Source organism: Triturus cristatus, chromosome 5_1 (assembly GCF_964204655.1).
Source record: "Triturus cristatus chromosome 5_1, aTriCri1.1, whole genome shotgun sequence".
Taxonomy (NCBI): domain Eukaryota; kingdom Metazoa; phylum Chordata; class Amphibia; order Caudata; family Salamandridae; genus Triturus; species Triturus cristatus.
The window spans coordinates 591,831,745-591,975,923 of NC_140587.1; positions in this window are offsets into that span (position 1 = coordinate 591,831,745).

Below are 144,179 nucleotides of genomic sequence, written 5' to 3' on the forward strand. Positions count from 1 at the left end.
GGCGGTTCCTCCTGCATGAAAATCCTGGCAGAGAGGAAACAAAATGGGCCCTACAGGGCCCCCTGTCCCTGCTGGGATCAGTCACTTATCACCTCAGCAGCAAAGGTAAATTTAATACATATGTAAGTCACTATACATAGTACCTCAAACTGTTTATAGACTACAATAAGAGCTCTTACTCTAGATAATATGGGAACTGGGGCACAGGGAGGTGAAATAACTTTCACAGGAACACACAACCAGGTGAAGAGAGGATGCATGACTTAAAATAAGCATCCTAAATGAGTAAACGTGTGTATGTTTGGAAGATGTAGTGTGAAAGTTGGTGCATCTCAATTGTTAAATATAATGTGGAGCATTACACCTGTGTTCATATTTTATGCTTCTTTCTTTTACTTTTTAGTGTTCCTCCAACTACTGTACAATGCCACTGTCTTTCAGTCATCAATAAAACAGATATACGTGTGTCATAATGTTTTTTCATGTATATGTCCGTAGAAGGTAGTAGTAGCACCAATACATGATGTGCTTGATCTAAAATCTTACCATGTTTCGGCTTTTTATACTCTATTACAATGTAGAACATGATCCCTGACACTCTTGTTGTAATTACTAGGGCCCAGCACTCCCAAAATATATAGAGCCTGATTCACAAAGTAGTGCAACTTCATTCAGACTTTTTAAATCTATTACCGACTGAAAATGTATTACTTTTTAGATGGAATCCGCATGGAAAGCTGCAGCTTGTCAGTGAACCCATGTAAATCATGGGATTTTCCAATTTGAGTCATACTATTACTGTAAGGAGTTCACAGTGGCGGCAAACTCTGCAAGGGATGATGCCATTCCCTGCAAAATGCACATTTATTATCCCAGAGAAGTTATTTTCCTCCTGGAGGAACCCTTTCCCTATAACCTCCGCCTTGTCTTAACCTCTTCAGCGCTGCGCGGATTCCTGCGCGGTGCTGAAAGTTCTGAGCGCGGGCGGGGCCATGACGGAACGGTTCCGTCATAAGCACAGCCCAACCGACGTGCATGACGGAACCGTTCCGTCATCGGCGTCGAAGAGGTTAAGTAAAAATACAATCCTTTCCAGGCTTGAAAAGAAAATGTGAGGATGTTGAGAACTCCCATAAACACACTTATTTATGGGTGTTCACAAACTTCCAATGCAAACCATATCTTGGAATGCCCAGTAATGCCCTAAATCCCCATCCCCTTGAGTGGGATTTTTACACTTGCAGAGATCTCGCACTCGTGACAGATTTCTGCAGCTGTAAAAAGGCTTATGCCTTCCAGGAATCCCTTTGTCAAATCCTGGTGTGTATATGTTTGGCTACTTTGGTTGTAAATGAACTTTTATAACAGTATTTACCTTTGTGAATAGGCCACTTACACTTGACTGCCAGCCTGATTCCACACACAGCTGAGAAAAGCACACTGATAACCATTCTATTGTCCCACAAATAGAAAGATAAATAAAGAGAATATTGACTACGATCCTGCTTCACTAGGCTTAATCTTGAAATGTGTGCTTATTATTTTCATGACTGTAGCACTTCACTGAGCGCTGCCCTGTGATGTCACATGCATGCCCGCTCACATGCACGAATGTGCACCTTGTCCTCGGGCAAGGTGATTCAATAAAGAGTTGCCTGCACAGTGCTCTGACACGTGCCAAGCATGTGTTTCACACAAAGTGTCTGGCCTTATTATTGCCTGCTTGGTGGGCACCTGACCTCCACTAGGTATACTCGCAATGATGGTGGTTAGCCCCACCTCGACCAACCTCAACATTTGTCCCTGCCTACAGGCATCCTGACTCTGAAACTGAGCAATGCAGATGTTGAGTGTAACTCACTGATACCAGGGAAGCACAAAGGGTGATGGCACAATCCAGCCGCCTGATGCACAACATAACATATGCCCTACTCACACATCTTAATTTGTGCCTGGGTGTTGCTATTTAGTTAGACTGTTTCGGTTAGTCGGGTCCTCTGGTCACGCCCGCCATGCTGCTGTTGCCAATCATTCTCTCCTGCTATAAGGGTACTCACTAGCAATGACAGCCAGCAAGCAGGTGCAAACGCTGCACCCATCCAGCAACCAGCTCCACCCCTGGCAGGCACTGCTGGCCTCCCACCACACCGGCTCATGCCAGCCCATGCAATTATTGGCACATCTAGACCACCGTTAGGTGATTCAGCAAAATCGACGCCTCATGGTGCATGTAGGTGGCTAGAATTAACAATTATTTTAAAGCCACTAAGGAGTTTGATGGTGAGAGGAAGTGTTCTTTTCTCATCCACTGCACAGGCAAGGAGATCTTCTAGCTATTCTGCAACCTCCAAAACACGGGAGGGGACGCAAACTACGACAGTGACACCACCACTCTAAACTTTTTTGTTTGATACTCAGATGAGCCCAGATTTCACCTGTACTGATGTTGATCTGCAGAAGGAAATACAGGCGTAGATCATCTAGGGCTACCAATCAACTGATCTTCGGTGCAATATCCTCTGCTGTGCAGGCATGCCCCCGGATGGGATCCTCGCGCTTGCCAGTTTCCTTGAGCTCCTAATGAAAGATCGGAATAAATGGAAATGGCCTTCAGCAAACTTTCTGTGAAGTTGGAAGACAGAGACCTGCCTCAACGCAATAACCAGAGACTTCTGCCACCTGACAATGCAGGCAAATAGACGTGAATTCTGTGGATTCTTGTCTCATGCCCTCCACAAGTGCCCAGCCAGGAGTAAGGTGTGCTCCACCTGCCTGCCAATGACCCATCCATTTGCCAAGGTCTGTCTGAGAGGTCACAGATGCCCACAGAATGAAGGCAAGGGAACTCTGAAGCTCAAAGGATTGCACACTATAATGCAAGAGGGTGTCCCTGACCTAGTTGGTGGGTCACCCCGTCCGAGAAGGCAGAGGCTATGCTTTTGATGATGACAACGACATTTTCCTTCTCTCCTGTGCCCTGGACACTAAAAACAGCACACAACGTGCCCAGACCACATGCAAAATCTACATCGGGAGCAGGCCTGTTATCTCCTCCATTGGCACAGGTGCATCTGTCAACTTGACTAGTTTGGCCCAGTTCCAAGAACTCGATCCACGCCCTGACAGCCTGCCCACAGAGACTCAAATCTTTGCCTACAGAGGCACCTTCCATCTCTCTCGAGGGTGTGTTCCACTGCTCTAGCACCCACGGAAAGTCAACCTGCACCACCAGCTTCTTTGTCGCATCAGAAGGCATAGAGACACTCAACTGAGAAACTGTGGAATGCCACTATAGGTGCTTGACCTTCGGATCTCATTGATGGCGACAGTATTGCACAATGCATTATGTTTAGTCCTCTCAGGACTGGTAGGGGGCATCAATTTTAGCTACAACATCTTCGTCCATGCCCCCACCATTGAATGTCACTGCAGCCGACTCCAAATGCCCTCAGCCAAATCAGCGAAGCAGGCCTCACTCTCAACCGACAGAAGTGTCAGTTCCTGCAACATGAGATGGAGTTCTTCAGTTACCTCTTCCCAAGCAGCAGTATCACATGGATTAAATTATTTCTATCTCATGTTTGATCTCTCTCACCATTTGTCATTACATTGATGAATGTATGTATACAATAAAGGAATGCTCAATCTTGTAATTAGCACAAATATCTACAAATGCTCATGCTAGTCAACATTCACTTATTACACAATTCTATGCAACAGTATCAACACATATTAATATAACCATGTATGGCATTCAAATACTTAATTCTGTATTTCCAACCATTAAAGTACATTGACAAATACAATATTCACACAATAAAAACATGTAAAACACAGAAAAGCTCTGCAAAGAGCTATGTTTAAAATAGCCACACCATTGGAAGATATCATAATCAATTTAAATACATGTTTATATAAATAAAACAGGCACTATTTCAGGAGTCCCAATAGAGGCTTGTCAGTTCACCCTTCATACTTAATTAACACGCTGCTCCTAATAGAGCAACTCCAATGAAGGTATTTGGACACTGCACAAATGATTGTTTATAAAGACTCTGTGTGAAGGAGTCATATGGAGGCCTGTAATTGTCGGATCCCAGCTGTTTACATAATGGAATAATCCACACTTTCCTGGTTCGGGTATTGGCAACGCATAAAAAGATAAGATGCACAAGTGATCCCTCTATTTGGCGGCAGACCGTACATGTAGTGCTTGTAACAGTTTGGGGATACCACTTACTTAAAAGAGGCTTTAGAGGTGAGGTGCCGTAGAGATATTTGAGGTAAAGCTGCTTTGCAACTGGTGGATTAATATAATCTAGGAAGGGCTCATATACAAAGACGGATTTGAAATCCAAAAAGAAGGAACTGAGCAACCCTGTGGGACCGTGTATGTTAGAAATATGTGCTGGGTGTATGTGTATCTGTGAATAGCATAATACATGGAAGTTGTAGTACTGTGCATGTATTTTATATACATGTGCTGGGTGTATGTGTGCCTGTGAATGGCACAATTCATGGAAGAATCTGGGTTGAAGAATGAATGAATGAAAAGAGTTTTTGTATAGCGCGATGTTCACTCCAAGGAGCGTCTTGGTGTTTAGCGGAAAAAATGGGACATCTGGCGATTTTCACAGAAGAGAGGGTGACTGAGAGAGAAACTTTAAATAAGAGAGAGCACTAGGTGGTCTGGGGTAGCAAAAAGACATGTTTTGAGGAGATTCCTAAAGGTGGGTTCCGTTTGTGTGCTCCTCAGCTGAGTGGGTAGGGCGTTCCAGGCTTTTGTCCCTAGTACTGCCATAGTCTTCCCGCCCCAGGTTTTTAATTTGAAATTGTGGACAGTTAGCAGGTTCTCTAATGTAGACCGCAGAGTACGTTTGGTGTTGTATGGCTTGATTTTGGATCTTAGATATTCTGGTCTAGTTTCTCTTATGGCTTTGTAAGTAATGGTCAAGATTTTAAAGAGAATCCTTTTGTGAACCGGTAGCCAGTGAAGTGCTTTGAGTGTAGCTGCTGAGGAAGAGTCCCTGGGGAGCTTGAGTACCAATCTCGCCGCAGAATTCTGGACCACCTGCAATCTTTTCACGACCGTCTTTTTAGTTCCTGCATAGAGACTGTTGCAGTAGTCCAAGCGAGATAGAATTAGGGCCACTGCAACTGTCTTCCTGGCAGGCAGCGGGAGTAGGTCAAAACGTTTTCGGAGGGTTTTTATGGTTTGGGAACACATTCCTGCGATGGCAAGTGCTTGCTTATGGAAGGATAATGTGGGGTCAAATTGTGTTCCTACATTTTTTACTGTATCAACTGTTGTGGGTGGGGCATCAGAGTCTGAGGGCCACCACTGGTTAGGTCTAAATACATTGGACTTTCCAAACAGCATAATTTCTGTTTTGGAGCTATTACATTTTAGATGATTTAGTTTAATCAAATTCATCACTGCAGTGAGACAGTGGTGGATCTTCTCTTCCACCGCTGTGGAGTTTTTGTCAAGAGTGAGGATCAGCTGGGTGTCATCAGCGTATGCAATTGATTCAACATTGAAAGTAGCTATCAGAGAAAGAAGTGGTGTCATGTAAAGATTAAATAGGGTTGGGCTCAGGGATGAGCCCTGGGGGACCCCCGATGACAACCACTTCTCTCCCGATTTGTAACTTCCCAATGTTACAATCTGATGTCTTTTATCTAGGAAAGATGTAATCCAGGCGGGAGCCTTGTTTTTTATGCGGCTGTTTTCCAATCTGTCTCTCAGGATGTCATGAGAGACAGTGTTGATCGGTGCTGATAGGTCCAACACAATCAGTACTGCCTCCTTGCCCTGATCCAAGGCAAACGTTAGGGTGTCAGTGGTGTGGAGCAGCACTGATTCAGTTGAGTGGCCTGGTCTAAAACCTGATTGCTTGGGATGCAGGGTGTTGGTTTCCTGGAGGAAGTCATTAAGTTGGGCATTGACTAGTTTTTCCGCAAATTTGCTAAGGCAAGGTAGTAGTGAGATAGGTCTGAGGTTGGAAAGAGTAGTGAGGTCTGGAAGTTTCTTTTTTTGGAGTGGCTTTACAGCCACAATTTTCCAGATATCAGGGATTTTTGCTATCCTAAAGGTGGCATTGATGAACTGATTGATGACGGGATTTACAGTGTCTACCAATGCATGTAGGATTTTTGGGGGGCATGGGTCGAAAGGTGAGCCTGACTTACAGGAGAGGATGGCCTGCCTGGACTGTTCTAGATTTATTTCCTTAAAACATGTGAGTTCCGTTTTTGTTCCTACCGCTTGGGCTTTGCTTGGCTTGGGTGGTATATTAGTAAAATCTTTCTTTAGGTCTTTGATTTTCTTGTCAAAGAACTCAGGAATGTCATCGCATAGGTCCTGTGAAGTAGGGATTTCTTGATCTAGGTTTGTGGGATTGGTGAAGGATTTCACTATATTAAAGATAGTTTTCTAATTGGCATCTGCCCTGTTTATTAGATTAGCATAGTGTTGCTTTTTTCCATTCTAATTTGTTGCTGGTATGCTCTGAGTGCTGATTTGAAAAGCTTCAGATCTTCATCCTCATAGTGTTTCCTCCATTGTTTTTCTGCTTGTTTGCAAAGTCCTTTTAAGGCTTTCAGATGAGGGGTAAACCAAGGGGCTGATTTTTTTGTTGATAGTGGTTTTCTTTAGTGGGGATAAAGTGTTGACCATTGACAACATCCATTCATTAAATAGGTTATTGTCAATCTCCGGATTTCCGGTGAGGATAGGTCTGGTGGTTTCTGCCATGCTCTGTAAATTGGGATTTGATAGTATGCTATTCCATTTCCGTGTGGGACCCGATTTGCTGGAATTTTTTTTCGTTTGGCCATTATCATAGAAGAATTTGAAGGGAATTAACTTATAGTCTGATCAAGTTATCGTGACTGGAGGGCCAACATTTAGATTGGCGGCATTAGTGCATATCCCGGCAAGGGTATGTCCTACCTGATGTTCCATAATGGGAGACTCAGGGCTAACTGGAGGAGCATGAAGAGGTACAAGAATCCCACAGATAGATTTGTGGATTGATGCATCCATATGAGCTGGGTGAGACACACTGGAGGAAGAGAGAGCCAGGTTCTTCATTATACTTCAAAGAGTGCACTTTGATTCAGACAGAGGTCACTGGGAAGGGGCCTGGGCACATTTCAGGAAAGAGATGGGGCTGATAAGAGAATCATAAAGAGTAGCACTAAGGCCCTGGGGTAGCCTTTTGAGGCATATATCACTGTGGCAGACATCCAGGTGTGAACCTCTAGTCACTTCCATGTTGTGTGGCTTTAGGATTTGAAGTTGATCCTGTTGCAACAGACTGCTTGCTGGAGGAAAGTCAGGACAGAGGAGAGGGCACTTCAAAAGGAAGCAGACCCCTAATATGAATTTCAAAGACTCAGACTCTAAATCACATTTGGAGTCTGGAAATGGACTATAAGAAGGGGAGCTTGATACCTCTAAAACAGTCAACTGCCAAGTAGCCAGTTGGGCTGTGCGAGGAGGGGAAGCTCCACACCATTTCTTATGGTGACCGGGGCTCCCAGCTCGGTGAGAGGACGTAACCCAGGGAATCTAAGAATCCAAGATCATCTGACCCTGGAGTCTGAAGCAGCAGTCTTGGCGAAGTCCCCACACTTGTTGCAGAATTTCCACATTGCAGTTTCTCATTGCAGAGATTCCACCATGAGTGCAGAGATCCCACTGCGACTGCTGAGACTTATTCATGGTCTACCATAACCAATGGCATTGTCCCGCTTGGCTGCTGCAGTCTCATGCAGGAGCTGAAGTCAAAGCGGTTTGAGCATTACAAGCAAGTGAATCTACCTAGAAAAAAGCAAACATTTATGGAACATGTCCTAAGGGAGTCATGCAATGCATTTCTGTTGCTCACTTTACCTGTAACAGACATCGTATGTAACAGGGGAGCAAGTGATGTGGCCCACATTAAGAATTATGTGCACAGCTGTGTCATGTCCTAAATCACCTTAGTAACCTGTTTCACTTGAAGATGTGGTGTGGCAAAGAGTAAGCATATGTCTCTCCAAGACTTGGGTTTGCTTCTAGGGCTGTCAAATCCTGCACCTGTACTTACACTCATAAGTACTTCAAGTGGCTATTATGGGATTTTGGGGGTCAAATGTTTACTCTGTTGATTGCCATTACTAACTGCTTATGTTTGGTTATGTTGAGGGACATGGGTGTTTTATCAACAATATGATTTTACAACTGCAGTTCTGCATGACCTCTTATTGCACAATAAGAGGTTTTCATGATCAGGGGTTGTTTGTGGTAGTTTTTCAAATTGCTTTTATTACTGTTGTCCTCCTGTGCATTCCTTAAAATCCGGTCTCACCTTCTCTCATGGTAAAGAGTGCATATTCTTGATGGTGTGGGGACATTGTTAGGAACATGATGTGGTCCTGTGAGGAGGAAATATTGTGAATGAGTGGCAGGCGTGCTACATGTTTGGACCATGAGCAGTTCTGCTACAGGATGTTCAGAATTTTTTTTTTGTTCTGCAGCAATCCCACTATTATGTGTCTGAGATTGGGCTTTGCTTCAGTTGCTGTTGTACTACTGTGCTTTAGAACACACTTTGTTCTTGTAGCAGGTGCAATACTGAAAGAGAATTTAAGCATGCTTTTCAGTAGCTGCACAGTTGTTGAGTGCCCAAGTTCACAAGTGTTCAGTAACATTAGCGCTATGTTTTTGGTGTTGGAGTACTATTGCTTCAGTAGCAGAAAAATTATGTGAATGATAGCATATTTGCTGAATATTTTTTTTGGTATTTTTTTTTATTAACTGTTCGATTAATTAAAATCATTACAGTAAAAGCAATCAACATATTACAGCTAAAACAATGATAAAACTTTGATTTGTAGTAGAAATTTAAAAGTTTTTGATAAAAGGATATGCCGCCCCTCCCCCGTTCCACCAAGGTCAGCCTTCCCCCAGGATTTGTAACTATCGTGGCGTGGCTTTAATAGCAGTCCAAAACCCCCCGATATTCTGTAAAGATGGCCAGCATTCGAAAGCTGTGACTCATTCCCCTTGACCTCTGGTGAGTTATCCTGTGCGGCACAATCGTAGAGGGGGTGCTGGAAGTGCAAAAAGGCGTTAGAGCACAATCGAGACCACCTCAACTGTCTTCCACTGGATTTATTATGCTCTTCTCCAGAGTATTATTTTGTTCATTTGCCGTTTTTAAGGCGGTGCTGATGTAGTGGATACATTTCCCCAGTCTTGCTAGGGTCGTCGTGCTGGAACTGGAAAAGCACATGGCTGACGCTTCGCTGCAAGATTTTATTCCATTGATGGTACAAATCGGGCACAGTAGTCGCCGACGTTCGTCGATGAATTTGGGGCAACAGCATAAGCGGTGCAGCCACGATTCCTTCTTGTAGGGGTAGAGTCTACAGTTTGTGGCATCCCCCCTTTGGGCCCATGCAGGGTTGAAGTACGCGATTCCTAAAGTGATTAATCTCATGGACAGAATTTTACTTCGGGTCAAAGAAGTGAGAGCATCACTTAGGTTAGCCTGGGCTTTGCCTGCCGTATAAGAGCTCTTCAGCGGGTCTAAGTGTGAACTTGAACGGAGAGATTTGCAGTCGAGGTCAAATGAGATTTCACACACTTGTTTGTTTATGGCTCTTTTCCAGGCGTTCATCGGAATTTCCGGCCTCGATAAGTTCTCTTTCACTATATTCAATGTTTTGATCGCTTTATCCAGGATGGTGTGCCAGGTCATGCATGGCTCTTCAAAAATAAATCTCAGTTGGTGTTTTAGTGTGTTAACTGGGGCCCTGAAAATCCTGAGATGGAGCTTTATAAAGTCCCCATGGCACATCAAGCCTGGCCTCGCCACGCCTAATTCCAGCCTTAGCCTTGCTTTCCTTGCTGACATAGGAATTTGAAGCACTGTTTTGTATGCTTTAGATTGTGCTGAATTTAGGCAGGCGTGCTGTAACCCGGGGAAGGACAGGTGGCCCTAGCTAATTGCTGGTAAAAGTTTTGCTTTTAAAACTTTCATTATTGGACCGGCAGTCGGACCAATCAGGGGGTGACTTAGTTGCTTAAATAGATGTATGACCTTATTAGCCTTGATGCTCTGGTGTTTCAAATGGGCGTTTACCTTAGCCCATTCCGTCAGCCAAACCCCTAGGTAATTATATGACTCCACCGTCTTGATTTGCAAGTTGGCCATTTGCCATTGTGCTTTCTTTTTCTGGTGGTCCCAAATTTGACGACCTTGGCCTTTCCTTGATTTACTGTCAAGTTATTGATGTTGTTGAAGCAATTTAGTGCAATTAGGGCTCTTTGTAGGCCCACCTTCGTGTGTTCCATTATGGCTGTGTCATCGGCGTATTGGAGCACCGGCAGCCTCATGTTTCCTAGTCTTGGTGCTACTAGGCAAGCTCCTTTTAGGGCATCTCCCAGATCCGCCGTGTATAGATTAAAAAGAATGGGAGCCAGCACATAGCCTTGCTTCAGCCCATTCTACGTGATTATTTTCGGGGTCTTTTTGCTGGCGCTGGTTTTAACCATTACCCAGGTGTCTTCATAAAGCGATCTTATTGCCTTCAGTAGGTTTGGTGGAATGCCCCGGTTTTCTAGCTTCCACCATAATCTTCTACGAACAACTTTATCGAAGGCTGTGCTATAATCCACAAAGCAGCAGAAAAGTGGAGGGTGGTTCTTCCGGGTTGCCTGGGCTGATAAGTATGCCAGTGCCAATAGTTGTCCATGGTCGATGCCTGTGACCTGAAGCCAGTCTGATAAAGAGGTATAATGCTATTCTCTTCCACCCACGTCTCCAAGTCTTTTAGTAGTAGGCGGGTGTAGGCCTTGGCTTCGAGGTCAAGGAGGGTGATAAAACTGTAATTTTATTGCTTTGAGCGGTCTCTTTTTTTGAAAATGGGGACCAAGATGAAGCCCCTCCAAGAGTCGGGGGTTATAGCTGTCTGGAAAGTGTGGTTGTATAAAGGAGTTAGCATTGCTGCCCAGAAATCGGGGGCCTTTTTGAAGACCGGTGCTGGAATCCCATTAGGCCCAGGGGCCCGTCGTTCTTCATGTTCTTGATGGTCTTAATAACCACTTGGGGATTTAACTGGGCTGGTGATGTACAGTATGTTTCCACCTGTGTTCTATTACCCACAGTCCAGTTCCTTTGGCTGGTGATTGTATCTCCTGCTTTGGTGTTTGATTGCCAGTCTCGGCCCACCCCTGCCGCTGGCCCCTTCTGAACTATCTTTATGTGAGGGAGCAATTGTGTAGAGCTGTTTAACATAAATCAGCCAGTCCTTTTCTGCTACTCCGTTCTCTCTTGAGATTCCTCTGCTGCTCAGCTGGTTTATATGTCTCCAAAGATGCGCTGGGTTCTTCTGATTCTTAAGGGAGAAGACTTTGAGCCATTCCCTTTCCATGGTGGCATTTTTATGTTTCATATTTTCTTCCTTAGTTCTGCCCTCAGTGAAGCAACCGATGGTTCCTCCGATGGACCACTCCCTCTTTTCTTTTTTGCGAGGGCCTTACGCAGGAGCCGTTTACAGTCTTGTATGTCTTTGTTTGGCCCTGTGCTGCCACCTCTTGGTTGTCCTTTGGGCCTGGGGGGTTGTGACTGGGAGTTCCCGAGCTTTGCGTGTAGGTCCTCCACGGTGTCTTCCCAGTCTTTTATGGGTGAGAGCGATGTAGACATTGCCTTCCTGTTTCTCTTCCAGCCATGTTTGCAGCGTGTTACCTATCTTGTCTGACCATTTGATCCTCCTCAAGACACTGTGTTTTTCATCCACTCTTGACACACCAATGGTTTGGTGGTAGAGAGCTGACGGGACTATCATCAGAAAGACCGCTCTCAATGGCCTATGATTGCTTTCTGTCCTATCTTCAACTTCAAAGTCATTCAATCTGGCCACCAGCGCTTCGCTTGCCATGATGTAATCAATTCTTGAGATGTCTCTGAAGGTGGGGAGAGGATCCTATGTGTTCGAGTGGGCTTTTTTCAGTGCGTGAGTTGAGATCAGCTTGTGGTTGTTGAGGAAGTTGGACAAGGGTGCTGCCCTGCCAGATCCCGGGAGGGGGGTTTGGTTGTATCCAAGTCCTTCAGGTTGAAATCCCCCGCTAGGATAACCTGGTAAGATTCATATTTGCACAAGAGGTCTCCTAGTTTCCTCAGCAATCCTTCCAGCTTCTCTTTCATGGTGAGCTGCACCAGATTAATGTAGCAGTTGATTATTAAAAGGGGCATTGGATGTGAACTAAGGTTCAGCCCTCTGATATGTAGAGCTTGCAATCCGGGTGAGTTTAAGTTGATAGCTGTAGCTTCGAGGGCACTTTCGTTCTTTATGAAGAATGATAGACCACCGGACGGTCGGCTAAATAGATTCTTTTTTGTAGCTGGAATAAAGTGTTCGTAGTACCCTGCCAGTAGAGTGCTGGACAAGGCCCAGGTCTCATGGAGGCAGAGTGCATCACCAGTTTCCAGAAACTGCTTCAGATTTTAATTTCTACTGATTTTACTAATCCCTGCTATATTCCAGGAGATTAAGGTTAATTGCTGTTTGTGGACTGCTCTTCGCCTGACCGCTCCTCTGGCTTGCTGGAATTCTCTGCAGTTAGGGATTCTGATGCCCCCCACTTGAGATTCTGGGTGGGTTTGGAGTAAAGGGGCCTGCACAAATGTCCCGATGGTTATTTTGGCATGAAATCCTGATGTCCGTTGGGACCCTGGGGGCTATCTGAGTTTTGCCCGGGGAGCCTGAACTGTTTGTCCCATGCAGGATCGACCAAGGGGCCTTTCACCTATTATCTGGTGCCAGGACATGAGGGTATTTTGGGTGCGGCACCATCTGGACGTTGATGCCGGGTGAATCCCCCTTCGTGCTCAGGAATTTCACCCACACTATGTCACCCGTTTGTATTTGTTCTAGGGTGGCCAGATGTTTGAAGAGGCGGAGTAAATTACTCCTGTTCAAGATGTCGTGCTGTCCCGTACTGTGATACCTTGGGGTGAGAATTACCTCTTGGACCATAATTAGTGAGCCCGGGGTTAGGGCCGCTTTGCCCCTGTGTGGGGAGGGCACTGCCGGCCTTGATCCTGAGCTTTTGCTTCCTTGTTTGGTCATTGAATGTCCTGCTTGGGGCCACTTTTTGTGGCCTTGAGTGCCCCCAGTGCCAGACTCTTGTCCAAGTTCTACTTCAAGTGGGTACAGATCCGGCGGTTGCAGCCCTATTATGGCCGTCGCTGTTTGGGGGCTTGCCTCACGTGATGCCAAGCTTAATCTGGCTGTTGAAACGTTGCCAATAGGCAGATCTGGCCTAGCTAGAGGTTTTTTGTCCATCACAGTTGGAGTGCTCAGTGAAATTGATAGTGTTTGCTCTTCTGCCGGAGGATGCACAGCTTGGGAGACCTTTTTGCCCCAGTTTTTGGCAATGAAAATTGGGTAGGGCTGAGGTGATTTAGTGGCCCCTTGCGTGGGTCGAGGGATGCTCTTCATCAGCTGCAGTTATCTCCCTCTTGTCTTTGTTTTTTTTTCATTGTTTTCTCAGCTTCTTTTTTGCTCGCCTTGATAAAGTGGAATCTTGTGCGTCCATTGTACTGAGGGTATGTTCCTGCGGGTCTAGTGCCGGGGCGTCGCTCCCCTCACTGTACCCCTGGATTGTGCTAGATGTCCCTTGGGCCCTTTTAGAGCTGCCCTGTTCGACTGGAGTCTTTGATTCCGAACCTGGTCGAAGTCCTGCTGGCTGTCTTGCCTCCTGGCGATTGCAGTTAGTCAACGCCCTGTCATCTGTAATGATTGTGCTTAATGCCTCCCTGGGTCCTTTGGCTATTTCTACTATGTCCGTTAGGATCTCGGGGAGGGAGGCCCATTTCTCCATGAGGGTTGAGCAGCAGCAGGAGCAGTCACCCGGGCTAGAGACCAAGTACTGGCAGAACCTGTTGTCAAATCTGTTCACCCTGGAGCTTATATTGACTAGACGGGCTGCAATGGCTTGTAGGAGGTCTATTTGGACGAATGCCACAGAAGAGCTTTGTTGGTGCTACAGTTTATCCCGGTCGGGGGAGATTTCTCCAAATCCGCATCTGTGCTTACGTTGCAGAGTTTATGGTCAGCTTTTGAATTAATACCCCATATGGGTGTTGATGACAGCAGCAGATTTGGGGTTAATTCTAAAGTTCTTTCGATCTTTTGACCCAGATTGTGGCGGAATGAAGCTGTTAGGTCCCCTCCCGCAGGGGAGTCTCATCCCTCGGTAACTGAGTAAGACCACTGGCTTATGCAATTTACTTGAAGCTTCGTGCTCTGGGTGTCTGAACCGTGGGTTTTAGTTTGATGAATTTGCACGTTCATCACTGTAGTTGGTGCGTCCTTGGTTAGAACTGTTTCGTGTGGCTTAGTGAGTGCGGCGTCACGCTCCATGTCTAAGGTTTGAAGAGGGTTTTGACATGTGACTGGACCACTGAGCTGCGTTGGGTCGGATTGTCCACAGGCTGCGCCCTCCTTTTCCTGCTGTTTCCTGGATTTCTCACTCGGGAGTAGACCCTCCCCGAATGTACGGGTGTACTCTGGGGGTGATCTGTCCAGCCCTTTAGGACTACTGTCTTGGGCCAGGCTCAAGCCGTGAGATAGAGCACCGAGGGTTGTCCCATGGTCATTGTTGGGGGTGGCCTTTTTTCTAAGGAAGTGTCTTATCGAGCCCTTTTGTGAGGCGTCTTGCAATGTTTTCTTTCAGTTATCAGTGAGTGATTTACTCCTTGTCATCCTTGTGATCCCTTTTTTAGGGGAATGACTTTTGAGAGTTTCCTCTGGGGTCGTGTGCGCTCACCCTGGTCTTTTGGGGCCCACTGCTGGGTGGAACACTGAGGGAGCTCCTCCTGCTGTTTGCTCCAAGTGGTTTGCTTGCGACTCTTACCGGACTTCGCACCTATGAATGCTGAAGGGGCAAGTGCTCCTTTCGTTGGTGCTAAAGAATTGCAAAAGTGCTGAGGGGAGAGGAGTCTTTAAAGTGTCTTGACGTGACCGTGGCTGTGCACAGAAGTTCCCCTGTAAAGCGTTGTCCTCTCTGATGCGGTATGTGGTGAGCAAAAAGGCAGGTCAGTGAGGCAGTGAGGCAAGGAGTCAGGAGCAAACGGATCAGTGGGGCAGTAGGGCAGTGGGGCAAAGAGGCTGATGGTGGGAGGCAGTGCTCGCAGGATGGTTCAAGGCTGCCCCTAACTCCGTGGACCCCTGGGATACCCCCTCATCGAAGGCTTGCAATGACATCGCTGGTTGATGGTCTCGCTCACCTGCTCCAAGTGCTCCCGCTGGTGAAGTTGAAATTCAGGGCAGCGCAATTCTCTGGGACTCTTTCGCACCTCAGCCGCACCTCAGCACTCTCGACTGCTCCGTCGGTCAGCCGGCACCGTGCAGGACCCCCTTAGCCTGGGGTTTGATGTTGGGCCCGGTCGGCCCGCTCCTCAATTTCACAGGGGCCTGTAGTCCCCTCGGCGACTCAGCAAGCCGGCAACACCCGGCCTTAGAAACTGGCAGGGGCCGTGGGAGTCCCGAAGAGATGCAGCAGGCTGGAAATCAGCGAGGCGGCAAGCTGTGCGGCGTCCTCCTCGGGCTGCAGAATTTTTGCAGGAACCACAGGTGCCTTGAATGCAGAAGCCAGCAGGCCACGAAAACTGCGTGACAGCGTGGCAGCAGGCAGCTATCCTCCTCGCGTCCTCCTCACTTCCTCCTCGCACTGGAACTGGTGTTTGGTGCTTGCGGTCAAGCGTGAAACCCGGACTGGACTCTCACGCACTCAATTCACGAGACAAACTGTAATAATCGTAATTCGTCAACTTTACAAATAGAAAGTTCCCTTCACTTTGTGGTACTGCCAACAATGTCTCTTGCTGAATATGTTTTGATTGAGAAGTAATTGTTTTCTTGTAATTTGTGTGAGGGCACGATTGCTTAGTACATTTTCGTCCAATGAAAATATGGTGATGTTGGACTATTAGCTGGTCAGCAATGTCTGGGTTTGATTTTGTGAATCCTGCACTGACTAGATACTGCATTATGAGTAGCCTAGTGAATTATTTTCGGTGTATGTATTTTGTCATTCCTGTATGTCAGGTATGAGTGGAAAGGTTTTGATATTCTTTGTGGTTGTTTCTTTGAAATATCCTGATGTCTACTTATGTTTGCCATTTCCAGATGATGACTAGTATACTATCCGTCATATCAACAACATTTTTCACCAGTGATGGGCACTTCCATGGATACTGCCAGGTAACTATTGACTGGGTGGAACGAGAGGGCTAGAGTTGAAGCACTGATGCTGTGGTTCTTACATCACTTGGTCACTAACTACTTGGGAGTGACTAACTGGGGGGATAAATCCCCTTGTATACAATTGCTGATGTAAATAAGACCCTTAAACTATAGGGTGAAATTCACAAAACTGTTAAATTATGTGTGTTTATGGTACTATTTCGGTTTGAGATTACACAAAACTATTGGATTTGTTTTAGTGATAAAGTTTGTCAATTTGTGTCCCATTTAAATGATTTGAAGTGAATAACTTTTTTGACAGTCACAAAAAGGAACATATAGAAAAGGTGATAACAGATTTTAGTCAATTATTTGTTAGTGATGCCAAAAGAATTCTGGAGCACTATATGGTGATTTCATTTGATGAACCATCTTTGAAATAAACATGCTCCTCATCCAAATATTGTTGGGTGTGTGTTAGACCTGGCATCCTAGTGGGTGGTCTTCCCCCACTTTTTTTGCCTGCTTGCCTCCTGTTTTACTGTATCTTTTTGTTGGCCTTAGGACTCAGAGTACTTTACCTCTGCTGACCAGTGCTAAATTGCATGTGTTTCTCCCATAAACATGGTGAATTTGGAGTATACACATACACAATTGACTTATTTAGTTTACCTTTAAGTCCCTTGTAAAGTGTTATACCATATACCCAGGCCCAGTACATTAAATGCTATTAGTAGGCCCGCAGCAATGATTGTGCTACCCACACAAGTAGCCTTTCAAACCTGTTTCAGACCTGCCATTGCAAGGCCTGTTTGTGCAGTTTTCTGCCACTGCGAATTGACATTTACAACTACTTACCAAGCCTTAAACTCCCCATTAATTTCACATGTCACCCCTAAGGTAGGCCCTAGGTAGCCCATAGGGTAGGGTGCTGTGTAAGTCAAACGTGGAGCATGTATTTTTAAATTTCTATGTCCTAGTAGTGGAAAACAGCTAAATTTGTTTTTCACTGCTGTGAGGACTACTCCTTTCATAGGCTAACTCTGGGAATTCCTTTTAAGCTGTAATTTATGATTGAAAAGGAGTGACTGCATAATGTTTCATATCTTTGGAATGGTAATGATGAATCCTCTTTACTGATAAATTTGGATTTAACATTATTGTTTCAGAAATGACGGCTTTAGAACGTAAACATTTCTCTGCTCTGTGTGCCTTGCAGCCTGTCTCCAATACATATCTGGGGTGAGTGACAGCTCTACGCTTTGTGCATTCCCTCTAGACATCCACAAACAGAGGATGGTTGGGTTTGACAGCAAACTCATCTGCATTCATCTGCATTCTGAAAGCTCTTCCTGGGCAGGAAGAGATGAGAGATCTGACACCCCCCGAATAGGTGGTGTCCTCTTTTCCACACACAGGGTTGATTACCCCTACTAATAACCTTGAGCAAGGGCTGAGAAGAAAGGGGTCCTGTGCACTTCAAGGGCATGCTTTGAAGTCACGCCCACTTCAAAGGCACAACTGGGTATAAGTACTGGGCCTCTGACCCTACCAAGACAGCACACTACTGGAGCTGTGAAGAACTCTCCCAGTGCTAAAGACAACTGCTGTGCTGCAAGGATTGCCACACTACTTGACAGCTGCTCCAGAAGAACTGCTTTTCTGCTTTGCTGTGCTTCCCTGCTGCCTGCTGATCTCTGCTCTGCTTAGGATAAGGACTGGACCCATCTCACTTGAATCCAGAGTGACTCTAAGGTCTTGCTGGCCTGCCCCCTGTTCTGTAGTCTGAGGTCTATCAAAGACTTCCTACAACTCTGCAACAGCTCCTGGACTCTGCATCAAAATGGATACAGTGATGACTTTGCACTGATCAGAACGGACCAATTGCCTTTGGAAGCAGGAGTCGATCAATGGCATCACTTTTAATGGACTGCGCGGCTTGACAATGGTGGCAGCACAGCTTGACAATGATGTAGCACCTGTGTCGTAAAGGAGTTTTTCGACAAAGCCCTCATCACCACGTGGATCGGAAACAACACACTGAGTCTTGGCCGTTGACGCTTGCTCCATCCAAGATACTTTTTCAGCAGAATCAGCATGAGTCCTGTAGACGGCGTATTTTCGTCATTTTGGTCTTGGTTTACTCGTAAATGTATTATCTATATTTTTCTAACCCTGTGTGGAGTATTTCTGTGGTGTATTCATTGTGTTACTCTGTGTGTTTGTGTGTGTGTGTGTTGCACAAATACTTCGAACATTGCCTTTTTAGATAAGCCTGATTCTCTGTACCAAGCTACTAGATGTGAGCACAGGTTATTTTAGTGTGTATCTATCTTACCCTAACTAGAGTGGTGGTTCCTGCTTGGACAGGGTTCATACCTCTACCAACCAGAAACCCCACTTCTAAGAGTGTGCCAGAAGCAAAAATGAAGGCACATTTTCTATGACACATTTTCTATAAATTCACAAATACCTTCTTCACCTATGTCAGAAAAACGTCTGGCATGCTAAGTTGAAGCACATCCACGTCCCAGCTTCTGCAACACCATCCCTGACCTCACTGCCCTGATCACCATTGGCTCCAAGCACTACATATTCCTAGGGGATCTTAACTTCCACCTCGACCCAGCAATAACAGCACTACTGACCTCCTGGAAATCATGAGCAAAATCAACCTCAAGCAACTTGTCACCAATCCTACCCACATCACAGGGCACAAGCTCTACCCCATTTTCACATCCAGCAACAAAGTCAAGTACAACATTGTCTCAAAGCTCACCTGGACCAACCACCACAGTGTCCATGTCGCCATCTCAGGACCTACCAACACTGGCATCATGCCCCCCCAGCTCCACATGCAGAAATTGGAAACCAATATCAGAAGGCTAGCGGAATAACGCTCTAAACTCCCACCTCCTAGACACAACATCCAACCCTCAAAAGGCTGTGAAGAACTTTTTCCAGTGGATCACAGAATGCAACAACACATTAAATCCCCGCCAAGCCAACCAATTCCAAATGACCTGCCAGAAGAGCCAACTGGTTCATCATGGAGCTGAAAACCACAATATGCAACTGCCGACAATTAGAAAGGAAGTGTACTCCAGCAAAGATGCAACAGACCATACCACCTTCAAAACAGCACTCAATCTGTAGCAGTGTCTCCTGAAAGAAACTAAGAAGAACGCTCTAGCAGACTGCATACAAGTCAGCACAAACAGCAGCAACAAGCTCTTCACCATCGTGAAGGAGGTCTCCAACCCCGCAGCCACTTAGAACAACATCATCCCCACCCACGGACTGTGTGACACCCTGACTTATTTCAAAACAAGATCTCAATCATCTGTAAAAGCTTCAAACCCCGCCACCGAAAGCATCAGCCTGCTCACACCATCTAACACAAACCCTGAACACTTGCTCATCCATTAAGACCCTCTCACAACCTAAGCCACAATCCCCATCTTGAACTCCATGCACTCAGGAGCTCCCCTGGATCTCTGTCCCCATCACATTTTCAACATCATGAGCAAGACGATTGTCGACGAGCTAAAGAAAGTCCTGAATGCCTCCATCACCACTGCCTCCTTTCCTGAGGACTGGAAACATGCTTAAGTGAGGCCCATCCTGAAGAAACCATCTGCTGACCCAGCAGAACCGAAGAACTAGCGGCCCATCTCCCTACTTCCCTTTTGAATGAAGGTTCTCGAGAAGGCAATCAACCAGCAACTCACTGAACTCCTGGAACACAACAACCTCCTGGACCACTATCAATCGAGATTGCAAGCAAACCACAGCACTGAGACTGCCCTGATCGCTGACACTGATGACATCATGACCTTCCTGCACCATGGCAAAATAACAGCCCTCATTCTCTTGGACCTGTCAACCACCTTCGACACAGTCTCCCATCACATCTTGATCAACAGACTCCACCACATGAGTATCCAGGGAGACGCCCTCAAATGGATCACCTCATTCTTCAACAGAAGAACACAGTAAGTCCGTCTCCCAGCATTCACCTCAGAACCCAAGAAAATCATCTGCATAGTCTCACAAGGATCATCCCTCAGCCCCACCTTCTTCAACATGTACATGACCCCCCTGGCTAACACCATTAGATCGCATGGATTCAACATCATCTCCTACACGGATGAACCCCAGCTCATCCTCTTGCTGTCAGAAGATCCCTCCACCACCAGAGCCAACTTCCACCGATGCATGATGAACGTCACCAACTGGATGTAGGACATCTGTCTCAAGCTTAGCTCAGACAAGACAGAAGTCCTAATCTTTGGGAACAATAACTCACCTCGGAAGGATGCATGGCGGCCTGCTGAGCTCATCCCTGTCACGTCAGACCATACCCACAGCCTCGGCATCATCTTAGACAGCAAGCTATCTATGAAGAAAAATATAAATGAAGTCTCATCAGCCTGCTTCTAAACTCTACACATGCTCTGCAAGATATTCAGTTGGCTCCCAGTCAACACCAGAAGGACTATCACACAGCCCCTTGTCACCAGCAGGCTGGAGTACGGAAGCATGCTCTAAGTAGGAATTACCACACACCTCCTGAAGAGACTACAGACAATACAAAAGTCAGTAGAAAGACTCATCCTTGACTTCCCCAGATGGACCCACTTTACACCGCACCTCAAGAAACTACACAGGCTACTTATCCTGAAGAGATGCCAGGTCAAGATTGTGACCCACACATATAAAGCCCTTTACAACGAATGACCTGCAGACATCAACAAATGCATGACCTTCCACCAACCAACCAGACACCTACGTTCTGCCTCCCTCTTCCTCATAGGCAACAGCAGAGGAGGTTCCTTCTCAGACCTGGCAGCCAAAGTTTGGAACCATCTTCCCCTACACCTCAGGGCTGCCTCATCACTCCAAGAATTCAGGTAAAGACTCAAGACCTGGCTGCTCAAATGAATAGATCACAACACAGAAATAAAGCCACTCCAGTGCCTCAAGACTCTCACAGGTGATTTGCAGTGCTTTATAAATGATTGATTGCTTGATTAAATATGTCCGTTCAACAGCAGCAGATGCCTGTCAGTGGATTTCACAGCCTTGGCAGCTTTACCACAGGGTTCCAATAAACAGCTGTAATGCTTACAGTCTACATTTGAACAACCCTGAAGTAATATTGAATGGCATGTTTTTGTAGCAGGAGTTGCTGAACTTAAAGTTTAATCTAAGGACCACCCTGAAGTGAATGAGCATTGAAGGTCGAGAGCAGATGCAAAACTAGCTGTTGAGAATGTTTGGTGGAAGTATACATTTTTAGTCATACATGTCAATATGCCATAATATAGTTTTGAAAGGTTAGAAATTGTTGATGAAGGAGTTCTCTACACATGTCCAACATCCTCTTTACACACACACACTTCCCCAGACTTTCCATCTATTCTCTCATGTAATATCTCCTTAATTTTAAAATAGTAACATTTTGTAGAAAGAGAAGTTTTTTATCTTCTTTTGGATTGCATAGAATTTGCTATCTCAGAGGTGCAAGAAGCAGATGGATCTCATATTTAAAATTAATAGATTTATATCCCTATTGATAGTGAGACCCTCTGAATGAGTTTTTGTTTGGACATTTAATTTTCTTTTTACTCACATCACTTCATTTTGTCCGTTATTGCATCTCGTTGCATGAATGTGCACTTGCTTCAAACACGTTTAAAAATACAAATTTATCGTCTATAAAATCTTTTGACTCAATAACTTATAAGCAACTGCTTTCTAAGATTATTAATTAAAACGTATTTAAAAATGTCAACTATTTTAAACAGCATAATAAGGCAAGGGCTTTAAAAACATGGAGAAAACTATCAAGAGCAACAGCATTTCATTTTCACAGACTATTAACACTTGAAATATACATTACAAAAACATGGAAAGGAAAGTTTACTGCCACAAATTCTTTCAGGAATTTACAACAACAGGATGAATATACAGTCTTCTGCACGGAAAAGGGAATGCTTCCAAAGGATTCTAGTTCTATTCTAGTTCTTTTTAAGAACTATGTGATCTCCACAGGCAGCTGTTAGGGGAAGAAAGCACAGTGATTTGTGGGTTGATACTTGAAATGAGGTTGGCCTCATGTACTAGCTATGTGTCTCCTTTGTAGATGTCGGTGCCGGGAAACCCTTTTTGGGTAGCTGTTGCGCCTTATAAATTCAATAATAATAATAATAATAGATATCAATTGCTCGGACCAAATCAAAATGTAGCATTTTGGTAGTATGCAGCTATCTGATTTCCAATATATACTAACCTATAATATATCTATACATCTGCATGTCTCAGGCATAAAAAGCAGTGATGTAGGAGTTTCGGTGTGGGTAGAATTCCAGAAGACTTCGAGGTTTGGCTGCTTCTGGGTCTTATATTAACTGTAACACGAGAGTGACTGGATTAGAAGCTAACATAAACTAGACTGTGCCCTGCCTATTCTGTTATGTGCACATGATGCATGTATAACTTGTAACTTAAGAGTAACTGGATTAAAGCAGCTGTGCCCTGGCTAGTTATGATTGCTTGTATCCAGATGCTACATCCTTACCTGTTAGGGCCTTCTTACAAGTTGCATTAAATGGGGTAACAACCATGCAAATGTACTGTTACTGTGCAGTATATCTGCACCAGTACCATGCAATTACGGGTAAAACCCCATAAAGTGAGGCATTACTGTGTGAGGCCGATTAGTATGGTTGTATGGTGAATATCCAATTCCATGGGGTTTTAACACAAACATTTTCCACCTGCTCTTGCAAGGTGGTAAATATATGCAGGGACCTGTGGATGGGGTGGTGGGTGAGGGAGGGGGAGTCTGAGGAATTTGGCGCAGGTATTTTCTGGTGGAGAGAGAATAATAGGATAAAAATATATATTTTATAATCAAGTGTTCTCACACTGTTCTGTGGGGTGTAGTGACATCAATCTCTTTGAAACGACAGTAATTCTTGCTTGAAATGGTTTGTGCTAAATTACCACTGATGTCTGCAATGGGGATGTCTTTGTCTACCTAACTTAAACTGCTGTGGCTACATATTTGTGAAAATAGGCAGAATGCATCTTTCAAAAAACTCTGCTTTACTCAGGTTGAAAACGTTGTCCAACATAGAATGACAGCAAATCTTCCTCCCATCTTGCACTTGAAGACAGAAGTCTGTCCTTTCTGTGTGTTACTGCTTTGCTCTTCAGCGTTCACGACTGGCACCACTCAGGGCAAGGAACGCAGAAAAGCAGCATCTAAGCAGATCTGTGAAAGCTCCTAAAGAAGGGACATCACTTAATAGCAGGTGATAAACTTTTGAAAGTCCATCTTGGGGGCATATTGTCAAGCACAGCGTTAAAATTATCGCCGCTTTAGCGGCAGAAAACTGCCGCTAAAGCGGCGATAATGGGCTTGATAATATGCCCGTGAGAATTCCAATAGAAGCCCATGGTGACATCAGAACATGGACTTCTATTGAAATTCTCAAGGGCATATTATCAAGCCCATTATCGCCGCTTTAGCGACAGTTTTCTGCCGCTAAAGCGGCGATAATTTTAACACCGTTTCTTGATAATATGACCCGAGGTTTTTAATCTCAGTCGCACTACAATTTCTGTATTGCTTTCGCATTTCAATTTCAATATTGCTGGTTAAAGTTGTTGGTCTAATCATTTGGTCCCATGGAAGTTCTGTGTATAAAGTGAACATCATAGGTAGGTGGGCTAAGAATTGAGCTACCTCTCAGCTATTTAAAATGGATTTGTAGTTTGTTGCTCTGGCGATATGAAATGGATTTGAACTAATATTCCTAATCTAAAAAGCCTAAACCTCATTTGTAAATATTTTTAACCCTTATAGGAATGTGATGAATCTCAGGGTATTCACTTTATTTTTGCATTTTGTGGGACAGAAGTTCCTGTCTTCCACTTAATGATCCACCTCACTCTTTCCTTTTCATCCTTATGTGCTATACTCCAGTGTCAAAATGTTCTGCTTGCATAGCAAATTTTCTGTTAAAGTCCATGTAAGGACCTCTTTCTGGTCTACAGAATATTCCCTGGGCAGATCTTACATTGTCACTTTTCTCTTTCTCTTTCTCTCTCTATCTCTAACTACCATTCCAGGGGTCAAATGAAGTCCTTTTGCAATCGGAAACCCTGTAATTTGCCAAATCAAAGTGTTTGCAACAGTAAAATGTAATTTTTTCCCTATTTACTAAACCAATTTTGTGAGGTAGAAATGTCTTTCCAACTCAAAAAATGTGTTTTGTGGTCCATTCCAAATCGCAATTTGGAGCAGATGTAGAATGGGTGTTCCCTACTAATTGTGAGTCTTGTTAGTATGTATCAGTGGTTTGCGGCCACTTATCAGCATCCTACACCTCAAAGGGGAGGGGTGTAGTTAATTTGAAATATGAAAGTACCACCTTTAGACACCTTCCCCTCTTTTAAATTTTATCCTATCTATCGACACCAGAAGGAGCAGGCAGCGTTTCAGGGAACTACTGCATGCTCAGTCAAATATGTCCTTTAACAGGATTTTTTTTTCAGCACCATTTAGTTTAAGTAACGTGGGCTGTTTAAAAAAAGTTTTCAGTTTGGGAACGCCACATTGCAAAATTAAAGAAAGTTTGAAAAATGTCAGTGCGCAAATTGTGACTAACTTTCGCGACCTGTTTCTTAACACCTTTAGCCTCATATGTCTGCACCATCCACACCTGTAAGAAATTAGAGAAATGACCACATATTTAGAAATCAACATATTTTAGCACATTAGAAATGCAATCGATACGTGTTATAAGGTTATAATAACAAGTGTTCCTAGCTAGTTAGATTTACACACACCTCTACTTTCCCTCTTACCCGTCCGGCTTTCTTGCTGCTGGATTTTCTCCTTGTGCCCGACACTCTTCTTCATGGAGAGTTGATTCCTTTAGCAGTAGCGACTGACAGGGAAGGGCGGTAGAGAGGCAGGGGTGGCAGGGGGAGAAAATAATGAAAATAAAAAAAAAACACTTACCTTTTCACCGGCCACCACCTCTTCTCTGTCTTGCTCTTCTTCCTTCTTTGTGAAGTCCCGGTGGCAAGAAGCACCCTGCCCCTCAGCTTCCCTGATTGGTCTGAGCGCTGTGGTTCAGTGCTCAGATGAGGGCAGGGAGGCTTTACATGTTCCTCACCAGTCTGTGTAATGCAGCCTGATAGGGAACATGCAAAGTGTGCATGACTGTTTGGTCGGCCGAAGAGGGACAGCCAAAGAGTCATGTGCACTTAGGGAGTGTGCAAACCACTCCTTCCCCTGTGCCATCAGCCCCGCCCTGCCCTAACCCAGCCCCGCAGCTACAAAAAATTAAATCATAATATTGACGTTATTATAATTTCATTTTTGCTGCTCTGCTCTGAGAGCAGTGGGGCAACGCTCCTCTGCCTTAGTGAAGAAGCTGCCCCTGTCCTTTAGATCTTTGAGATGAATTCTTTATTAATTTCGTGATCAATGCACAGATCATTGTTCTGAAGTTGCTACAGCAGCTTAAGGGAACTCGGTTGAGTTTCCAGAACCACTCTTCAAGAGGAGTTTATCTTTCTATTTTATCGTTCTTTTCCAGCAGAACTGTTTATGGGTTCCTATTTAAAATAGGTCCTTTAGTCATCTTATTGGGTTTCTTTATGGAGCACACAACTTGATTGCTAATTACGAACCTTTTATATTACTGTATTTTTCCAATTTGAATAAAGATACTTGAAATTCTCGCAAATCGATAAATAAAGCCTTTAAAACTAAACCCATCTCCTCATCAGTCACTCAACATAATCCTAAATGTTCACGATGTTTGATGACCTTACTTCGTAGGTGGCTCTAATTCTCTACAGGGTGGAAATAGTCCATTTGACCTGCACGGAGCCTGGCGGATTCTCCATTGTGTTAATTGTTAGTATGTGTATCTTAAGGTCTGAACCATCGATGAGGTGTCCCTTTGGGCTCCAGCACAAACCTCACCTCGGCTTAGTATAAAACCATAGGAAATGCTCTATTCTTTCTTTTCTCCTCGAATGTGTCTTTACTTCTACTCCCCTGTTCTGGGTATTAAAGGTAATGGTCTCATTATTTGGGAAAGACACAAGACAATTTGCCCCCTTGATTACGAAGGGCACCTATCTCCAAGTAGTGTTGTTGTGTTCAACCACAAAGAAAACATTTACTGAAAAGTGTTAGGTACACTTCTACTGCTTGTTGAAAAATCTAGATATTTTCGGAGTTTTATTTTAGCAATACAATTCTCACACTTCCCTCAGGCATCCTCTGTGCACCCTCTTACTCAGAGGGGCCTTCAAAAATGTTTTGGATGTGGAGAGCTGGCAAGGTGAGGAGTGTCCCTCCCCCTTGTATAATAATTTCTTAAAATATACTGGGACGTGAAAGTGGCTGAGGACACTCCAAGGGGCTGTGCATTTGTGTGTAAGGGTACCGGAGGGAGGTAGTCTTGTACCCCAGCGGTTGTCTTCTGGTCAGATCCACCCTGCAAGGGGTCTACGGGTTACTGAGCGAGACAGTCAGCATGTCCCTGGCCAAGTTTATCTTCACATTGCTAATACTTGAGCTGCCAAAAACAAAAGCAATACTTACAAGACCCTGGAATGCCTTCCTGGAGCAGAAAATGTGTAATCATGTTCCCTGTGCTTACTGGAGGAAATGAACTCCAGTGCACTCCTGGCAAACGTCTGGGAGAATACTAATGAGGCGCTAGAAGGATGCCGATTGTCTCTGTGATTCACTGTTCCTTCTCCTAAAGAGAAACTGTGTTGAAAGGGTCGCATTTTGCACTACAAACGCTTGTTTGTGAGGAAGAATTAATGAAAAGAATGCATTCAGTGCCAGCGTTTTTTTCCGCGTCTCTCGTTTCCAAGGGTCGTTGCTTCAACTTCCCAGAGCCAAGCTTCAAATGAGGCTTTCCTGTTTTTGTTTTTATGCCGTTCTCGTAATACGTCCTCATGCGCAAGGGTAAAGAGTGTTCATCTGTGTCCAAGCGGCGTGCTGAAGGGGGGATGAGCAGTGGGGCGCCCTGCCTGCGCCCCAGTCCTGTGCCTGTGTCTGATTTCAGAGCCCGAGGCGATGGTTTGGATTTTAGGACAACAGCCGGCTATCTGCGAGCAGGAAACCACTCGTCAGGCTTCATTACTGCACACAAAATGACACAAGCGGGCCTTTGGACACAACCGTGCTTATGGCGTGCTGAAAAGCCATTAAACCTCATTGCAAAAAGAAAAAAAAATACACACACATACTCGCATATCCTCTGTCCGTAGTCTTGCAGGTCAGCTTCTGTATTCAGTAAAATATATGTAATGTGCTTTATGAAAATGCAAACATTAAAACTGGCATGTCTTAGGAGCAGGGAGGTATTTAATGCTAACCTTTGAGGGCTCAGACAGCATATCATTTAACGCTGACCGTGTCAATAGGTACCCACAGAAGAAGGCGATGTTCAAGCTTTGAAGGGTGTTTTCCAGTGCCACTGGTATATTTTTTGGAGCCATAAGGAAGGCAATGCCCTTTCCAAAAGATGAGCATTTCAGATATGTCGTTATTTATTCATATGAATTTTAATTGTTTATTCAAGTAGTTGTATTTATTTCTGCACGTGTTTGTTTTATAATATAAATATGGTGGAGACAACACCTGGAGCCTGGTTAAATGTATTAATCAGTACCAAACACGTTCTGTCAAGTACAATTAGGGCATACATAGCACTAGGTAGTATCCGAATAGTGAATGACATAGATGGTAATGCGATGCTATATATTTAGAGTTTGGCAGGAACTGGAAATCTTCCAGTTTCTGGAAGAAACTTTAAATAATTTGTAAGAGAAACCTTAAATATGGAATAGAATCCAATGTCCTCCATACTATTAATTCAGGGTCCCATTCACAAAAATTATCTTTGAATTACGTAAAGTACTATGACCTTACATGCTCCAAAATGCAATTCACAAACCTCCGGCTGGAGATCTCCACCACAGTTTTTCCTGTCTCTTTGTATGAAGATCTCTTGCCCGGTGGCAGAGGTTTCCACTAATGTACCGTATACCTTTTAGTAGTAAACGCGGAAGCAATAAGAATGATTGTTGGGAAAATGGGGAATAATTACTCAAATATGGTGGGGAAAATGGAAAGATAATAAAAGATAATAAAAATAAAAAACCAACAAATGAGTAAGGTGATTCCCATTCACAAAATACACACCCACCTTTGCCTCTGTAATACTTCTGACAAAACAGACTTAAAGGCAATGTAGTCTAACCATGACGTAAGTCAAGCACCACACATGTCTAACTAGTAATGTTGTAACATACTCAAATATAAATCAATTAAAGCAAGGAAAAACACTAAAACACAGGGCAATATATAAAATAAATGACATAATATAACATTATAAACTATGTTTGTGTTGTTTTTAATTGGAATAATGTATCATTTGCGAATAAAAAGTACATGTTATTTTTAATATGAATAATATATTTTTTATTAAATATGTTAATTTAAGGAGACTGGGAGCAAAAATTTACATGCATTTGTATTCAATCAAATTATTTTAATAAAGATTACAAAATGTCATTCATTGTTACGTTTTAGTCCAAGTATGTAGTCCCATTTTACTGTGGTAATCTAGGTGAATAGGATATAGGAAAAATGTGTTTTCATATTAAAAAACAATAATATATGTTTTTAAATGTATAATATTTTCCTAAAATTCCTTTTATTACTTTCTGTAGGAAGATCTCTGCTTCTGTAGTATGGAGTTCAACAAACAGCTGTAAAGATACCAAAAGTAATTTTATGATTGTATATTTAGTCATATGATTTGCCACCTCCTCATTTTAGGTGGTGTAGATTTGATAGTCTAAATCTAGACCTCATCATGGAAATGGTGAATTCCTTCCATGAGGAGATCTACACCTAGGGATAGGAATAGATCTCCATTTGCGGAGATCTCTACACTGTACTCTACATTTTAGGTTTCCTCAAGAAATTGGAAGACTTTCAATACTTTCCTTGCTCTAAATAAGACTGCTACTGATTAATGCAGAGAAGGCATATGAAAGGCTTAGCAGGAAAGTTATGTCTTACAGAAATATGTGTGGCGAACACTGTTCACTTGGCACACTTTGCATGAATGAATACCACATGAACTCAAGAATTACCTTAGGTAGGGAATCTTGATGTATAATATAACTAATTTTTGCCCCACTGCTAGGAAGATGTGAAGAGCTGGAAATCATTTAAGCTGTCTGTTCGGGGCAAAACTATCTGAAGTGAAACATGTATAATGCCATGTATAAAGATACTGCTCACTGCTTTGTCAGTAAGGTAAGAAGACATGAATCATGTTGTAGAAAGATCAATAAGCTCTTTCTTGCTTTTAATTGGGGTAGTTGCAGGGCGGATTTCAGTGCTGATGGTTGCCGGTGCAACAATATTTGTTGGCATCCCCCCAATGACCTTTCTCTGTATGCATTCCTCACTACCATTCACTAATGATGCACCTTATCTTTTAATAGCCCCTCTCTCACATTTATTTAATGCCATTTATTGCTCTATTCATCCCAAAGTAGTGTGTCAGAGCACTTTACCTTACACCCTTGTTATACAGAGAAAATGAATTATACAAGTGCGTGAATTATTGTATAGGAAACGTTAAAAGACATTGAGGGTTACAAAGTGTAGAGTTCCATATCATTCATATTGGTAGGCATTTTATGCTAAGAGTGCTGAGACTGGAGATACAAAAAAATGGCTTTAAAATGTAACACAGTGGTTGGGGTTGCCTGTACTAATAAGAATAAGTATGTGTTACTACCCTAAGGAGCCATCTTAGCAACCTTAGAATAATGAGCGATTGAGAAAAATAAGAATAAGGCTTTAACCTAGACCTTGTAGTTTGCAGGTGGGTCTTTGATGCTGGTTTATAGTTCACAGTGCTGTATTGAAAGGTTTATAATTTTAGACCTGCAAGTCCAACCATCTTCTGCACTCCTCCCAATCAGGTTTTTGATCATGACACAGCACCAAAACAGCACTGCTGGAAGTTTCTGAGTCGCCAAAAAGTCCCTGGATCTCAGACACTATGCCGCACTTATCTGGATAGACCTGTCAGTCTGAATGAATCCTCACTTCTCCAAGGTCAAACCTTTAGAATGTGGTGTACCCCAGGGCTCCTCACTCAGCCCATTTCTAAATATTTACATGTCCCCACTGGCTACCCTGGTAGAGTCATTCGGCATCACAAACAATAGTTTCTTATGCCAGCAACACGTAGCTGGTCTTCTACTACAAAGGCAACTCAGACACCCACAAGGAATCCTTCCCAAAGTGATTGAGAGCAATGCTAGGTTGGCTCAAAGAAAGCCAACTACAATGCAACATGGATAAAACAGAAATCATATTGTTAGGGTCTAACCCTAATCTGGGTTGGGCCGTCCCAAGGTCAGACATGCACCCCTTCCATCTACTTTGGCAGCCAGGAACCTGGGAGTCACCTTTGACAATGACCTATCTTTCAAGCCAGATCCACTCAGTCGCCAGAAACTGTATATGGATACTCAAGGCTCTCAGGATATTCCTTTCCCTTTTTCCATGGGAGGGCCGCAAAATTAGTTTGAGCCACAATTCTCCCCAGGCTCGACTATGAGAATGCCTTGTACCTGGGTCTACCCACATACCTAATGTGGCGACTGCAAGTGGTCAAAAACGCAGCATTGAGCATTCTGTTCAATTTGTAAAAAGGCACCCCCACTTCACCCTTCCTCGTCAAACTACACTGGCTCACAGTCAGGAAAAGGATAAACTCTAAAACACTCACTCTAGAACACCAGGCCCTGCACAACGCCGAACCCAGCTAACTGAACAAAAGAATCTTCGAGTACCAGACCAGCAGAAATCTACGTTCCAGTAAGGCCCACCTCATACCAATCGCCTGCTTCAAAAAAACCTAGACGTGGTGGGACCTCCTTCCTAGTATGTAGTGCCATAATCTGGAACCACCTCCCACTTTAGTTCAGAAGCATGCAAACTGAATCTGCCTTCCCCAAATCCCTAAAAACCTATTTGTTCAGCCAATAATACCCTCTCTTATTTTCCCTCTTTTCTGTTACTTCTTGTGGCAGCACCAGGACACTCAGGTTGAGTAGCTGTTTGCGCTATACAAATACCGCCATTATTTAATTAATTAATTAATTAATTAATTCATTTATTCATTCATGTTACAAAATGATTACTGTGGCAAAAGCAGTAACCCACTGCACTATCTTCATAAACCACAAATCTGAGACCTGTATGTTACATTGTGCTTTGCTGGAGAAACATTAACCCTGAGTGCTTTTGTTAGAAATGGAATTCCAGGTTAGCTGAGGTATGCACCCAGGCCAGGCAGGAATCAGCACTCTAGTCAGGGTAAGCTAAGTACACACTGAAAGATAACCTGTGCTCACCCTCTGGTAGCTTGACACAGAGCAGTCAGGCTTATCTAAAGAGGCAATGTGTAAAGTATTTGTGCAACATGTACACAATAGAAAAAATAGATTATTATATTCTGAACAAAACAAGACCAAAAAGACAAAATTCCAAAGTAAAGAAGTTGAGATATTGAATTTCAAAAGAATATGTGAGAAAAACACTTACAAACAAATAGCGCTTTAGGAGTTACTTTAGGTCGTGCTGGACCGGGGCAAAGTGAAAGTTCAGGCCGACCACAATGGAGTGCCAGCCAGATACAGGACCCATGCCGGCCTGGTGAAAAAATACCTTTCCTGGTCGCAACAGCGATATGATTCATGAAATGTGTTGATGCGGGTCCCTCAAGTCAAGGATGTGTCGATTTTCTCCACGCTCTGATGGTGATATGTCAATTCGGTAGACGGGTGCTGGAGTCAAGAAGCATTGAGAGATGTACAGGGTTTCTCCACGCAGTCGAGGGGATGTGTTGATCTCTCCAAGCTGCAGCTGTGGCAAGACACTGTCCGATGTGTCGATCTCAGAAGGCAAAGTGCTGGTTCTGATGCGATGCACCTATTTTACTCCTTCAACCTGGTCGATGTGCTGGTTCTGCTACACGCAGACAGTAGATGTGTTGAAGTTTGTGTTGAAAGTATCTGGCCCACTTCCAGTGCGCCAGGCACAGGTGCAGGGGTAGGAACTATGATATACCTGTGTCTCAAACAACAGGATGCAAGCCAACAAGCCCTTGGAGCACACTTGGAGTGAAGGCAGAGTCCAGCTCTCTTTCAGCAAAGTCAGAGAGCAGCAGGCAGCAGGGCAACAAGCAGAAATGCAGGCCTACCAGATCAGCAGTCCAGCTGGGTCCTTTAAGCAGCACAGCAGTTCTTCTGGCAGAGCTTAAGTTACAAGGCCTGTATTGTCTGACTTTAGGGGGTCAGAGACCCAGTACTTATCCCCAAACGTGCCTTTGATGTGGGGGTGACTTCAAAGCAGCTCCTTGAATTACACAAGGCCTTCTTTCAATCAAGCCCACTGCCAAGCTATCTATAGTGGATACATCAGCCCTTTGTGTGGGGACAGGACACTACCTATTCAGTGAATTGTTAGCCCCTCCATTCCTTCCGTTCTGCCCAGACAAGTCCATCAGAAAGCAGATGTATATAGATGGGCACTCAGACACGCCTATCCTTCTTGTGTTTGTGGCCGTCTAGAGGGAATGCACAAAGTGTAGCTGTCTTCCACTTCAGACATTAATTGGAGACAGGCTGCAAGGCACACAGAAGGGAAAGTGCAGATAAATGTCACTTCCTAAAAGTGGCATTTCTAAAACAGTAATGCTAAATTCAACTTCACCAGTAAGGAGGATTTATAATTTCCATTCCAAAGATAAAATATGAAGTAGCTACTCCTTTCTGATCAGGAATTACCACTTGAAAGTGTATAAGGGAATTTCCAATTCAAACCTATGAGAGGAGTACACCTCACAGTAGTGAAAAACTAGTTTAGCTGTTTGTCACTGCCAGGGTATGTAAAACATAAAAACACATGTCCTACCTTTTACTTACATAGTGCCCTGCCCTTAGGACTACCTAGGGACTACCTTAGGGGTGACTTATGTCTTAAAAGAGATGTTTAAGGCTTGGTAAATAGTTTTAAATGGCAAGTCGAAGTGGCAGTAAACTGCACACACAGGCCCTGCAATGGCAGGCCTGAAATAGGATTGAAGGCTTACTTGGGTGGGAGGCACAATCAGAGCTGCAAGCCCACTAGTAGCATTTAATTTACAGGCCCTGAGTAGATGGTATACCACTTTACACGGGACCTACAGGTACAATAAATATGCCAATTAAATATGCAACAATTACACACATTTAGGGAAGAAGCACATGCACTTTATCACTGTGCAGCAGTGGTAAAGTGCTCAGAGTCCTAGGGCCAACAAAAAGATTCAGCAAAACGTGGATGTCAAAAGCAAAATGTTTGGGGGAAGACCACCCTAGGAATGGCAGGTCTAACAGTTACTTTATAGTGAGTCAAAACTGTTACTATCAAAAACTCAGATCTCTCCAGCAAAATATTTTAATCACAAACCTTGCCTTAACATTTTTATTAATGTCTGACAACAAATTCTGCAACAGGTGCCTTTAACTCTGTAAGGTATTTTTAAATGTAGCGCCCTCAAGCTTGGAGCCAGACTTAATAGCACTGGTTGAACCACCCTAAAGTCGGCAATGGGTAGTTATAAAAAAGACTTCTTTCTTTAAATAAGCAACACATTATTTTGCATTCTGTATACTTTTCGATTTACAAATTGTGTAGGCATATCACAAAATAAGCATTATTTGCCAGGCCACCAATTGGAACTACTGAACCACCATTATGTGATATACTCATTCTCTAACTTAGGAAATATTGTCATTGAAACTATTAATGCAAATAAAGAGCTAATTACAGGAACATGTAGATAAAATTAATGCAAACAACATATATGGACTGATACAAAACTTGACAGATTTTTCAATAACAGGTTAATTAGTCATACAAGCATGTTATGGGCTATAGAAATCTACATATCTTAATAACGGAAGCACAGTGAAATGTGGAATGGGGTCAAGAACTGCTAAATGTGTTTAGAAATGGATAGTGAGTCATTATTTGAACGAGGCATGTGCTAGATGTCGCTTCCAAATGCCAAATCAGTAGACTCAGTATCAATGTTTTACAGGAGTAATCCAGTTGCAAAACGTTGAAAAGTTACTGACACCCCAAAGGAGGTGGTAGCCTACTCAGAAAACTGAAGGGGGTCCCTTGTCCAGGAGAAGAAGCATAACATATCCCTGGGACTGTAGGAAACATCCAGCAGAAGCTGACTACCTAAGAATAGAGGGTCTCCCCTGTTTACCGAGCTTGGTTCCTGGTGGGAACTGCCTTAAGCAACTACATGTTTTGGTCCAGCTGGGGCTGCATCTACCATGTGTGCAATGTCGGCCTAACAGGGACTACATCTACCTTAGTGACTGACATTGTCCAGTCAATGCTCTACACCTGCTTCACAGTTGAAGGAGCTGCAGCAGCCCAGACTGCTATGTTCCACATGTCAGGGCTCCTGTACAATGGAGTTGGAGCAGGGCAGCTGCACGCACAGAGAAGAGGCCAACCCTGGCCTATACAGTGGCTCATTGGATAGAATATGATGTTGCTGGATATGCTCGGGGAGCACCAAGAACCATTGCTTTACGCCACTACATCATCAAGGGGAAGAGCATTGAAACATAGTGAAATTAGTGCACATTTGTTCTTGCAGGGGTTTTTCAAGACTACATCTGTGCCTTATTCTTGCTTTTATCGTAATGGTTTTGGGGGCAAGGGTACCCAGGGAGGGTTAAGCACGTGGGGGCTTAGTGGATGTAGCACCGCAAGTGAAACGTGGCACCAGGGGCACTGGCTTGTGTTCTAAGTTCAACTGTTTAGTATTTAGTATTGCTGTGTACTTTATTTTCCTAAATGACAAACACTAAGATGGGCATTGACGTTTTTGTGTCTCTTGGTTGATTGTTAAGTTCTGAGCTTGTGCAACCAAACACTACTTACTTGAGAAGTCCATGACTTCTCAGTCTCCCAGAAGTCAAGCATTGAAAGGGGTACTTTGCCTTGGTTGTAAGCCATAGTAGGATGGACCCCAGGTTGCCAGAGGAAAACAACCTAAACCTTCACAGCTGGGGCTCTGTAGCTTCTCTGCTCTGTGGATCACCGAACTGGGTCTGATATAGAGTTTTAAGCAAAAAGTGAATGTGCAACGTGTGACTGTAGGGAAGTCACTAGCACTGAGTCACTTGAGTTTTGGTCACAGATTCTCATTGTCCAGTAGTCAGGTGCAGTCCAAAAAGGGGTATTGGGAAAGAAGAAGAGAGAACATGGGTCTTATACACAGGAAAATAGTAAAAATCACAAGAAAAATATATTCGTAGACAGTTACGATGGAATTTTTAAAAGATCCTCTATTCTTTATTCTTTTAATCTCAACAGGGTAGCCAACACATTTCGTCCTTTTATACGACTTCTTCAGGGCACTCACTTCGGTGTTCAGAAAGGTTTGGCGCATCTTTATTTGAAGATGCAGTGGCCGACATTGGACAAAAAAACTTGATCAGGATAATATTCTACTTTTCAATAATTGTACCTATTGGAAATTTCCAGTTTTAATTCAGAAGAAGACTTCTTGCATTAAATAAAAACTCTGGAGCTTATACATCGGTGCATATGAAAGACACCTGTTTTACCCCTGAAGAAGTCCTATAAAAGGACAAAATGCGTTGGCTACCCTGTGGAGATTAAAAGAATAAAGAATAAAGGATCTTTTAAAAATTCCATCATAATTCTAATGAATATATTTTTCTTGTGATTTTGACTTCATGAGTTAGTGTGTGCTGATCAAATCTTGGCAAACTGTTCTGCAAACACCCTCTTTAGCACCTCCATTACATTTTGAAGGGTTTCCTTTTCTCTTCAGGAATAGTTTTTCTAGTGCTTTCTGGGTGGGAACCTTCATGGAATGCCTTGAATTAGGACCAATTGGGTGGTTGCATGAGGTTCAATTGCCTCCCTCCTCTATCAGTACTTTCCCTTTTCCCTCTCCCTCGCTCACAGTTCATTCTGGGGAAGTTTCCACCAGCAAACGTACTTTTCCACATGTGTAAGTGAAATTTCTCTTTGCTAAATTCAGTAAGTCCTGATTTTATAAATCAGGATTTGGAATTGATTAATTTACTTCCAGCTTTTTACACACACAGTAGACAATCAGATGTGCATAATGTTTTATGAAAAAGGCCTAACAGCGTAAAGCATGGATGCCATGGGAAATACATTGCTATACATATGTGCATTTCCATTCGCTCAACCAAATAATACAGGATGCACACCATAACAGACTACTCAAATGCTGAGAAATTAACAAAATACAGTCCCATCAGAAAAATAACAAAATCAAATATTGAGCCTCTGTGAAGAAATAAATAAAAAGAAATAAATAAATCCGTATTAGTAAAGCGCAAACTACTCACCATTACAGGTCTCAAGGCGCTGGGGGCCGTCGCGGAAATTAAGTGAGCTATTGCCCAGAGTCACATAGTGCTGATCTGATCAGCCGCCGGAGATCGAACCGTGAACCCTGTGCTCCGAAGTCAGCTGCCCTGGCCGCTGCACCACACCTCTCCACAAGAAGAATCAGACATTTGATTTTGCTGCAATTATTGTAGTTTAATAGCCCCCTTTCAAATCTCCATAGCTGTTTTGTCACGTTTGGCAAGTGTAACGTAAAGATCAGCTTCTGAGCTAGGAGCTGCTATTGATGGGGGCATGGGATTGTTACATCTGTACCAAGAGTTTACCAGTGAAGACACCAATTGAGTAGAAGACAGAGCAGGTGTCAAACTTTTAGGCAGCCTGTTACTGGATGCAGCACTAAGTGCTTGGTTAAGCATCCTCTCCAGCTGAACCACACTGGCCTATCAGCGCTCGCTGTCACCTGGAGGGGGGTGTTCCATGATTCACACTGAGTGCCAGGCATAAATTAGTGGCAGGGGGCTGCAGAAATCACTGTTGGGCAAAGAAAGTAAAACTTGGGCTTCTTCTTCGTGTGCTAAATAATACTGTGGTATCAGTTCCTGCTTGAAACACATTTTAATATTACTGGTTTGTTATTGGTTACTTTAAATTATTTTATTACATTAGAATGTATTTAGATGTATTTTACTAAAGAAATAAACTTTATTACATTTCCTCATACATTCTCATAAGGCGATCCCCACCCAGGTGGTGGAGAACTCCATGAATAGGCGAAAAGTTACTTCTAGTAAGTTTGCATTCACAAATTCTCTCACAAGAGACTCTCTGCCTCCTCGTTTGACCACGTAGAGACATGTAAGCCAAACAAACCTTTCGATGTATTGTATTATACTCAGTTTTCTTATGAAGTGTGGTTTTAATCAATTCAAACTTTTCTAAGATAAAACACTCACCACCTCTCAAGCAAAGTAGCAACAAAGACATTTTGCTTTGGTGGCCCAATGAATGAGTGAGTTGAAAAAGCTTCAAAACACTATGGGGCCAATTATGATGTTGGTCAGAAAGCCTCCAACCGCTGGTCGGAAGCATTCTGACTGTGGTCGGAGGCTTTCTGACCGACCAGGTCGGTTGCAGTCCGTCCGCCGAATTACTATGTCGGTGGTCAGGGAGAAAATCGGCCGGTCATTCTGACACGGTTTCGACAGGTTATCAGAGTCTTCTGGCCAGTCGGAACCGCACCGTAATCCCCTTTGGATGGCGTTTATGCCTTTCGAATTACAATGTCGATTTCCAACAGCCTTTCTGTGCCAGTTTCTCTGATATGGAAAGGCGTCGGAAAGTGACTTTGGGGGCCCCATTGCCTCTGCGGCCTATGGTTGGTGGCCGAGGGGTTACCCGGCATGCCCCCTGTAAATCCCTGCACTGTGTGCTTACCACAGGGTGCAGGGTTTTCAACACACCCCCATGTCTCAATGGGAGCCTGTGTTATGGCCTTTTTATGGCTAGAACATATGCGCCCATAGGGAAATGGGAGAATGCGACTGAACAGTGTTCGGATGTATCGTAATCATGTGGTCAGAACCGCTGACCAGAGGTCGGCCGATCCCAAGATCGAGACAGTCACGCCAAAGCAGTACAGAATGGGGAAAGATAACATTACCTCCAGTTTTTTACCCTGTTGCCGTGCTGGCACCGCATTGCAGGACGGAACTTGACAGCCGTCTGTAATTTCTTTTTTTATTCCTCAGTGCTCAAGACCAGGGCCAGACAAATACAGGGACAATGAATAATAGGTGTGTAAATCAGTGTATAGAAAATATGAAAAAGACAAAGGGAAATACAAGGCGTAGGATTCACATGTCATCCATACTGGTAGGCATTTAATAGAGTGCTTGTTGTGGAGCAGCACAAACCCATGATTCAGAACGTAACACAGTGGTTAGGGTTGAATTTACTAATTTATTTCTATCCGCACAACCTTTTTTTTTTAGCACCATTAGGGTAATGAAAGACTTGAAATATAACTTTCTTACTTGTACCATATAGTTTGCATGTAGTTCTTTGATGACACTTAATAGCTCACTGTGTTATATTATGATTATAGCTTATGAACTGCACAAGAACAAATGGGTCTCTGTGAAAAAAGCAGTAACCCACTATGCTATGCACATAAAATGCTGTTCTGTGATTTGCATAGTACATGCTCTGTGCAACAGTCATATTGACCCAAAGCGCTATTTTAGATGGGTCAAAATTGCCACTAGACAAAACTCGATCTCTCTCCAGCAGGTACATTAATCAACCTTGTTATTTTGACGCTTTTATTGTTGCCTGAAAAATATTGGATATACAAAGAACTTTGCAGTGGGTTCTATCAAAACTGCTGCACCACTACAAAAATGGCCACAGTAAAAAACACCCCCCACAGCCATCAAGCCTTGCAAGGAAAAGCCAGATGTCCAGTACAACCAGTCCAGCCTTGCTCAAGCCTCCTCCCTATTGTTTGTGATGTAAGCCAGAGGCTGGTACCCTGTACTCAGCTCAACCAGCTAAATTATTAATTATTTATTGAGAAACACCTGTTACCTAATATATTCTGCATACAGCAATGCAGGGACTACCTGGGAGCCAATTCTGGGGACATCTTTACTACATAAATTCAGGGCTGAATCCAAAGAGAGTAAATAAAAAAGGAAAAGGAAGGGAGCTAAAATGCAGCCTTGTCTGACCCTTCTTACGACCTTTATCTGGGCTGTGCAATCTCCAGTTTGTGTATATCGCCCTCTAGTTGTAGTATCACAATGTAAACGCTTGATAAGGTCAAGTAGGAGGGGATCATTTCCTGCCTCTTCCATCAAGTTCCACAGCAGAGCCCTATCTACAAGGTCAAAGGCACAGGAGAGGTCCATGAACGCCATATGCATGGTCCCCCTCCGAGCTTTGACGCATTTATTCACAATCAGAATTAAATTAAGAGTTTGTTCTGTAGTCCCAAGTCCTGGTTGAAAGCCAAATTGTACTGGGGAAAAAAAGGAATTTCACTCTGTCCAGGTTTCCAATTTCATTAAAATAACTCAGTCTAAGATTTTCGCAGTTCAATCTATTAATGAGATTGGCCGGTATCATTAGGGTAAATTCCTATTGCCCTTTTTGAAGATGGATACTAATATGCAGCCTGTCCAAGAGATATTTAGAATGCCCTTCACTGCCGACCTCAATACATTGGTAACCAGTGGGGTTCAATACTAGATTTCAACAAATCAATTGGTACCCTGTTGGGGCCTTCCCATTTGCGCAATCATGATAGCTTCTGTTACAGAGAATTAATAACTATAAGGTCTGCTATCAATGCATCATTTATGGTATAGAGGACAATGCTCTTGGCCTTAGTATCTTGTCTATCCAATTAGTTTGGGTTACAAACTAGGGAACTGATTTGCCCACTCTTCCTCAAGGATGGATTATCTTAGCAAAAGGGTTGATTGGCAACATCCCAAAACAGTCTGCAGTCTTTCAGCTGTGCAGCTCTACTCAGGTCTTCCGAGGGTTGCACCTTAATAGGTTTTTTCCTCTGCTGTAACACCTGTTTATACTTAAACCTGGCTTCTCTCATTTCCCGGACATTATGAGGAATGGCAATTGTGGCCTCCTCCAACCCCTTGAGTACAGCAGTAAACTCATGACTAAACAAGGAATTGCCACAGCGCTCTTTGGATAGAGTTTTTGAAGTGTGACCACTAGAGACTGCCCTGATAGTCCCCTGAAAACTGTCCAGGATTCTCCCAGGGTTATCCTCTGCAGAAAGGCAGCCAAGATCTCATCTGAATTTGTGATGATTAAATACTCAAGAAATGTTTTGGGTGCGAGAGAACCCCACCTTATGCGGACCCCTTAGTAGTTGGATAATTCACTTGAGGTACAATCTTGTTAGGTGGGGAACCCTGACAGGAGAGTTTAAAATGTAAACGGATAGGATTATGATCACTATAGGGTAATGATCGTACCTCATAACAATCAAGGTACAGCTCTACATCCCCAGACAACAGCACAAAATCTATCACACTACCCTTCCCCCTCTCTGAATGTGGGTGGGTTTATTTTCCCACCATCCTGAAAATTAGATGGGAAAGTTAGAATGTGATATAAAATTAACTGATTTAGGGACTTCCCATAGAGTGAGTGAACAAAATGACCTGTGTCTTTGCCTTGAGCATTAACAAATCCACAGATATGTTCCCCATCTAAATTGCATTTAGAAATATTGAAATCCCCCGCCCATATAATTTGAAATATGGAGCTGTCCTTTATCTACAAATTCCATAATTAATTCTGTCAATTCATCAATGAAACCTATGGGGAGAGGGGCTGAAAATAAATAAAAATTAAAATTAAAATAATATTATACTATTTTGGCGAATAAAGATGTAAAATTTGGAAACATGGTCTCGAAACTAAAACTTCTACTTTTAAGTTTCTAATGGTACATGCCCCAAAGGTAACAAAGCCCCTTTCCCTCTTCCGTCGACAGATGGAGATGCAGCTGTGAAATAAGATTTATACTCATTTATGACCACTGCGCCAAAGACCCTTGTCTCCGGGCAACAGATTAGGTCACATTTGTCAACAAAAGAAAACCAGTCTTCATTTTGTAGTTTTGAACTAATCTCTGCAACATTTCATGATAACAAAGATAGGCCTTGGACACCCACACTATTACTTGGCAAACTGGCCGATGTTCCAAGCCAGTGCAATACGTGTATTTCCAGCTCAGGGCTATTTGACCCGAAGAGTAGTACACCCATGTCCTGGACTTTTCCTCCTGTGAAGAGTCAATTATTTTCATCCATGCCAGACAGGGGCATAAACCTACTACTAAGTAGTAAGGCATAATTATGATGGGGTCTGTAATAGAGGTGATGAATGTCCATTGACTTATAATTCTTTAAGGTGCCTGTAAAAATAGCCTAGCGGCAGTAGCTTCATAGGAATAGGCTTCATCCTACCCTCTCCCACTTGGGCCAAGATGTCTCAAGCAACCCCTAGGTTATGCACATTTATAATGGCAGTATCTCCAGAATAGTTTCTTGGTAATGGTCCAATATCTCAAAGACTCCATACCAATGTGATTTCATTACTTAGATCCCACTTTGAGTTAGCATAACTTCTTAACCAAAACAAAACCTTACTTCTGAGAGAATCATTGTGATTTAACCATGTCTGCAGATAACTGAGGTACAAGTCAGGTTCATGACATATGGACAAGAAGCTGGAGGACGATTTATCACAGGTAGATATACATGAATTTGAGTACTATTCCCATACCCTCCTGCAGAATGTGGACCAAGGGTTGAGGGCTTGTCATTTTGGAGTGACTGATGTGTGGGGGCAGCTGTACTGTTCGACATAATACCGTGTTTCTGCCATAGTGTGACTTGTAGGATCATCATTGTTACACATACCCCTGATGATAGCAGATGGACGCATAGCTGGCTCAGATGACTCAGGAGATAGGATTACAGGAGTCTGTTGGGAAGGTACGTCATTACCGTTTTGCGTTTTGACCTGGCCAGAACTGTTAAAGCCCCCTTCTATGTTCTTGCTCTATGGCCTAAATTATTCTCAATAGAGGTAAGGTGGTCATGGATATGGGGCAATTTAGCCTCCAGGAGATCACTAATATAATTCTTTAAAGTGTCACAAAAATCCACAGTCAAAGGTGAAGGCAAGGCTCAGTTAAGGCTCCCCTATACACCCAAAGCCTGCTTAGTTTTATTTGTCCTCTGATTGGGTGTTTTTCCCTGCATTTAGTTAGGGGCCCTGAGTTTGCCAGACTTGGGTAGATACCTGAGTCCTGAATTACATTGGGAGTCTCCAGCGAATCCAAAACTGGCACACCCAAAGCCCCATTTGAGGCATTACTACTATTGATAGGAGCCACTGCTCTTTTGGGGGTTATTGATACATTCGCCACAGACAGAGTGACCAGAGGTAATTGCGACATGGAGAGATCTTCTGCAGTTAATGTAAGCCGCCACTCTGCTGGTTTTATTTCATTTGACACTAAGTCCACTGCCCTCACCAAAAAACTGTCAATGGTGGTTCGCGTGAGTAGGTATTGTGCATCAGGATTATCCGCAGGGTTGGCCTTCCTTTTTCCCATGATAGTTTAAGCTGTGATGTTCTTTAGATGTTAAGAGCAATATAAACAATTTTAGACTTACACGTGTTGCCAAATATCTCCTAAGGAACGTCTAGGCGTCAGTCAGGGGCAGATAGACTAGACCAAGAGAATGGGCCCGGCATGTCCTCCGCAGGCTATGATTGCTAAGACAGTCAGTACATCGCTTTAGAGCATGATGGCCGCCCTCTGGCCCGCCCAAATGCTCAGCTGACTGGGGGACGAAGTCCCATCCCAGTCTGGTGTAGGGAAAGTCATGGAGCAAAGTTCTACAGGCCGGCAAACCGCTTGAAATATCCTGCGCAGCGGGATCAGTTCAGCACTTTAGAGCACAATGTCTGCCCTCTGGCCCCACCCTGAATCTCAGCCGGCTGGGGGTTTGTCACAGGAAAAGTCCTGCAGCAAAGTTCTTCGGTGCTAGGTAACCACATTGTGTGAATCTCTTGAATTGCGTTTTTGTGCCCAATTCATTAAAAAAAAGCATTTTATATCTTACAGGGAGGAGCTAATTTATTTGCTGAATTTTTCTTCTGTTGAAATTTGTACTGTTGTTCTTAATTACATTATCACGGCAATTAAGGTAAGAAGAAAATATGCACTTTAGCCCTTGGTCAGCTAAAACCTATTCATTGAAGAATTATTGTTGTTAATCAATTTTACATGTTTTTAAAGATTTTATGTATTTTTAACTTGTTAGGGATGGTTTATGGTGATGCTGAAAGGATTTTAAGAATACTGACGTAATTTAATGATTTTGAATGTTCGCATTCATGTTGTAAAATGTTGAATGTTTTTTTGGGGGTTATTATGGTCATGACTATCATCCAAATAAATATTCATGACTTGCCCTAAGGTATTCACTTATTTTTAGTGCTACTTTTTAAGAGAAAAAGTTTAACATTTATTAAAGGGACAGGGAAAGCAAATGAAAATTCTAGGGTGTGGGGGAAGCAAAATGGGGGGGCGGGGAAGGATACAAGTCAATCAATCAGAACCTAATGATATCAAAATGCTTCTGAGCAGGAGAAACACAATAATACAGACGGAAACCATTGAAAAGGGAGAAGGGAATGAAGATAGACAATAAAGCCACCCAATCACTAGCTGATACAAAATCCATTCTCTATTGTATTGTAGACAATAGGTGCCAGATTGCAAAACATTTTTGAGTCCCACCCTTTCATGTACTTGAAGGTAAGTTAAGTCAATGCTTGCGCCAAACATTTTCTATAATCATATCATGAATACAGGATTCTGGAGGTACTAATGTATGACAAAAACATTTGTGCATATTTATTGAATGGTATTTTGTTTTGGTGATGATGTCTTCTGTTGTTTGTCTGTGCTGCTGTGCATTTGTGTTGCCTTATTGCATTGTAATTGTGTTGTATTGTACTGTGGTTGCTGTGTTCTCCTCTGTTTTGACTGTTTTGTTGTGATATGCCCTGTTATCTTTTAATTGCACTGTTCTGTTGTTTCCTATAGAAATGTAGACACATGGTGCTACAGTTCAGCCAAAAGAGGCATGCTCCATGACATTTCCTGTGAAAGACAACATTTATTACTGTCAAAAGTGGTAAAATAATACTGTTTCAGTTCTTCAACTATTTAAGATATCGGTCAGCACAAAACTGTGACAGAAATTGTCTTTCTTTATCGCTTCCAGTGCTCACTTTATGTGAAACAGCCCCTGGTATTTCAATAGCCACGGTCCCTAAGTTGAGGCCTAAAAATAGAGATGAGCAGATATATAGGCAGTTGTCTTACTCTGTTTAAAGTAGTAAAATTGAGTGAAAATTCTCCAGTGAAGAATGATGTTCGCTAATGCTGTGATATCACAACAGTGCTGAATAATTGTTCTCTGCTGCACCCTGTCGAAGTTCAGAATGCCACAATTTGGATACTGCAGATACTGCACTGAAGTAAACAGAGAACTTTCCATAACTTGTGTCAGCAATGAATATGTTTGCCTTTCAGGATTCAGAGTGAAACATTGACGAAGTTGAGGGCAGGAGATGGTTTCCTTTCTTTTAATCACTTTAGTGTGACTGTTTACAGTGATGTTGTTGGGAACCTGTCGATGGCCACATGTGAAAAGTAAATGCTTTTGGTGAAAACACTATAAATATTTTCTTTACAAAAATTAAAGTTAGAGTGTGATGGTGAAGCCTCCTTTATGTCCCAAGTTTGATTATTTATTTAGTTTTGCTATAACACCAGCGAGCACAGAGAGCTGGCATCACAGCAGAACAAAGTGAAAGTAGAACGTGCTAAAGCCGTAGTCTACTTTCTCTGTTGATCCATGCTGGAAGGCATAGCTTTTACCCCCAAACACCAATGTCTGAAGGAGAAACAGCATTGGAAAGGGTACAAAGCCCCTTTCCACTGTTGTCGCTCCATTGTAGATCTCTATTTGGTGATAGTTCTGAGATAGAACTCTCCCAGCAGGGATCAACCCCACTGAACACCAAGGTAGTAGTTCATTGTAGAGGAAGCAGTCTCTTGGGCAAGGATCAGTGCGCTCACTGACCAAAGGCCATAACAGTCATTCTGACCTCAAGAGGTAGAAATCCCACTAGACAACAGGATTGTGCATGGTGCATGGTGGAAAATAAAGAAGCTGGGCAGCTCACTCCAGTATCGGGCCAGAGCCACACATCAATGTGCATACTGTCTTTCTGCACCCTGGGGGTACATTGGGGATTTATTCTTTCTGAGGGTGCTGTCTCTTGGGCATGCTCCATTGACCCCTTCACCCCCACTAGGGGCAATACAGTCTTTCTCCCCACAGTGTTTAGTTTTCAGAAATGTCTGGGTCTGGAAGGTTTCCCTGGGTGGCGGCGCAGTGTGGGCCCAAATACCATAGCTACCTATGTTGCTTAAGTGAGATAATTTTGATGGAGACACATAAGTAGGGTACCATTTTTATTGAAAAATGTGCAGTAATTGTGGGTGGTAGCAATTAAGTGGTCTTCCCCAGCCTCCATAGGTTTCCTTCACAGAAATGTGGGAGAAATGTATGATTTTAGCCAAGGTTTTTATGTTTGCAGTGCATTGTGGGTAGGAAAACTTAATGAAATACATGCAAGTCAGACCATCCTGGAATCTCCTGGGTGTCTAGCTCTCCAAAGTGTCGGGGTTTGGCAGGTTTCCCTGGGAGGCAGCTGAGCCCAGGTCCAAATATCGCAGCCACCACTATTGCCAAAACAGGTATTTTCTTTTTCAGTAAATGTTAATATCTCCACATTGTGTTTAGGGAGCTTGTGTGCCAAGGTCAGTAGTCCCAGCCACACAAGTGGGGTACCATTTTTATCAGAAGAAATGCAGAAACTGTGTAACATTTGCTGTTATGAACTGAATTTTTATTGGCTTCCAATTGTAAGGCAGTGTGCAAGAAAGATCACATTTTGCAAATTACCCACTGAATCATATGCTGGAATGGGTAATGTTCCGAGCTGTACCAATAACCACTGTTCATACAATCAGTGTTCATACAATCAGTATCTAGAGTACATTTTAAAAATGTATAGGTTTCCCTCATACCCATTTATCAATCATTACATTTTACCTACAATGAAAATCATTATAAGCTGCATCTCAGTTTTTGGCTCATGGTATTGCATGTTTATGAGCAACCAACAAACACTATATATCCCTGCGACCAGAATGATCTGACATATGTAACAGTATATTGCTTTTGCAAATAGGTCATCGGGGCAAAACATTACAGATAAAATCGCTGTTCTGTTAGCTTTTCTATTTTTTCCTACTATTTCCATTTTTTTTTAAATTCAATACCTATTTTCTTTAGGGAAACCATGAGTCAGATAAAAAATCACCCAGAATTCAGAAGTGTATCTAGTTTTCAGAAATGTATTTCTTTTCTGGTTCACCCATGGCTCTACACCGGCTTCACCACAAACTGAATGTAGGTTGTAACCACAACAAGGGGGAAAATAGACTACCACTTAGAAAAATGCAAACACTGTGGTAAACATGTTTTTTACAGCCCTGCTAGTTCCTCAAAGTGGGACATTTGGGATCGCAACACTGCAAATCTTTCAATGATGACATTTCCAGAAAAAAACACTTGATTACACAACACTTTTTTCCCTTTAGATTAAAAACACTAAATAGCATATTTTGGCTATATTCTCTGTTCCCTGGTATCTTTTGAAACCCCAGGGTATGAGGTAGAAAAGGATGCAAATGTGGCTACCTTTTGTGTATTAATGCTATAAAGGCTTAAACATAAAGTACCCCAAACAACAAAAAAGGGCTTAGCAGTAGCAGAGGAAAAGTCTCAGCAACTAAGGGGTTAATCATCGTTGTTTACTTATTCAACATAAACAACAGATGTTTCATTGGATTAAAAATAGCTGTATTGAAATTGCGTATGCATTTGTCTCAACTCTACAGCTTAAATGCACAATTTCAGAAACAATAAAGGCTTTCAATATTTTAAAATGCGTTTACATATGTAAACTGTAAGTATGGTTCACAGCTTATACTTGACCATTAAACAGAACTGGAAGGCAAACATGAAATTTTTGCGGATATACTTCCGTCAGAACTCATGACTCCCAAGTGCTACCATTGCCGCAGCAAACACAATCAAATACATTCTGGCTTCTGCGTACATCTCTCTGGTCTCTGCTTGCCCTAACTCCTCGCCTGGCGCGCTTGCTGGCCTAAAGCATCTGTGACAAAGGTAGCCATGCTGATGTGCCCTGCTCTGGTTTTCACTGCCTCGGTCTGTCATATGCTTCCGACCCATTGATCACAAAATCTGAAGCAGCATGGCTAATGCAAAAAGAAGGATTTACAGGGAAGCCAGCAGAGGGTCTGCCAGAGGAGGGCTAATAAAAGGAAATAATGAGGTCTGAGCACAGCAACAGTCACACTTTTAGGGGGATAATGTTTAGTTGTTTTTAAAAGTTAACTTTGGGCGGCGATTAGACGGGTTTATTTTCAGGTATTATCTTTCAATTTGCGTCAATTTGTTTGTCAGTTATGAAATCCTCCTCTCAATCACTGGAACCATATTGATCTTTAATCTCTTTTATGTATGTTTATTTTACGTAATTGTAGAACTTTAGATTTGCAGCCATGTTGGCCTGTGAAGAAAGTACGTTGGCGATTTTGAGGCCTGGTGGGAGTAGTGATAAAGGCTTCTGCTCATGAATCCAGTAAGTTTTATTTTATAATACTTCAAAGACTGTATCACATAAGTCAGCACTGGAGGTGCTCATTTAAGACCAGTCTCTGCCACAGTTTGGCTGAGCTTCTTCAGTAGTATTTTGCCGCCTCAGATAGTGGTGAAGAGTTCTTTGTCACTGGAGCCTTAGAAGAATCTGCGCTTTCGGATCAACATGTCGTCGCATTTGACAATATCTTTGCAGAAATTAAAAAGCATTCCGAAAAGCAACATAATACTATAGCACACAGCAAAATAGTAATATAACAACAACATAACAGAGCAGGGCAACTCAAAGACAACCCAATAAATCACCACCACAACAAATATGCACAAATGTTTTCTAACTGGGTACTACCCCGGCACTCTATCGTTAAGGTGACAATGTCAGTCAAATTTATTCAAGGTATAGGACATATAAACGTAACTATACAGATGGTCCTTACTGTCCCCTGAAACTACCAGTCATTACAGAGCTAATGCGCTTTTATAATTCATAAGAAAAAGCAATAATGTCCCAACGTGTTTTTCTCATTAATATTCATGAAATTTAATGTATCACTTTTTTGTACAATTCAAAAGACCAATCAGATTCTTTGTACAATTCAAAAGACCATTCTACTTATTTCATTTTTACATTAGAACAGTGTGGTGAACACATTAATCACCCAATATACACCTTTTAGGCACCTATCATAGCACCCAGTTAGAAAACGTTTTGTCTAACAAGTGTCGCCTTGAGGGCCTTATTCTCTGTCACATCCATGGTAGTGGGATGTTTTTCTACCTCGATGGGCACCGTAAATTGATCAGATAATTGGGAATTTGATGTGCGACTGGTTTATCCATCACTACCAACGTAATATTAAATATGCACAAATATACTTGGCATACATTACCACCTCTGCAAATCTGATTTCACAATACAGTGGTGAAAAGTGTTTACCAAATGCTTTCTTATTTACCACCCAGGTCATGTAACAGTCCCAGTCAAAAATGTTTTCTGATCTAACTGTGTTAGACCTGATATTCTTAGGGGGTCTTTCCCCAACGTTTTCCCTGCATCTTTCACTTTTCTGACCTCGGTTTTGCTGGTATGAGCACTTTACCACTCCTAACCAGTGCTAAAGTGCTTTTACTCTCTCCCCTTAACATGGTAACATTGGTTTATCCCCAAATGGCATGCTTAATGTACTTATAAGTTCCTATTAAAGTGGTACCCCCTGTATCCAGGGTCTGTAAATTAAATGCAACTAGTGTGCCTGCAGCACTGATTGTGCCACCTGCTCAAGCTGCCCTTTAACTATGTCTCAGGCCTGCCACTGCAGAGCCTGTCTGTGCAGTTTTCCACTGCCATTCTGAACAGGCAAAATAAACGTTTTGCCAGGCAAAATCCTTCCCTTTCTATACATATAAGTCACCCCTAAGATAGGTCCTGAAAAACCTAGAGAACAGGGTGCCATTTATTTAAAAGGGCAGGACATTTACTTTTAATTCTTTACATGTCTTGGTAGTGGAAAACTCCCAAAGTCGTTTTACACTACTGTAAGGCCTGTCTCTCCCATAGGAGAACATTGGAACTACCTTATTACATTTTATAAGTGTAATTTCCAATTGAGAAGAGCTGTGACCCCAAAGTCTGGTATCTCTGGAATCCTAATTTAAGACCCTAACCTATGGCGAAGTCAGATTTTAAATTACAATTCTGAAACTGACACTTTTAGAAACTTGATAATTTCTGATTGTAGACATTGGTGCCTGCTGCCTTTCTCTGATCACATCTGGGGTAGGTGACAGGTGGGCTTTGTGTATTCCCCCAAAAGTCTTAGGTGTGACTTGATGGGCCATATTCACAGGGTTGGAGGTAGGAGCTGGACCCAGGATCACCTACGCCTGAACAGGCTGTGTCCTGTCCCCACACAAATGGCTGCATACCCCCCTGCAGTTAGTCTGGAGCCAGGGCAGGGATAAAGGACCTCTGTGCACCTCAAAGGTATGTCTTTAAAGTCTCCCCCACTTCAAAGGCACAGCTCGTTAAAAGCACTGGACCTATGACACCACCACGTTAGTACACTTCTGGACCTGTGAAGACTCTGCCGGAAAGGACAGCGGTGCTGCTGAAAACACTGCCTCTCTGCTGAACTGCTGTTTTGCCATTCTCCTGCCTTGCTCTGCTGACCCGCTGCCCTCTCGCCTGGGTGAGGGGACTGGACCTGCATCACTTGAATCCAGAGTGACTCCAAGGGCTAGCTGGCCGGCCTCCTGATCTGAAGTCTCAATGACATAAAAAAACTTCCAACCAACTTGCTTCTGCACCGAAAACTCTGCCATCTTGTTATATTTAGGGCTCCCGGTTTTATGGTATTTACTTTTTTTGCCATTTCTGTCTGTATTTATCCATATTTATTTTTTGGGCTTTTTTTCTGTATTTATCCATATTTATTTTTGCCACAAGCAAAAGGAGACGCTACAGCTAGTATTTTTCCACATTTATTTACACCATACTGCCCCACTGAGAGAAACTCGCACTGCCTTCAGTACAACTCAATTGTGCTGCGACTAAATTCAAATTATGCACTAGACAACAGTAAAATGCTGTCTGAATAAAAATGAATAACACCCTGGAAAAAGCAAACACTCATAGGGAATGCAAGAATAAGCAAAGCATGTGAACTGTAATCAGAAAAAAACATGGTTACCTTAACGGTTTTAAACTCATTATTCAGAAATCAGTAAGTGATTTTGCCTGAAAAGTTCAAGACATGGCTACAGGATCAGGAAGGGACCCCTTTCAATGTCCAGTGCTTATATCCTTTCAAAATGTATGCAGTTTGGTTTAAAAAAGACCACATCCCCAAACACAGAGCCGCATTTTATAAGCTAAAATAATTAAAAGTTGAAAACGATCATATTAAACGTTTCCACTCTACCCATCAACCAGGTATTGCAGTCCCTTTAGGAATGGCGCACTTACCCACCCTGGGAAAACATTGTTGTTCAAAGAAAGAAGATAAAAAGAAAGTAGCGCTTTCACTGGCAAACTCTGTAAAGTGGCGCTAATGTGTGTGGGTGTAAATAACAGTCTGACCTGTCTGCTGTCCACTCTGTATTGCTTTATTTAGGTATTTAACTATTTTTTCTCTCCATTCCGAGGTTTTTCTTTTCAATAGAAAACGGTCAGAAAATGAGGACATTTACAGCCAAAGTGTTCAGCCTTTTTTGGATCAATTTCACAGGGGAACAAATAAAGAAAAGGAGAGGCAAGAGAGAGTACCTTAAGAGCTGCCTCTTGAAATCAGCACGTAAGCAGGAGCGAGACAGAGACAGAAAGAGATGGAGGAATAAAGAGAGGAGGGCAGCCGCCAGAGGCAGATCAGGAGTAGTGGACACGGTCCTTGCCATGAAGGAAAAGAGACAGCGTTTATTTTTTCTCCGTTCTCTGCCCTTCCCAGAACGGCTGAGCCTTCCTGCAGCATAACAAAAGGCAGAGGGCGGGTGGCCTCTGACTCCAGGCAGGTCAAGTGCAGGGCCATTAGGTAGCGCTTTCGCGTGCTAATGGCCCTGCGATAACAGAAGGGAGAGGGGAAATTCCTTTGTCCCCTCGTCCCCCCACCCTTGTCCCCCGTGTACCCCCACTCCAAAATCTGGGGGAGATATATCCCCCGCGTCCCCCACACTTCCTACGCCCATGCCCAGAAGGAAAGGAGAAGAGCCTATGCAAAGGGGGCGGGAGGGGCAGGACTGGACATTTGAAACGCAAATGCACTTTGTTTTCGTACCTTTCAGAAGCATGGCGCGCAATGGCAGAGAGAGGGTGATGCAAGAGTTGTGCACTGGCCTGGCAGGTTGCTGGCAGTGCGTACCTCCCCCCCCCCCCCCACGTTTGTGGCAGCCCGGGCTGAAACAGCTTACACACAGCCGCCCCGAGCACTTCACAGGTCTTTAAAAGACCATTCGCTTGTTAATGAGGCTTTGTTGGTTTTTCACCCCTTCTAGAGCCCCTGCATCGCCACTCCGACTATTGCTGGAAGAATTATCACGTTACACAATACTGCCCTGTCAGCTGAAACCCAGAGGCATCGGGTTTTTGCTTGCAGGAATCAGGAGGCGGGAGACTAGCGCTGCAACATTTACTCGTATTTTACCGTTTATAAATATAAATACAGACAAAGGAAATATCGATTTCCGTCTGTATTTATATGTATAAATCCGTAAATACGGAAAACCGGGAGCCCTAGTTATATTCCAGAGTTAGGCCCATGTAGCGAAGCATCTTATTTCTTACATTGTCCTATTTTTCAGCAGTAACCTTTTGCACATATTTGCGTGAGCAACAATTTTGTATTAATTTCCCTGAAACTAAACTTGTTTACACATCTAACTTTGCACAACATTATCACAATGCCCTGAACATCATGTACAAGGTCTCTTTTTGCACTATGTACAAATGTCATCTCTATCTTCATTCACGGGGCGACAGGCCTATCTACACATCCATAACATCTCCAATCTATATGCAACATGCAAGGCTGCTTTCTATTATAAAAGATGATCATCCCAATAGATTAGCAGAGGAGGCTCTCCAGCTGACAAACAGAGGCCCTTGCATGCTGAGAATTCACCACGCAGCAGTCTGACACCTTGGCAGGGGTGTCCAGTTCATGACCAAAACGGGTCCTTCATTCTCTTCCACCAGGCAATGGGGTTGGATCATCTGTAGGAGGGAGTCTTGGCTCTACACCCACACATACTCTAGGTACACTTAGAGTAGGGTTCGCATAGTATGAGTTCTTTCAATTACTGCCTTGTTTTATATTACTGCATATATACATTGTTTTAGCACCATGGTAGAACTATATCTACCATTCATGCTTTTTGTTCTTTGTAATCACTATTATCTGCTTCTGTGTATAAATCATACACTCAACACTAGGCCTGGGCTAAAATTCCATTCCGCTCGCGAAAAATTGCGATAATTTGACATTTTCGCGTGCCGCGGAGAGCGCGAAAATGTCAAAATTTCCTCAATCCGCATCTTACCGGAATTGTTTTTCTTGCTCGCGCTGTAAAAAAATGCATTCTCACGTGCGCGTGATTGCCTTACCTGAATCCCCGCATTCGCCAACAAGTTTTCCCGATCCGGTCGCGTTCTCCACGAGATGTTGGATTGTTGGTAGCCATTTGCGCTGTCTCGCGACAGTTCGCGCCCGCATTAACGTCGTTTGTCACGCGATCACGTCATTCGTCGTGCGATCACGTCTTTCTTCTCGCGATCATGCACCGCGAGAGTATGGGATGATTGAGATCTCGCGCCCGTGAGCAACCGCATGGGTAAGTTGGCGAGCCGCAATCATGCAGAAAATACTGCAAACGGGCGGGAAAAAAACGGCCGCGTCTTCACGATATTTCCGCGTGTTTGCGGAGATTTTTAACATTTTCGCGATAGTTTGCGAAAGTGAATTTCACAAATTCCGCCCACCCCTACTCAACACCACACTACAAAAAACCCAAACATGGCTGGCCAAAAACCACTTGAAACTAAACTCCCTCAAAACGGAATTCCTCTTAATCGCTCCCCCTAACAAAACTCCCACTATCCTTGTTTTGCTGACAACTCGATCGTCAACTCAGCGAAATTGCTAGGGGTAATGCTTGACAGTAACCTTAAGATGCAGAAACATCTCAGGGCCTCCACAAAAGGAGTTAACTTCCACCTGAAGACCTTGCGAAAACTGAAACCCTTTCTGCCTGCCTACGAATTCAAACAAGCAGTTCAAGCCCTAGTAATCCCTCGTGTGGAATATGGGGCGGTAACCTTATGCGGCCTCCCAAGGTCATCGACAGCCCCGCTAAGAGCCACTATCAACTCAGCTGCGAGACTCATCACGGGTTCAAAGAGAAACTCTCACATTTCCCCAGACCTGAGAGCCCTCAACTGGCTTCCGTTTGAAGCCAGAATTCATCTGAAAATCGCTTTTATGACGCACAAGGCCCTCCACCACAACACCCTGCACTACCTAGCTCAGAAACTGGTGCTGTCTGCGGGCATCAGAGCCTCCAGGAGTGCCAAGACTCTTCTTCTAAAACCACAATGATTTGCTAAGAAAAAAACCTATAACCGATCCTTCTCTGGTATGGCTCCTAGGATCTGGAACGCTTTGCCCAGTGAAACAAGAATGAACCCGTCCACTGCCTCCTTCAAAAAAGAAGTGAAAGCGATCCTCATGGCTAAATTCACGTGAACTCTATGACTGTTTACTGTATTTTATTACTTGTTCTGATTTTGCGCTCCATAGTCGTCCTTTTGTTTTGCGCTAGTTTAGTTTTACGATTATGAGCTTTGTATTCCTCTTTCCCCTAGATCTTCGTATGCTATATCTTGCTTTCTACTTATGACGTGTAAAGCGCTCTGATACTCGCAAGGGTCTTGTTCACGCTATATAAAACCCTCAAATAAATAATAATAATAATAAATAATAATAATCATTGCAGCACATATATTCCATACAAGAATAACGTTAGTTTAATAAATATATTGAAAACATCCCACTGTGTATTCTCTGTATACTTCTCTGAGAATAAGTGAGCACGAGTGACTGAATGAAAGGTTCTGTACTGCTTCCACAATCCCTGAGGGATCAGAGTTATCATGTTGATTGCCAGAAACCTTTCACTCCCTGGTAGGTTAGAGGGACTTACAGTGGCACTATGAACTAGCTGGTCTATAGGCCAACATATCCTGCGAGGGTGTCCGGAATAAGTCTTGGCACATAGCCCCTAGTTTATGTTGTCCAAACAATGCGCAGATCCTCTGGATTAGTAGGAACTACACGACAATCTGTGTGTCTACCCTGCCAAGTGGTGCCACCCCAGTCCTGGACCCTTGGAAGTGGGCCTAAGGTACTTCTCCAGAGGAACTGAGGCATCCTCTGCTGAGCGACGCATTTCTCAGCCTTACCGATGCATCTCCATGGCTCAGTGGTGCATCTTCTAGTAGAACCGATGCATCGCAGTTGCATGGATTAAAACCATTGCAAAAGACTCACATAGCCGCTGCATTCTGTATCTGGAACCGACGCATCACCTTTGGAACCAACACTGCACAATGCTTTTCCTGGTGCAATCTCCTCGAATCTCTTGTCGACGGCAGCCTCAATGATGATGCTGAACCTCTGCATCGAAGCTTCACCGTTCATCGGAACCGACGCATTGTCTCCACTGCGCTTCACATCCTTGACACTGACCTTTGTATTACAAGACCTGTTGACAGGATTCTCGACACCAACGTATCAGGACATCACGCTGCAGCATTTCGGTACTGAAGCATTGCCTCTGATGCGCAGGGCATCTTCGAAGCGGATCCAACACGCGCTCCACAACCAGAATTAAGGTACTTTGCTTCAGCAGGCCTAACTGGCAGTGCCTAATTTGAGTTAGTGGTTTCCAGTCCTAGGTGCCAACACCAGCACATAGTGGCGCTGCTCGTGTAATTTAGATATGGGCAGCACAGCACAACAGTTGTCTAATAATTACAAATAACTAATTCATGTTGCCCACGCCATTCTTATAGCTTTTTGGTCTCAAACAGTCTGAATAGTCACACTTGTAGCAGTGTGATTGTTGGTAGTTGTGTAGATACCGTCATTGGCAGCACTGGCAGTGACAATGGGTGGTGCAAGCTGCAGTGGCCTCCTGACTAGAGCCCAGGCACTTATTTTTTTTACAAATTAAGTACTGCTAACTGGGTCCCTGTAGTAGCTGGCCTGTGCTCTATCATGGTCGACCTGGACTTGTGACTTAGTCCCGGTCGGGTGGGACCAGATATCCAAAATAATGCTTTTTGAGTCCAAGCACTAAATGTCACTATCAATCAATCAATCAATCATAGCATTTGTAAAGCGCACTACATACCCGTGAGGGTCTCAAGGCGCTAGGGGGGGGAATGCTGCTACTGTTCAAAGAGTCAGGTCTTGAGGAGTCTCCTGAAGGTTAGAAGGTCTTTGGTCTGCCGTAGGCGGATGGGGAGGGAGAATGATCTTCTGCCAGCTGTCACTCTTCGGATGCGGGGGACAGTGGCGAGGGCGTGGTCTGTGGAGTGGAGCTGGCGGGTGGGGGTGTAGAGGCCGAGTCGTCTGTTGAGGTACGCTGGTCCGGTGTCGTGGAGTGCCTTGTGTGCGTGGGTGAGGAGCTTGAAGGTTATCCTCTTGTTGATGGGGAGCCAGTGCAGGTCTTTCAGATGGGGTGTGATGTGGCTGCGGCAGGGGATGTCGAAGATCAGGCGTGCGGAGGCTTTCTGGATGCATTGGAGTTGTTTCAGGAGTTTGGCCGGGGCTCCTGCGTAGAGAGCATTGCCGTAGTCCAGTCTACTGCTGACGAGGGACTGGGTGACCGTCGTTCTAGTTTCAGTGGGGATCCACTTGAAGATCCTGCAAAGCATGCGGAGGGTGTTGAAGCAGGAAGAGGAGACGGCGTTGACCTGCTTTGTCATGGAGAGTGTGGAGTCGAGGATGATCCCTAGGTTTCGTGCGTGGTTGGTGGGTGTAGGGGGTGCTCCTAGTGCCATCGGCCACCAGGAATCATCCCAGGCCAAGGGGGTGGGGCCGAGGATGAGGACCTCCGTCTGGTCCGAGTTCAGCTTCAGTCGGCTGTTCCTCATCCAGTCGGTGACGGCATTCATTCCTTGGTGGAGGTTGGTTTTGGCAGTGTGGGGGAGCGAGAGGATCAGCTGGGTGTCGTCAGCATAGGAGATGATGTTTAGGTCGTGCTGTTGGGCGACGTGGGCAAGTGGTGCCATGTAGAGGTTGAACAACGTTGGCTGAGAGATGAGCCTTGGGGTATGCCGCAGATGATCTCGTGGCTTCGGAGCGGAAGGGGGGAAGCGGACGCTCTGGGTTCTCCCGGGGAGGAAGGAGGTGATCCAGTCCAGGGCCTTCTCTTGGATTCCAGCATTGTGGAGGCGTGCTCTTAGTGTGCGGTGGCAGACTGTTTCAAAAGCTGCTGACAGGTCCAGGAGGATGAGGGCCGCGGTTTCTCCGTTGTCGAGCATGATCCTGATGTCGTCGGTGGCGGCGATGAGGGCAGTTTCGGTGCTTTGGTTGCTGTGGAACCCGGACTGGGATGGGTCCAAGATGTTGTTCTCTTCGAGGAAGCTGGTCAGTTGTTTGTTGACAGCCTTTTCGATGACCTTCGCCAGGAACTGGAGCAGGGAGATGGGTCGAAAGTTCTTGAGGTCCTTGGTGTCCGCCTTGGGTTTCTTTAGTAAGGCATTGATCTCTGCATGCTTCCAGCTCTCCGGGAAGGTCGCTGTCTCGAAGGAGATGTTGATGGTTTTCCGGAGGTGGGGTGCGATGGTGCTGCTGGCCTTGTTGATGATGTGGTGTGGGCAGGGGTCTTCCGGGGATCCGGAGTGGACGGTGTTCATGATCTTGGTGGTGTCGTTGTCGTTGATGTTGGACCAGGTGAGCAGGCGGTGGGTGCGGGTGGTGGTCGTGGGAGCGGGGGTGTCGGTTGTTGCCGGGGTGGTGACGGCATCGAAGCTGTTGTGGATGTTTTCGATCTTGTTATGGAAGAAGGTGGCCAGTGAGTCGCACAGGTCTTGTGACGGTGGGATGTCGTTGGTGTTAGAGCTGGGGTTGGAGAGTTCCTTCACGATGCTGAAGAGCTCTTTGCTGTTGTGTGCGTTGTTGTCTAGGCGGTCTCTGAAGGCAGTCCTTTTGGCGGATCTGATGAGTTGATGGTGTCGGCGGGTGGCATTCCTGTGGGCTGTGTAGCTTTCAGGTGTTCTTTCGCGGGTCCAGTTTTTTTCTAGTTTTCGGCAGGTTCGCTTTAAAATTCAAATTTAAAATTCAGTATCTCAAGTTCTACATATTGGATATTGGTCGTTTGGGTCTTGTTTTGTTTATTAATTTAAGAGATATATTTCTAACCTGGAGTGTTATCTTTTTGCGTGGTGTTTTCCTTGATTTACTGTTTGAAGTGTTGCACAACTACTTTATGCATTGCCTTTAAAGTTAAGGCTGACTGCTTGTGCCAGGCTACCAGAGGGCGAGCACAGGTTAATTTAGGGCCCACTTGTGCCTTACCCTGACTAGGATTGTGGTTACTGCTTGACTCTCTTTCTGCCGAATGAATACCGGGATTTTTCTGACCTACCCATTTTGCCTGCTTTTAGTATGATGAAATGTCTGCATGAGAAAAATGGAAGGTGAGTTTTTCTTGCTAAAATTGTAATCCTGAAATCCTGACTTAGCTAGTAACTCCTTTTGCTCGCTGAATCAAAATTGCCCTTTAGCTTATAATGAGGATTTTATTATCCTCAGATCTCATTTTAAAAATACATGCAAGTCTCTGTATCCTCACGTTAGCTACAGCATTAAAGTAAAAATGAAATTATAAAAATATTTGCTTAATTAAACAAGAACCAAATACCGAATGTATATCTATTTGAATTATTTGTATGTATATGCCTATTCACTAGATATTCCCATTTTATTCCCATTTTACGTATTTTTAGGCATATTCACAAAGTAACGTAAGTAGACTTAAAAGAGTACTATAGGAGTATTACTTTACGTACTCCAAACTACCTTTGCAAATAGACCCTAATGTATTTAGATTATAGGTGGTGTGGCTTGGCCACACATGTATATTTAACAGTGGAAGATGCTGAGGAATTTAAATGTGGAAATAAGCATTTTCATAAAAGAACTCAACCATTGTGTCCAGTTTCCATCCCACACAGACCATGGTAGAAGTTAGCTATTGATTTTTTAGGTCCTCATAACATCCTGGCTGTGAATTGTAGCTTTGCTATTAAGTTAGGAATTTTTTTCGTCAAATGCATAGAAGTTAGATTGACCACGAGACTTGCGCAGGCGCAGCGGTGATGGTCTTCTGCCCACTCTATTAGAACCAGGGTGACCACCATGAAAATTGTATTGGGGAGAAAATAAAGGGGGCCTTCAGGGCTCTGTGGTGGCTCACGCCATGTGGATGCACACAGGGGGCACAACATGTGCACTGCTGTGTGCATGCACATCAGTGCCTGCACGGCATGGACTGCAGCAATTTATGCCGTGCAGATACTGCCTTTGACGTTTACATAGGCATCGCCCTCGAAACTCCAAAGAACCGTCTGCCAGACAGGAGAAAACAGTGATCTGGCGGACGGTTCCTACATGGGTTTGGAGGTGTGGGAGCGGGGCAGGTGGTCCCGCACCGCCAAACTCATAATAAGACCCTAAGCCAAATACAAAGAAGGCAATTGATTTTCTACCCGGCATTATTGCTCAGGAAGGTTTTCTTCAAGAGTCAGTGTTTGGCAAGATGTTCAGTCCCTTTCTGGAAATGGGTCAGACATTAATAATATGTTATTTATCACCCTAGAGTTATGTTGTACTGCCATCAAGCAAATGGGTTGCTTGAACAAATTAATAAAATGCTTGTAAAGCGTATTTAGTTGCTTGTTGTATTTAAAGGCTTTGTTAAAGTGCTATTTTATGGGCATATTGTAACACGTTATGTTCCACAATGTGCTATGTACCTTTCAAAATCTTATGTCATTGGCTAGGTTTTTCAGACATAAGTCTTGCGTGAATGAAGAAGTGGGTGGAGATGAAGTAAGATGCGATGCAGTTTTGGTACAAAGTAAGATGATGGAAAAATAGTACGCCTGGACGTAGTTCGCGTAGTCGTGCTTCACGAAGCTACGCGAAGATGTTCTTGCACTACGCGAGCTACGCGTAGCTTCGCGAGCGTGCGTAGTTGCTTAGGGTGCCTTTTTCTTGTTTGGGAGCACGGTGAGCGTGTTCGGGGAGCTGTTTGCATGCCCGGGGGATTATATCTTGTGATCTTACCCATGCGGTCGCCAATGGGCGCGGCCATCTTGTTTTTCAATTGTCCCGCCCGCACGCGATGCCTTATTTCCTGTTCCTGGTCGCGTATAGCGTGTTCGCGATGTGCATGTCGTGTTCGGGAGCGCATTTTACTTGTTCGCAACGATTATTGCATGTTCGCGAGAAATATCGCGCGAACTTACCCACTCGGTCGCGAATGGGCGCGGCCATCTTGTTTTTCACTCTATGCTATGGTTCTGGGCCTACTTTTCTATCCTCCCTCAATCTTTGTAATCCTTAGTATTTAAAACATTTTTTTCTGACTTTTTTTAGTTATCATCTATCTCTCTCTTTCCCTAAGTTTATATTTTGCATTTTATTTCTACTTTTACTGTATTTTCTTACTTTTCTTACTTCTTTCTTACTTCTTCCCCCTAACTATTTTTTCCCCTTCTAAATTTTCCCACCCACCCCAGAACCATGGCCAAGGGCACATCTTCATCTAGCGCAAAGGGCAAGGGGCCTGCGGACAAGAGCCGCCTGCCTTGCGGCAGAATGCGTCCTGCAGGGGTGCAGACCCGGCAACTTTTAAGTGAGGCGGAGTTGGCCGCCCTTGTTTTTTTCATTCAGCGCCACCTCCCCTTCACTCCGAGGACCTTGGCAGCAGGCGGCAGGCCCGGCTCCGGGTACGCTACCCAGGAGCGTCACCGTCGGTGGGTGAAGGTGCGCCGGGCAGTGTTCTGGTGCTCAGGGGTCTGGCGCACCCATAATCAGCTGGCCCACCAGTGGTCTGAAGTCCTGGACCGGGAGCAGGACCTGTTGGACCTGCTAGGTGTCGAGGTCGTTGGGCTTGCTGAGTAACTTATTGAGTATAAATTAAATTTTTGATGAATAACAAGATTACTGCTGCATGCTACACGTTGCTGGTAAATTATGTTCCAAAAATCAAAATCTTCTGTGATTGTAGGACCCAGGTGCTCGGTGCTACTCTTCCTTGTTTGCAACTTTGTGCTAGCTTGTGCTGATTAATGTAAGAGTTTATTTTAGAGAACTGAAGTTAGGTAATGCGATTTGCTAGAGAGACTCTAGTCCTTCCATTGTCCTCCTGTGAAATAGTGGTGGATGGATATTGGATACTAGGTTTAGTTAGTATTAGTTAATAATTGTTTTATGCGGTCTGCGTGACGCCTCCTCTGTCACTGAGTGCTGCTTACCCCCGTCCTCCGTAGAACCTTTTGTAGTTTGTTTAGTGAGTGGTAGGCTTAGCAGGGTCAGTCAGTAGCAGAACTAGATCAGAATCATGCAACCAACCCACAATTTGTTGTATGTATGCACAAATGTATGCGGACTTAGACTTAGTGAACAATTGGCCCATCTGGAATAGGTGGTGTAGGTCAGGTGGTACTTACTAGGCTTCGTTAGTATTTGTAATCAGAATGATTATGGAACACTAGAGTGTTCATAAATAAGTAGACGATCTGTGAATCCAGCAAGCAGCCAAGTAGTCGATCCATCTGATTAGATAGGTCAATTTTATTGCAATTGTTTTTTCCTAAAATGTTTTTTTTACTTATGTTTCCAAATGATTTATTTGTTAAACAGCACTCCTTAATGTTTGTCTCTTTCTTTATTATATTTTACATGATTATCAGCACCACCCAGGGGCAAGAAGACAGGTCCGAGTCGGCGGGACAACCACAGGACCGCTCCTCTACCGAGGCTCCTGCTGCTGGCCCCAGTAAGTCCTCCAGTGGTTATATTAACAATTATATTTCCCTAACTTTTACTGCATCTTTTTTTTCCAACTATAAATTATGGTTCCACTTTCTAATTCTTATTTTTACAAAAGCTTTTTTGACCTTGACTATCTGTTTCCAAATTCTGTTTATCCCTGCCTCTAACTAAGTTCCTTCTTACTGCCTCTGCTATGACTCTCTGTACTACTACTACTACTATTATTCTGTCTGTAGCGAAGTTTGCACAGTTGCCCACTCTTTATTGAAGGTTTTCTTTGGAATAATAAAACTCAGATCGACCAATAGCTCTAGCCACTGTGTCCTGTCCTTTGGGTTGTCCTCTTCTAGTCTTCTTAATGTTGAAGCTTTGACAATTCCCACAAACAAAATGCCCAACCAGATATTTGACTAGTATTTTGGTTCGGATAGTACATACTACTACTGTGGTAGTGATTCTGCAGAGCCACGTACAGAACTATGCACAACAGAATAGGATGTTGCTGATGGGAGGTTGGACCTTACTCATCACACCTCAGTCCGAAGAACCCACGATCCCTTGACCGACTAGCTATAGTGTCTCACATTAGGGTCCCACTCCCGAACCCTCCCACGAAGAAGATACACAATGATGATGACTGAGACAGACATCCCAGAACATGACACCCTTTTGCTCACTCACTTGTGTAAGTCCACCCCACCACACCAAATACCACAGAGTCTATGTGTAAGTTCAAAAGGTTTATTTGAAACAAGTAACAAGCTCTGTACATCGTTATATGAAATTTTACTACAACCATCGTCAATAAGCCAGCAAAAAGCATAAGATTAAAACAGTAAACATTTACAAGTGCAGGACAACAAGAACAAGACAAAAGATCTGTTGAATTCTGGAAGACCCCTCACCGTAGACCGTAGAAATACTGGTTACATCATGCATCATAAGCTCTGCAAATCTCTGGTTTGTAGAAGGGAATCTTCCGCCTATTATATGAGAAAATGCTGCGCGTTAGATAGTATACTGCTGAATGCAAGCATTTCGCAGTCATGGCAAAAAGTGTAGCATGTATGTGATGACTAAGCAATACGGACTAACCAAACTCAATAACAAAGTGGCTTGTTTTTCGACCTCTTCACTTGTACGCAACCGTCATGTGGCCTAAAAGGCGTCGACTACACATGTCAATAAGCTGCGAGGTATAATTAAATATGCGCAAAAAGAGTAGTAGTCAACATGATGAATCTAAAAGGGTTACACATGGCTCAGGCTAACTTTCAAAAGAGTAGAGTAGGACTAGATGACCCTAGGAACCATATCACTACTAGTGTCTGTCTACTGACTGTACTACTCTAGTGCTGATGTTTGTTGTGTTAACTTTTTTTTCAATGTTCCAAGTGAACACTAATAAAATAGGGGGAGGTTTCCAGGCATCTAAAAATGTGTAATGTTTTTTCTAGGCATACTACCAACCACCAGTGCCGGCGGGGCCAGCGGCGATGGCGATGCGGCCATTCCGGAGGGGACAGGAGAACTGGTGGAACCTGCAGGAGCAACAGGGGGGGAGCCAGCAGCAGTGGCCGGCGGTGGTAAGTTATATTCATTACTTCTTGACATTACTACTAGATGGAAGTGTGTTCACTACTTCACTCACTGTACTGTGCGATTTATTAAGTTGTAGTGAACATTATACAACGGTTGAAGAAGACACCCTTTACTTAGCATTAGCAGCGTGAGTTGAGTAACCAATGGCCTCTTCTATCTGACTCCAACTCAGCTGTGAAGGTTTTATGGAGAAGACAAACTCAGATCAGATGACCTTGATGGATGTGTTGAACAAAGAGAGAAAGAAGGGTGGAAGGACGGGTGAGATAAATAATATGACTGACTGGCAGAGAAGGATATGTTGGAACAATTTATAGGTGGCTGATAGTAATCAGATCAGATGCATGGGTTGTTGAAGGATGGGTGGAAGGTGAAAGAGGATGCCTGCCTGGGTGGGCGACACAGTATTGGTGGATAGTACTAGATAGCAAGAATCAGCGGTGTTTGGTTCAAACTCAAAGCCAAGGCAAGCAAGGAAGGAGCGGACGCATGGGTGGTTGTTGGTGAAACCAACTAAGGTTTGTTAAGAGATATATAAAAAAGAAGGATAGACGTTTACTTTAATGGATGTATGCCTGGATGTACTATCATCAATAGACAGCATAGGTGGAGACTGTCACTGGAGAGTCTTACTTTGAAGAAAATGTAAAAAAAACTGCGCCAGAGTAGCAAAGCGGAGGGGAATATAAGTAGTATTTTCAGAATACAGTTGACTTACAGTAGTTTGCAAGCACGTCTTATATATATATATATATTATCAAGCCGAAGCGCCTTCCTCCGACTCCGAGGACCACTCCCTACCTATGTTAATGTATTTTCGATTGTGTCAGCCAGCCTGCAAAGGGTGGCCTATCTGTTGGTTACTCAATCAATGAAAGCAAAGTACCCTATGCAGAAGCGGTCGGTGGTGGGAGTGCTGGCGGGCGGTGACATGGGGAGGGACAGGGTGGGCAGGAAGTAAACTATGTATTACGGCCAAATACAGGTAAGTAAACATAAAAATAAATAAAATGATTTTCATTGTGCGCACTGCACCGCCAAATGCGATGCAGTGCGTGCAACAACATTTGTTTTACTTATTTATATGTATTGTTTAATTACCTGTGATTGTCCGTAATCCATAGTTTTCTACCCCCACCCTGCACCTTCCCACATCACCGTCCGGCAGCACTCCCACCACCGACCGCTACTGACCTGATGTCGTATTACCATCTATAATATAAACAATGATCATTGGATCCGATAAATAATCAGCCTTTTTGTAGTACCCAGGGCAGGGTGAAAGTGAAATTGAGTATTTGCCCTTATGTAACAGACAGAGTATGGCCAGTGCCACCGGCCGTAATACAAAAATATGAGCTTCCCCACCTGCAGACAGTTGTATTAAATAAAACTAACGTGAGCCTGCATCATGTGACTCATATCTATTTCTCTTGGGTGCAAGCTTAGCTGACTGAGCTGGCATGCCGGCTACAACAAGGTTATGTAATTGCGCTAAACTAGAGATAAGAACAACACGACTGGTGTGTACTGGAGTACATAGTACGAGTATAATGTTGGAAACTCCCACAAATGTTAGAGTCCGAGGAAGTAGGAGTATAGATACTTACCACCAAATCACAAATGTTATGTACTGTGCTTGCTAGTGATACTGTGACACTATGTGTTGAATGAATTTAGTGTTTCTGTCTTGCGAAGAGTATTGATTACAACATGTTCTTTTTCTTTCTTGATATAGATACGCCTTTCCAACCAAAACCAACGAGGAAGGAGTTGGCAGCCAGGGCCCGGCGCCATAAACTGGAGACCATTTGCGATGAATATCTTCGGCTGGTGGCTCAGGCGGAGGAGGAGGAGGCGGCTGCAGCTGCAGCCTTCTCCAATGCCCCGGGCCCCAGTCAGGCCCTGCCTCCAGTTTTATGGTGCCGTGGTCTGGCAGCCGTCCGCCGCAGTGCCTTGTTATCTACCACTGCTGCCCCCCACCCTGCATGTAACTGCAGGGCATTTCGCCGACAGATGGTCTGCCGGATGGCCCGCTTGGAGGAGCACCTAGAGGAGCGTGTCAAAATCCTTGTGGATAAACACCTGAAGGCCAGCCGACTATAGGACCTTGTCATTTGCCCCTTTATTAATTCCTTTTGTTGGTGGGTGGGTTTTGGGCGTTGGGGTTTAACTTTTTTACGGACATTTTGGACTTTCACTTTCGTTTTGGACATTGGTTGGGGTTAGGGATGGGGTGGGTCAGGTCAGAGTGGGATAGTTTATTTTTGTTAGGGTATATTACATTTTATACTATTTGCTGAAACATACAATGCTAATGTTTTGTGGTGGGTTACTGTTTTACGAATTCAATTTACGTCACATGGTTTGTTACTTTGTTTCCTTGCTGCTGCATGCCCGCATCCAGTGTTTGATTTAAAAGATCTGCCGATTTTGTAACACACAAACAGATAGATGCGGTACCCCTCACTGAGTTATTTTCAATTGTCATACTAGTACTGTCAGTCTCTCCTCCTAATCCATTATACCTCCCACCAAACGTATCTTACCTGTGATTGATGATGAAGAAGTTCGGCACAGTGATGGCTGCATGGTTGGTTTCCCAAATGAATGGAGAAGATGCCATTATTGTGGTGGTAGTAGTAGACACTGGCAATAGCATTTGAAAAAAGAAAGAGAAAGTCACTTGACTGAGACAGACTGTGGGAGGAGTAGTAGAACAAAGTAAAGTACAGCATGGGTGGGCAAGCAGAAGAAGATCCTTGCCCTGCCTTAGTTGAAATTCAATTAGTGTTGCTTTCACCACAACTGCCCCAGCAAGCGTGTGATCAATTGTTGGTGTACATTTAATGTAGTCATATCACACCTCAATATAAATCACACAGCCCGGGGGAAGAGGGTTAGGGATTGATGAATGGATGGGAAGGGGGGTTTTGGGAAAGGTTTGACAAAGAAAAACAGACAGTACGCATGGACACAACAAAAGTAAAACACAATCTTGGAAGACGACCATGATCCATTATCAAAGAAATCTACAAAGTGAGAAAAAGGAAATGCATGCATGATGATGAAGAGAACTTGATGGTTAATGATAATGAGTTGTACTTACTAACTACTACTACACAATTAGACTGTACAGGGCAGAAATTATTAATATGAAATTTGCCTTGCCTGTCTGCCCTCAGAGCGAACCAAATTACCTGCTGTACCGGGCTTACTTTTATTTTTCAAGCTAGCAAAGGAAATGAAAAAATAGTTGTAGGGATCAATTACCAAACAAACCACAACACACAGTCATAATGATTGAAGAGAAAAAAGGAATCAAATAAATGTAAAGACGAATGATGAATGATACTAAAGGTACTGTATTATCCTGGTCCAAATGTGGAGTTGCATCATTCTCCTCATTCCTCTTGGTCCTCCCTTCCATGGACACTCCGCACATCAATCTTGGGTACCACTGCCTGCCTGATGCAGATTGGTAAGGTAAGTGTGAGTTGTTTCTCCCACTGTAGCACAGGTTAAAGTCCGGCCTGTAAGTGTAGATGGAAAAACAAAAGTGGTATTGAAAAATAACTGAATTAAAAAAAATAAACTCAATTACAGTGGAGTACAAGAAGAGAAGACAAGACCCTTGAGAGAACACTTTCAGACTGAGGCGGCTTCGATACATAGTGTCTACTCTACAGCATTAAGCTACAACAACAACGGGACAGGAGCCAGCACAGAATAGGCCAACCACGGCACAGGCCAGGCACCCTACCCCCATTTACCTTAAATTTTGACAGAGCCAGACAAAAGGCATATGCACTGCAGCAACCTAGCATTTTCCAAATGAAATGACTAAATCAATGCGCCACTGTCCCTCATACCACTACACTCTACTCCAGTCCACACCACTACACGGACATGTAGCCTAGGTCTGCTGTGGTTCTTGTTGAAACTGTTTACCTTTTAAGGCAGTCCATGAAACGCAGTTATTCCATCAATTATCTCCGATCCAACTGACTGACTGTGATCAAAGATAGTATGGTCAGCATCATGACCCTGTGGTACGTGTTCTCCAACACCAACTCAGTCTGTAGTGACTGATTAAGTTTATAATATATTCCATATTACAAAATTGCAACGGATATTGGCCGGCACCTGCAGTGGTAGGAGTACAATGTGGTTATTAAACAACAGGAAACATTGACTGTCACTTGAGTCACTTTTACTTTGTAAATAAACTAGTATAGTTCGACTTCATGCACATTCACTCGTAGTCAGCAAGCATCCAATGCATTGCATGCCATCATTCAAAATAATCATATCCTGTCTTTCTCTTCTCTTTGGCTGTCAGATCAGATGCCTAGCCTTCTGACAGTCAATGATGAGTTTCTTTCAGCTTGGAAACAAAACGGAATATAGCTGTAGTCACATTTCACTTCTTATGGAGGGACTGTTAGAGGCAACATGTATTTTACTATTCTCCATCTCCATCCAATGTCTTGCTTGCTTGAAATGTATTTAGGGAGAGTAAGGAAGATGGAGCAGGACTCTGGGGAGTGGAGTGGACAGTTATGCACAGACGTGCAACTCCAATGGGGACATAAAAAGAGGAGACTGTTGATGGATTTGTTGTGATTAGATTTGAACCAGAAAAACAGATACACACACAAATAAAGGAAGGAAGAACAATTTGAAAGCCTAGTTGTCAGGGAAGAGGAGCTCGTCCTCAAACTCTGGTGGTTTGGACAAAAGTACGTCATGTAATAACCCACTACTTATGTCATCGAAGTCGCTCTCCTCTTCCTGCTGTGATTCACGTATTTTGTACTCCGGTGGTATAAAGTGCTGATTCATTTTGATCATGGTTAACCTCTCCACGCTTTTGTGCGAGAGACTGGTCCTTTTCATAGTAACAATGGCACCAGCAGCACTGAAAACACGCTTTGAAGAGACACTTGCAACAGGGCAAGCCACATACTTTATCGCCAGCCTGCTGAGCACTGGCCATTGGCTTCTTTTCCCATACCAATACACCAATGGACTTTGCTACATGAAGACCTCTGTTGTGTCATCTAGATAGGCCTGAACCATTCGCTCAATGTTCAGGGATGCTCCGATTTGCTTGGCCTCTTTTGCCTTTGCATCAGTAATGGATGTACAAAACCCTTCCGTAGAAACCAATCACCTGCCGTTTTTTTAATGTGGCTGATGATCCTGTTGGTGCTGTTGTTGATGTTATTGCTGGCAGTGTTGACATGATGTTTAAATTCAACAGACACCACAGAAACATAGACCCATGGGAACCCTACTGGCTGAAATTGCAAAGAAAAACAACTAGGCCCCTATTGAAAGTACAGGCCACCCACAACAATAATTTTTTCAAACAATGAAAATCCCAGAAAAATGTAGGTACAAACAAGCCCCATTGAAACAAACATGTACACCAATTCTCCAACTTACTTGTAAAATTAAATCTCAAATCAAAAAGTCTTCAAATAAATCCAATTCAATGGTATGATGCAGCAGACAGACACAAAAAATGATCCTTCCAGCTCCAAATCCAAATGAAAGTGAACAGCACATGGACAAAGCACTGGGAGGAGCCACCTAGACAGGAACAGGAAGTTGGAAACTAAGGGGCACTTCCTTCCTCTTGAAAAAAAGAGTAAAAAAAAATAAAGGACGCCTTGCACAAAAGACTACAGCCAAATCACAATCTGAGGAGTTTTTCTGAGCAAAATGATCATTTTCGAGAAGGTTTTATGAAGCTCGAGCGATAGTCTTCGCCAGATTGTAGTTTTTGCATGTTCGGGATCACGATCTTACCAAGACAGCTGCCGGAAGTCAGCTCGTTCGTCCGAATCACGTGTTCGCGTTCACACACTCTCGCGGGATCGGGCGGCCATATTACAAATCTCGTGGTGCACGCGAACGGACAGAAAAACAAGTTGGCGAACGCAGAATCACGGTAAGGCGTTACCGCACGCGGGAGAATGAATATTGAGCGTGCGAGGAAGCAAAACTACTACAATACGCGGTAGATTGCGTAGCAATCTGCAACTTCATGCTCTACGCGAATCGCGAAGTTACCTAAACTTCGCAAGCTCCGCGAGCCAAGCGTAGTTCACCGCCAAGGCTTCAAAAATAGACAACACATGAAATGAACAGAACATTTGAAATAATTGGGACGGTGAAAGCCAAACATTCTAGTTTGTTAAGGTAGTATCTTCTAGTACCACACTTCTGGCAAGGCAGAACTGAAAAGCAATACCATATGGATAGCGACAAACTTAATGAAGATAGCGGGAGGTGGTGCAGTGTATAGTCATACATCAAACCACAAAATGTTTGTGGTTTTGAATTCTTCACTTTATCCTTTCTGTGCATTCATTGTTTTTTTGTTCTTTTAAAAAATATATGTTTTATTAAAAGGAGGGAAGATGTGCTGTGATTAAATGTTATGCCGTGTGAAATACTCAATGTAGTGTAAACCTACACAGAATTTGAGTAGTGCATTCTTTATTTATCCAAACTGCCAGCAGTCACGGAGAAGCCTCAACAGACCGCCCTTTATATCTGCTGCTTTCCACAACTGCTCACACCATCACATTCCAAAGGGAAGTTCACCCGAACCCATTAACATTCTGAGGTGACATCAGGCACCCTAAATCAGAAATCGATGGATATTAGTAGAAGCATATAACAATAAAGTACAATGGGTCAACATTACACCATATCGACACTGTAAGGATTTCTGTGCATTTGTATTTTTGTGCATCATTAAGAATGTGTAGAGTGCAGTTTCACACTCGTTTATGCATGTATACACTTTTCTAGTACTAATGTCTTTGAAACGAAAATCCTATGTTGTGTATATGTGTGTTTTCTTGACTCTTGTGAAATAAGCCCCAATTTGGGGCTTGCAGTTATCTTGTCTAAAATGGATGTCATTCTTGCTGCTCCTGTCCTTTTCTCTCTGCACATCATACTGCCTGTTATTTATGTAGCACCTGGTCATGTAGACTATTATTTGTCTATTTCTATTGTAATGGTTCATTCTGTTTTCAATTAACTTTTACCGGTTCATTCAAAAATATAACTAACTCCTAAGGCCTTTCCATTAGCTAGCTATTCCCTATTCATCCACAGTACATTCATAATAGTCCGCTGTTCTTTGTGCATCTAGTTTGTTCCACCATCTCTGGATGACATTACCAAAGAGGGGGCAGAATAATTATTCAAGTCGTTCTTTGGCTCTTTGGGAAGATGAGTGAGTGTGTGAGTGATGGAATAACTGACTGAGTAAATGGCTGTGTGGGTGCATGAGTGGTTGAGTGTGAGGCTATATGGGTGGGCTGAGTGAGTAGGCGTATGAGTGCCTGTATGGGTGGGTGTTTGGCTGTTTGAGTGGGTGTTTGGTTAATTGAGTTGCTGTGTAAGTGGCTGTATTGGAGGGTGATGTCTGTATGTGAGTGAGGGGTTGTGTAAGTGGTTGTTTTGATAAGTGAATAGCTGTGCAAGTGGTTTGATGGTTGAATAAGTGGGTGTGTGAGTAGCTGTACAGGTGAGTATTTGGCTGTGAGTTATGTGGATGAGCGAGTGGTTGTGTGAGTAGCTGTATGGGTGAGTGAGTAGCTGTGTGAGTATGTGCATAGGTGAGTAAGTGGTTCTGTGGATGATGTCATCAGTGATGTCATTTGAGATGTCATGAGTGATGTCATGAGTGATGTCACTGACCATGTCTTGAGTGATGCAATATATGAGATTATAAGTAGAGCATTGTGGGGCGTAAGTTATAGTTAGCTGAGGGGACCATAAGTCATGAACTTCACTGGTTTTGTGAAATCGGAGCCTAACTACAATGTTCCTGTAACCTTTGTTTTTTTCAGTGAATTTCTAGGGTTTTTTTAAATTCTATTTCCTAACTAAAACATCCGTTAACCTTTGTTTTTTTCAGTGGATTTCTAAGGTTTTTCAAATTCTATTTTCTAACTATAACGTCCCTGTAACTTTTATTTTTTTCAATGAATGTCTAAGGTTTCTAAACTGTTATTTCCTAACTGTAACATCCCTTTATCCTTTGATTTTTTTTTATCGAATTTCTATGTTTTTAAACATTATTTCCTAACAGAAATGGCTGTGGATCCTTAGGTATTTTTAGTGTATTTAAAAGGTGTTTTAACATGGGTTTCCTAGCTTTAATATGTACCCTTTCAGAGTGGGTTTTTGAGTGTTTCGAGAGGTTGATGAGTGGCTATGTGAGTGTGTAAGTGCCTCCGTGAGTGGCTGTATGGATCTGTGAGTAAGTCTGTGAGTTGTTTTGTGGTTGTTTGAGTGTCTGTATAGGTGAGTGGGTGACTGTGTGAGTATCTGTGTGGGAGAGTGAGTGGCTGTGTGAGTGGCTGTATGGGTGACTGAGTGGGTGTGTCAGTGGCTGTATGGTTACGTGGGAGGCTGTGAGTAAGTGCATGGATATGAGAGTGTATATGAGAGTAGCGAATGAATGTATGAATGGGTGTTTGACTGCCTATGTGAATGATTGGACAGAACAGAACCTCGCCTGCTCCTTTATCTATCAAGAGTACACAGTTTTGCACAAAATTTCTACCCAACTGGAGTACTTTGTATTGTCTAACTTCAAATTGCTACCTCTTTTGGTAAATCTGTAGTGCATAATCTACCCTGCAGGTGCATAATGGTACACAAGGAAATGTCTCCAGTGGCCTTTTGTGCATTTCATTTTAGAATTGTGATTCTTCCTTGAAGTCTTGATCCAGCAATCTCTGATAACATGAATCCTTCCTAGAGAAGAGGACAAGACTGCAAAGAGGGGAATCTGCACCAAACAAGGGTACTTCCGCCTAAGTTTATGAAGAAACAGCTTATTTGTTTGGTGGAAATGTCCTTGTATTGCTGTGCACCATGAATGTGTCACCCAAATTCGTGGGAAATGCTAAGTGAGTGGTTGTGTGAGTGGCTGTATGTGTGAGCGAGAGAGTATATGTGTTACTTTATGGGTGAATGAGCAGCTGTGTGAGTAGCTGTATACGTGAGTGAGTAGGTGTTTAAGTGGCTTTATGTGGGAGTGAGTGGATATGTGAGGGGCTTTATGGGTGAGTGAGTGAGTGACCATGTGAGTGGTAGTGTGGGTGAGTGAGTTAGTGTATGAGTGGACATATGGGTAGATGAGTGATTAAGTGAGTAGCTGTATGGCGGAGCGAGTGGGTGTGTGAGTACCAGTATGGGTGAGTGAGTGGTTGTATGAGTGACTGTATGGGTAAGTGTGTGAATGGCTATATGGGTGACTGTGTAACTATATGAGTACCTGTATGAGTGAGTGAGTGAGTGGGTTTCTCAGGGCTGCAAACATGGGTGAGTGAGTGGCTGTATGGCTGAGTGAATGTGTATGTGTGTGGCTGTATGAGTGAGTGAGTGAGTGTGTGAATGGCTAAATGGGTGAGTGAGTTGTTCTGTGAGTGGCTATATGTGTGATAGAGAGTTTATGAGTATCTATATGGGTGAGTGAGTAGACATGTGATTGGTGTATGGGTGAGTGAGTGGATGTGTGCATTGGTATAAGATTGAGTGAGTGCATGAATGAGTGACAATATATATGAGTGAGTGTATGTGATAGTGGCTACATAGGTAACTGAGTCGATGTGTCAGTGATGGTATGGGTGAGCAAGTGGGTATGTTAGAGCATATACCAGTGTGTGAGTGGGTATATCAGTGTATGTCTCAGTGGCTGTATCACTCTCCTCCTCAGTGTGTACCTCGACAATGTAAGTTTGTTGAACAATACCAAAAGAAGTAATTAGAAATTTGTATCACTCCAAAGATGGTGCCATTCATCTGTCTAAAATGAAAAGGAACATACATATAAGTTAGTATTACATTTACAAATTTACAAAATAAACTTAATTTTTGCAATGTATAATTTCATATTATAAACAAAGCAGTAGACATGTATTTTGCTGTAATAGTATCTTCTATTACATCAAAGCATTTTATGTTCCCTTTTTCACTGTTCTCAGCTTTCATACTTGTACACCACAAATGAGGTACTATATAAAGATTCATCCTTGAACAGTGGGGATAAACACTGATATACATTGTAGAAAAATGCAAATTACACTATTGATTGCACTCACTATAATTATTTAATCAATTAGTTACTCAACTAATCTAAACAAATGTATAATAAATTAGTGCAATCAACCGGTAGTTATGGGGACCTCCTTTCAAATATGCCCTCATTTTAGTTTTTTAGAGTACTAACCATAATTTCTGTAGGAATAAGATCCTCTCATTTTTATAATTTCTGAAGGAAATGCTTTAGGTATTACAGTCTTGATTAGATCAGGATGACTTTAGGTGTGCCACACTTTTGTAATAAATATAGAATGTAAGCAATCTAATTGTTCATTAGAATACTGTGGGTCGTCAGATGGCAGAGGCACGAACTCAGAAAGTTGAGGGCAGGGAGGAGGGTGTAGAGGCAACAAATTGACCGTGCTGTGCAGGTGGGAGGGGCATTGAAAGTACAATAGACCATGGAGGGAAGGGGAAAGAGGAGCAGGGGCAACATACCAACCATGCAAGACAGGCAAGAGAGGTTGTGGCAATATATATGTGTATATATATATATTCACTTAAAAAAACCATAGGTTTCACACATGTTATAGTTAGCTGGGCATTTCACTAGTGAAAAACCAATGAAACACGCACGCCCGCAATCCAGTGCTCATGACGTCACATATTACATCACTCATGACATGGTCAGTGGCATTACTCATGACATCACCGATGACATCATCCTTGTGATAGAGTGGCGGTCGCGCGAGTTATAGTTATCTGAACTAACTATAACGGGGGAATTTCAATGGTTTTTTTACGACTGAAATGTCCAGCTAACTATAACATGTGTGAAACCTATGGTTTTTTAAGTGAATTTGCAAGGTTTTTTAAATGCTAATTCCTAACAATAACGTGTGTGAAACCTATGTTTTTTTAAGTGAATTTGTAAGGTTTTTTAAATGCTAAGTTATGTATGTTTTATTATATTTTTTTTACAATAAGCTACCTATGTATATAGTTATAGATTGACTGTATCCTGTAATATGGAATGGCTCGTTTAAAATGTTTTTGTTTTTTTTTAAAAAAAGATAAAATGTTTTTTTCACCCTTCGGGGTCCTTCAGGGACCCCTGACAAAGGCTAGGGGGTCAGGAACTCTCTACCCTGCCCCCTTTTCACGTTCTCCACCTTTCTTTTTCACTGTCACACACAAAACACACAAAATGGTGGCCGACACTTCCTGATTTCGACCGATTCGAATGTTGACTGACATCTAAACACCAATCAGAATTACGCTCGCGCACGTTATGGTGCGCGCACGGTGCGCGCACGGTGCGCACTTATAGTTATTTATGTACTTTTAACTGCAATTTTCTCAGGAACTACTGAACAGATTGACACCATATATGCAAAAGGCACATGCCTGACCTGAGGACTACCTCTTTGCCAAATTTCAAGTAATTCTGTTCAGCCGTTCGGGCTGTACCTTCGACTAAAGGTCCTATGGGAAAATGCATGGGGAAAACGCGTTTTGGGACCCCCTTTTTTCTCAGCCCCCGCTTGACGAATCACCCCGAGACTTTTAGGGTAGGAGCTGAGCGGAGCGTGCCATTAGTTTTGAAAATTTCGCAAGGATTCGTCAAAGTTAATCAAAATAGAATTTTCAGATTTCCTATGGAAACTCGGTCCTAACTATAACTATCTACTGGCGACCGCCAGTAGATAATATATGTGTACATATATATTCCCTGAAAAAACCATAGGTTTGAGGGGCATTATAGTTAGTTGGACACTTGACTCGTTCAAAACCCGTGAAATTCCCCCGTTATAGTTAGTTCAGCTAACTATAACTCACGCCCCTGCAATGCACTGCTGATGACGTCACATATTACATCACTCATGACATGATCAGTGACATCACTGATGACATCTCAAATGACATCACTGATGACATCATCCAGTGACTCTGTGTTTTTCGTGGCGCATTTTAAGTTGGGGGATAAAGTCCCCTTGAATCCTGAGGGTCCCTGGGGTCCAACTAGCCCACCAGGTACCTCCAGTGAGCGCCAGGGAGCTGCGCTGCAGAGAGGTGTTCAGAGGCAACGCCCCTTTTTACAACACTCTGCAATGCAGCTCCGTAGCGCTTAGTGGAGGTACCTGGTGGGCTAGCTGGCCCCTAGGGGACCTCTGGATTGAAGAGGAATGAATTCCCCAACTTAAAATATGCCACAGGGCGTGTTTGCACACATATTACCTCAGGCCCCACCCCGACCTTCACCACTGTGCAAACACGCCCCATGGCATGTTTTAAGCTGGGGGATTAAGTCCCCTTGAATCCTGAGGTCCCCTGGCGGCCAACTAGCCCACCAGGTACCTCCAGAAAGAGCCACGGGGCTGCGTTGCAGAGAGGTGTAAAAAGGGGCGTGGCCTCCGGCCCGATCCTGTTTTTTATTTTTTTATTTTTTAAGAAGGGGGGCTGTGTAGCCCTTACTTCTTTTTCTAATATATTGACCCTGGGGACCCCATCCCCCAGGGCCTGTCGCCAATTGTTTTTTAAAAAAATATAAAAATCGTGACGGGCCGTGTGGCCCCCCTCCCGAGGCCATAATTCTCCCCGGGGACCCCATCCCCCGGGGCATGGCCCATTTTTAAAAAATAATTTATTTTGGAGGGGGACTGCCTTGCCCCCCTCCTGTGGCCACTTATGGCCCCGGAGACCCCATCCTCCAGGGTCGTTTCTTTTTTTTAGTTTTTTTTTAGGAGGGGGGCCGCATGGCCCCCCTCCTGGGCCACTACTAGCCCCAGGGACCCCATCCCCCGGGACTGGCCCTCTTCGTTGGGGTCTGTGGGGGGGTCCCCAATCCCCCCACGGTCCCAGCCGGCTCCCCGCGTCCTGCGGGAACTGGCATTGCTTTTCCACATGGGGAGCAGCTAACATGCTGCTCCCCCTGTGGAAAAGCAATCTGCTTTCCTATTTGGAAGAGAGAGCAGGTTTCCTGCTCTCTCTTCCAAATAGGAAAGCAGCTTGCAATGACAGGGTGGGACCCGCAAGGCTCCCGCCCTGTCATTGCAAACTACAGTGTCCCAGGGTGGGCACCCCGGGATACTGCAGGAGCCAGCCCTGGGGGGTGGCGGTCCCCAGGGCCTAGACAAGCCTCCAGGAGGGGGGCCGCGCAGCCCCCTCCCACATTTTGAAGAAGCCCTGGGGGTGGCGGTCCTTGGGGCAGGGGGGCCTGAGAGCCCCCTACCCAATTTTAATAAGCCCCAGGGGTGGCGGTCCCTGGGGCTGGGGACCTGAGAGCCCCCCCACCCAATATTAATAAGCCCCGGGTGTGGCGGTCCCTGGGGCTGGGGGGCCTGAGAGCCCCCCACCCAATATTAATAAGCCCCGGGGGTGGTGGTGGTGTGGGGGGATTGTGACCCCCCACACTATTTTTTGAAAATGCCCCCTGGATTTGGCCCCCCCGGGAGCCAATTACCAAAGAAGCCCGGCTTCATTTTTTATTATTTTCAGCCGAAATTCGCGCTAGGTGCGCAAATCTTGCCAGTTTTTTTTAAAAACAAAATGCTTTTTTGGGCCCTGGGGGTCCTTGTGGGACCCCCTGAGCAGGCCTAGGGGGTCAGGGTGTTTCTACCCTGCCCCCTTTTTGCGTTTTTCGCATTTCTTTTGCTGATACCTTGTGACTCGGTTCTACCGAGGCACAAGATGGCTGCCAGCACTTCCTGATTTGGAGTGTTGACAGCCAATTAGAATACAGCTCGTGCACGGCAGGATGTGCTTAGGCTGCGCTTAGGGTACGCGGACCCTCCGAGGCCATAGATATATATATACTTTTAAATGTCATTTTCTCAGGAACTACTGAACAGATTTACACCATGTAAGCAAAAGACACGAGTCTGAACTAAGGACTACCTCTTTGCCAAATTTGGTGTAATTCCGTTCAGCAGGTCAGGCTGTAGCTGTGGCTAAAGGTCCTATGGGAAATTGCATGGGGAAAACGTGTTTTGGGACACCACTTTTTTCTCGGCCCCCGCTTGACGAATCACAGTGAAACTTTCAGGATAGGAGCGGTCTGGAGCTGGCCAAAAGTTTTGAAAATTTTGCAAAGATTCGTCAATCGGCGCCAAAGTTATTCCAAATAGAATGTTGCGGATTTCCTATGGAAAATAAGTCCTAACTATATCTGCCTACTGGCGACCGCCAGTAGGTAATATATATATATTACCTACTGGCGGTCGCCAGTAGGTAGTTATAGTTAGGACCACGTTTCCATAGGAAAACCTCAACATTCTATTTTGAATAACTTTGGCGCCGGTCGACGAATCCTCGCGAATTTCTCAAAATAGGTGGGGCGCTACGCTCCGCTCCTACCCTGAAAGTCTCGGGGGGATTCGTCAAGCGGGGGCTGAGATAAAAGGGGGGTCCCAAAACGCGTTTTTCCCATGCATTTTTCCATAGGACCTTTAGAACGAGCTACAGCCCGAACGGCTGAACAGAATTACTAGAAATTTGGCAGAGAGGTAGTCCCTAGGTCAAGGAAGTGCCTTTTGTAGGTTTGGTGTAAATCTGTTCAGTAGATTCTGAGAAAATAGCCTTTAAATCAATATATATATCTGAGCCCGCTTACGGTACGCTTACCGTACGCTTACCGTACGCTTACCGTAAGCTTACGGTGGCGTGCGCGAGCGCGATTCTGATTGGCTCTTAGATCTTAGTAAACATTCGAATCGGCCGAAACCAGGAAGCGGCGTCCGCCATTTTGTCTCTCGCACTGAGTGTTGTTTATCAAACATGATGGCCAAAAACATGTTACGGGGCTGTTTTGACAACTCCCTCCCACATAGTCATGTTGAGGGAGTCCCCAAACATCCCCCAAGAGCAAAAACGGTTTTATTTTTTTTTCGGCAATTTCGCGGGGTACGCTTACCGTACGCTTACCGTACGCTTACCGTAAGCTTACCGTACGCTTACGGTAAAAAAATAAAAATAAAAAAAACACTATCCACACTTACCCCACCCCCTGTGCTTTTGGTGGCCGCAGGCCACCAAATGTGCAGGGATTATTAATAGAGAAAAAAAACGTAATTTTGGCAACATGAAATTATAAAATCGAAATAAAAAAAACACTATCCACATTGACCTCACCCCCTGTGCTTTTGGTGGCCGAAGGCCACCAAATGTACAGGGCTTATTAAAGTTGATAAAAACCGTGCACGGAACGAACTGCGTTAAGTGGGCGCGCACGCCACAAATGGCGTAAAGTAACTTAGCATTTAAAAAACCGTACAAATTCACTGAAAAAACCATAGGTCTCACACACGTTATAGTTAGGAAATAGCATTTAAAAAACCTTGCTAATTCACTGAAAAAACCATAGGTTTCACACATGTTATAGTTAGCTGGACATTTTACTGATAAAAAACCAATGAAATTCCCCCGTTATAGTTACTGTAGGCAACTATAACTCACGCGACCGTAATCCTCTGCTGATGACATATGTGTCTTTATGAAAAAAAAATATTTGTAATATATGTATAGCTAAAATTTAATGGAAGAAGATATGGGCAAATAAGTGTCTAAATACAGTATTAGCATCAGCAGAGGATTGCGGTCGCGTGAGTTATAGTTGCCTACAGTAACTATAACGGGGGAATTTCATTGGTTTTTTATCAGTAAAATGTCCAGCTAACTATAACATGTGTGAAACCTATGGTTTTTTCAGTGAATATATCTATGTATAAATATATATATATATATCCAGTTACAACTCCAAAGTGCTTCCAGGGACCATAAAGAGCGACTGACAACTTCTATGAGCTGATTAAGCTTGCCAGTATGGTGTTTATTTTTTCAATTAGCGGTGCATTTAGTCATAACGCGTTTCGGCCAACACAGTGGTGTTGGTCACATGATCGCGTTACGAGGAAGTGATGATTCTATTGGTTACCCACATACCATGTGACTGTTGGTCTGCTACAAGCATGGACATAGAAAAATTCTTTGTGTGTATATAACATAGGCAAACAATGCTCAGAATATTGTTGGGTCAATGAAAAATATTGTACCAGAATACACTCGTTATTGTAAACATGGAATTTCAAATTCAAACTCAAAAATTCCCACTAGAAGTGATAACGAAAAATCGTTAAGTCTTGCAAGTTGTTGTAATAGATTCAGAATAAATTTGAAATTGATTCGAAACTCTGCCATCTAAACATAAAATATCTAATATAAAGTGCACAAATGCAGTAATAAATTATATATGTATATATTGAGGGCATAATGAAATAACAGTGCTAGTACAACCAACATACCCTATTCAGGCAGGAGACTCCTGATGTTTTTAAGCCCAAAAGGGATTAATTTTTTCTCTCTCCTGTCTAAATTCTTATCTTTTTCAATGTAAGTCAATGGGGAAAATCAATTCCCCACTTTTTTATTTTCAAAATCTCTCTCTTACCAAGTTAAAAATGTTGGCAAGTATGGTACATAGGATCACTAAGGGCAGGAGGAATGTGGGTGGGACAAAGGTCAGAAGGGAGATGGGCAGGGATGCCAAACTGACCTAACAGGGCAGGGGTCTGGGGTTGCAGTAGCACAATGCATCACACAAGGTAGGCAGGATGGCAGTGCAGTACAACAGACAATGGAAAGCAATATGGAGTAGACAGGGCCATGCACATGGACAAGACTCTTTAACCCTGGGTGTAGTGGGCGTAGAGGGGCTACGCGGAGGTCCATGGAGTTGCGAACAAACCACGCCACCTACCTCCACCACCCATTAACAAGTAAGTCAACATTAATTAAAAATACATTTTAAACCACTTACCTCTGTACTGCGGTGTCCCCGGGCTGCCCTCCTCCTTTTCCTCGCCATATCGGTAATCCTTGAGAAAATTGTGCATGCAGGCACCCATGCATGCGCATTTCTTGCAAGAGAGATATAGCTATGACCACAGCTTCGGTGCAGGGAGCGATATCAGAGACAACTTTGGGTTTGCTTTTCTGGAGGTTACAGCACAACCACTCAGTTTCAAGGGCCCAGGACTGGTTTTGGCACCACTTGGCAAGGCAGGAGCCACAGCAGAAGAGTCCCATTGAGGTAACAAGATGTGGGTGAAGTCTTTGATATCCTGAGATTTCCAACAGGAGGCCCTTGGAGGAACTTCTAAAGTAGGATCTAGAAAGAAAAGTCTAGTTCTTTCCCTTCCCAAGACAGAAGCAGGAAGCAGCAGGCCAACCCAACACAGCAACAGCAAGAGAGGCAGTCCCCATCCTACAGCTCTTCTTCTTGGCAGCTTCCCTTCTTAGTCCAGAAGTGTTCTGAAGTTACGGTGACACAGCTCCAGTACTTACACCAGTTTCTGCCTTTGAAGTAGGCAAACCTCAAAGGAAAGTCTTTGTAGTGCACAAGACCCTGCCTTTCCCTGGCATGACTCTATATACAATACAGGGGGTGAAGCCAGCGTTCCCTGACCTGGCTCTAGATATACTACAGGGGGTGGAGACAGCCATTTTCAGGTATCAGTGACAACTCCTCCCACCACTCTAGGGTAGGAAGACCCATCAGCCTGGTGATGGGCCATCAGGATATACAGGGCACACCTCAGCTCCCTTTGTGTTACTGTCCAGAGTGAATGCACAAACAGCCCAACTGTGAGTCTAAACCGGACGTGGATTCCAAAAAGCAGGCAGAGGCACAGAATGAAAAAGCAAGAAAATGCCCACTTTCTAAAAGTGGCATTTTCAAACACACAATTTAAAACCCAACTTCACTATAAGATGTATTTTAAATTGTGGGTTCAGGGACCCCAAACTCCAAATCTCTATCTTTTCCAGAATGGAAATTACACTTGTAAATGGTTACAAAGCAGCTCCAATGATAACCTATGGGAGAGATAGTCATTGCAATAGTGAAAAATGAAATTGGCAATATTTCACTATCAGGACATGTAAAACACACCCGCTCGTGTCCTACCTCCTCATTGCACTGCACCCTGCCTATGGGGTTATCTTGGGCCTATCTTTGGGATGTCTTACATGGAGTAAAAAAGGAAGGTTTAGACCTGGCAAGTGGGTGCACTTGTCTGGTTGACATGGCAGTTTAGAACTGCACACACAGACACTGCAGTGGCAGGTCTGAGACATGGTTGCAGGGCTACTCATGTGGGTGGCACAATCAGTGCTGCAGGCCCACTAGTAGCATTTGAATTACAGGCCATGGGCACACACAGTGCACTTTACTAGGGACTTACCAGTAAATCAAATATGCCAATCATGGATAACCAATCAAAATCATAATTTAGACAGGGAGCATTGCACTTTAGCACTGATCAGCTATAGTAAAGTGCCCTGAGTTCCAAAACCAGCAAAAACTAAATGCAGCACAGTCAAAAACAGGAGGTCAGAAGCAAAAAAGACAGAGGAATAATGCGCCTAAGATGCCAGGTCTAACAGTTACTAAGGAAAATACTCTTACACTGGTATACTTATTTACAAAACACTCACACATCGAGACAGGGACTGATACACTTACTGAGATATTTACTCAAGTGTTGAGACAAACAACTCACCCATCCAGACAAGTACCTGTTTATACATCTCTTAGGCCTGCTAGTACACAGCCTGTGTGTGCAGTTTTACTGCCATGTCGACTTGGCATTGAAAAGCATTTGTGAGGTCTCAAAGTACTCTTCTACTACATAGAAGACATTTTTCAGGTAGGCTGTGGGTGGTCATAGGAGAGGGTGCAATGTGCTTAAAAGGTAAGGTATGTAGTTTAAAGTTTCAGTGAATTACATGCACACTTACAGACACATATGTTCAGTTATACATCCAGTCTTTCACTCATACTGCGACTCACATATGTATTTACAAAAGCATAGAAACACTCACACATCCTGTCAGACAGTGACAGAGGCACTTAAACATTCACTGACACACTCACACAGCACTCTCGTATTCAACCGTACCAGAGCTATTTACATACACAGTTAGATACCATAGCACTAACCAACACAGCCACTAAGCTATTCATACAGCCAGTAGAATATAGATTACCATACCCATAAAGTTACTAATGAAGCCACTTTTATACTGACATACCTCTTTACACACTCACAAACTCATACAAGGACTGATACAATCACTCAGATATGTACTCAAGCACTGATACAACCAACTTCTCCTTCCAGACAAGTAGCTGTTTGCAGGTTTCTCAGGCTCTCTAGTGCAGAGCTTCTTTGTGCAGTTTCACTGCCATTTTGACTTGGCATTTAAAAGCCTTTGTGAGGTCTCAAAGTACTCTTCTACTACATGGAGGTCGCAAGGACCTGGGGACCATGGGCACAGAGCTGATTGGTCAGTGCAGGGACTGGTGGGGCCGGGTGCAGAGCGAACAAGTGAGCTGGGAGTCGTGCGCCTTGAGGTCCTTGCGGTCAGGAGGAGGCAATTTTGAGAGGTGATCTCGGGACAGCTGGGCCACTCATTAAGTGGGTATCAGGTGTCTCGATGTCCCTCAATGGGTGCTTGTTTCTGATGCTTCAGGGGTATGAAGTGGACTCTTCTTCTTGGTTTTTGCTGTTGGGGGTCCGGTACCCCGGGTATCAGGATGCCGTTGCTCCGGTAGGTCCTGGTGTCTGCAAAGTTGATGAGGAGACAGACCTGACCCTCCAGAGCTGTTCTACCTTTGTTAGCTTCAGTGCTGCTTCGAAGTCTTCGGGGAGCAGCAAGTTGACAAACTGGACTTCCTGGGATCAGTGCCTGCAGTGTGCAGGGGAGTTATATCTTCACTCCAAATGATCTACAAGGTGATTTTTTGAAGGTTGGAGATGCTGTGGGGTTCTTGGAGTCCTTTCAGGTTTCAGGACAGCAATGCAGCAGCAATTGTTTACTCCTGGGAGCAGCAGGCAGGGTTTGGCGCCTTTTTCTTCTACAGCAGGGCTTCAGATCTAGAGTAAGTGGGTCTTCTTTGCCCTGGTCTTCTCTTGTCCATTGAATTTGGTATTCAGGTCTGAGGGTGCCACCTAAATACTAAATTTAGTGACATTACAAGGGGAGACAGGTAGTAGCCAATGTGCTACCTGTCCTTATGGTTTCTACACCCTGTAGTGGCAACTTTATATTAAGATGGCGGAATTACAGGAGAGGGGTTCACATCTACTGCCCCACCCTAGGGGTTGTGTAGACTAAGTGGGGACCCTCCTCATAACCTATTTCATTTTCGCACCTTTCCTCCCACCAAACGTGGAACAGGACAGGAGGCTTGGCTTCCCACAATCTGGAGGTTCCTGGGTTGGATTTCAAAGGCAGTATCGCCTTTGAAGGCTCCCACCCAGAAAGCTATCCTGTCCTGCAAGAGGTGTGAAGCATCTCTACCCAGAGCAAGATTTGTGCCTTTCTTCTAAAAATGCTGGCTCTCACCCCATGAGGTCAGAAACATATCTGGTAGTCGCGGGCTAGCAAAAACATGTCAGGAACCACACCAGTGCTAGGTAGGTTTTTAGGGGACCCTCTAAAAGGGTCTCCTGTGTAGTCCATCTGCATTGGCATGGGTAGTCCCAGGTCTGTGTTCCAATGCAAAGTCATTTCCCTGTAGGGATATGGACCACCTTAAAAGTTTGTGATTTTCACCTTTCATCTGCATTAACCATCTGAGAGGGCTGTGATCGGTTTAAACAATGAAGTGATAGCCATACAGGTATGGCCTCAGCTTCTTCGGCCACCAGACCACAGCAAAGGCTTCCCTCTCTATGGCACTCCAATGCTGTTCCCTTGGGAGTATTCTTCTACTGATGAAAGCCACAGGCTTGTCTTGACCTTGGTAATTTATTTGGGATAGGAATGATCCTATCCCATGATTAGAAACATCAATCTACACAATTAACTGCTTGGCATAGTCTTGAGCTTTCAGAACAGGTGCAGACTCATTACTTTTTTCAGAGTGTCAAAAGCCTTTTGACAGCTCACTGTTCAGTTCACCTTTTGGGCATTCTTTTGAAGGTCAGTTCTGTGAGGGGTGGCACAATGGTGCCATAATCCTTCACAAACCTCTTGTAGTACCCAGTCAAGCCAAGGAAGTCCCTGACTTGAGTCTGGGTTGTAGGAGCCACCCAGTCCAGAATGGCCTGGGTCTTGGGTTGAAATAGCCAAACCTGGCCCAAGTATACAACTTTTCCTGCCCTATCAGGCACTTGATTGCCTTGATAGTGAGGCTTGCACTTCTAAGAGCCTCTAATACTTTCCCAAGGTGGATCAGATGATCCTGCCAGGTGGTGCTGAAGGCAGCAACATCACCTAGATAAGCTGCACTGTAGGATTCCAAGCCAGCAGGGACTTTGTTCACCAACCCTTTTCAGCCCAAAGGCATCACTGTAAACTAATAATGCCCATCTGGGGTTGAAAATGCAGATCATTCTTTTGTCCCTGGAGTCAGATACATCTGCCTGTATCCAGATGTGAGATCAAAGGTACTCAGATATTTGGCTGCTCCCAATCTGTCCAATAATTCATCTGCCCTTGGGATTTGGTGTGCATAGGTTTTGGTCATAGCGTTGAGGACCCTATAGTTCACACATATCCTCATCTCTTTCTTACCTCTGTGGGTATGAGGTTTGGGGACTAACAGCACTGGGCTGGCCCAGGGGCTCTCAGATGGCTCTATGACTCCTAATTCCAGCATCTTGTTTGCTTCAGCTTTGATGCTCTCTTTCGCATGATCAGACTGCCTGTACATTTTGTTTTTGACAGGGAGGCTTTCACCACTGTCCACATCATGGGTACACCAGCTAGTCTGACCAGGGGTCAAGGAGAGGAGCTCAGCAAACTGATTTAGGACTTGGATGCAATCAGTCTGCTGCTGGGCAGTGAGGGTGCCTGACAAGACCACTCCTTCCACTGACAATTGTTTGGGTTGTTGAACAGGAGGTCAGGGAGAGGTTCCCTCTCTGCTTCCTGATCCTCATCTCTAACCATGAGTATGGTCACATCTGCCCTGTCATAGTAGAGTTTAAGGCAGTTTACAAGGATGACCCTCTTGGGGTTCCTGCAAGATTCCACGTATCTTGGAGAGCCCAAGGAGCCACAGGGTCCAAAACCCACACCTTCTGCCCTGGTTGGAATACCACCATAGCAGTCTTTCGCTCATGCCATTGCTTCTGATGCTCTTGGCTGGCCTCAAGATTTAAGTTAGCTTTCTCCATGCATTCAGCCATCCTGGAGTGGAGGCATAGTAAATGTTCCACTATGTTCTGATTATGTTCAACACGATTCTTCTCCCATCCCTCCTTCACAAGGCACAATGGTCCCCTAACAGGATGACCAAACAAAAGTTCAAATGGGGAGAACCGCGCACCCTTCTGTGGCACTTCCCTGTAGGAAAAAAACAGGCATGGCATCTCCTGAGTTTTTCAGTTAGTCCACTAATCATACTTTTCATGGTCTTGTAGAATCTCTCAACAAGGCCATTACACTGCGGATGGTATGTAGGACCTGTAGGTCACTCCACATGCCTTTCACATGTCTTTTAGGTAACCAGACATGATGTTTGTACCTCTATCTAATACCACTTCCTTAGGGAAGCCCACACTGGTAAAGATACCGATGAGGACCTTAGCCACTGCAAAAAACCTCTGTTGATTTCCTCAAGTGACAGAGTGCAGTGCGAACTGCCATTTGTGCTGATCTTCCTGCAGCTTGAATAGAAATTCAAATTGAGGGGCAGCTCGCGTGTGCCAACTTACTGTTGGCGAGCGGGAAAGAAATCTGCTGCACTACATGGAGTGGTTTTCTGCAGAAAACTCCACAAACTCCGCAAACAAAGGAGTTCACTCCCCAGGCCTAGTCCTATTAGGAATAGCCTTAGGATACCTGATGGCATGATCCACTACCACCAGAATATATCTGTTTCCTGATGCTGTAGGAGGGTCATGGGGACCAACAATGTCAATTCCTACCCTCTCAAAGGAAACCCCAGCCACTGGAGGTGGACTTAAGGGAGCCTTTAGAGGCCCACCAGGCATGCCACTGGCTTGACAAGTAGGACAGGAGTACAATACTTCTTCACCTTCTGGCGCATCCCTGGCCAGTAGAAGTGGCTGGCAAGCCTGTGCCAAGTTTTGGTCTGGCCAAGGTGTCCAGCTAGGTGGATGTCATAGGCCAAAGTGAAGAGGAATTCTGTAAATGCCTGAGGCACTATCACTCACCTAGTGGCACCAGGTTTGGGGTCTCTGGCCTTAGTGTAAAGAATCCCGTCCTCCCAATAGTTCCTGCGGGAACCACTGACATTATTTGCTGTCACAGGCTTTCAAGAGTGGGGCAGGTCCTCTGCCCTTGTCAAAGATCTTCCATAGAGGATCCCCCTGGGCCCAAAAGCTCAGTCTGGTAAGGCTCTAGCTCCTAAGGCTCAGCTCCCTCTGTGACTGATTCTTCTTCCCCCTAAGGAGAAGGGTCTGAAGTCTGATTTGCAGCTGGCTCCCCAGCCTGCTTGCCTTTTCTCATGGAGGACTAAGCAATTCTTCCAGACTCCAGCCCCTCTTTTTCAGTCTGGGGTCTACTATGTGCTCTGGTTTTTACACACACACACAGTGTGGAATTTCATGGATTTCTGCATGGATTTTCAGTTATGCCTCAGCCCAGGCTGAGGAATCCAAATCATTGTCAAGCAAACAATCAACTGGCGTGGATAAAAAGACTGCTGCTTCTTTTGTTCCAGCAACAACTCCCCAGTCAAAGGACACGATCACCATGGGATGGGTATTTGTCGCATTGTCAGAATTGGTGACTGGATAGGTCCTTCCAGCCAGATACTGTTCTGAGGACACCAGCTGCTCCATCACCATGGTGACGCTGACAGAAGTGTCTCTCAATGTTTCCACCCTAACCCCATTAATAACAGGATGTCTGTATTTTTGCGTGTTATTGGACCAGACAGCTAAGGTGGCTAAGTCCACATCTCCCACTAGAGTCGCCTCAGTGAGCTCTCTGACATGCTCAGTGCTCTCCTGAGATCCTATCTGGAGATTGGAATGCGGATTTCCTGAATTCTGCCTTTCAAGCGTGAAGCAGAGTTTTTTTTCAGTTTGCGCTCTCAAGTTATGTTTTGATACTCGATCACAAGTGCCAAGAGTCTTGAGTTGCTTGTGAGTGTGAGCGAGACTTCTCACAACGTTAGCGAGCCTATGCGAGACTTTGCAATCACTCGCACAGCTTCTGGCCACGACAGAGCCAATCTAGTGCTGATCGCAAACAGAGCAGTCAAGCAACTTTTCTGCTGGAGATGCAGCTGAGAGGCTGTTGGAGTGGCTTTTCTTCTTAAACTGGCTTATAGAGTTGTTGTTTTGTGGAAGAAGTCTTTTTATTTTATTTTTTTCAAACAGGAAGGAAGGGCCCCAGAGACTCCAACTTACTGTTTCTGTCCAGTAGGCTCCTCTCAGTGCTTTATCCCTCTCCGGGTCACTTTTCATTGGGATTTGGAGATAGAAGGATCACTCTCCTTGTCTGCTGCATATATACTTTTGGATTAAAGGACTTTGTATTTGAGATTTCACAAGTAAGTTGAAAAACTGGTGTATAAGGGTGTTGTTTTTTTGACTGGGGGCATGCACCTGGATTTATTTGTACTTTTAATTTTAACATTTAGGTGCCGATCACGATCCGGTAAAAAATTCCCCCGTGCGACTCGTATCGGGTCTTTTTACCGTACGAATCGTACAAGTGCCGTACGAACTGGCAATCACGATTCGCATGGTAAAAAGTCCATACGACCCGCACCGGGAATCATTCCCCACACGTCCTCGGGTCGGAAAATGTGTACGACACGTCCTCGGACGATTTACCTTACAAACGTAAAAATCCAAGTCCGACCGAGGAATCACGATCCATCCCGTGCGTCCGAGCCTACAACCGTATGGAAAAAACACCGTCCGCACCGAACACCAATAGCAACCATGGAGACATGTGCCCGCATACGCGCCCAACACTCCCCCCAGCCCCCGTACGTCCGACACGTACCCCCCGTATATGTATACCCCCACCCGTCTATGTACACCCCAGTACGTTCCAGTCGTACCCCCACCCCAGTACGTGTCGTACCACCGTCAATGTAAACCCCCCCACCCCTGTACGTGTCGTACCACCGTCTATGTACACCCCAGTACGTTCCAGTCGCACCCCCACCCCAGTACGTGTCGTACCCCCCGTGTACCTACACCCCAGTACGTTCGAGCCACACCCCCACCCCAGTACGTGTCATAGCCCCATCTACCTACACCCCAGTACGTTCCAGTCGTACCCCCACCCCAGTACGTGTCGTACCACCGTCTATGTACACCCCAGTACGTTCCAGTCGCACCCCCACCCCAGTACGTGTCGTACCCCCCGTGTACCTACACCCCAGTACGTTCGAGCCACACCCCCACCCCAGTACGTGTCATAGCCCCATCTACCTACACCCCAGTACGTTCCAGTCGTACCCCCACCCCAGTACGTGTCGTACCACCGTCAATGTACACCCCCCCACCCCTGTACGTGTCGTACCACCGTCAATGTACACCCCCCCACCCCTGTACGTGTCGTACCACCGTCAATGTACACCCCCCCACCCCTGTACGTGTCGTACCACCGTCTATGTACACCCCAGTACGTTCCAGTCGTACCCCCACCCCAGTACGTGTCGTACCACCGTCAATGTACACCCCCCCACCCCTGTACGTGTCGTACCACCGTCAATGTACACCCCCCCACCCCTGTACGTGTCGTACCACCGTCAATGTACACCCCCCCACCCCTGTACGTGTCGTACCACCGTCTATGTACACCCCCCCACCCCTGTACGTGTCGTACCACCGTCAATGTACACCCCCCCACCCCTGTACGTGTCGTACCACCGTCTATGTACACCCCCCCACCCCTGTACGTGTCGTACCACCGTCTATGTACACCCCAGTACGTTCCAGTCGTACCCCCACCCCAGTACGTGTCGTACCACCGTCAATGTACACCCCCCCACCCCTGTACGTGTCATACCACCGTCTATGTACACCCCAGTACGTTCCAGTCGTACCCCCACCCCAGTACGTGTCGTACCACCGTCAATGTACACCCCCCCACCCCTGTACGTGTCGTACCACCGTCAATGTACACCCCCCACCCCAGTACGTGTCGTACCACCGTCAATGTACACCCCCCACCCCTGTACGTGTCGTACCACCGTCTATGTACACCCCCCCACCCCTGTACGTGTCGTACCACCGTCTATGTACACCCCAGTACGTTCCAGTCGTACCCCCACCCCAGTACGTGTCGTACCACCGTCAATGTACACCCCCCCACCCCTGTACGTGTCGTACCACCGTCTATGTACACCCCAGTACGTTCCAGTCGTACCCCCACCCCAGTACGTTCCTGGCGCACCCCCAACACAACCTCCTAAGTACGGAGCGCACCCCATGCCCCAACATCACAACCGCATGTACGAGTCGTACAAAGCCACACACAAGGACCAAATCGTACAACCAAATGGCCCATGTACACACCGTACACACGCTCAAAACGCACGTACACAACAAGGACAAAACAAAACAACTCAACAATACACCATTCGAAAGGCACACAGCCACTAAACATGGCCAACAACCACTAAAATAACACAATCACTGACCTGCAACTGTCAAAAACAAACAGAGGCCCAATACACCACCACTCCTTATAACACACCCACCCAAAATTCAAACACTGCCACACCCACCCATGGACCAATAAAAAGGGCCCACACACACAAACCATGAGCCTTTGCAACAGACCCACTGCTGCCAGACACCACAGAACCAGACTACAAGCGACACCACATCTTACACTTGCACACCTTCACACGACCACCCTCACAAACACCCTCTCATCACATTCACACACACACACAACCATCCACACCCCCCCCCAACATCCACACACCCCCCACACCCACACCATCCCCACCCACACCCCTCACCATGCCCACTACCAAGAATCCAAAGTTCAGTCACCGAGAGTTGGAGGTCCTTGTTGATCAAATCCTCAGAGTCGAGCCACAGATCTTTGGAACATTGGTCAGAAGCACCAGCCAGGCAGCCAAAACAGCCATGTGGCAGACCATCGTCGATGCTGTGAATGCTGTTGCGGACACCAGGAGGACCAAGCAGGATTGCCAGAACAGGTGGTACGATCTGCGGAGGAGGGTCAGAGCCAAGAGACAGGAGGAACACGACCAGGCCAACGCCACCGGAGGAGGGCCCTCCCGCAGACCCGTACAGTACCATCCCTGGGAGGAGAGGGTGATGGCCATACTGCCGGTGGAGGCAGTTGAAGGAGTAGAAGGACTCCGAGACCCGGGTGAGTTCACAAACAACGCACCTCACATGGGGGGAACTGCAACCACAACCAAAATTAATAACAGGCACGCAAACACCACAAGCCATCGCATTACTCAACCACACTCCATGAGCAGGCACATGCCACTGCTGCCACCATGCCCCATGCACCCAGCTGGACAATGTCAAGTCACAGGCCACAGAAGACAACAACACATGACACGGTAACCCGGATGGCGGGAGGGTGGGCACCAAGAATCACATAGTGCGACTCCAAAGCAGACAACAATGCCCTCTGCCCATATGGCCTAGGTCACAGCCAGACAAACACTGTGTCCCAACACAGGAATGACTTGCCAGCAAATGGCGGATGCCTTGCATCAACACATGGGGGTGAAGGCACTGTTTTGCACATGCCAGCAGCTAATGAACAGCCAACAGTGTGAAAGAGTGGCAGCACACACCACCACAGCAGCAGCGCACAGACACACAGCAGACAAAATGGGTGCCTGGAGATCAGAAACAAACTCACATCAACAGGCCAAGGGCCACTCAAAGATCTGCTAACAGTGTGTGCCCAGGAAGCTGGGCCAAGGTGACAGAGGGTGACACACGGAGGGAGGGAGAGGGGGACACAGAGGGAGGGAGAGGGGGACACAGAGGGAGGGAGAGGGGGACACAGAGGGAGGGAGACACAGGAAGATGGACAGAGGGAGGAGGCTGACACACAGAGGGAGGGAGAGGGGGACACAGAGGGAGGGAGAGGGGGACACAGAGGGAGGGAGAGGGGGACACAGAGGGAGGGAGAGGGGGACACAGAGGGAGGGAGAGGGGGACAGAGAGGGAGGGAGAGGGGGACAGAGAAGGAGGGAGACACAGGGAGTGCAAATCAGTCCTTTGGTGTGTGGGAATGTCTGCTCGTCAGCAGGTGGACTGCGTGCATGTAGACAAGGGTGCCCAGTGCCAGAACCCCCCCTCTTCATCATGGCAAAACGCAGGGCCATGTTACAACCTGTACACGAGCACAAGGACAGCCACCTGCATCATATGAGTGTGTGGATCCACTCCATGTGCACATGTACAGTGCTACAAGGAAGGCGCAAACGCATAGCTCGGCACACATGCACACTCCACTGCTGACTGCAGTCACACTTGACGCAGCAAGTAAGACTGTGCCACACATAGTTAAAGGGGCCAAATTGGTGCCCAAGGGACACACACATGCACAAGTGCACTGTGAGTGGAATGCAAGACAGATCCTAATTCCAAGAGGAAATGTGCCAACTTTGTAACGGATGAAACATGGATGTTGCATGGATCCAAAGTAACATTGTCTCTCTCACACACAGGTCAACGTCGTGCTGCACCCCCCAACACTGGGGGGGAACACTCACAGGACCCGGATCTGCAGGAGACCGATCCCACCGGCAGCGACCACTCTCACCACTCTGCGGACGACCCCGACCGACCTGGCCCCTCTGGTGTCCAACCACCTGCAGCACCTGCGTCAGGTACAACCGTGCCAACCACCACCCCCACTCCTGCCACATCCCAGGAGACACCCAGGATCCCTGCCCCAACACCACAATGCAGCCAGGCTCGCCAGGAGGGACACGGTGTCCCGGGCACCCAGGAGGAGGCAGGCGACAACGCCAATGCCACCCCTCAGGGGTCCCGGAGACCCCATGTGCCCACAAGTGCAGGCCAGACGCAAGTGGGCAGGGGTGGTGGGAGTGGAGAGCGGCGGAGGCGCGAGCCTGACCAGTTGGCTGGGGATCCGGTATTTTCCCATGTCCGTAACATCCTGGACTCATACCGGCAGGACACCACGGGCATGGCCCAGGTTGTGTCCGTCCTCGAGGGGATCAAGGTCCAGCAGGCCCAGCAACATGCGGAGCTAATAGCCTGTCTACAGCTACACCAACGGAGGATGGAGGACAGACAGGCTGAGCAAGTGACGGCGTCCCAGGGGATTCACGCTGAACTCCGTCGGATGGCCGACACCATGGCCGACCCTCCCTGTGCCAGAAGGCGGAGAACATCACCACCCACAGGGAGGGATCATGAGGAGGAGGAGGAAACATCCGACGGAGCATCCCAGACGTCGTCATGGCCTGCTGCTGAGGTTCCCCGCAGGAAGCCGGGTCGTCCACGGAAAGGACCGTGAGGGTGGCTGCTACATCACCATCTCCCAGGACACCTGGCCTGGCACCTGGCCCACTGGAGCAACAGCATCACAGCATCAAGAGACATTCTCTGCCACATGGCCCTGCTGGCTGACCAATGTTGACAAAGACTGTGGCATGGACTCTGAGGATTTCCAATGGCAAGGACACCAACTCCCCTACTGAACTTTGGATTCCCTAATCCCGGAAAGGCCCTCACTTGGCCCCCCCCCCCAATAATAAATCACACTATTAAGAGTAGATGCCTGCTGGTAGCATTATTACCTAACATGTGTCTTGTACAGTCTAAACATGCCTGAGTCATCTGTTCACTTCAACCATCCACACCCTGGGGCCTGAGTCTGGCACAGGACACATGGGTCACAGTTTTCTAGGCAAGACAGACATGGAGCACCATACACACCCGTGATGGTCAGAACCAGCTGAGGGGGTGGCCGAACAACCGTGCTGACAGACACATTGAGTACAGCAACAGTCATGCGCAGAGGTCAGGGATCCTGGCCCGTGTCCTGGGGGGCACCCAGGTACGTGTAGACAGGTGGCAGAACCATGTCCTGCAAGCTTGAGTCCGGTGGATGCAGAGAATGGGGTCATGGACAACGTTGGATGCATGGGGATGGCACATGTCACAATACCCACACAGTCATGGACATCATGCCCATTACACAGTCTCAGCACACACACACAGCTTGCATCTTGCCACTCGACACATTGACACATAGCCACAATCAGGGAATACCATGCCAGACATGCAGGATGCACCGTGCCAACACACCAGCATTGACTGAGAAGAGGCACCTTGGAGGCATAGGGACACCTTTAATAGTCATGTGTTTGGGATTGCAGAGGCAACTTGAAGTACACATGAACACATCATGTGGAGTAACATGTGGCTCCAACACTGGCACCCCCCTTCTGCAGCACAAATGCGTGATAGCCATGGAACTGGCACACAAGTGTCGGATAATAGCTAAATACCCACAGCTGCTCACGGAGAGCCTGCCATACACCATACATCTGCTGATGTGGAAGTCCCACGCCATGTCAAGACAATGTTAACCGTATGTGTCCGAGGGCAGTGTCACACACATTGATGCCTTCATCACAATCCACCATCCCATCACTGATGACTGACAACCAGGCAGCCCATCTATTCAGGTGTACCCAGCTGCATGTCGTGTCCCATGGGGATGCCACATGTCTGCAGAGGACCCAAACCCCGACCGGGGCAGTGTGCACACATCGTGAACAACTGCCACACCCAATACATCCCAGATGCATCCCTTACCCCATGGAGACTTCCAAACGTGTCCGTGCCTGTAACGCTGAGTCAGCCCACGATGCCATGTCCATGAGGAATAGCAGTGCCACAACAATGCAACCAGCAAACGGCATGCGCAGGTACCTGGGGAAGAGAGACACACAAGAAGTCAGCCACAAGAAGCACAGCCACTTGCATGTGCATGTACTCGACACATGTATGTATGACAACATGCTAGGTCACAATTATGCCTGGGGAAATACTACCATCACTGCCACCATCACTCCAGTGACACACCCACACACACCTCTGACCCACGTGCCATACATGCAGGTGGAGACACACATCACAACGCATGCCACACGGGGACCAATGCGTGCACACTCAGACCCTGGTACTCACCACTAAGCAAAGAAGTCGCGTATGAGCCGAGTCCGGATGTCCTCTTGTGGCTCCACATCCTCCACATCACTAGCCCCATTGCCAAGCCCTTCGTCCTCCACGGGTGGATGGTCCTCGTCATCTTGATCCAGGATGAGGGGCACAGCTCTTTCAACTGCCATGTTGTGCAGCATGCAGCAGACCATGAAGATCTTGCAGACCTTCGCCGGGGCATATGGGAGTGCGCCGCCGGTCTTGTGGAGGCACCGGAATCGGCTCTTCAGCATGCCAAACGTCCTCTCTATCACTCGCCTTGTCCGGCCATGGGCGGTGTTGTAGCGGAGCTGGGCCGGCGTGATGGGGTTGCGGAGAGGTGTCAGCAGCCAAGGCATGTTGGGATAGCCAGCGTCCCCTAAATGGAAAGCACATGGATATCGTTAGAACTGGCGAAGCGGTAGTGCTGCTCGGCCAAACAGAATACAGGACAGACAGACTGTACCCACCAACAACACATGCACGTTCGTTGCGCAGCTGCATCATCATATCAGGCATCCCGCTACGCCTCATGATGTAGGCATCGTGTGCTGATCCTGGAAAACGAGCACAGACATGTGAAATCACCATGTTGGACAGACACACCACAAGGGCATTGATGGAGTGGTAGTGCTTCCGATTGCGGTACGCCACCTCCCGTGCGTGTGGTGGTACCAAACCTACATGTGTCCCATCTATGGACCCAATGACATGGGGCATCCCTCCCAGGGCATAGAAACCACGCTTGACCTCAGTCATCTGTTCAGGGGTTGGGAACTTGATGAAGTCATCCAGGTGAATCAACATGGCCTCCAAGAAATCATGCAGCACACCGCTGAACATGCTCTGGGACATGCCACCAACATGAGCTATGGTATATTGGAAGGTACCCGTGGCAAGGAAATGTAGGGCAGCCATTACCTTCAGCTGGGGTGTCAGTGCCGTAGGATACCTGTGCTGCGGTTGCAGGTGTGGTGCCAGTCTCGCCGTCAGCTCCAGAATCAACGGTTGGGTGAAGCGGTAGAGCCGGATCCTGTCATTCTCCTGCATGGTGGCCAAGTCTGGAATTCTTCGGGCAACAGGAGGCGCTCTGCAGTAATTTGGAAGTGACAAGGAAGAGTGAGTGCACTACGAGAACAACTCATGTCTACTGAGCACATGTAAATCTGCCAATACACACATGCCACATAGGGAGTCAGGCATGTGCTACATGCCCAGGACACGTATGGATGCAAGGTGACACTCCTTCCAAGACCCAGCTACACACGGTGATTGAGAACCTCCCCATGCCACGCCATGGGAATAGCTGTGTCCCAGTGCAAGTGCACTGCCCGACGCAAGACAGGAGTGACATACACCCACACATCAGCAGAAGTGTGATGCTGATTGCAGAGACTGGCAGCGGAACACTTGAGCCACAGGTCACATGACATTACACTAGTCCAGCCCACACACCTTGCCATGAAGGTGCACATGTCATGACTCCCCACACATTCCTTGTGAGTTTGCTGACATGGCCTTGTCACGCTACTCCGTGTCCCTTGCATACATGTGCACCTCACATCCGGTAACACATGTGGCATGGTGTTGGGAACAGTGTGCAATGACAATCTACACACAGCCACATGTTGGTTGCTGCAACGGCTGCAGCTTTTGAGGGTGCAACAACATCAACCCGATGTAAATCCCGGACACATATATGGCATAGTCACATTGTGCACTGTGGGTAGTGATGAGTCATGTGTCATGACCCCTGTACCGGGCATCATGGGACACTTCCGTGTGTTGGTGTCCGTGCCATGCCAGTGACGCTCACCCCAAGTGCGCAGTCCCACATGCACACATGTCAAAGGAGTCAAGGGCATGCCTGGCACACATTGCACCCTCACACAGTACACATGTACACATCTCATCATACATCTGGTGCCTTCTCCACTCAGGAGGCATGTTCCACATCACAGCCTGTGACACCTGTGCCCAACACATGTGGTAATGCACAGACGATGCCTTGGTGTCCATTCCTGGACAAGTATGTCCATCCATGGACAAGTATGTCCGCCCTATTCCGACATGTGTGTCGCCTATCACCACAGTGATGTGTAAAATCCGCCGTACTGCTGCTGAGAGGGCCTGTGCATGTTCCCAAATCACTGTGGGAGTGCTGCCGTATGTGTACCCATCGTGATGGCGAGCGTAGATGCGAGTGTACGGTCCGTACCACTACGGGTACGCATACGCGTGCAGACCCATAGTGATAGTGAGCGTAGATGCGAGTGTACGGTCCGTACCACTACGGGTACGCATACGCGTGCAGACCCATAGTGATAGTGAGCGTAGATGCGAGTGTACGGTCCGTACCACTATGGGTCTGCACGCGTATGCGTACCCGTAGTGGTACGGACCGTACACTCGCATCTACGCTCACTATCACTATGGGTCTGCACGCGTATGCGTACCCGTAGTGGTACGGACCGTACACTCGCATCTACGCTCACTATCACTATGGGTCTGCACGCGTATGCGTACCCGTAGTGGTACGGACCGTACACTCGCATCTACGCTCACTATCACTATGGGTCTGCACGCGTATGCGTACCCGTAGTGGTACGGACCGTACACTCGCATCTACGCTCACTATCACTATGGGTCTGCACGCGTATGCGTACCCGTAGTGGTACGGACCGTACACTCGCATCTACGCTCACTATCACTATGGGTCTGCACGCGTATGCGTACCCGTAGTGATAGTGAGCGTAGATGCGAGTGTTCGGTCCGTACCACTACGAGTACGCATACGCGTGCAGACCAAAAGTGATGGAGAGCGTAGGCATGCATGTACGGGCCGTTGCCATGCATTTGGGGTGCCCTAGGGCCCCCACACGCACCGTACCTGTGTGTGATGCTCCAAATTACATGGGGGACAAGTATTAAGGCCTACATGCATGCTGGTTGTCATGGAGACCAAGTTCAAAATTGGAAATTGTTCTGGAAGGTGCACAGCAGAAGTCAGTTGGGATTTGTCTACTTTGTTGCAATGTGTTTGTGGGGCTGACATCATGCAGGAGAATGAAACCGATAGAGAACCCACAGACTGCTAGGTTTGAAGGGATTGGTGGAAACATAGGATGCAAATGTGAGTGACCAATCTCTCTGTACTCCTGTGCATGAGACTGGGCAGAAGGGCACATATAAGGCAGCCAGGTCCCATGAGGGAGCACTTGCCTGCACATCTTTGCATTCGTCGACCCAGCTGCTGCTACTGATTCCCTGGAACCATGTCAAGGGCTGTGGAGAGGACACAGCCATTCACCCTGGAGGAGAACATGGCTCTGCTGGATGTGATCCTCCCACAGTACTCCATGCTGTATGGGCGACCAGGTTATCAGGTGAGTGCATAGGCCACTGCCACAGACTGTCCCTATGTGGTGACTGTGACTTCTGCCATTGCGTCCAGGTGTAACACACATGCCATGTACTGTCGGGGGGGTCCCAGGGGGGGGGGTGCCTGATGTCTCCCAGCAGTGCCCTGAGACAGGAGGGGTGGGGGCCTATCACTCACAGCAGTGCCCTGAGACAGGAGGGGTGTGTGCAGAGTCCTCCCAGCAGTGCCCTGAGACAGGAGGGGTGGGTGCAGAGTCCTCCCAGCAGTGCCCTGAGACAGGAGGGGTGGGTGTGGAGTCCTCACAGCAGTGCCCTGAGACAGGAGGGGTGGGTGTGATGCACAGTGTGAGCCTAGATCATTGATTGTGACATTGCCATCATTCCACCTGTGTACCCACTGTGGCACGTACTGCTTTTTCCCTCACCAGGGGATGATGTCCCTATGACAAAGGTGCAATGCGTTGGCTGCATGACATGCCTTGTTGTTACCAGCTAATTTGTACCCATATGTCTCTCTGTGACATGTGGCTGGTGTATTGATGTGGTGTCACTTGTTCCTCCTCACAGGTAGGCGCCACTGCCAAGGAGCAGATCTGGCTGACCGCCGTCAGTGCCGTGAGGGGTGTGGATGGTCGGAGGCGGCGCCTGGCCCAGGTGAGGAAACGCTGGCAGGATATCCGGTGCTGGACGCGGAGGATTGCACGGCTCCTGCTGGGGGACTCACCTGAGAGCCACAAGAACCGCGGCCGCCGCCGTCTGAGCCACCTCCACAGGCGTGTGCTGCCGGTGGTCTTTCCAGACCTGGAGAGGCGCTTACAGGCGATGCAGCAGCCGGAAGGGGGTAGGTACATGTGTGTTTGTTGTGTGTCACCGGCATTTGTAAGGGCACAGTAGCATGAATCCACTGGCAGGGTTTAAAGGTGCTGTGCAGATCCTGTTTGGCCCAGTATAGCGCTGTGCCCCTGCCACCCTTCCCCTCCTTGCAATGTGTTCCCTGGTCTGTGTGTAGTCACTCCTTCCCAGGGTAATGTAGGCTGGCGCTTTGTCCACGGGAACAATGTCTGTAGCATCATGTGTGGGGGTGGTGTGTAACAGGTTGTGGGACCTTGCCTGTGCACTGTCAAGTTCACTGCATGTGGGTTCCATGTCAGTTGGCACTGATGCTGACTCCAGACATGGGAGTTGGTCTCTCATGTGTCATGCCTTACAGCGCGCATGTCCTATGTAGTGGCCTGTGACATGATGTGCATGACTGTGCGATACACATAGTGCAGGGATGGTGACGTGTGTTGCTGTCATTACCATTCAGTAGCATGTAGTTGCGTGCCCACTACTGTCCCCTGGGGCACCTTTTCCTCAGTGGTGTATGTGTCATCATGAACGTGGCCACTGTCAGTGTCTACAGCGTAAGTTGTGCTCTGTGCCATTGTCCCCTGTCACCATGTATATAGACGTGCTAATTTGTACAGGTGTCCACTGTGCAGCCTGACCTGATTGTCCTTCTTCATACTCACAGTTGCCAGTGCCTGTGTGTCTTGTTATACTCATCTGAGGATGGGCACTGGTACCTCATTATTTGTACAGGCGCACCTTGGCTGTTTGGCGTCCAATCTTGCTTTTTGCCTGCCCCTGTGTGTATCACCCAGACCATGAGATGTTGGTGCCACCTGTGTCTCCACAATTTGCCTCGTGTAGGGTCTTGTTGGGGCGGGCAATGCCTATGTGTTAAATCCTGATTACCACTTGCTGGGTCTGGGCAGTGTGTGATGTGCCTGGACACACACGCAATGTGCAGTGACCGAGTCATGTTGTGCATGTTTTCAGCATTACCTATGCAGCATGTGTCTCAAGTTCATGGATATGGTCCCTGGTCATCGGTATTTTCGCAAACGCTGTGTGGTGCAGATGCAGTGCTAGATTGTCCCCAGGACCTGGGTGCTATGTCAGACTCCTTTTCCTGTGTTTAGCTATTGTCTCATGCTCTCCATGGTATTTCAGTGGCATGGTGGCTCAACCAACTGTGTGTTGCATGCCCTACATCGGTACCCTGTTCAGTAGATGTTAGGGATCTTCCTTTTCAGGCCATGCAATGTTACCTATGTAGATTGGACTCATGTGACAGATGTGTACAGGTGTCTGAATAATTTCTGTCTCTCCACCCTGCCCACAGCATCGTCGGGGGACACAGAGGGAGACATGGACACAGACCAGGCGGAGGGACCGAGCACCAGTGCCAGCCGTGACATCGGGGCTGGCACATCGAGTGGGACAGAGGCGGAGGAGAGTGTGGCCGAGGACCTGTCGACTGGCACATCAGACTACGAAGCTGACAGGTCCGGGGACGATGTCTCCGAGTGGGCGGAGGCTGCACCAGCAGCTGGAAGCGGAACAACACCTCGCACCGCCCCCTCAGTTTCCACCAGCCGCCTCCCACTTGCTCGTGTCCCTTCCCAGCGTGCCCGGTCACAGCATGTCTCCTTCCTGCCAGGCACCGCGCCCCCTGCCCCTGTCTCCACTGCTGCCGCCAATGCAGAGTCTGTGGACATCCAGCGGCAACTGCAGGTTGGTCAGGCTGCGATCCTTAATGTCCTCCATGCCCACGGCAAAACCCTCACCAACATCGAGGCTTTCTTGGAGGGCATTCATTCATCGCAGGCTGACCAACGCAACTTGCTGAGGTCCATCGACTCCACACTGACTGCAGCAGTGGGTCTCCTGCAGCGCGACCTCCCCCCACCTACCCCTGCCCCATCCACACTTCCCACTCCCATGCCTGTCACACGTACACCCAGACGTCGGCATGCACCCACATCAACGGACACGGGCACCACACCAGCAGGGAAGGTCCACCGCACTCCTCCTGACACGCACACACAGGGTGAGGTAGGCACACCCACTGGGTCGGGGGGCAAACGTGTGACACGCAGCCATAGTGGGAGTCCGCATTCCACCCAGTCCACTCCCTCCAAATCCCCTCCCCTCAGCTCTCCTGGCCACATCTCCCCCAAGGACTCCTTCATGGCCGCTCTGTCCCTGAGCCCCACAGTTACACCACCACGCAAGCGGTCACGGAGGTCCCCGGTCAGGGTGGTTGAGTCTCCCCCCCTGTCTCCACCCTCCCCCGGTGGCGCTGCGACCCATCCCTCTGACCCCCCCCCCTCCTTGGGGCCTGAGGTCCCTTCGGGTGCAGGGGACTCCCTGGATGACCTTGCAAAGGTGTGTAGTGCCATCCTGGCCTCCGCCTTTGGCACTGACCCACCCCCTGTGGTGGACTCCTCCATCCCTGCACCCACAACGCCGCCCCTTTGCCCTGATGTCCCTGCGGTGCCTGTTGCTCCCCCCCCCCCTGATGCCCTCACCAGTGTGGAAGACGATGCCATTTGACTGTGCAGGCAAGGTAGGGGACACGCATCCCACTGTGTCCCCCATCCAGCTGAGAATCATTGACTGCCCTATGGGCTTTGTGAAGATTGAACTGCCTGCGATCCACGGACATTGTGCTCCTGCAGAATAAAGCTTAATTTTGTTTTCATTATCACACTACTGCTATGCTGGTATTGGTGTTGGTGGGGCTGCTACATGGTTTTGGGTGGTGTGTAAGGGTTTGGGTGTGTGGGATATGTAGTAGTGTACTGCTCATTGGTGGGACCCTGTGATCTGTGTGCCATCACAAGGTGTTGGCTAACTTTCTTTGTTCATGTAGGCAGTTACTGCATGGTGCACTTGTCCAAGGGTGTATTCCTTCCTCTGTGTACCCAGCTTTCTTCCCTGCAGGGTGTTCCCAATGTTTAGCGCAGAGCTGTGTCTACATGAGCTGTGTGTGTGACGGAGCCCTTCTACTTTGGCCATGCATGCAGGGCCATGTCTCCACCTGCGACAATCGTGGCATCCTTGATGATCACTGTACTTGTGTGTGGAGTCTGTTGACATGAGTTCATGGGGACATGTTCCCTTGTAGCCAGTATGCATGTGGATAATTCTGGCCTCACACACATGTGTTACACCCCTCCAGTCTCAGGGCACTGCTGGGAGGACTCTGCACCCACCCCTCCTGTCTCAGGGCACTGCTGGGAGGACTCCACACCCACCCCTCCTGTGTCTGGGCACTGCTGGGAGGACTCTGCACCCACCCCTCCTGTGTCAGGGCACTGCTGGGAGGACTCTGCACCCACCCCTCCTGTGTCAGGGCACTGCTGGGAGGACTCCACACCCACCCCTCCTGTCTCAGGGCACTGCTGGGAGGACTCCACACCCACCCCTCCTGTGTCTGGGCACTGCTGGGAGGACTCTGCACCCACCCCTCCTGTGTCAGGGCACTGCTGGGAGGACTCTGCACCCACCCCTCCTGTCTCAGGGCACTGCTGGGAGGACTCTGCACCCACCCCTCCTGTGTCAGGGCACTGCTGGGAGGACTCTGCACCCACCCCTCCTGTCTCAGGGCACTGCTGGGAGGACTCCACACCCACCCCTCCTGTGTCAGGGCACTGCTGGGAGGACTCTGCACCCACCCCTCCTGTCTCAGGGCACTGCTGGGAGGACTCCACACCCACCCCTCCTGTGTCTGGGCACTGCTGGGAGGACTCTGCACCCACCCCTCCTGTGTCAGGGCACTGCTGGGAGGACTCTGCACCCACCCCTCCTGTGTCAGGGCACTGCTGGGAGGACTCTGCACCCACCCCTCCTGTCTCAGGGCACTGCTGGGAGGACTCTGCACACACCCCTCCTGTCTCTGGGCACTGCTGGGAGTGATGGGCACCCACCCCTCCTGTCTCAGGGCACTGCTGGGAGGACTCCACACCCACCACTCCTGTCTCAGGGCACTGCTGGGTGGACTCTGCACACACACCTCCGATTTCTGGATATGTGCGCTTGGCACATACACGGTGGGGTTACGCACACTGCATTAGAGGTGAGGGTACGAGTCTACTGACACTGGTGTGGTGGGGGTACGCTCCGTACGTCCGCGGGTGTGGGTACGGGTCGTACTTACACTGTTGGGCAGGGGGGTACGCTCCTTGCATTCGTGGGTGGGGGTTCGAGTCGTACTTACACTGTTGGCATGGGGGGTACGCTCCATGCATACGCGGGTGGGGGTACGGGTCGTACTTACACTGTTGGGCAGGGGGGTACGCTCCTTGCATTCGCGGGTGGGGGTACGGGTCGTACTTACACTGTTGGGCTGGGGGTACGCTCCGTACGTCCGCGGGTGGGGGTACGGGTCGTACTTACACTGTTGGGCTGGGGGTACGCTCCGTGCGTCCGCGGGTGGGGGTACGGGTCGTACTTACACTGTTGGGCTGGGGGTACGCTCCGTACGTCCGCGGGTGGGGGTACGGGTCGTACTTACACTGTTGGGCTGGGGGTACGCTCCGTACGTCCGCGGGTGGGGGTACGGGTCGTACTTACACTGTTGGGCTGGGGGTACGCTCCGTACGTCCGCGGGTGGGGGTACGGGTCGTACTTGCACTGTTGGGCTGGGGGGTACGCTCCTTGCATACGGGGTGGGGGTAGGGTCCGTACATATCCGTCCCCACGCTATGTGATGTTTGTGCGGCCCGTACCCAGGCCTTTGCCACGTGGGTGCGATCCGTCCCGCCATTGTTGGGGTGACGTGTGTGGGCATGGTCCGACTCGTACCCACGCTCTTCAGGCGTGGGTACGGGACGTACCTGTCTGGTTGTGTTGCCGGTTCGCGTGGTGACGGACTTCCGTTGTGGCGGTCGCTGGATTATCAGGACACGCCCCCACCCCCTCGTGGTGACCAGGGCATGGGAGTCAGGTATGTCCAGGCCATGTGTAGTGTGTCACTCATGTGGTTGTTTTGTGGCCTGCCCTGGTCGTGCCACCCCCACCCCACCCCACTTTCCCCCCTCCCTTAGTTATTCTGACCTTCTGCGGCGTCTGCGTCGTAACCTGTAGAGGAGGTGTACTGCTATGAGGGCAGGGATGACTCGTAGGTTCGGGTCCATGTCTGTCCGTCGCGTACTGGTACTCCTTGCTCGCGTCGTCCTGTCGCGTACGGGTCCTCCTTGATCGCGTCGTCCTGTCGCGTACGGGTCCTCCTTGGTGGCGTCGTCCTGTGTGTCCGTCACGTACTGGTCCTCCTTGTTCGCGTCGCCGTCTGTCCGTCGCGTACTGGTGGTCCTTGTTCGCGTCGTCCTGATTTCCCGGCAGTTTTTGGCTGCCGCAAAATATTCACCGTGCGGGGTGACGTCGGTGCGAATCGTGATTCCTGGGTCGTGAATGGCTGGCTGCGTGCGTCCCGACGTCAGGTCGGCGCTTTCCCGGATCGCATTGGTAGGTGTTTTTTGTTCGGTCGGACTTTTTTACGATTCGTACGGTAATGGTGTACCCGTGCGAATCGTAATTCCATGTTTGTATATTTTGACGACCGGGTACGCGTCGGACGGAGAATATGCTCCGTCCGACGGTTCGTACCCGGTTTTTACCGGATTGTGATCGGCACCTTAATGTGGTGGGTGGCTTGCAGTTTCAGTAGGGGCCTAGTTATTTTTTGCATGTCATTTTTCTTCTTTTATAAACAGTTGAATACATTTTCCCCATGTTTTTTTCTAAATTTGCAATATTGATTTTACTCACTCTGTGGCCTAGTCTGACAATGGGCCTTCCAGTCAGTAGGCCCAGTACTAGATTTGGGTGCATGACTCAACTGTTTCTGTGGTGTCTGTTGAATTTAAATATCATTTAGGCCATGGCAATGGCATTGGATTAAATTGTAAAATGTGTTCTTTTGGGGCATTTCAAGCTTTGTTTTCGGCAAACAATGTATAGGTGGGGTAATTATATTTGATGCCTTTGGAGGTTGTGTGTTGTTGTAACATTTCTTAGTCCAGGTAATTTTCATTTTTGGCATTCCTGAATTAATGCTATTTTTTCTGTTACCAATCTATGCCTTCTTTGTCTGGCCAGTGTGTGAGTGTGTTTGCCATAGGCCATTATTTGTCTTTGTTTCCTACACCATGTGATCAAGGGCCATTTTGTATTGCCAGTGTCCATAGGCATGCATGTGTTTTTTTATTTTCTAAGCCTCCTGTTTGTTGTTGTGACCATTTGGCTGGCAACCATTTTGTGTAGGCAGCCCGTGCGCTTTTGCCATAGGCCTGCATGTCTTTTCCTTGTCCCCCATGCCGTCTTGCTTCTTGTTTTGAGCATGAGGCAGTATGACATTTTGTGTAGGGAGCCAGTGTGTTTTTGTCATAGGCCTGCATGTGTTCTTTTTTGTGGCAATGCCTCCTTTCTTGTTGTTTCACCATGTGGTCGATGGCCATTTTATGTAGGCAGCCAGTGTGCTTTTGCCATATATCTGCATGTCTTCTTTGTTGTGTCCATGACTCCTTGCTCAGTGTTGTTGTTGTAGATGTCCATGTGGCACTGGCTGGCAGCCATTTTGTGTATCCAACTAGTGTGGCCCTTTGCCATAGGCTTGCATGGATGGTTGAGATAGCACTTTAATAAATTATATGCTTGAGGATAATACATTTCACTTATTTCTTTCTTTGTGTTTGGTCACCTTTCCTGAATCTGAATAGTAGCATGGATATTGATGATAACCCTCCAAGAGTGGATACTAATACCCCTTGAACTGGCATTTGACAATATATTTTCTTTCTTTTTATTCCCCCCTCTTTTCTTCCTTCCACCCCTGGTTCTCTTGCTTTCCTATTATAATGATAACTTATAATTATGTTGTATTACTATTTCATTATTCTATTATCTTATTATTCTCTCTTTTCTAATTTTCTCCTGTTCTTCTGTTCTTACTACATCTCACTGACATTTCATTTCTCATCTCTCTTCATATAATTTCTATTGATATGCTTTGTTAATTCTTATATCAACTATTTTTCTATACTCTATTCACTATTCCTTTCCTGATATATTTTACAATATTCAACTTTACAAATGAATTACTCCTCGAGAGCTGAGGAGATTTGTCATATTACTATTTTCTATATTTATAGCTATATATAATATTTAATCTATATATCTATTAAGTTATTCTATGATTGATTCTTCAAGACTTTTATATTTTCTATATTTGTTGCTTGCATTATTAAAATATTTAATATTTTTCACACTATATTTATTCTATTGTATACCTTACTAATATTCTTTACAGTTGTAAGTGTTGTTTATTGGTGTATAGTTTTTATCATATATACATTTTTCTCTTTTTCTTTTTCTTTTACATATATTCAGTATATTTACTTATTTAATTCTTTCTACTGTACTTATGATGACATTTTCTCAAAATGTCAATGAAAAATTATAACAAAAAATAATATATTTTAGGTTTTTTCATTTTACTTCAAAAAAATTTGAAACTTTTTTAATTCTAATTTTTGTATTTTTTTTAATTTTGATATTTTTTCAATTTTCATTCCCCCCCCATTTTCCTAACAACTGGCATCAGCCCCATGTCTGCCATAGGTGCACAACAGCATTAATTGTCTAAGGAATATTCCATTGTCACCTGCACCACCCTGAGTGCCACATCCCAAAATGATGCACATAAAGCAAACAGTTAAATCTGTTGTTGATGCTGCTCTTTCTTATCTTTCCTGAGTGTACACCATGAAAGTGTAGATGGGTGTGGTTTTACGAATGGATAATCAGACTGTATTGCTAATTCAAAATAACTTAAGTAACTGAATTATATTGTTTGTTTGTACTACTAATTGAACTGGAACACTGCCACACTTCACTGATGTTCTTCCTGATTGTTTGCTTTTAGGTGCACAAGAGAAGAGACATCACCCACAGTACTGCCAGACATAAGGCCTGGGCACAACGTGATGCATGACTGACTACACAACACAAGCATGTTTTCAGCTTGTGAAGCTAAGTGCTGCTGCCAACTGACAGCTTCACTATGTCCCCAAAGAAAGGTGTTACCAAGAAAGTGGCCAGCAGGGGGGGAGGAGCAGATTTTCACAACCTTTTTCGGCAAACTTGTGCCTGCTGCACCAGCCTTCGGTGAGCAAGCTGTGAGCAGCACTGCTGCATCATGTCGATGTTGGTGAAAAGTCATATTGAATTGGATTTGTACCTTTTGCAAAGGTGTAGACAATTGTTTTAGGAAAAAGACCAAAGTGGACAGCAGCCACATCCAGCAATAGTACATTTGCTTGGAGCAGAACAGGAGGTTGAACTTCCTTCTGAGCAAGAAGTCAAACCTTTTATTTTAGAATCATTGACTCCCAGATCTCCAGCAAGGGAAGCACCACTTCTGATGATGATGATGATAGGGACATGGAGTGGACTCCGGCAGAGTCCAGGAGACAACAGGAGAGGCAAGGGAAAAGAAAAATTCCCAAATTAGCTATGATGAAGCGGATGATGACGATGAGGCAGTCATGGTAAAAGGTGACACAAAGGAGACATTGCTATTCAACCTACACCGAGGGATGTGGCACAGTTAGTATTGCCACCGGCTCCCATATTTGCAAAGCCCCAGCTGAGACCTGCACCAAGCCCTACCTCATCAGAATCAGAGATGTAATCAACGACACAACTACCTACCTCCCATTCTTCTTCAGGCATTGGCAGTAGCACTGTAAAAAAGTACTCAACCCCAGTTTGGGACTTTTTTATTGTTCGCAAAGAGGGAGAGCACATTGCAGTATGCAGCATTTGCAGCACAAGTGTTCATTGAGGTAAGCCTGGTACAAATTATGGTACTGGAGGCCATACGAACCGTATGAAAAAAACACCACCAAGTCAAATGGGAGGAGCACATTAAAATATTGCTGAACGTGGTCGTGGTGTTGAGGAGAGCAGGGGAACATCATCTACAAGTCCAATCAAGGTGGAAGGTGATGAGAAAGAAGAAGGTGACATCTTCACGCAAAGCAGCCTTGTCCCCAGCAGTTCGCTAGAAAGATTGACCCACATCTGCAATTTCAGAATGGCACAAAATTCGGAGTGAGATGAAGACACCATGGCATATAATGACTGCCCCACCATGACACACATTAACTCTACCACCACCATCTATTTCTCAAAAGACACCTGTGTCAGTGGCCTCAAAAAAGAAGAGAATCCAGGGAACATTAGGCAGGAGGGGCCCTATGAGTGGAACCACCCAACCACATGTTTGTACAATGGGAAATCTGTCAAAAATATTAGCGCTGGAACTCCTCCCTTTTTCTTTTCTTTTGTAGAAGGAGTGGGACTCTTAGAATTTGTGGTAGCCATCTGCCCTAAATGAAAGATTCCAATTAGGACATATTTGTCCAGATTTGGTGTTCCGGCACTGCATCACGATGTGCTGTAGTTAGTTGGACAAGCTTTGCAGCAAAGTGTTGTTCACACCATCCACCTAATGACAGACATGTGGACCGGTTGTCAGAAGACTTATTACATGTGCCTCACTGTACACTGGATCTCTTTTGCTGGGGTAAAACAAAAGATATTGTCAGGTCTTGGCCCCAAAGAAAGTTTTAAGATCGTTCAGCAGCATGCAACAGTGACCATGTTCACCATGGAGAAATCACATACAGCTGTAAACATCAAGGTGTATGAATGGCTGTGACCCAGAGATCTCAGAATTGGGTTCGTTGCCACAGACAATAGCAGTAACATAGTCAAGGCCATGTCAGATGGAAGCTATTTCCGGGCCCTGTGTTTGGCCCATTGCATACATCTGGTGATGCAAGACTTCCTTAAAAAAGAAGACATAGTCAGCAACTTACTGACCACCTGCAATAGAATCTGCACTCATTTCAGCCATTCTCTTAAAGCCTGGAATCAGTTGCAGATTATTCTGCGTAATAATAGAGCACCAGTTAAAACCCTGATACAAGAGGTGCCAACACGTTAGAATTCAACCTTTTACATGTTGCAATTTCTTTTGGAGAAGTACAAAGAGATCAATAACTATGTCATTCAAAGAGGAGGTGAAGCAGTTGGCAAAGTTAGGACCATGAAAGTGGACAGATGGGGCCTAGTCAAATGCCTGACACAGATGCCTCTTCCGTTTGAGGTTTTCCAATGGAAGTTAGTTAGGAAGACAGTCCAATGGGCCAGGCTATTCTGCTGTTGCATCTCCTACAGGACCAGGTAAATAAGGTGTCTGAAAGGTTCACCCCCACAGGCGTTAATGAAAACACAGAAGTGCATGCCTTGCTTGAGACCTTAATCCTTCGCTTGGCTTGTATTACAAGGTTGCAACATGACATCATTGCATCCAAAGAGTACATCTGTGCTACACTACGTGATCCACAGTACAAACACATTCTACCCACTTTCATTCCTTTTTCTGGAAGGGATGTTTTAAAATACAAGAGATGGATTGTAGAGCAAGCCAAAGACTAATTTTTTCCGTGGATGTGATTCGGCCTTCACAAACTTAGCAAACATTAATTAACCTATATGGTCCACTCCTATTATCTTTCTGTTTTTTTCATCATCTAGGATGGATGCCCCAGACAATTGTTTGATTCACACGACTGCCAAATTCTAATCTGTTGTTTGCATTAAAGGGAAGGTAGTGTAGCTACCACCGTGCTTGGATTGGAACAGGAAGCCATTGCACCAAAAAGTTATCAGATTTTTGAGTGACTGTGGTTGATGGTTGATGTGGAGGCTGACTGTGAGGGAGGGTGTGTTGAGCTGTAATACAGAAAATGTCTTGAGAGGATTATTGATTTGCAATGTTTGGGGCCTGAGTGTTGGGTGATCATTTTTTCCCTGGTGGTGATCGCCCCTTTCACACTTAACCAGATTTAATTTCAGGGTCCTCTCTTTTTTTTGGTTCTTTAGTGACCAGAGCAGTCACTTTAGTTAACAAAAACCTATGCAAAATTCGGCAATTCTGTTTCTTTACTTGTTCTTCAACAGAAGTGCAATACACGCCTATCTTGCTCGGGTCATGATGATGACCAGTCTGGGACAGAATTACTCGGAGTCAGGAGGATGATGGAAGAACTCAGGGTAGGAGCTGCTGGACTAACTCATCCACAGCTATAAGCAAAATGTTATTGACTTCAGTTTAAAGGTAAGCCAAGAGTCTGAGACCTAGTACATAGCTATGACATGAGAGGTGCGTTTGTGAAATGCTTCTGTGTGTGTTGGATTTGTGGCAAAAGTGAAACTCTAAGTCTCCCTCTTGTTTTTTTTGCTCTGCCTCCTAGTCTTCTTGATACACTCCGCATGAAGCTTACCTTCCTTCTGTCCTTCTTCATTCTAAAATACAGTTTTTCTTGTACAATCTACAGGCTTTCTTCTAGTCTCCTGCATGACTGAAAGGCAAAAGCAGAGCTCAACAAAACACCTGCTTACCCACCGGACCAGTCGGTAAACGGCAACAAAGTGTGGACATTCCCGAGGAGAATGCAGACGCACCACCTCATTTTGATATAAAGTGTAATTTTTCTTTTAACAATCATAGTTGGAGAACTGGGTGGGTGAATTCACTCCCCAACCTAGAAGACAGAACATTTAGATATCTGATAACTTGGGTCTCGGGGGCAGAAGGTCTGTTTGCAATGCATGTATCTGTACTCTGTCTCATGTATCTGTGCTCTGTCATACTCATTCCTTTGTTTTCTTCCACAATAGATTGACGGCAAATGATGTGCTGCTGCTCATTGCCCAGATGAATGTTGTCCTTCTGTAGTGTTTGTCTTTGTCAAACCTTTCCCCAAATCCCTCTTCCCATCCATTCATCAAACCCCTAATCCTCTTTCCTAGGGCTGTGTGATCTATTGAGGTGTGGCTTAATTTACACCACCAATGGATCATACACTTTGTGGGGAGGATGTGGTGAAAGCAACACCAACTTACTGCAGGATCTTCTAAGCAATAGCTCCCATTGGCCCCATTTAACCACTGTACATGAAAAGTGATCCATATTTTAGATATGGAATGAAGAACATCAGTCGTCAGCATCATCATTCAGGGTTTGTGTTGTGTAACGTAAACATCTAACCTAAGCTTGTCCACTCCAGACGTTGAATCAATTTTTTATAACTCGAGGATTTCACAAATAATACTACTAGCCATTAGCCAAAAATTACCAGTATTGCTATTTTTTTGTATTTTAGCACTATCAGGCATTCTCGTTGTGTAATCATGTAGCACTCAGGTGTCAATTCTTTGTAAAGCTTTGATAAAATGTAACCCACTAGCTCAGTCATTTTATTTCAATTTAGTTGCGTATGATGGATAATCAGTCATTCAGATTAATCCTGCAGTTGGAGCTCACCTGGGTGGAACTGGAAGTGAGACCTCACTTGTGAAGTTGGGATGCCTTCCCTGTTATTGCTTCATTTATATTCAGCTTAGACAACTAGTATGGAAGAAACTGAACTTGTTAACTTAGTAAGTAAGTAACTATCTGCTACTTTTGTTTATCTAGGTTGATGAAGCTAATATAGGTCATTATGGCAGCATTCCCCCTAATGGCCAATATAGTTCAAGAAGTATAACTGTAAACAGGCTGTGTAAAACTAGCTGAAGGCAGCAGTGGAAAGTAAAAGTAAAACAACTACTTCAGGCATACATTTAGATTAAATATAATAGTTTCCCCCTATATATTTTTACAAAGAAACCCACCCTCTCCACCCTAAAAACATGTCCACCCCTATCTCCAAACAAAACTGACTCAAGCCCCAAAGTCCCACAACTCAAAATGTCCAAAGAAAAAGTCACTCCAGTCCCAACTCCCTTCCCACCCTCTCTACCCAGCCCCAACAAACAAGTCCTTCCCACTAAAATAAAAAATGTAAAAAAGAGCTAGAAGCGTACATTATGATTGTCGGTCCAGAGCTGGTCCATGCTCCGCTCCATCATGGTGAGACGGCCCTTGATGGTGTCCAGCCACTGCAGGATGCACAGCAATAGCCTGTTGTTAGTGTGGTAGAGGGGGCAGCAGTTGTCTGGTAGCGGCACTGGTGATGGGATGGCCGTGAGGCAGGAGTCTGAGGAGGACCAGCTACACTGGGGCCCAGCTGAGGTGCATTTGTTTCCTCTTCCTCCTCTTCCAGGAACACCAGCCGCCGGTACTCTTGCTAGATATGCTCCAGCCCTTGCTGCTGCAAATGGGCCACTGTCTCCTGCCTGTTGGGTGGTCCGGCTGGACCAGCAGGATCAGCTTTATTGAGAAAAATGAAAAAGGCAAATTGTAAATAATGCTCTGTGCAAAAAATTGTTTTAAATCACTGGGTGGAAAAGTAGCAGTACATTGAAGGTCCCCTAGGACCATTGAAATTTGATGTAATTATGTATTTATGATTAGGAGAGTCACAAGGCCAATTTTATGTTTTAACCTTATATGCCTTGCATGAAAAAGCACTGACTGTATTGCAGAAGAGTATTAAAATGCAGAATAGCAGCACCAAATTAAAAAGAATGATTTGATTCTTTTTTCTTCTAAAGGCGTTTGAAGTACCTTTAAACATACACTTTGAGTTAAAAATAAATTACCTCTCATTGATGAGTATGGATTTGTGCACTATGGAGTACAAGTTGTGTGTTGTGCTTAAATAATTCTGCTCATTGCTAGCAAGCACGTTGGGTAGTTTTCTACTGTTTGCAGCTGGGGCAGCTACAGTTGGCAATTATCTGTTTTTAATTCCAATGGCCCTGCTCTTCTCCAACTGCATTTCTCTTTCTACCCTAACTCCAAAGAGGTAGAGGAATAATAAATAAGATACCCCATCACCCACCTCACGTATGAAATGTGGATATTAATATTATCGTGTCTGCTCTAAGTAGACGTTGGGGAAAATGTATTTGATAGACCGCACTACAGGTAAAGGAACAGGCTATATTGTTTGCATTTGGCAAATTCGTCACTGTGTACCCACTTTACTCTGTGGCCTCGCTCACCATCACATATTTCCAACAAATTCATTCCCTGGGCAGTACGCAAGGAAAGGAAACTTGATTTACTGTACTGCAGGGGGTAGGGTAGAGAGATTAGACAGGTAGGTAGAGCTTTTTTGATATAGAATAGAGAGGCCACTACACTGATCATCGAATTCATCATCTTTGGCTTATTCTATCGCTGTAAAATTTGAGAGAGAAAAATCTCAACAAGTGTAAAATCAACCTGTTATGGGACACCATGAAATATATTCTGAAATCACTTTACTTCATATGGTTATTAAATGAAATGTGGCAGATGCCAAGAATGGATTTTCCAATTTGGTAGGCTGGGATGGAAGAACTTAGGAAAAAATAAAGGAGTGAAGTACTAAGAGGTGAATGAGTGGGTAAAGGGAAAAAACACACCTTGTGTGTTCGATTTGCAATTCATTGAAAATATTCAAAACACCACATTGACTGAAGCAGACACACATTGCACAGCCAACACTGCAGTCACAAATTCACCCATACTGCACTTCGGTCATAAGTGGCAAAAATGCCATGGACAGGGAGGGGGGATGATGAATATTGGGTGGGATACATATGGCTCACTTAAAAATACAGCGAGTCAAGGGAGTAGAACAAAGAATTACAAATATCCCCCCTTAGAACCATAGCTTTGAATGACAACCCTACATAAACCAAGTAAGCAAAGTAGGGGAGAAGCATGTTCCTCATGAGAAGAGTTGCCTTGCTTATTCATCCAAACAATCCAAATAGTCATTCATCCTTTCATTATAATTCACCCATAGCCACCATGATTAAGCTTTAATTTCTCTCATCCAGTATTTCACCAACATTTCCATCCATTATCCATCCATTCAATAGCCACCCTTTCTTCAAAACATCCTTTCACCTTTCAGAGGTTTTTTTTTAATCCGCAGAGTTCCGAGAAGCAGAACTTCACAAACTCCACCCAGGCCTACTCCCCAGCTTGGCTATCAGAATAAGCCATGATTTTACTAAAGTTGGGACCTTTTTATAAATTTACAAAAAATACCTTGACGCTGAATTCTTTGTCCTAACTAAAGCACAGACTTTTACATTTATAACCACTTGGTTTCAGGGACCGAATCAAGACCCTAGCAGTTAATTTTAGAAATTTAGAAAAAATAGACCAATCAAAAAATAAGACCATCTAAAGACAATTTTTAGATTTACTCTTGTGGTCACTCATTGTCACGGTGGTCCAGCAAATGCAAATTCGTGTACCCTATCTCAGATCCACCAAAGTAGGAATCCGACTCTCTGTACAGTGTACTAAAATGAAGCAGACTATGTAGAGAGTCCGGGAAATCCCCAATGGGTATGCAGAGGTATAAGTAGATAATACTAGCTCTCTGTTTGAGGGAGTGTGGATGAAGAGTTAGGCTTATCAGAGGCGAGTGTTAAGCATTTGTGGTATTCACAGAGGCAATGAATGAGACATACTCAAGAATAACTCCGAGACCAGTTTGTAAAAATAATATTGACTTTTATGCAATTTTTAAGACCAAGAACACAGTTCTAAAGTAAGTACTTTTGGATAGGGGTGGGCGGAATTTGCGGAATTAACCTTCGCAAATTATCGCGAGAATGTTTAAAATTATCGCAAACAAGCAGAAATATCGCAAAGATGCGGAAGTTTTTTTCCGGCATGTTCGCGAGATTTTCTGCATGGTTGCGGGTCGCCAACTTACCCATGTGGTTGCTTGCGGGCGCGGCCATCTTGTTTTGAGTTGTTCTCGCGGTGCATGATCGAGAGAAGAAAGACGTGATCGCGCGACGCATGACGTCACTGCGGGCGCGAACTGTCGCGAGACAGCGCAAATGGCTAAAAACAATACAACATCTCATGGAGAACGCGACCGGATCAAGAAAACTTGTCGGCGAACGCAGGGATTCAGGTAAGGCGATCGCGCGCGCGCGAGAATGTATCATTTTACAGCGCGAGCAAGAAACAAATTATCGCCAAGCTGCGGAAACCGGAATTTTTGACATTTTCGCGCTCTCCGCGGAACGCAAAAATGTCAAATTATCGCAATTTCCGCGAACGGAACGAAATTTTTGCCCAGGCCTACTTTTGGACATATGATTTTGCAAATTTCAATAAATATATAACTTCAATGCGCAATTACGCACCATATGAAACAATGGCGAAAGAGCAGGAAAATGCATAGAAATTCACAATGCTTTCACGAAGTTTACCTTCTTGTTTTAGGTCGATGAAAATGCACTGCACATAGGGACTTATAGATAAGCCTGGTGGGTCTCCTTAGAGGGAGGATGTGGCAAGGACATGAAGACCATGGGCGCAGAGCTGGTTGGTCAGTGCTGGAGCTGGTGGGACCGGGTGCAGAGCGAACAGGTCAGCTGGGGTCGTGCATTTTGATGTCCTCATGGTCAGGAGCAAGCAACTTAGAGAGGTGATCTCAGGACAGCTGAGCTTCTCAGGAAGTGGGTCTTGGGTGTCTCAGTGTCCATCGATGGATGCTTGCATCTGCTGCTTTGGGAGTCCAGAGTGGACTCGTCTTCTTGGTGTTTGCTGTTGGGAGTCTAATACACCGGGTATTGGTATGCTGCGGCTCTGGTAGGTCTTGGTGTCTCCAAACTCGGTGAGGAGACAGATCGAATTCTCCAGAACTGTTGTACCTTTTCTCACTTTGGTGCTGCATCGAGATCATAGGGGAGCAGCAAGCCAACAAACTGAACTTAATGGGATTGCTGCCTGCTTTGTGCAGGGGAGTGATACCTTCACTCCAAGGAAGCTTCTTGGCAATTTCTTAAGAGATGGATGCTCTCTGGTATTTTTGGAGTCCTTTCAGGTTTCAGGACTGTGCAGCAGCAGTGATTGTCAAGTCCTAGGAGCAGCAGGCAGGGTTTGGCACCTTTTTCTTCTGCAGCAGGACATCAGTTCTTGAGCAGTGCATCTTCTTTGTCATAGTCTTCTCTTGTCCATTAACTCTGAGGCTCAGGTCTTGGGTGCCACCTAAATACTTAATGTAGGGGTGTTACAAGGGGAGACAGATAGTAGCCAATGGGCTACCTACCTTTAGGGTGTCTACACCCTCTAGTGACCACTTCCTGTCGAAAAGGAACTAACCTGGCCCTGAATGGATGTTTCTCAAGATGGTGGAATTTCTAGAGAGAGGTTCACATCACCTGCCTCATCCTAGGGGTTGTGTAGACTAAGTGGGGACCCTCCACCTATTCTAACTCATTTTACTGCCTTTCTTCCTGTCAGAAGTGGAGCAGGAAAGGGGGCCTGGCTTCGCCCACTATCTGGAGGTTCCTAGGTTGGATTTCAAATGCGGCATCACCTTTGAAGCTTCCCATCCAGGAAGGTTGTCCTGTCCTGGAGGAGGTGTGGAGCACCTCAGCCCAGAGAAGGTTTTGTCTCTGTACTCTGAGAGCGCTGGCTCTCACATCATGAGGTCAGAAACATGTCTGGTAGTGGCAGTCTGGGACCACACCAGTCCTTGGTAGGTTTTTAGGGGATCCTCTAAAAGGGTCTCATATGTGAATGTATTAATAACTCCACCACTGGTATCAGTGAGGATTTATTAAGACAAGATGTTTGATACCAAACACCTTAGGAATCAGTGAAGCCATCATGGAGCTATGAAACTTGTGTTAGCAAGTTTTCAGCGCATGTGCTCTTTGTGGCTTCCCTGTGCACTTACATCTCAGAATAGACTGGACATTATAGGAGCATATCTGCTCATGCTGATATGCCCACACATAGGATATAGTGCACCCGCCTTAGGGCTGAAGGCCTGCAGTAGGTGTGACTTACCTTTATCTAATGCAGTGTATGGGTGGCATAGCACACAGGGCTGTGTGAAATGATGACTCTTTAGATTTCTCTGCACCAAGACACACAGCCTGAAATTACAGAGTGCATAGCCTTGGTGAGGGGTGCCTGGGGTGGCATAATCAGTGCTGCAGCCCCAGAGGACCCTCTTCAGTACCCATGCCCTAGGTACCAGGAGTTCCATTTACTGGGGACTTACAAGAATAACTGAAGTTGTGCCAATTGTGGTACAGAGTTTGTGAAAGAGATCTTGCACAGAGGACCTGGTTAGCAGGGACCCAGTGCACTTACAGTTTGCAATCACATCAGGCAAAAACTGGGGGCTAACCATGTCAAAAGAAGGCACTTTCCTGCAGTAGTATATAGATTTCCGTACCCATAGAGTTACTAAGAGAGCCATTCTTATACTGATATACTTACAAAAACACTCACACACCCATACAAGGACTGATACACTCACTCAGAGAGGTACTCAAGCGCTGATTCAACCAACTCATCAACCCTGTTTACACATCACTCAGGCCTGCTAGTGCAGAGCCTGTGAGTGCGGTTTTACTACCATGTCGACATGGCATTTAAAAGCCTTTGTCACATCTTAAAGTCCTCTTCTACTTCACATAAGTAACCCTTAACGTAGGCCGTAAGTAGGCATTGAACAGGGTGCTAAGTGCTTAAAAATTAAGACATACAGTTTAAAGTTTCTGTGAGTTAGATTCACACTTACAGATACATATGCTCAGTTACATCCAGTTTCTCACTCAGACCGCAACTCACATATGCATTTACAAAAGCATAGAGACACTCACACATCCCTTCAGACAGTGACCGAGGCACTTAAACATTCACTGACATTCACTGACACACTCACACAACACTTATGTATCCAGCAATACCAGACCTAGTTGCACACTCAGTTGCATACTCTAACACTGACTAATATAGACAGTAACCTATCCATACAGCATCTTGGATATAGATTTACATACCTATTGAGCTACTAAAGAAGCCACTCTTTTGTGGTTATACTTACTTACACAAACAATCACACACCCTGAAAGGGGCTCATATAGTCACTCAAATACGTATTGAAGTATTGACACAACCAAGTCACTCATCCAGGCATGTACCAGTTTACACGTCTCAGGCTTGCTACTGCAGAACTTGTATGTGCAGTTTTACTGCCATGTCACCGGGGATTTAAAACCATTTGCCAGGCCTTCAACCACTGTTCTACTACATATAAGCCTCCCTTAAGGTAGGGCATAGGTAGGCACAGGAAAAGGTGCAATGTGCTTAAAAGGTAATACATATATTTCAAAGTTTCAGTGAGTTATATGCACACTTACAAAGACATATGCCCAGTTATACATCCAGTGTCACAACCACACTGTAACTCATATATGTTTTTTAACAGCAGAAGGACAATCACCCACCCTGACAGACAGCAACAGAAGGAGTTCGATATTCTCTCAGACACACACACATTACACATACGTATCCAGCAGTATCAGAGTTAGTTGCACACACAGCTAGAAACCCTAACGTTAACTAATACAGCCACTAAGATATTCATACAGGAACTGATACACTCACTCACCACCAATCCCCAGATCCAAACAAATAGCTTTTTACACGTCTCCCAGGCCTGCTAGAGCAGAGGCTGTATGTGCAGCTTTACTGCCATATCAACTTGACATTCAAAAGCCTTTGTCAGGCCTTAAACTCCTTTTCTACTACATAGGAGGCACCCTTAAGGTAGGCCATAGGTAGGCCATAGGGCAGGGTAGAATGTCCTTAAAAAGTAGAGTTTCACTGAGTTACATGTGACCTTAAGTTGCAGTTATACATCCAGTATCCCACCCACACTGTGAGTCAAATACTTACCCAGATGCACACTAATGAATACAGTAACTTGTGGTTCACTGAGAGAAAGTCGACACCCAAAATATCCCCATACACAAATATCGAGTTATAAATATCATTGTCAAAAATATCGACATCCTATATTTATAATGGTAAGTGCAAAAATATCGGGGGAAGAATATTGATGTAAAAAATATAGGGATACAAAATATCAATTTTAATATTTGTATAAAAAATAATATTAAATATACTAAATAATAATATTAAAAATGAGATTTAATATACATTTTAACAAAAAAAACAAATAAATGTAATGTAAAAAATGTAAACATACGTATATAAAATGTAATATATATATATTTAAATTAAAACAATTAATAAACTATTTATTTTAATTTATTTTATAATTGTATATATGAAAATTTACAAATACATTTATATATATATATATTACCTACTGGCGGTCGCCAGTAGGTAGTTATAGTTAGGACCGTGTTTCCATAGGAAATCTCAAAATTCTATTTTGAATAACTTTGGCGCCGGTTGATGAATCTCCGCAAAATTATCAAAACTAATGGGGCGCTCCGCTCAGCTCCTACCCTGAAAGTTTCGGGGTGATTCGTCAAGCGGGGGCCGAGAAAAAAGGGGGGTCCCAAAACGCGTTTTCCCCATGCATTTTTCCATAGGGACTTTAGTCGCAGCTACAGCCAGAACGGCTGAACAGAATTATGTGAAATTTGGCAGAGAGGTAGCCATAAGGTCCATGAAGTGCCTTTTGCAGGTTTGGTGTAAATCTGTTCAGTATTTCCTGAGAAATTAGCATTTAAATCAATATATATATCTGTAAGCGCGCAGCGTGCGCGCACTGAGCAAGTCCTGTGCGCGCACCTTGCCGTGCGCGAGCGCACTTCTGATTGGTTGTTAGATGTCAGTAAACATTCGAATCGGTGGAAATCAGGAGGCGGCGGCCGCTATTTTGTCTCTCGCATAAAGAGGGGGTGAGAAACAAAGGGGGAGAACTTGAAAAGGGGGCAGAGTGGGGAGATATTGACCCACTAGGCATTGTAAGGGGGTCACAGTAGGACCTTGTAGGGCAAAAAAAAAGATTTATATTTTGATAAAAAATATCGCCGAGTGCGCGCACCCAGCGCGCACCGGAACATTTTTTAAAAACAAAAAAATTCGCAATAAAGTAAAAAGATATAAGGTGGCTCTAAAAAGAGCCCTTGTGTTTATTGTGTGTTTTTCGGTACCTACAAGTAAGTACCGATGCAGAGTCTAAAGTTCAAGAGGAAGACTCTGTTGCCTTCATCAGTGAAGTGTACACCATCTCCTCTATAAATGTCTTGCATGTTGTAACGTAAGTTGTTGTGGTATATAGAACCCATACCAAAGTCTCTGAGGAAAGCAGAAATAGATTTGTTGACGTGCTTCCTTGCTTTGTCAATCTGCGGACAATGTTGGTTGGACCAGTTCCACTTTTGCCTTTTGCATATGTTAGAATATACAAAGGCAGTTTGTGGAAAAAGTGACATCAATTGCACAAAGGTGTCCTTAATAAGCATTTCCAGACCTACCCCAGTTAAAGTGCCTAGGTCATTTCCACCACAGTGCACAATAATAAGGTTAGGCTGTGGGAGATGTAGAAAGGTTTTCAACAAAGGCATTAATTGGTGCCACTTTAACCCTCTCTGACCAATCCATTTAATGTCTACATTTGGCAAAGCAAGGTCTCTCACCATACCTCTTTTTTCTGCAAATTTTTCACTCCAGAAGACATAGCTGTGACCTACAATCCACACTGTGAACATCTTCCAAGGAGATCTGGATGCACTCAGGAGGTGTCTTTCAGTAGAAAGGCAATATGAAATGAAAGACAGTTGAAAAATGGGGGCACACATAGTTTTTTTTATAAAAAGAACTCATTGGCTGTTTGAAACCATTCTACACTAAAAACTAGGCTGTATGTTTAAATTTTAAAAAGCATGTTTTGTATTGGTACAGAAAAATGTGTTACCAAAGAACATTACTATGGATTGGCTGTTAGGTTTGAAAAGTCAAGCACTCTTGCTCTTTGGATATGAAACATTGTCTGCTGAACTTCTGACCTCTCTCCTCACAGCAGTGTTCCATGACCTGTTGCTATGGTAGCAGGCAGGAGACAAGTTGGGGGAAGGGTACATTTGGAAAGGGGTTCAAGTTTTCAACCAATAGAAATGTGTGATTTCATTTGAAAAAAAGTGGGAAGCACTGAGATTTGAAATTAACATGTATATGTGTGAAAAAAGAGAGGGAAACATTGCCATTTACTGGTTCTGCAGAGAGGAGAGAGGTGTAGAGCTCTGATATTCTGACTCTGATAGTCTGCTGTTTGAGTGGCACATTTCTTAAACAACTAACTAATTTTAAAGGTGAGTTATGAGTTTGAGAGGGAAAGTATGTGGTGATTTTTTAGATAAATATTAGAATTGTGAATCTTCTTCAAAAGTTATGTTTTACATTTTGAGGTTTGGGAGATATTTAACTGTCTTGAACTTGTAAGATATTAAGGACTATGTTTTCACCATAAGTTAATGTGTACTGGTAACAATGAGGAATACTGTTTTGTGCCTACCATCAAACCATGAGTCTGTGTGCAGAGAAGAATTGTTCACAGAGATTTAATTTGTGTTGCTGTTGAAAAGTAAGACTTGCAGTTGAAAGAAAAGGACAGCTTGTTTTTAATTGTGATGGTTAGGATTTAGCAGAAATCACTTTGAAAGAAAAGAGAGGAAAATGGCAGCACATTTGAAATTAGCATTAGTTCTGTAAGAATTGGTGACCCAGGAAAGGGGCAGCCTGTGTTTTGTGCCTACCAACACAGCATGAGTCTGTGTGCATATAGGAATTGTTGTCTGAGATTTAATTTGTGAAGTAGTTGTTCTGTAAGGATTGCAGACCCAGGAAAGGGGCAGCCTGTGTTTTGTGCCTACCAACACAGCATGAGTCTGTGTGAATATAGGAATTGTGGCCAGAGATGTATTTTGTGTTGCAGTTGTTTTGTAAAACATGCACTTGCAGGAAAGGGACAGCTTGTTTTCTTCAAATGTGGTGGTTAGCACTCAGCAGAAATCACTTAATCGCAAATTGGAGGCAAAAGCTAAAAAATTTGAAACCAACAGGGTAGATTTCCCTTTCAAAATAGCAAAGGCACATGTAGATGCCATATGTTCAAAACTGAAAATAACCCTTAGCACACATGCACTGTTACATACATCCCTGCAGTCTTCATGCAGTTCTGGAAGTCTCTTTGCTCATCTGTCTTGCACCAGACAATACACAGTCTTCAGAAACACACTCTTGGCACACACGCAGCAGCTTCTCCAACACTCTCATGTGTAGTACTCAGCTCTGTGTGCTGTTTCAGATAGTACTGTGTAATGCAAACACATTCAACGTCACCAAGGCCTCATTTAAATTGATCTAGTCTAATCACTCACCCTGTAACACATGGTCATGGTCTTAAGGAGCTGTCAGGACATGTGCTGTTTTCTGCTTCTGTAAATGATAAGGGAAATGTGTCAGGCTGTAACAGTAATTTGGTACTATTCAGGAACACTGTTTTGTTCCAAAAAACATAGCATGAGTCTGTGTGTATACAGGAATTGTGGGCAGAGATTTAATTTATGAAGTTGTTGTTCTGAAAGAAATGCAGTCCTAGGAAACGGGCAGCCTGTGTTATGTGCCTAAAATGATGATATGACTCTGTGTGCACACAGGAATTGTGGGCAGAGATTTAATTTATGAAGTTGTTGTTCAGTAAGAATTGCAGTCCCAGGAAAGGGGCAGCCTGTCTTATGTGCCTAAAATGATGGCATGAATCTGTGTGCGCACAGGAATTGTGGGCAGAGATTTAATTTGTGAAGTTGTTGTTCAGTAAGAAATGCAGTCCCAGGAAAGGGGCAGCCTGTGTTATGTGCCTAAAAGGATGGCATGAGTCTGTGTGCGCACAGGAATTGTGGGCAGAGATTTAATTTGTGAAGATGTTGTTCAGTAAGAATTGCAGTCCCAGGAAAGGGGCAGCCTGTTGTGTTTACACAAATTATCCCTTAGCACACATGCATTGTTACATACATCCCTGCAGTCTTCATGCAGTTTTGGAAGTCTCTTTGCTCATCTGTCTTGCACCAGACAATACACAGTGTCTAGAAACACACTCTTGGCACACACGCAGCAGCTTCTCCAACACTCTCATGTGTAGTACTCAGCTCTGTGTGCTGTTTCAGATAGCACTGTGTAATGCAAATACATTCAACGTCACCAAGGCCTCATTTAAATTGATCTAGTCTAATCACTCACCCTGTAACACATGGTCATGGTCTTAAGGAGCTGTTAGGACATGTGCTGTTTTCTGCTTCTGTAAATGATAAGGGAAATGTGTCAGGCTGTAACAGTAATTTGGTACTATTCAGGAACACTGTTTTTTTCCAAAAAAACATAGCATGAGGGCAGCCTGTTGTGTTTACACAAATTATCCCTTAGCACACATGCACTGTTACATACATCCCTGCAGTCTTCATGCAGTTCTGGAAATCTCCTTGCTCATCTCTCTTGCAGCTGACAATACATAGGTGCCGATCACGATCCGGTAAAAAATTCCCCCGTGCGACTCGTATTGGGTCTTTTTACCGTACGAATCGTACAAGTGCCGTACGAACTGGCAATCACGATTCGCATGGTAAAAAGTCCATACGAACCGCACTGGGAATCAATCCCCACACGTCCTCGGGTCGGAAAATGTGTCCGACACGTCCTCGGACGATTTACCTTACAAACGTGAAAATCCAAGTCCGACCGAGGAATCACAATCCATCCCGTGCGTCCGAGGTTACAACCGTATGGAAAAAACACCGTCCGCACCGAACTCCTACAGCAACCATGGAGACATGTGCCCGCATACGCGCCCAACACTCCCCCCAGCCCCCGTACGTCCGACACGTACCCCCCGTATATGTATACCCCCACCCGTCTAGGTACACCCCAGTACGTTCCAGTCGAACCCCCACCCCAGTACGTGTCATAGCCCCGTCTACCTACACCCCAGTACGTTCGAGCCCCACCCCCACCCCAGTACGTGTCATACCCCCCGTGTACCTACACCCCAGTACGTTCCAGTCGTACCCCCACCCCAGTACGTGTCATACCCCCGTGTACCTACACCCCAGTACGTTCCAGTCGTACCCCCACCCCAGTACGTGTCGTACCACCGTGAACCTACACCCCAGTACGTTCGAGCCCCACCCCCACCCCAGTACGTGTCATACCCCCCGTGTACCTACACCCCAGTACGTTCCAGTCGTACCCCCACCCCAGTACGTGTCATACCCCCCGTGTACCTACACCCCAGTAAGTTCCAGTCGTACCCCCACCCCAGTACGTGTCGTACCACCGTCAATGTACACCCCCCCACCCCAGTACGTGTCGTACCACCGTCCATGTACACCCCCCACCCCTGTACGTGTCGTACCACCGTCCATGTACACCCCAGTACGTTCCAGTCGTACCCCCACCCCAGTACGTGTCGTACCACCGTCAATGTACACCCCCCCACCCCAGTACGTGTCGTACCACCGTCAATGTACACCCCAGTACGTTCCAGTCGTACCCCCACCCCAGTACGTGTCGTACCACCGTCAATATACACCCCCCCACCCCAGTACGTGTCGTACCACCGTCAATGTACACCCCCCCACCCCAGTACGTGTCGTACCACCGTCCATGTACACCCCAGTACGTTCCAGTCGTACCCCCACCCCAGTACGTGTCGTACCACCGTCTATGTACACCCCAGTACGTTCCAGTCGTACCCCCACCCCAGTACGTGTCGTACCACCGTCAATGTACACCCCCCCACCCCAGTACGTGTCGTACCACCGTCAATGTACACCCCCCCACCCCTGTACGTGTCGTACCACCGTCCATGTACACCCCAGTACGTTCCAGTCGTACCCCCACCCCAGTACGTGTCATACCACCGTCAATGTACACCCCCCCACCCCAGTACGTGTCGTACCACCGTCCATGTACACCCCAGTACGTTCCAGTCGTACCCCCACCCCAGTACGTGTCGTACCACCGTCCATGTACACCCCAGTACGTTCCAGTCGTACCCCCACCCCAGTACGTGTCGTACCACCGTCAATGTACACCCCCCCACCCCAGTACGTGTCGTACCACCGTCCATGTACACCCCAGTACGTTCCAGTCGTACCCCCACCCCAGTACGTGTCGTACCACCGTCAATGTACACCCCCCCACCCCAGTACGTGTCGTACCACCGTCCATGTACACCCCAGTACGTTCCAGTCGTACCCCCACCCCAGTACGTGTCGTACCACCGTCCATGTACACCCCAGTACGTTCCAGTCGTACCCCCACCCCAGTACGTGTCGTACCACCGTCAATGTACACCCCCCCACCCCAGTACGTGTCGTACCACCGTCCATGTACACCCCAGTACGTTCCAGTCGTACCCCCACCCCAGTACGTGTCGTACCACCGTCAATGTACACCCCCCCACCCCAGTACGTGTCGTACCACCGTCCATGTACACCCCAGTACGTTCCAGTCGATCCCCCACCCCAGTACGTGTTGTACCACCGTCTATGTACACCCCAGTACGTTCCAGTCGTACCCCCACCCCAGTACGTGTCGTACCACCGTCAATGTACACCCCCCCACCCCAGTACGTGTCGTACCACCGTCAATGTACACCCCCCCACCCCTGTACGTGTCGTACCACCGTCCATGTACACCCCAGTACGTTCCAGTCGTACCCCCACCCCAGTACGTGTCGTACCACCGTCAATGTACACCCCCCCACCCCAGTACGTGTCGTACCACCGTCCATGTACACCCCAGTACGTTCCAGTCGTACCCCCACCCCAGTACGTGTCGTACCACCGTCCATGTACACCCCAGTACGTTCCAGTCGTACCCCCACCCCAGTACGTGTCGCACCACCGTCAATGTACACCCCCCCACCCCAGTACGTGTCGTACCACCGTCCATGTACACCCCAGTACGTTCCAGTCGTACCCCCACCCCAGTACGTGTCGTACCACCGTCAATGTACACCCCCCCACCCCAGTACGTGTCGTACCACCGTCAATGTACACCCCCCCACCCCTGTACGTGTCGTACCACCGGCCATGTACACCCCAGTACGTTCCAGTCGTACCCCCACCCCAGTACGTGTCGTACCACCGTCAATGTACACCCCCCCACCCCTGTACGTGTCGTACCACCGTCCATGTACACCCCAGTACGTTCCAGTCGTACCCCCACCCCAGTACGTGTCGTACCACCGTCTATGTACACCCCAGTACGTTCCAGTCGTACCCCCACCCCAGTACGTGTCGTACCACCGTCAATGTACACCCCCCCACCCCAGTACGTGTCGTACCACCGTCCATGTACACCCCCCACCCCTGTACGTGTCGTACCACCGTCCATGTACACCCCAGTACGTTCCAGTCGTACCCCCACCCCAGTACGTGTCGTACCACCGTCAATGTACACCCCCCACCCCAGTACGTGTCGTACCACCGTCAATGTACACCCCCCCACCCCTGTACGTGTCGTACCACCGTCCATGTACACCCCAGTACGTTCCAGTCGTACCCCCACCCCAGTACGTGTCGTACCACCGTCAATGTACACCCCCCCACCCCAGTACGTGTCGTACCACCGTCCATGTACACCCCAGTACGTTCCAGTCGTACCCCCACCCCAGTACGTGTCGTACCACCGTCTATGTACACCCCAGTACGTTCCAGTCGTACCCCCACCCCAGTACGTGTCGTACCACCGTCAATGTACACCCCCCCACCCCAGTACGTGTCGTACCACCGTCAATGTACACCCCCCCACCCCTGTACGTGTCGTACCCCCCGTGTACCTACACCCCAGTACGTTCCTGGCGCACCCCCAACACAACCTCCTAAGTACGGAGCGCACCCCATGCCCCAACATCACAACCGCATGTACGAGTCGTACAAAGCCACACACAAGGACATAATCGTACAACCAAATGGCCCATGTACACACCGTACACACGCTCAAAACGCACGTACACAACAAGGACAAAACAAAACAACACAAGAATACACCATTCGAAAGGCACACAGCCACTAAACATGGCCAACAACCACTAAAATAACACAATCACTGACCTGCAACTGTCAAAAACAAACAGAGGCCCAATACACCACCACTCCTTATAACACACCCACCCAAAATTCAAACACTGCCACACCCACCCATGGACCAATAAAAAGGGCCCACACACACAAAACATGAGCCTTTGCAACAGACTCACTGCTGCCAGACACCACAGAACGAGACTACAAGCTACACCACATCTTACACTTGCACACCTTCACACGACCACCCTCACAAACACCCTCTCATCACATTCACACACACACACAACCATCCACACCCCCCCCCAACATCCACACACCCCCCACACCCACACCATCCCCACTCACATCCCTCACCATGCCCACTACCAAGAATCCAAAGTTCAGTCACCGAGAGTTGGAGGTCCTTGTTGATCAAATCCTCAGAGTCGAGCCACAGATCTTTGGAACATTGGTCAGAAGCACCAGCCAGGCAGCCAAAACAGCCATGTGGCAGACCATCGTCGATGCTGTGAATGCTGTTGCGGACACCAGGAGGACCAAGCAGGATTGCCAGAACAGGTGGTACGATCTGCGGAGGAGGGTCAGAGCCAAGAGGCAGGAGGAACACGACCAGGCCAACGCCACCGGAGGAGGGCCCTCCCGCAGAGCCGTACAGTACCATCCCTGGGAGGAGAGGGTGATGGCCATACTGCCGGTGGAGGCAGTTGAAGGAGTAGAAGGAATCCGAGACCCGGGTGAGTACACAAACAACGCACCTCACATGGGGGGAACTGCAACCACAACCAAAATTAATAACAGGCACGCAACCACCACAAGCCATCGCATGACTCAACCACACTCCTTCAGCAGGCACATGCCACTGCTGCCACCATGCCCCATGCACCCAGCTGGACAATGTCAAGTCACAGGCCACAGAAGACAACAACACATGACACGGTAACCCGGATGGCGGGAGGCTGGGCACCAAGAATCACATAGTGCGACTCCAAAGCAGACAACAATGCCCTCTGCCCATATGGCCTAGGTCACAGCCAGACAAACACTGTGTCCCAACACAGGAATGACTTGCCAGCAAATGGCGGACGCCTTGCATCAACACATGGGGGTGAAGGCACTGTTTTGCACATGACAGCAGCTAATGAACATCCAACATTGTGAAAGAGTGGCAGCACACACCACCACAGCAGCAGCGCACAGACACACAGCAGACAAAATGGGTGCCTGGAGATCAGAAACAAACTCACATCAACAGGCCAAGGGCCACTCAAAGATCTGCTAACAGTGTGTGCCCAGGAAGCTGGGCCAAGGTGACAGAGGGTGACACACGGAGGGAGGGAGAGGGGGACACAGAGGGAGGGAGAGGGGGACTGAGAGGGAGGGAGACGGACAGAGGGAGGAGGCTGACACACAGAGGGAGGGAGAGGGGGACAGAGAGGGAGGGAGAGGGGGACAGAGAGGGAGGGAGACACAGGAAGATGGACAGAGGGAGGAGGCTGACACACAGAGGGAGGGAGAGGGGGACAGAGAGGGAGGGAGAGGGGGACAGAGAAGGAGGGAGACACAGGGAGAGCAAATCAGTCCTTTGGTGTGTGGGAATGTCTGCTCGTCAGCAGGTGGACTGCGTGCATGTAGACAAGGGTGGCCAGTGCCAGAACCCCCCCTCTTCATCATGGCAAAACGCAGGGCCATGTCACAACCTGTACACGAGCACAAGGACAGCCACCTGCATCATATAAGTGTGTGGATCCACTCCATGTGCACATGTACAGTGCTACAAGGAAGGCGCAAATGCATGGCTCGCCACACATGCACACTCCACTGCTGACTGCAGTCACACTTGACGCAGCAAGTAAGACTGTGCCACACATAGTTAAAGGGGCCAAATTGGTGGCCAAGGGACACACCCATGCACAAGTGCACTGTGAGTGGAATGCAAGACAGATCCTAATTCCAAGAGGAAATGTGCCAACTTTGTAACGGATGAAACATGGATGTTGCATGGATCAAAATTAACATTTTCTCTCTCACACACAGGTCAACGTCGTGCTGCACCCCCCAACACTGGGGGGGAACACTCACAGGACCCGGATCTGCAGGAGACCGATCCCACCGGCAGCGACCACTCTCACCACTCTGCGGACGACCCCGACCGACCTGGCCCCTCTGGTGTCCAACCACCTGCAGCACCTGCGTCAGGTACAACCGTGCCAACCACCACCCCCACTCCTGCCACATCCCAGGAGACACCCAGGATCCCTGCCCCAACACCACAATGCAGCCAGGCTCGCCAGGAGGGACACGGTGTCCCGGGCACACAGGAGGAGGCAGGCGACAACGCCAATGCCACCCCTCAGGGGTCCCGGAGACCCGATGTTCCCACAAGTGCAGGCCAGACGCAAGTGGGCAGGGGTGGTGGGAGTGGAGGACGGCGGAGGCGCGAGCCTGACCAGTTGGATGGGGATCCGGTATTTGCCCATGTCTGTAACATCCTGGACTCATACCGGCAGGACACCACGGGCATGGCCCAGGTTGTGTCCGTCCTCGAGGGGATCAAGGTCCAGCAGGCCCAGCAACATGCGGAGCTAATAGCCTGTCTACAGGTACACCAACGGAGGATGGAGGACAGACAGGCTGAGCAAGTGACGGCGTCCCAGGGGATTCACGCTGAACTCCGTCGGATGGCCGACACCATGGCCGACCCTCCCTGTGCCAGAAGGCGGAGAACATCACCACCCACAGGGAGGGATCATGAGGAGGAGGAGGAAACATCCGACGGAGCATCCCAGATGTCGTCACGGCCTGCTGGTGAGGTTCCCCGCAGGAGGCCGGGTCGTCCACGGAAAGGACCGTGAGGGTGGCTGCTACATCACCATCTCCCAGGACACCTGGCCTGGCACCTGGCCCACTGGAGCAACAGCATCACAGCATCAAGAGACATTCTCTGCCACATGGCCCTGCTGGTCACTGGCTGACCAATGTTGACAAAGACTGTGGCATGGACTCTGAGGATTTCCAATGGCAAGGACACCAACTCCCCTACTGAACTTTGGATTCCCTAATCCCGGAAAGCCCCTCACTTTGTCCCCCCCCCCCCAATAATAAATCACACTATTAAGAGTAGATGCCTGCTGGTAGCATTATTACCTAACATGTGTCTTGTACAGTCTAAACATGCCTGAGTCATCTGTTCACTTCAACCATCCACACCCTGGGGCCTGAGTCTGGCACAGGACACATGGGTCACAGTTTATTAGGCAAGACAGACATGGAGCACCATACACACCCGTGATGGTCAGAACCAGCTGAGGGGGTGGCCGAACAACCGTGCTGACAGACACATTGCGTACAGCAACAGTCATGCGCAGAGGTCAGGGATCCTGGCCCGTGTCCTGGGGGGCACCCAGGTATGTGTAGACAGGTGGCAGAACCATGTCCTGCAAGCTTGAGTCCGGTGGATGCAGAGAATGGGGTCATGGACAACGTTGGATGCATGGGGATGGCACATGTCACAATACCCACACAGTCATGGACATCATGCCCAATACACAGTCTCAGCACACACACACAGCTTGCATCTTGCCACTCGACACATTGACACATAGCCACAATCAGGGAATACCATGCCAGACATGCAGGATGCACCGTGCCAACACACCAGCACTGACTGAGAAGAGGCACCTTGGAGGCATAGGGACACCTTTATTAGTCATGTTTTTGGGATTGCAGAGGCAACTTGAAGTACACATGAACACATCATGTGGAGTAACATGTGGCTCCAACACTGGCACCCCCCTTCTGCAGCACAAATGCGTGATAGCCATGGAACTGGCACACAAGCGTCGGCTAACAGCTAAACACCCACAGCTGCTCACGGAGAGCCTGCCATACACCATACATCCGCTGATGTGGAAGTCCCACGCCATGTCAAGACAATGTTAACCGTATGTGTCCGAGGGCAGTGTCACACACATTGATGCCATCATCACAATCCACTATCCCATCACTGATGACTGACAACCAGGCAGCCCATCTATTCAGGTGTACCCAGCTGCATGTCGTGTCCCATGGGGATGCCACATGTCTGCAGAGGAACCAAACCCCGACCGGGGCAGTGTGCACACATCGTGAACAACTGCCACACCCAATACACCCCAGATGCATCCCTTACCCCATGGAGACTTCCAAATGTGTCCGTGCCTGTAACGCTGAGTCAGCCCACGATGTCATGTCCATGAGGAATAGCAGTGCCACAACAATGCAACCAGCAAACGGCATGCGCAGGTACCTGGGGAAGAGAGACACACAAGAAGTCAGCCACAAAAAGCACAGCCACTTGCATGTGCAGTTACTCGACACATGTATGGATGACAACATGCTAGGTCACAATTATGACTGGGGAAATACTACCATCACTGCCACCATCACTCCAGTGACACACCCACACACACCTCTGACCCACGTGCCATACATGCAGGTGGAGACACACATCACAACGCATGCCACACGGGGACCAATGCGTGCACACTCAGACACTGGTACTCACCACTAAGCAAAGAAGTCGCGTATGAGCCGAGTCCGGATGTCCTCTTGCGGCTCCACATCCTCCACATCACTAGCCCCATTGCCAAGCCCTTCGTCCTCCACGGGTGGATGGTCCTCGTCATGTTGATTCAGGATGAGTGGCACAGCTCTTTCAACTGCCATGTTGTGCAGCATGCAGCAGACCATGAAGATCTTGCAGACCTTCGCCGGGGCATAAGGGAGTGCACCGCCGGTCTTGTGGAGGCACCGGAATCGGCTCTTCAGCATGCCAAACGTCCTCTCTATCACTCGCCTTGTCCGGCCATGGGCGGTGTTATAGCGGAGCTGGGCCGGCGTGATGGGGTTGCGGAGAGGTGTCAGCAGCCAAGGCATGTTGGGATAGCCAGCGTCCCCTACATGGGAAGCACATGGACATCGTTAGAACTGGTGTAGCGGTCGTGCTGGTCGGCTATACAGAATACAGGACAGACAGACTGTACCCACCAACAACACATGCCCGTTCGTTGCGCAGCTGCATCATCATATGAGGCATCCCGCTACGCCTCATGATGTAGGCATCGTGTGCTGATCCTGGGAAACGAGCACAGACATGTGAAATCACCATATTGGACAGACACACCACAAGGGCATTGATGGAGTGGTAGTGCTTCCGATTGCGGTACGCCGCCTCCCGTGCGTGTGGTGGTACCAAACCTACATGTGTCCCATCTATGGACCCAATGACATGGGGCATCCCTCCCAGGGCATAGAATCCACGCTTGACCTCAGTCATCTGTTCAGGGGTTGGGAACTTGATTAAGTCATCCAGGTGAATCAACATGGCCTCCAAGAAATCATGCAGCACACCGCTGAACATGCTCTGGGACATGCCACCAACATGAGCTATGGTATTTTGGAAGGTACCCGTGGCCAGAAAATGTAGGGCAGCCATTACCTTCAGCTGGGGTGTCAGTGCCGTAGGATACCTGTGCTGCAGTTGCAGGTGTGGTGCCAGTCTCGCCGTCAGCTCCAGAATCAACGGTTGGGTGAAGCGGTAGAGCCGGATCCTGTCATTCTCCTGCATGGTAGCCAAGTCTGGAATTCTTCGGGCAACAGGAGGCGCTCTGCAGTAATTTGGAAGTGACAAGGAAGAGTGAGTGCACTACGAGAACAACTCATGTCTACTGAGCACATGTAAATCTGGCAATACACACATGCCACATAGGGAGTCAGGCATGTGCTACATGCCCAGGACACGTATGGATGCAAGGTGACACTCCTTCCAAGACCCAGCTACACACGGTGATTGAGAACCTCCCCATGCCACGCCATGGAAATAGCTGTGTCCCAGTGCAAGTGCACTGCCCGACGCAAGACAGGAGTGACATACACCCACACATCAGCAGAAGTGTGATGCCGATTGCAGAGACTGGTAGCGGAACACTGGAGCCACAGGTCACATGACATTACACTAGTCCAGCCCACACACCTTGCCATGAAGGTGCACATGTCATGACTCACCACACATTCCTTGTGAGTTTGCTGACATGGCCTTGTCACGCTACTCCGTGTCCCATGCATACATGTGCACCTCACATCCGATAACACATGTGGCATGGTGTTGGGAACAGTGTGCAATGACAATCTACACACAGCCACATGTTGGTTGCTGCAACGGCTGCAGCTTTTGAGGGTGCTACAACATCAACCTGATGTAAATCCCGGACACATATGACATAGTCACATTGTGCACTGTGGGTAGTGACAAGTCATGTGTCATGACCCCTGTACCGGGCATCATGGGACACTTCCGTGTGTTGGTGTCCGTGCCATGCCAGTGACGCTCACCCCAAGTGCGCAGTCCCACATGCACACATGTCAAAGGAGTCAAGGGCATGCCTGGCACACATTGCACCCTCACACAGTACACATGTACACATCTCATCATACATCTGGTGCCTTCTCCACTCAGGAGGCATGTTCCACATCACAGCCTGTGACACCTGTGCCCCACACATGTAGTAATGCACAGACGATGCCTTGATGTCCATTCCTGGACAAGTATGTCCATCCATGGACAAGTATGTCCGCCCTATTCCTACATGTGTGTCGCCTATCACCACAGTGATGTGTAAAAACCGCCGTACTGCTGCTGAGAGGGCCTGTGCATGTTCCCAAATCACTGTGGGAGTGCTGCCGTATGTGTACCCATCGTGATGGCGAGCGTACAGGCATTTGTACGGTCGTACCACTACGGGTACGCATACGCGTGCAGACCCATAGTGATAGTGAGCGTACATGCGTGTGTACGGTCCGTACCACTACGGGTTCACATACGCGTGCAGACCCATAGTAATAGGGCCGTACACACGCATCTACGATCACTATCACTATGGGTCTGCACGCGTATGCGTACCCGTAGTGGTACGGACCGTACACTCGCATGTACGCTCACTATCACTAGGAGTACGCATACGCGTGCAGACCCATAGTGATGGAGAGCGTAGGCATGCATGTACGGGCCGTTGCCATGCATTTGGGGTGCCCTAGGGCCCCGAAACGCATCGTACCTGTGTGTGATGCTCCAAATTACATAGGGGACAAGTATTAAGGCCTACATGCATGCTGGTTGTCATGGAGACCAAGTTCAAAATTCGAAATTGTTCTGGAAGGTGCACAGCAGAAGTCAGTTGGAATTCTTCTACTTTGTTGCAATGTGTTTGTGGGGCTGACATCATGCAGGAGAATGAAACCGATAGAGAACCCACAGACTGCTAGGTTTGAAGGGATTGGTGGAAACATAGGATGCAAATGTGAGTGACCAATCACTCTGTACTCCTGTGCATGAGACTGGGCAGAAGGGCACATATAAGGCAGCCAGGTCCCATGAGGGAGCACTTGCCTGCACATCTTTGCATTCGTCGACCCAGCTGCTGCTACTGATTCCCTGGAACCATGTCAAGGGCTGTGGAGAGGACACAGCCATTCACCCTGGAGGAGAACATGGCTCTGCTGGATGTGATCCTCCCACAGTACTCCATGCTGTATGGGCGACCAGGGTATCAGGTGAGTGCATAGGCCACTGCCACAGACTGTCCCTATGTTGTGACTGTGACTTCTGCCATTGCGTCCAGGTGTAACACACATGCCATGTACTGTCGGGGGGGTCCCAGGGGGGGGTGCCTGATGTCTCCCAGCAGTGCCCTGAGACAGGAGGGGTGGGGGCCTATCACTCCCAGCAGTGCCCTGAGACAGGAGGGGTGGGGGCCTATCACTCCCAGCAGTGCCCTGAGACAGGAGGGGTGGGGGCCTATCACTCCCAGCAGTGCCCTGAGACAGGAGGGGTGGGGGCCTATCACTCCCAGCAGTGCCCTGAGACAGGAGGGGTGGGGGCCTATCACTCCCAGCAGTGCCCTGAGACAGGAGGGGTGGGGGCCTGTCACTCACAGCAGTGCCCTGAGACAGGAGGGGTGGGTGTGATGCACAGTGTGAGCCTTGATCATTGATTGTGACATTGCCATCATTCCACCTGTGTACCCACTGTGGCACGTACTGCTTTTTCCCTCACCAGGGGATGATGTCCCTATGACAAAGGTGCAATGCGTTGGCTGCATGACATGCCTTGTTGTAACCAGCTAATTTGTACCCATATGTCTCTCTGTGACATGTGGCTGGTGTATTGATGTGGTGTCACTTGTTCCTCCTCACAGGTAGGCGCCACTGCCAAGGAGCAGATCTGGCTGACCGCCGTCAGTGCCGTGAGGGGTGTGGATGGTCGGAGGCGGAGCCTGCCCCAGGTGAGGAAACGCTGGCAGGATATCCGGTGCTGGACACGGAGGATTGCACGGCTCCTGCTGGGGGACTCACCTGAGAGCCACAAGAACCGCGGCCGCCGCCGGCTGAGCCACCTCCACAGGCGTGTGCTGCCGGTGGTCTTTCCAGACCTGGAGAGGCGCTTACAGGCGATGCAGCAGCCGGAAGGGGGTAGGTACATGTGTGTTTGTTGTGTGTCACCGGCATTTGTAAGGGCACAGTAGCATGAATTCACTGGCAGGGTTTAAAGGTGCTGTGCAGATCCTGTTTGCCCCAGTATAGCGCTGTGCCCCTGCCACCCTTCCCCTCCTTGCAATGTGTTCCCTGGTCTGTGTGTAGTCACTCCTTCACAAGGTAATGTAGGCTGGCGCTTTGTCCACGAGAACAATGACTGTAGCATCATGTGTGGGGGTGGTGTGTAACAGGTTGTGGGACCTTGCCTGTGCACTGTCAAGTTCACTGCATGTGGGTTCCATGTCAGTTGGCACTGATGCTGACTCCAGACATGGGAGTTGGTCTCTCATGTGTCATGCCTTACAGCGCGCATGTCCTATGTAGTGGCCTGTGACATGATGTGCATGAGTGTGCGATACACATATTGCAGGGATGGTGACGTGTGTTGCAGTCATTACCATTCAGTAGCATGTAGTTGTGTGCCCACTACTGTCCCCTGGGGCAGCTCTTCCTCAGTGGTGTATGTGTCATCATAAACGTGGCCAATCTCAGTGTCTACAGCGTAGGTTGTGCTCTGTGCCATTGTCCCCTGTCACCATGTATATTGACGTGCTATTTTGTACAGGTGTCCACTGTGCAGCCTGACCTGATTGTCCTTCTTCATACTCACAGTTGCCAGTGCCTGTGTGTCTTGTTATACTCTTCTGAGGATGGGCACTGGTACCTCATTATTTGTACAGGCGCACCTTGGCTGTTTGGCGTCCAATCTTGCTTTTTGCCTGCCCCTGTGTGTATCACCCAGACTATGAGATGTTGGTGCCACCTGTGTCTCAACAATTTGCCTCGTGTAGGGTCTTGTTGGGGCGGGCAATGCCTATGTGTCAAATCCTGATTTCCACTTGCTGGGTCTGGGCAGTGTGTGATGTGTCTGGACACACACGCAATGTGCAGTGACCGAGTCATGTTGGGCATGTTTTCAGCATTACCTATGCAGCATGTGTCTCAAGTTCATGGATATGGTCCCTGGTCATCGGTATTTTCGCCAACGCTGTGTGGTGCAGATGCAGTGCTGGATTGTCCCCAGGGCCTGGGTGCTATGTCAGACTCCGTTTCCTGTCTTTAGCTATTGTCTCATGCTCTCCATGGTATTTCAGTGGCATGGTGGCTCAACCAACTGTGTGTTTCATGCCCTACATCGGTACCCTGTTCAGTAGATGCTAGGGATCTTCCTTTTCAGGCTATGCAATGTTACCTATGTAGATTGGACTCATGTGACAGATGTGTACAGGTGTCTGATTAATTTCTGTCTCTCCACCCTGCCCACAGCATCGTCGGGGGACACAGAGGGAGACATGGACACAGACCAGGCGGAGGGACCGAGCACCAGTGCCAGCCGTGACATCGGGTCTGGCACATCGAGTGGGACAGAGGCGGAGGAGAGTGTGGCCGAGGACCTGTCGACTGGCACATCAGACTACGAAGCTGACAGGTCCGGGGAGGATGTCTCCGAGTGGGCGGAGGCTGCACCAGCAGCTGACAGCGGAACAACACCTCGCACCGCCCCCTCAGTTTCCATCAGCCGCCTCCCACTTGCTCGTGTCCCTTCCCAGCGTGCCCGGTCACAGCATGTCTCCTTCCTGCCAGGCACCGCACCCCCTGCCCCTGTCTCCACTGCTGCCGCCAATGCAGAGTCTGTGGACATCCAGCGGCAACTGCAGGTTGGTCAGGCTGCGATCCTTAATGTCCTCCATGCCCACGGCAAAACCCTCACCAACATCGAGGCTTTCTTGGAGGGCATTCATTCATCGCAGGCTGACCAACGCAACTTGCTGAGGTCCATAGACTCCACACTGACTGCAGCAGTGGGTCTCCTGCAGCGCGACCTCCCCCACCTACCCCTGCCCCATCCACACTTCCCACTCCCATGCCTGTCCCACGTACACCCAGACGTCGGCATGCACCCACATCAACGGACACGGGCACCACACCAGCAGGGAAGGTCCACCGCACTCCTCCTGACACGCACACAGAGGGTGAGGTAGGCACACCCACTGGGTCGGGGGGCAAACGTGTGACACGCAGCCATAGTGGGAGTCCGCATTCCACCCAGTCCACTCCCTCCAAATCCCCTCCCCTCAGCTCTCCTGGCCACATCTCCCCCAAGGACTCCTTCATGGCCGCTCTGTCCCTGAGCCCCACGGTTACACCACCACGCAAGCGGTCAAGGAGGTCCCCGGTCAGGGTGGTTGAGTCTCCCCCCTGTCTCCACCCTCCCCCAGTGGCGCTGCGACCCATCCCTCTGACCCCCCCCCCTCCTTGGGGCCTGAGGTCCCTTCGGGTGCAGGGGACTCCCTGGAGGACCTTGCAAAGGTGTGTAGTGCCATCCTGGCCTCCGCCTTTGGCCCTGCCCCACCCCCTGTGGTGGAGTCCTCCATCCCTGCACCCACAACGCCGCCCCTTTGCCCTGATGTCCCTGCGGTGCCTGTTGCTTCCCCCCCCCTGATGCCCTCACCAGTGTGGAAGACGATGCCATTTGACTGTGCAGGCAAGGTAGGGGACACGCATCCCACTGTGTCCCCCATCCAGCTGAGAATCATTGACTGCCCTATGGGCTTTGTGAAGATTGAACTGCCTGCGATCCACGGACATTGTGCTCATGCTGAATAAAGCTTAATTTTTTTTTCATTATCACACTACTGCTATGCTGGTATTGGTGTTGGTGGGGCTGCTACATGGTTTTGGGTGGTGTGTAAGGGTTTGGGTGTGTGGGATGTGTAGTAGTGTACTGCTCATTGGTGGGACCCTGGGATCTGTGTGCCATCACAAGGTGTTGGCTAACTTTCTTTGTTCATGTAAGCAGTTACTGCATGGTGCACTTGTCCCAGGGTGTATTCCTTCCTCTGTGTACCCAGCTTTCTTCCCTGCAGGGTGTTCCCAATGTTTAGCGCAGAGCTGTGTCTACATGAGCTGTGTGTGTGACGGAGCCCTTCTACTTTGGCCATGCATGCAGGGCCATGTGTCCACCTGCAACAATCGTGGCATCCTTGGTGATCACTGTACTTGTGTGTGGAGTCTGTTGACATGAGTTCATGGGGACATGTTCCCTTGTAGCCAGTATGCATGTGGATAATTCTGGCCTCACACACATGTGTTACACCCCTCCTGTCTCAGGGCACTGCTGGGAGGACTCCACACCCACCCCTCCTGTCTCAGGGCACTGCTGGGAGGACTCTGCACACACCCCTCCTGTCTCAGGGCACTGCTGGGAGGACTCTGCACACACCCCTCCTGTCTCAGGGCACTGCTGGGAGGACTCCACACCCCCCCTCCTGTCTCAGGGCACTGCTGGGAGGACTCTGCACACACCCCTCCTGTCTCAGGGCACTGCTGGGAGGACTCTGCACACACCCCTCCTGTCTCAGGGCACTGCTGGGAGGACTCCACACCCACCCCTCCTGTCTCAGGGCACTGCTGGGAGGACTCTGCACACACCCCTCCTGTCTCAGGGCACTGCTGGGAGGACTCCACACCCACCCCTCCTGTCTCAGGGCACTGCTGGGAGGACTCTGCACCCACCCCTCCTGTCTCAGGGCACTGCTGGGAGTGATAGGCACCCACCCCTCCTGTCTCAGGGCACTGCTGGGAGGACTCTGCACCCACCCCTCCTGTCTCAGGGCACTGCTGGGAGGACTCCACACCCACCCCTCCTGTCTCAGGGCACTGCTGGGAGGACTCTGCACACACCCCTCCTGTCTCAGGGCACTGCTGGGAGGACTCCACACCCACCCCTCCTGTCTCAGGGCACTGCTGGGAGGACTCTGCACCCACCCCTCCTGTCTCAGGGCACTGCTGGGAGTGATAGGCACCCACCCCTCCTGTCTCAGGGCACTGCTGGGAGGACTCTGCAACCACCCCTCCTGTCTCAGGGCACTGCTGGGAGGACTCCACACCCACCCCTCCTGTCTCAGGGCACTGCTGGGAGGACTCTGCACACACCCCTCCTGTCTCAGGGCACTGCTGGGAGGACTCCACACCCACCCCTCCTGTCTCAGGGCACTGCTGGGAGGACTCTGCACCCACCCCTCCTGTCTCAGGGCACTGCTGGGAGTGATAGGCACCCACCCCTCCTGTCTCAGGGCACTGCTGGGAGGACTCTGCACCCACCCCTCCTGTCTCAGGGCACTGCTGGGAGGACTCTGCACACACCCCTCCTGTCTCAGGGCACTGCTGGGAGGACTCTGCACACACCCCTCCTGTCTCAGGGCACTGCTGGGAGTGATAGGCACCCACCCCTCCTGTCTCAGGGCACTGCTGGGAGGACTCTGCACACACCCCTCCTGTCTCAGGGCACTGCTGGGTGGACTCTGCACACACACCTCCGATTTCAGGATATGTACGCTTGGAACATACACGGTGGGGGTACGCTCAATGCATTCGAGGTGAGGGTACGAGTCTACTTACACTGGTGTGGTGGGGGTATGCTCCATGCATACGCGGGTGGGGGTACGGGTCGTACTTACACTGTTGGGCTGGGGGGTACGCTCCTTGCATACGCGGGTGAGGGTTCGAGTCGTACTTACACTGTTGGGCTGGGGGGTACGCTCCTTGCATACGCGGGAGAGGGTTCGAGTCGTACTTACACTGTTGGCATGGGGGGTACGCTCCATGCATACGCGGGTGGGGGTACGGGTCGTACTTACACTGTTGGGCTGGGGGGTACGCTCCTTGCATACGCGGGTGAGGGTTCGAGTCGTACTTACACTGTTGGCATGGGGGGTACGCTCCATGCATACGCGGGTGGGGGTACGGGTCGTACTTACACTGTTGGGCTGGGGGGTACGCTCCTTGCATACGCGGGTGAGGGTTCGAGTCGTACTTACACTGTTGGGCTGGGGGGTACGCTCCTTGCATACGCGGGTGAGGGTTCGAGTCGTACTTACACTGTTGGGCTGGGGGGTACGCTCCATGCATACGCGGGTGGGGGTACGGGTCGTACTTACACTGTTGGGCTGGGGGTACGCTCCTTGCATACGCGGGTGAGGGTTCGAGTCGTACTTACACTGTTGGGCTTGGGGGTACGCTCCTTGCATACGCGGGTGAGGGTTCGAGTCGTACTTACACTGTTGGGCTGGGGGTACGCTCCTTGCATACGCGGGTGAGGGTTCGAGTCGTACTTACACTGTTGGGCTGGGGGGTACGCTCCTTGCATACGCGGGTGAGGGTTCGAGTCGTACTTACACTGTTGGCATGGGGGGTACGCTCCATGCATACGCGGGTGGGGGTACGGGTCGTACTTACACTGTTGGGCTGGGGGGTACGCTCCTTGCATACGCGGGTGAGGGTTCGAGTCGTACTTACACTGTTGCCATGGGGGGTACGCTCCATGCATACGCGGGTGGGGGTACGGGTCGTACTTACACTGTTGGGCTGGGGGGTACGCTCCTTGCATACGGGGTGGGGGTAGGGTCCGTACATATCCGTCCCCACGCTATGTGATGTTTGTGCGGCCCGTACCCAGGCCTTTGCCACGTGGGTGCGATCCGTCCCGCCATTGTTGGGGTGACGTGTGTGGGCGTGGTCCGACTCGTACCCACGCTCTTCAGGCGTGGGTACGGGACGTACCTGTCTGGTTGTGTTGCCGGTTCCCGTGGTGACGGACTTCCGTTGTGGCGGTCGCTGGCTTATCAGGACACGCCCCCACCCCCTCGTGGTGACCAGGGCATGGGAGTCAGGTATGTCCAGGCCATGTGTGGTGTGTGACTTATGTGGTTGTTTTGTGGCCTGCCCTGGTCGTGCCACCCCCACCCCACCCCACTTTCCCCCCTCCCTTAGTGATTCTGACCTTCTGCGGCATCTGCGTCGTAACCTGTAGAGGAGGTGTACTGCTATGAGGGCAGGGATGACTCGTAGGTTCGGGTCCATGTCTGTCCGTCGCGTACTGGTACTCCTTGCTCGCGTCGTCCTGTCACGTACGGGTCCTCCTTGATCGCGTCGTCCTGTCGCGTACGGGTCCTCCTTGGTGGCGTCGTCCTGTGTGTCCGTCACGTACTGGTCCTCCTTGTTCGCGTCGTCGTCTGTCCGTCGCGTACTGGTGGTCCTTGTTCGCGTCGTCCTGATTTCCCGGCAGTTTTTGGCTGCCGCAAAATATTCACTGTGCGGGGTGACGTCGGTGCGAATCGTGATTCCTGGGTCGTGAATGGCTGGCTGCGAGCGTCCCGACGTCAGGTCGGCGCTTTCCCGGATCGCATTGGTAGGTGTTTTTTTGTTCGGTCGGGCTTTTTTACGATTCGTACGGTAATGGTGTACCCGTGCGAATCGTAATTCCTTGTTTGTGAAAATTGACGACCGGGTACGCGTCGGGCGGAGATTGTGCTCCGTCCGACGGTTCGTACCCGGTTTTTGCAGGATCGTGATCGGCACCATAGTCTGCAGAAACACACTCTTGGCACACACGCAGCAGCTTCTCCAACACTCCCATGCGTACTAATCAGGTCTGTGTGTAATGCAAACACATTCAACGTCACCAAGGCCTCCTTTTCTTTGCTCTACTCTAAACACTCACCCAGGTTGCAGATGCTTATGGTATGAAGTAGCTGTTAGGAAATGTGCTCTTTTCTGCCTCTGTGATCTACAAGGAAAATGTGTAAGGCTGTAACAGCAATTATCACTTGATCTACCAGAGTAGTAAATGTGCTTTGAATTTGCAAATCAAATTCTGTTTTCTGCTTAGAAGCACACCATGAGGCTGTGTGCGCACAGGAATTGTGGCCACAGATATAATTTGTGTTGCAGTTGTTCTGTAAAACATGCACTTGCAGGAAAGGGGCAGCTTGTTTTTTTTCAACTGTGGTGGTTAGCACTGTGCACAAATTAGTAAATCACAAATGAGAGGCAAATGGAAAAACATTTGAAATTAATGAAAAGTAAAAAAAAATATTGTAATGAATTATAATTACAAAAAGGATTTTTTTTTAAGTTCCTTGCAGGTATTGCTGAGCAACAGTGAAAAAAAAAATGCCTTTAAGGACAAGAAAAAGGAAAGAAAAGCAACAACAAGTATATCTGGACAAAACTGGGGAAATATAATAGCAGGAGAAGCTGGTGATGGCAAAAAGAAAAAGTCTACTGGTAAGCAGAGCAGAGATTTCTTAAAAAAGATTTTCAAAAAACAAAAAAATGGCAAAAATAACTGTAAAACAAAGAGAGTTTTATGTACAAAGCAACAACACAGTCAACAGCAAAAAAAAGCTAATGTACAATCAGAAGTATGTCAAACATATTTAACACGAAAATTAGATTTTAAAAACATTAGTCGAAAAATGTTTCAGAGAAGAGTGATGTTAAATTTGCTAAAGGATGTGAAAAAATATAAGAAAAAATCAAAATTTATTAAGAAAAAAAAATGTATAGAAAATATTGTAAGCAAGGCTTTGGAAATAAAAAGAAAACTTTTTATTCTAATTTTGAATAGGATGCGTAGATTAGAAAAATTAGTGAATGCAATGAAGTCACAAAGCAAAAGGAAAAGAGAAGTGAAAAAAAGTAACTTTTGTAAAGTGTTCTTGGGAGAATGGAAACACAGTTCAAGTACTGAACCATTTTTTAATGAAGAGAGTTATCTTCAAAGTAATAGTTTGTTGCATGCAGTTGACACCAATGGTAGAGCATATGAAGTTAAGGATGGTTGTGTGATGCAAAAAGAGAAAATGGTCCCAAGAAATGAGGAAGAAGTAATGGCTGCTGAGGCTATGGGGAGACATCCAAAAGCCCCAGTGTACACTTGGAACTGTAGTAGTATTTGTACTGTGCGTCAGGAATCTATTGATAAATTACGTGACTTTCTAAGAGAATATAGTAAAAGAGTGTAAAACAGAAGATGAAGGTGCTTCAAACACTAGATCCATGCAGAGTGAGAGAAAATACTGGTTTGCAGGGACATTCTCTGGCTTGTCTATCTAGAAAAGTGTGTAAAAGTGTTTTTCATCATTTTAGGATGCTGGCTGTTCATCATACTGAAATGAGAAAGTTTGTGAGAACATTGTATTTTGCTAAAAGTCCAGCAGTAAAGTTGAATGAGTTGAATAATGCTCTGTTCCGTGGATCTGTATCAGATGTAGTGAAGGTTACTGATGAGATTCAGTTTTGTTACTTTGGTCCAGAACAAGAAAGTGCAGAAAAGGACACAGTAAATGAGGAAAATGAGGAACAGAATGTAGAACTCATTATTACTAAACATTTTGAGGATGAAATGACAAAATTTACTATCACCTCTAATGAAAGACCAAATATTACTTGTATTTGTTGCCGCAGAAGTCATTATAAAATTCAAACAAGGAATGTTGATCTGTATAAAAAAAGTGAAAATGAAGATAATTATAAGCGGAAGGATTTTGCAACATATATATTGCTTGAAAATTGTTTTGAATTGGGTGAAGATCAGCGTATTTGTAAATACTGTTATAACAAGTTAGAAGAAAATAGAATGCCGACCAGAGCTGTACATAATAATTTAGAATTGGATGCTATTCCTGCCGAACTTTCTGAATTAAATACATATGAGTCTATACTCATTCAATGTGTTCATCCGTTCCAGACCATAGTACGTATGGAGCCCAAAACTGGTAAATTACCTCCTTCTGATTTACTGAGAGGATTAAAAGGAAGAGTGGTGTATTTGCCCTTGGATTTGAAAAAAAATATGGAAACTATTGATGCAGATACTTTGGAAACTGAACCATTAGTAATTCTGGTTAATGGTGTACCTACAAAGAATAAGAATATTTGGCAGGAGCTGGTAGATGTACAGAAAGTACAAAAAGCAAATTTATATTTGAAAAGGAATAATAAATGGTATGAATCAATTTATATAGATGAAGAAGAAGAAGATTTACAAGAAGACACAGAAACACCAACTGGTCAAATT